General features: G+C 35.7%; 1 protein-coding gene across 2 annotated transcripts; it reads right to left on the reverse strand.

Moving 5' to 3' along the window:
• Positions 1-5,084: 5,084 nt before the first annotated feature.
• dph6 (diphthamine biosynthesis 6) lies at positions 5,085-81,326 on the reverse strand. 2 transcript variants are annotated; one of them, XM_088648344.1, is made up of 15 exons: positions 81,155-81,326; positions 80,293-80,387; positions 79,776-79,960; positions 62,012-62,085; positions 61,092-61,210; positions 53,553-53,614; positions 52,810-52,904; positions 51,380-51,473; positions 48,932-49,076; positions 47,098-47,229; positions 45,874-46,003; positions 41,656-41,830; positions 21,530-21,775; positions 14,655-15,048; positions 5,085-6,283 (listed from the first exon to the last, which is right to left on the reverse strand). In XM_088648344.1, exons 1-15 carry the CDS (start codon positions 81,175-81,177, stop codon positions 6,165-6,167), a joined length of 2,088 nt encoding a protein of 695 aa, XP_088504470.1. In that variant the 5' UTR covers positions 81,178-81,326; the 3' UTR covers positions 5,085-6,164. The 2 variants fall into 2 exon arrangements, with proteins under 2 accessions (XP_088504470.1, XP_088504471.1); XM_088648345.1 differs by lacking the exon at positions 81,155-81,326 and adding an exon at positions 80,986-81,106.
• Between the last annotated feature and the right edge of the window lie 62,853 nt (positions 81,327-144,179).

Consider the following 144,179-nt stretch of genomic DNA (forward strand, 5'->3'; position numbering starts at 1 on the left):
AATGTCTGGTGTATAGCCATAGGAGATTGTAGAGTACAACCATTGTGATTCTATAGTTAAATAAAGGTTGTAGTGCAACCAGTTTTTACACAATATTCCAAGACCGTAAAGAACATGTCACTGACTGTAAAAATGTATTAGTCTGGATTTTAATAAAGGTAAAGGTTTCTAAGGGAAAACTTTTGGGATAAATGGCTTGTAATATTCAATGTAGTTTAACAGACTGTATTGTACTTGTCCCATATTACTAATTGTCAGTAACAAAAAACATAGAAGGTAGTTCTATGCTTGTTGGCCTACAATGCCCATCTTTTTCAGTCATTGCTTTGATCCAGTCAACACTTAGCTCACACCTGTCATTAAGGAATCACATAACACTTAGTTACAGATGAATCACTGCACTGACTATATAAAAATCTATCAGTTACTATAATTATATTAATTATTTTCCTTAAAATAGAGTTTTAACTTTAACATTTGATTTACTTTTGCATTTATGAATCTGTAATATGTCTATGACAAAATATACAGAAAACAAGTGAGTTTAAAGTGTATGAGAACTTGAATTAATAGAACATAATGGGACAAAGGTTAACAATAAGGTCGTGACGTTCTACTGTATGACACTGCACTCAATTTGACAACAATATCTGATGTTATAACAATAAATTATCCTACACAGAAACACTGTGTCGTGCAAGACTGTACTTTAGGCACACCAAACCTCCTTGAAATTAAGCTACTATTATTTTTAGGTTCAGCTTCACCACAAATGCATAAATGTTTTGCACATGATGGATGCTGTGGCTCCAAAACGATCCTATATGGATAAAGTGCTTAGAAAATGAATGTATGGAAGCTTAGTCCTGGGTTTAAATGAGGATACAACACGAAGTCAGCAGGACTATTATACACCCTGTACACTTGAGGGCAGCATACTCCACCGAATAGGGTGAACATTCCTTTGCAACGTTATTGCCTGTCGGTGACTCCATAATACAAGGCGTGACTGAATTTTCTCCAGGCTAGAAAAATATAAAAATTATAAATGTACTAGTATTTTCGTTTTAGAAAATGAAAAAAAGTCAGCATTAAGTAAATGAAAATCATTATTAACAACAACTATATCAATGATGTATGTCTTAAAGACGCAAACGGCATTTTTGTTGCAGAAGGAAATACCTTCTGGTAACTAGTCATGATGGAACACTGACCACACTGCCGCTACAAGAGAGCCTGAAGAAAAGCTCTTTCTGTCTGTACAGCCGCCACTGTATTCTGCTGTGCCCGAAGTCTATACAGAGGTTAAAAATGACAAGTCCAGAGTTCGCCTAGGGAGAGATTCTCTGAAGTGCATGGAAAGGACATGCTAGCAATCAGAATAAAAAGACAATGGTGTGTAGGTCTTTTTCAGTTTCATAAAATATATATATATGATAAATTTTAAAAAATCTTAAAAACATTTCTATAAGGTGACTGTTTAGTACTAACAGGAATATAATTGTATTATATAATATATCTTTATCAGGCAAGTTTAATTTAAAGATTTAATGATTATTTCATAGCTACTTCTTAGTGACATACTAATAAAGTACTGTTTAATATGCATTATCTTTCAGGATGTTTTCTAGCTAGTTTTTCACCCAAAGGAGCAGTAGATTTTGGATCACAATTTTGATAAAAATATTCACATTTTACCTTATGTACTGTAATAACATAAAATACTTCTGAAATGTCTTTCTCATAGACCACTTAGAAGCTACAGCATCTGCTGTGCCACTCATATACAGTACTATATCAATTTAAACGATCTCTCTTTAAGTTCAGGCTTGCTTTAATTGTGGAGCAGTTGCTTATATCTGACTTTTTTTATTAGTATTCATATACATAACAGTTCTGTTTACATGATAATAGCACCATTTAAATTTAATTCAACAGCCATTATTTGTGACAGCAAAGCACATCTCATTCTGAATGCAGGAACAACTAAAGGACATGTGAGGCAGAACTTCAAGAGGACATTGTTCAAGTCAGATTTTATTACCTAATTATGGATAAGGACATTGCACCAGTGTTAACAGCCATGCTCCTGTGGAAAGTGCTTTGGGATTTTCTAAGTGGGAAGGATTTTTATTTTTCTTATAAAATATACTTTATTCGGAAAAAAAAACACATCTCAAAAGGAAAACATCTCATACAATAACACTCCACAAGTTAAAACAACGGCGGAACGGCGGTGATTGTCCGTTTTCAATCCTTGCAAGGGTGGGCGGATTTGCGCTATTATGAGTGTCCCTCCAAACCCTACCGCTTGCTGTAAACCATTAATCCCTGTACAGGGTCCATAGGCCTTTCCAGCGCTCCTTTGCCGTGGGGAAACCCCATTTAGCAACGTCGCGCTTCATCCTCCTCCTGAGGTCCGCCAGGATCCTCTCCTCCAGCTCCCTCGCTCCCCACTCGATGTTGTGCCGGATGAGATTGTTCCTTGCGTCCCACAGGCCTTTCTTTGTGAGGGACAGCAGCAGCCACAACAGGAACTGCGTCCCCCTGTCCAGTCCGGTAGGTGCCAGCCCCAGCAGAACGTACTGGTAACTGAGCACCACACCCGTCCCCAGGAGTTGCATGGTGTTGTCCATTCTGCCCCACACCGCCTTGGCGAAGGGGCAGCTCCAGAACACGTGCTCCTGAGTCTCCTCGACGAAACACGTGTCCCGGGGGCAATGCGGATTCCTGGTAAGCGAGTGTCTGTAGAGGACCTCTCTGGTAGCCAGTCTCTTGTGTACGGCCATCCAGTTGAGGTCCTTCAGTTCGTTGTCCAGTTCTTTAGGCTGCGTCCTTTCCCAGACTTGTCTGGGAATTCGCAGCCTTTCGTCGGCGACCAGATGCCCCCTCACCTCTTTGTACAGAGCTCTGTGGTTGGTGCAGAGCTCTGGCTGTCTCGTGGCCTCGTACCTCCTGCTCCACTTGACAGCGTGGGTGTAGAACTTTGGTCGCCTCTCTGCCTTGGGCCCAGTGTTTGACCACTGGACCAAGTGCCTCATCGGGATGGAGAGCCACAGCCTGACAAAGTACTGGTACTTGTGGCCGATGGGCTCCCGCAACGCCCGACAGAGGTTGCAGTAAAAGATGCAGTCGAGTTTCAGGGGGAAATGTGGGACATCTCGACCCCCTTCCTCGACCGGCTGACACATCCGGTTTCTCGTGATGTACTCGTACCTGCCGCCCCAGACGAAGCCGAAGATCATCCCTTGCAGCGCTCGTCTGAGTCTGGCCGGCAGCGGGTACACCACCGCCAGGTAAACCAAAGCCGGCAGGACGTCTGCTTTCAACACCATCACTTTCCCTGTGTAGGACAGCGACCGCGTTTTCCACAGACCCAGCTTCGCGTTCACCTTGGCGATCCTCTCAGTCCAGTTGTTGGTCTCGTTGTCCTGGCTCTGGTGGGAAGGATACCACAGCTAATTGTCTCAGCTAAAACCAGCACCTCCTAATACACGGCGCAACTTGTGACCACACTAGGGCATTGGCTCAGGATTCTTGATCCAGAGTAACACTGTCACTTACTGGTATACCCACTGAGGCTAACCAAAACTTAACAATGTGTCACACTGCAGTTCTGTCAGGTCATGCAAGTGAAATGTGCACCAAATAATACCATATTTTATTGTGTTGAAAGTCAATACCTTAAAAACAATCACTTCGGTCACTTGGTTTTTGACTTGGTAATTTCAAGGAAAGCAATCTTGTGGACATCTATTGGCTCTAGTCATGAATATCTCAAAGCCAATTAAAAAACAAAAACAGACTAATAGCAGTGTCTTGATCAATAACCTGCTAAGATACTATGTTTTCAAGCGCAAAAGAGACAATGACTTAAGTAATAATGCATTTCAATTGCGTTTTTCAATACATGGGAAAAAACGTGATAAAAAAGTAAATAGTGGTATTTTTCTTTTGCTCCAAATGAGGAAGCCTGGCCTGCAGCTGTGTATTTAGCAGTCCATTCTTATTTACCAGACAGAATTTTAATCAATATGGAATGTACAAGCCTTTAATCTTTTGAGGTGCCTGGTGCTGAATGCCCAGTACTAGATAATAATACCTTTCAGCCTAGTGAAGCATAAAACAGAACAACCCAAAAATGTAAGCAGGTAAAGGTATTTATTTACCATAGAAAGCCTCCATCTGGCCATTTAGATTTGTATCAGATGATTAGCACAAAACAATCCCACTGAACTGCCACTGGACCAAAACTCATGGGCCTTCTACAATCATAATGGTATTAATGTAATGCAAAAAAACATCCAAGGGTAACATAGAACCCGTATGTGCAACTGCACAGTCAAAGATGGCAACAGACAGCTTTATTTCTGCCTTAAATACTCTGGCCATGCAACACAATGAAACCCCCTCATGTCAATGAAACCTGCTGTTGACCTCAGTGTGAGGAACAGTAAATGATCAATGTCCTGTTGCCGGGAGGATGTTTCCAATAGGAGCTTGCTGCCATTTTATAGTCTCTCCACTTTGAGCAAGTGGAAGGCAGAACAGTATACTTTTGATGTTTAAATGAGAACAATCCATATATGTTTCATCCATCCATTCACTTTCTAACCATTTCGTCCAATGCAGGGTTGTAGAGAAACAGGAGCCTATTTCTGTGAGCAAAGGGCACAAGGTAGGGTACAAGCTGGATGGGTCCCCAGTCCATTGCAGGGAGACACAGACATAATATTCACCTTCATACCAGGTCGTTTTCCCAGAAGCTAATTAACCTACCAACAGTCTTTAGAATGTGGGAAGAAACTGGAGGACCAAGAGGAAGCTCACACAAACATGGGGAGAACATACAAACTCCACACAGATCGCACCCCATGTCCAGAACTGAACCCCAGGTCCCAGAGCTACTGCACCAGTCTGTCACCCCATTATATTTTCATTTGTATTAAAGTTTTTTTTGCCACCTAAGAAGCCTTTCAACCTAAATATTTTTTTTAAATACACAGTTCACATGAAATGCACAAAGTCAACACTGTTTAATACCTTTAATTTCAGAACTGGATGTACTGGATCCACTCCCTAGGTGTGAAAACCACAATTTATTTTCTGAGAAAACATATACAGTACATTTAACACAGCACAGGTGAAATACACATCACTTCTGTATTTATTTTTTGATGTTACAAAATGCAATTCATAGTGCATTTTTACAAAATAAAAATACTTAATTAGAATTTGAATAAAATGGTTATATGTGCACACTCTCATCAGTGGAATGGTAGTGGCAATTGTGTAAGGTGACGTTTTGCTTCATAACAATATTCTTTGGTGGGTTGACTTTTTGGAAAGTCTGGAGTTAATTTTTAAAGTTAATATCCAGTTTTGATATGTATCATGCACCGTTCCCTAATTTGCAAGTTAATTCAACATGTATTGTAAGTTATGTTTTCTTTTAAAAAACGTACAACATTCCACAACCAATTATTTTTTACATTAATGTAAAATAATATATTGCATATGCAAAATAATGTTTCCAAGGTTCTCAGTTCAGGAGTGTGACAGAGCATGGCATGTGACATCCTTCTCAATGTTTTTGAGTTCAGTAGCTGCATAGAGAGATCTATAACATTTCTGTTTACCAGTTTTGAGAGAGCCAAAGCCACCGTGGTTTTTATAGAGTTCCAATCATGGTCAGAAAACTGGTGAAAGCAGGACTTAAACCAGATGTGTCTCTTCTTTAAGTTTCAACTTATACAACAGGGAATGGGCAGTTAATATGGTCAGCCAGAAAGCACAGCCCCACTGTACATTTTCCAAAAACCTAACAAATCTACAACTTTTATTAAATGAAATATAAAAGAGATGCATTTAGATAGAACAGCCAGAGATACCAAACTTTGCTTGCTGTAGTACATTTTGAGACACGAAGACACAAAACTGACAGTGAGGTAAATCAAGGTGTAGAGAGAAAATAACCTTTTTCCGGAGCCATGTTTGCAGTTATGAATCCAATTGACACTACAGACTGCTTAGTAGTGCAAAAGGAAAAGGAGGAGACGCAAGACTGAAGTTCATGATACATTTTCCGGTTGTTGACTAAACTAAGGACAAAACCGAATGATCTGAAGTGAAAAACAATGTAACAGTTTATGCGCTGTTGTTCACTATTGGCTTAGCCAGCAGGAAAACTGTAGGACTCTCAAGTCTTGCAAATCATCGACTGGTACAAAAACCATTGCAGGGTTCCTCTGGTCCAAATGATGCTTGAGGGATTCTCCAAATCCTATGGAAACAAACAGTAATCCTTTACAATAAATAAAGCAGTATAATGTAGATTCTTAAGGGATTAATGCATGTTAGCAATCTTATTTTGATTTAACTGATTTAACTTTTCCTCTGCTGAGTTCCAATGATGCTGACTAAAACTGCACATGTCTTCAAGAAATTCAATAAGTGGATTTCAAAAAATTTTAATAGCAGGCATTATTTTAAACCAGGATACAATTTACTCCAATACAGTATAAGCTCAATCAGAGAATTTAAGTACCCGTAGATCATAACTGCATATCATTATTTTGTTATTCAATTTACTTACCAGTACACTAATGCGAAAACTTCACTTGTTTGTTCAATGCTGTTGAGGTACATTTAAATTAAAACAAGATCAATCTTCTGATTGGAGTTTAAAGTCTCTACAGAACCTAAAAGCTACCACACGTTGGATTATATTAGGATCCAAACCATGGATTAGGATCGCTCAGTCCCAGAAGATGTGCCCTGTGGTCAGTGTAGCACTTAACCCTTCGACCACATTTGACATGACTGTTCACAAATTATTGATGTCCTCAAATCCCTGGCAGATTGTAGCCAGACATTTAGCTCCCTGAAGTCAAAGCATATGGTCACTAACGGCTGGACTTAAAAAACAAAACATGTGCTCTGCCAAGATTGATCCAGAAGCATGCATATGTTGGAAGGTGACTGAAGTGGACTCAGCATTGTTAATACATGATTAGCTGCTTGTTATTGGATCACTTGAATTGATCAAAATGTAGTTTCTCTGCACATTTTAATTAATGTAATGTGGTACAAACATTCAGATTAATTGGGAGGTGGGGGTGGAAGTTAAATAGAAGATGTCTCAAAGTGCATTGACTATTCTAGTGTGGTCACGTGATAGAATTAAAATGTACTTGTAGTTAAACATTTTAAACAACCTGTTTTTGTGTGTATGCTAATCAAATAAAGTTCATTAGTGTCCTGTTGGGAAGATGGGAAACAGAGATCATGGTAAGCCACTCTTTGTGCCTTCCAAAATGAGAGCTTAACAGTAGGATCAGAAAGATACCCAATTAAGTATTTTTAAACTTGCGTGTTTTCAGGGCTAAATAAATTGTGAAAAAGATATTTACTAAAAGAACGGGGTTAATGAATGTGCTCTTATAGCCAACTTCACCCACAGTGCTATTCTGAATTTGCACACATCAATCGAAAGAGTTAGAGTTGCACATGTTAGAAAAAGAAAAGGCAGACCTGTTATGTTGTTAAACTTAACTCTTTGGTGAATCCCATTTTAATAACAATGCTGAGGAGTAATATTTCCTTTTGTGTTTATTGGTTGTGGGATTCATTAAAATATAATCAGTGTGATTTTCTTTTTTTTACTTCCTAAGCAAATAAAAAAGGTCTAAAGCCTTAAATCAAATACACTAATTAGCATGTCTTAGCAATCACATCTTATAGAAATACTGAAAAGGACCTTTCCATTTATGAAAAAAAAATGGCTTCTCCTTTCTCTGCCTAAAAGTCACCTCAAGATGTATGACTCTCATGAGATCAGCAGTTGACAGCAGGCCAGAAAGGATGCAAATCACATAAAATAACAGCCTAATTACAAAACAATGCTCCGTCATCACACTTTGGAAAATAATTTTTGGCAGAAAGAATGCATTTTCGTTATTATTTATAAACCGTGACCAATAATCTGGCGCTAATTTGAGTACTGGGCAACACCATGTTTAGCCCCATGAGAAGGAACACAAACATGGCCATGCCAGATGCTGTGGTTTTCTAATGTGGATACCCATCTAAAAAAAAGAAAAGTGGTCAGAGACCATCGCACGAATCCTAAAAGCAATCACATTAGCAATGGGATGGAACTAAACCATCAACCCAAGGGTACAATTGATTCTTCTGCTTCAAATGATAAAACAGTACTCCATGAAATATTCTGGCAAATTTTTCATCATCAGGACTGTAAGTGCAACAATTCTCTTGTTAAGTTTAATACTAAGTACTATTTTTAAACATTATTTTAGGACTGGTATTCTTAAAAAAGAGGAAGGAATTTTGTTCGAGACTGGAGATGCCTGCTGGGTTTTGTGAGCTTTAAGTATGGTAAAAGCCTAAAGCACAGTAGTGTTTTTTGCTAGAATGAATCTCAAACTGTTTCAAATTAACCGATAAACAACTGCATAATTAGCAGCCATCAGATCATGAAAATTGTTCATTTAGGCAGAGGTGGCAGAACAAAATGCCAGAAAGGCAAAATACAGGCAATGTTGTTAATTTCAACAGGGAAGTGGAAACCATCCCACTGAAATTTGCACTTTTAAATTCCCCTTCAAGCACTTTAAACATACTGTGTGAAGCTAGCCATTAAGATAGCAGAATAACAAAGAAAGCAATAGATTATTTAACCTAATTTCAAATATGAACAATATACATGAAACGTCTGAGAAAAATCTTGAGTATTTTATATTGAAATATTTCACATATATTTATTGCTCTTTGATGTAACTCTCATTTATTCTTTCTATAAATATACTCACTGTGCAGAGACATATATATAGATCAATAAGTACAGTATATACTGTAGATCACAGATCTCAGTTTGGATTTAACAAGCAAATTATTAAGATAAGCATAGCCTTTTTATAAACCCAAAAACTATTTTAAGTACTGTATTTTGAAGAAACTGCATAACAATTTTCCAAGACTAAATATCATTAGAATACCCTTTAAAACCATCATCATCAACCGTTTTTTTCACATCCTCTTGCATGAACCCTAATGAGTGTGTATTGGCTGTCCCCAGCACATCCTTGCAAAGGCATCTCTGTAATTCCTCTCCTGAGGATAGTCTGTGGCCAGGGCTGGATTGTAATGATACAGACCAGGATTACAGAGCACACCATGTAACACAATTAGTGTGTTCTTCCCATACAGTAGCTGAAGTGTATATTTGCTTATGTTATTTTAAAGTACTTCTGCTAACCTACTGTAGAGCATGATCCTGTTTTTCCGATAAAAGGGGATCCATTTGTGATGCTCAAGTGGTGTTTCTGCCAGGCAGGAAAAGCAGAGTCCCTCCTGCTTTTTCAATTGCCTACTGGCCTCAGGGTCTACTTTTGTTTCCAGCTGCTACCCTCAGGGATCACTCTTCATTCTCACCTTGCCCAGAGAAAAAACTAGTCATTCACCATGAGAATAGAACTGCACCGTGTTATACTGGCCATTTACAGTTTCTTCAAAAGGCTTTAGCTCAAGCCAGTAATTTAGACAAACGTTTGTATGTACTGTATGAGTTTATTTACTGCATGTTAATATAAAGAACTCATAGTAATCTAACATGTCTTTCTAGTCGTACTGTATATACAATAGCTGTCCCTTAAAATGTTAGAACAGGAAGGCCTAACAAGGATTTCTAGGTTTTTTATAGTTTATGATGTAGAAGTAGACTTTATGTCCTTAATTCATTGTTCTAAAATACTGAAAGAAGTTTTAGAATTCAGTCTGATTAGCTTAAATGTGCTAAAGCCAAAGAGTTTATGTGGAAGAGTAAAACCATTAACCATTCTTCATGACAGGCAACTTTTGGCACAAAAAACATATAATATTTTTAAGCAGTTACATAACAAAAGGGAGACCATACAGTACATGACAATAAAGTATAAAGTATATGGTCTTTCATGTATACGGTCATTATTTGTGTAACTTTGTTACATGTGCACTACAGTAAGTCACCCCCCAAGTGACTGGGCACAATTGATGAAGAGATTTAACCTACTGCATGTCAAGTCAGGTGAGAATAAAGGAACACAAAATGGAACCAGTATGTCTTAACTGATGGCATGAGCATAATGAATATTTTGTCTATTCAATAAAATGTCAGTGCACCTGCCGCAAAATGATTTGGTCCTTTTTCAAATAATAAAATTGTGATTGTGGTACAGTACAGTACTTTTACAGTATATGATAAGTTTATATAAACTATTTTCTTCAAAGCTGAGGACAATGGAATCCAGTAGCGCTACAAACAGCACTTCATCAACCTTTGTAGGCAAAGATGGGGATGTTTTTACACTATAAAGACAAAAAATTCCCTTCGTACTGGATCACAGTTTGGTTTCTAGTTTGCAGTTTTTAGTCAAAAAAGCAAACAGTGCCTCACAACTATTTATTGCTTATTCACCTGGGGACAGTTTGTTTTTTCTTTTAAAAAAACAGTACTTGAACGTTTTAGCTAGAGCTCAAAAACAACATCCATAATATTTTAAAAGATTTCTGCACTTACTGTATACAGAATATGTATTTAAGTAATGTATCAAAAAACCTCAGTCTCTCATACATAAATGACATTAGATAATGAACAGACTGTCAAAACTAAATGTCTACCTATCAGCTTAAATCCATGAGACAATAAAGTTTAGACATCTAGAAATATGTTGCCCATTTTCAATATGGTTTGCCTTTCTAAAGGGTATGCTTTATTCCTTGTGACTTTTTTGATAATGCCAGTGTGTTACTTCTCATTATCCATCGTTGACGTTTCTGAAGAATTATCCACTGAGTAAAAGCTCTGACCCATAAACAAAGCCAGTGGCATCAATTGAGGGCATAGCAGCTTTTTGCTGAGAAAAGGTAACAAATTCCAGTTCAATGGTAAGTTAATATACAATTTTAAGTGTTCAGTAAAATAATGCATTGTAAAATCCTGTCATACAAAAACAGAGATGTATTTTTCTTTTTTCTTTGGTTTATTTAAGTTGAGAGAAAAATGTTTTTTTTACTTTTCAAAGCTTGGATTTACATGTGTTATTTCTTTTAGCTGTGTAAGAACTGAATTTCTGTTGCTTAGATATCTAAATGCTACATATCTTTTTAAAATTGTATAATTTGACTTAAAACAACTGCAGTATATTTAATGTTCCCCATTTTTTTATTTAAATCATTTTGAAATATTAATATCATTTTACACATATACAAAATTTGGCTTTCAATTTATTCTGCCAACAAAATAAATTATTTTAAAATGAGACCTAATTAGTAAGTGGTGCTTTAAAATGTTAGTCACATTGTGATTTAGAATACACCACCTACACACATTTTGAGTTAGCTTGGAAGTTAATGATCTGGCATGAAATGAAACATTTTTGAAGCAAAACAGTATGTGTTAACACACCCAACAAATTGCTAGGATTATATGTTTGTGGAACTGAAAAACATAATAGAGTATATGTGGAAGTTACCTTTTAATTACAGTTAAGTATTGTCTTTCAGAAAATCTGTTTCAAATTAGTTTATACACATTTAGGACAAGTGTGACCACAACAATGAAAACTGGGATAGTTTCCAATTGTTGTAAACAGTAGAACTCCAAGAGTGTAAGTCCTAGCCTTTGAAAAGGGACAGAAATCAGGACAAGATCAGAATTACAGCATCTAATACTTATTATTAATATCCACAGTTGACTTTACAATCATTTTACAGTACTGTGAATGACTAATTTTACAAAGTTTTTTTTTCAGGCTTTAAATAGATTTGAAATCCAAGGTTTAAAGCAAGCTTAGAAAGACTTATAGTGCGGTGGGGAATGTTATGTTAAAAATGCAATACAATTGAAAGGAACAAGACACCCACATCTTTTTAGAGATGCTTGGATAAAAATTATCCTTTACTGTTTTGAAATGTAGTTAGGAACCTAGCATAATCATGCATGATTACATAATGGTTGCTTATTACAAGATTTCATTGATATTTTATATATTCTTTTTTGAAGCATGTTGTCTAAACAGGCATTTTTCAAAGTAAACTGTAGACATAAAACTGAAAGATAATCTGAAAGATGTCAGCTGTTTAAAATAATGTTCTGAGATTAAGTGGTATAATAGTTTCAGTTACAGTATTTCCTACTCTTAAGGGAATTTCTTCTCATACAAGGTGCTAGTTCAAGAAGACATTTTCTATGAACTGCTTCAGTTCCGGATGAACACTCATCTACTATAATTCATTTGTCAAATAACTTGCCATCAATCTGGAACTGTGATAAGAGAACCTTATTATTTAAACAGAGTTTATGCAATGTACTGTACATAAAACTTAAAATTTAAAATGGCATGGGCTTTAATTTCAGTTGTACGAAACATATTACAGTATGCCGTATCATACTTGGACAGTCCTGCTTAAGGTTTTGAACTCCAATGTAACCAATGATATTAAGTATATAATGGATAGGCAGGATTTAACTAGCACATAGATAAATGTCATAATTGTGATTTAGTAAGAGTCCAATAAGTAAATGTCTCTTACTTGAGCAAGAAATAAAAAAATAGGGTACCTCATAGGACAATTCACCCATCTTTGTTATTACGAACTAACAGCCTTTAAAAGGAAAACACTGATATTAAACACAGAAAAACAGTACTTAGTATTCACTACCATTCCCTGAATTTCAGAAATAAAATATTCATGTTTTGGGTACCAAGTGACTAAAATTATTATAATAAACAGGTCAAAAAGAGGACAAATATTAGAAAACATAACAATGTACCATAACTTGCTTATTTTTGTCAAAAAATAATTTATCTCTACTCTACCTCCAAAAATCTGATTACATTTGCAGTAATTCATATAGTATAGTTATGTTGTATCCTATAATTACAGAATGCATTATTATGTTTCGTGAAAAAAACAGAACTGGCTTTGTCATACAAGGAAATACCACAGACTAACAGCACTAAATACTGCTAATGCGATTAAAGTACTGTGCCTGCATACAGTATTTAGATTTCAATCTTCATAACACAGACCAGGAAGTGTAAGGAGCTAAGAAAAAAAGTCAGGATCTGAGGAAAAGAGGGATTAGGTATTTTCCCTGTGATATTTATAATACGTTTCAGAATAGATTAATCACTGAGCAAACATCAAGTAACATGCTTACAAATAACCAACTAATTCTGGATATTGATCTGCAGACAAACCAGATTTATATACAGTACACCGTTGCACAAGTTGATATGATAGGTTATCCTAACAAATTTAAAAACAATACTCTGATCTTTGTGATTTTAAGTATAATTGCATTTCTGACACAATAACGGTTTGGGATGATGTAGAAAAAACTTTGGGAAAATGACTGGTTTGGCTTTGAATCTCACTCGTGATTCTGTTTTTGCAGAACATGCTACAATTACTCTGATTTATGGTTTTGTTGCTTCATTTTTTGCAGATATTAAGATTCTCTCAAGATTGAGAGCATCTTGAGAAATTATAGATTTCATTTTGCTCACCGAAGACTTAAGTCACCCCACATGATCACGTTAATGGTAAAGATGGAGACAGGGAAGGTGGAAAGAATACATGAGAACACTTACTGCCACATGGACATCGCTACTTATACTTAACAGTGCAATCGTGATTAGGGTGTCTGTCTTAAATACGACCTTTTAAGCCTTTTTCCAGCCACGTTTTTAGAACCTTTTTTAAAAAAAAACTTTTTTCCTGTTTGTTTTCTCTGAATCCTTCTAAGTGTGAAGCTTCACTGTCTGCCAATAATAATAATAATAATAATAATAATAATAATAATAATAATAATAATAATAATAATAATAATAATTTCTTACACTTATATTGTTCTTTTCTGGACACTCCACTCAAAGCGCTTAACAGGTAATGGGGACTCCCCTCCACCACCACCAATGTGCAGTATCCACCTGGATGATGCGACGGCAGCCATAGTGCGCCAGAACGCTCCCCACACACCAGCTCTCAGTGGGGAGGAGAGCAGAGTAATGAAGCCAATTCATAGATGGGGATTATAAGAAAGCCATGATTGGTAAAGGCCAATGGGAATTTTGGCCAGGACGCCGGGGTTACATCCCTACTCTTTTCGAGAAACAGCCTGGGATTTTTAATGACAACAGTGAGTCAGGACCTTGGTTTTACGTCTCATCCGAAGGACGGCGCCTGTTTACAGTCTAGTGTCCCTGTCACTATACTGGGGCATTAGGACCCATCTGGACCGCAGGTTGAGCGCCCCCTGCTGGCCCTACTAACACCTCTTCCAGCAGCAACCTTAGTTTTTTCCAGGAGGTCTCCCATCCAGGTACTGACCAGGCTCACACCTGCTTGGCTTCAGTGGGCTGCCAGTTGTGAGTTGTAGACAGATATGGCTGCTGGCTGAACTAAACACTAAACATACAGAACTGAAATATCTGGTTCTTAAGATGTAAAGTGCTACAATGAACAACCTGTCGCCAGTCCAGTCTAGTTCAAGGGATAAAAAAAATGTTCACTACAGAGAGCTGAGTGGACATTCATCAATGTAAGGACTGCTACTGTGTGAGGTAACAAGATTTTTATGAGAGTTTTACCTGCCGCAAGTTTTCTAGCAACACCGTTGTTGCGCTTGTAGAAAGCCCTGATACATAAGGGAAGTATACAGCCATCCAGTTTCTGCAGCGCCTCTTGGAAGGTTGAGATGAGACCAGAAAGCAGGGGCCCCTCCTCTGCCTGTGTGATAGGGGGAGAGCGTGGCAGGCTCAGAGACAAGGAGATGCTGGCTGAGAACGAGGAGCTGGATTCCACTATTTCACATTCTATGCTGCCAGGTGTTACATCTCTGGTGATGGAAAAGGACTTTCTCTGCCTGGCGTCATCTGCGCAAGCCACGACATGTAGCTCCACAGCTGCATCTCTGGGCAGACGGGAGATAACAGCTACCACCATAGGTCCACACTTGGTCTCTTCCTCTCCGTATGCTTCCTCCTGCAATGTACAAAGTTCTTTTCAGCTTTCACCACCATCTTATTGATGAAAACCTTACAACATTTTCATCCTGATTATAATCTTTTTAGAGTGGAATGTCTGCAAAAATGAACAGTTAATTATAGCTCGAGAGATACAAACTGCTGGTGGAAAGGTGAAAATAAGTCCTTGTGATCCACATTCTTTTTCTTACAACCATCCTCAAATACTCTATAGAAAGATATGACTAAAAATCAGATCCACTAACTACTAAATTTCAAATTGCTCAGAAGGACAAAAAAGGATAATGGGCGCTAGTGGCTACTGTTGAAGAAACTAGATAATACCAAGCTTTAACACATCTGGTAAATGCATTGGGAAAGAGAGATGTGCAGCAGATTTAAAAGTGTATTCTATGTACAGTAATTTTACATACTATTAAATGTGAACATCTGGTTTTATATTTTCCCACATTTTTTAAATAAACATTCCTATGGCTGCTATTTGTCTTCAAATCTTCATCGCATTTCAATGGATAAAGTCAACCTAACTAATATATATATATATATTCTAGTCCAATTAAAAATGAGGAATGTATCTGAGGCTTGATTAACCTAAAATATGCCACTTGACTACCAGAGGTCTGGAATAGAATGCTTAGAGGTCTTAGATTTTTTTTTTTAATCTCCAGAGTTAAAATCATTTTGCTATGTGTGAGCCACTATAAGGTTTGGAATATGTTTTACCAGTTTGTATTACAATAAAGCCCTCAAATGATACTTTGTTGCAGCCTTATCTACTAATGGATAAGAAATAAGCAACTTAAAACAGTAATTTCAACTGAAGTCGATAAGGCTGCAACACTTAACCCCCCCTTTTCAATTTACAGGATCAATTTTCATCCACTTACACTCGACGTGGTAAGTGGGGAATAATGATAGGTTACACACACTTTATTTTGAAATTCACTCACAAAAATTATTGACAAGAGCATCAACAGCACTTTTACCCTGTAGAGGTGCGGCAGTTTGACCCATTCTACTGTTTACATGAATGCAGCACTTACCTGCAGATTAAACTTTGGCAGAGCTTAATTGTGTATCTAGAGCAAATATTGCTTCACCATCTTAGCTTTAATGTGTGGGAATGAAAACAGGGGATAATTTTCCACAAATTGACAAAGCTCTCCTCACAATAAAGAAATGTTCACAGAGACCTGTTTGCTTGGAGTGGCGTGTCAGAAGCATTACCAAGTTTGTTTTTTTTCCTAACATAAATGTGATATTAGCACTTAACAGAAGCAAGGTATTCTCCTCCAGGAGATGAATTCTACCCTTGTCAATACTAATTCCCCTCCAAGTGCTGCAAAACACTTTGAAAAGATGAAATATTGGAGCTCTCCAATGGAAAAAGCAGTGCTCATTCAGGCTTAAAGGCCATTTTGTTGGCCCAAGGTGGTGAGGTACTGTTTGTGGAAAATAAGTCTGTGGAACCTCTTGCAGGTCAATTCATTCACACAGGCATAAACTTTTCTACTTTCCTCTACTTGTCTAAGGCTGTTAAATCAATAACTTTGCAAATGTTAACTTTAGGGACACATGCAATGTGTATTAATTCAGAACAAACCACAACACCAACAGAAAATGATCATCTTTCCGAGGTGCAGTGCAGTTCAAATTGAGAGCAGCATTAAAAACGCACAGCATTCCCAACTGCCTGTACACTGACAGATGTGCAACTATTTTATTTCCAGTCATTGCCCTTAACAGGAAATCGTTTAAAGAGATTAAACTAATACAATACAAGGCAACAAAAGTTGATATATGGTTTAGTTGATTGTCTACAACAGGGCTATTCCACATACTGCTCCTCTAATCCATTTCACTGCATAAATTCATTATGACCATCCTCATTCATTAAGTTTTTTTAACTGAGAAGCGGCTTGTAACAAAGTTTTGCAATGAAACTGGAATAGAAACACAAAACATTGACCTGCTCTACAGTTTATAGGAAAAATTGCTGCCTTTTATCCATCTAAAAGGGCAACACACCTGGGAATTTCTAGAGGCAAGGTTTTCCATTAGGAGTCCAGGGACTTGTGGGGGCCCTCAGATACAAGGGGGGAGTTTTCACCCAAGGTCTCTCATGGTGGCTTTGCTTTGACAACAATTATTATGGATCTACTGACTTGTAGTATTGCTATGAATATTTTATAAATTAATAGCAGCTGCCAATTAATTAACATTAATTTACTTAAATCTGATTTAATGTCTAAATTGGAGGCCTTTACTGAGAGTAATTTCAACACAAATGGGTCCTATAGGAAGGAAAGGTTGAAAACCTGTTTTATAGCATTTACATAAAAGGAATGAAATCTATTCCAACATAATAATGACCATAATATACAGTAAATGCAATTTGTACTTACAACAATTATTATTTGAGCCAACAGCTGCAGGAGCTTGTAATTTTTCAGTACTGGTATACTTACAGCCATGGTATCTTTTGTATGGGTGCCCATGAGACCTGCTTAGAATGCGTGAAACTTAAATGGTAAATACGGTAATAAGGAAACAGTGTAAAGCCTTTTAGCAGCAGGGAGTTGATATAGCAAAAACTCAGCCAGTTCCCCTACATTTCCTCCACAGCAGGGGCACTTCATCAAATGGTGAAAGCAGTTCCTCAGCTCAGCGCAAGGCCATCATTTCAATAATAGAACCACTTCCTCCCCTTTAAGTTTCACTTAAAAATCAACTTGTGTAAACTGCATAACGCTCTGCTTGTGGCGCTGAACTTCCAAATGATCTCCCTGAAGGGAAATGAGCTTCGCTGTTGTCCTCCAAGGTTTTGAAACACTGCCCTTCACAGGCAAGCCCGAGATTTACTCACACACACACAGATCAGAGACACTGCGACTTGAGTAGAGGTCTGCATTGTCCTTGAAAAATACTGGGCTAGCAGATAGCAGAAATAAAAACAACATCACACAGAGATAATCAAAGCTAAAATTATTTCACATAAAACTATTTTTAATGGTTTTAAATATTATTCCCTTCCTGTGTTCAGTGGAGGCTTGAGCAATACATCATTAATTGATAAGCCACTCTTGAATTAGGAGAGTCTACTCTTGTTGAGCGATTGTGTGGATTCTGTCTAGGTGCTGGCTGATCTCGAGATCTCTCACAGCCAATTACACAGCCCTGATTACCAGGCAAGGACAATTGTATATACTTCCACAAGCTGAACCCACCGTGTACCATCTCAAAAAGGGAAGCTGACTGTTGAAAACAAATAGAGGACTATAGAGGATGCTTGAACTCCAAATGGAATCATTTTAAATGGGTGGGTATATAATAATATTATAATAATTATTTAATTAAAAAGAAGCATCATGTACTAATTTCTCAAAAAACTTAAAAAACACACAGGTATGGGGAATTGGGCACACTTTGTTTTAAGTGGAGATTTTCTTTAAACTCATACTGTTCCACTACATATGAAAATCATAAGGCCAGTCGTTCACTATGATCAGCATCCCATTGTTTTATGATAGTGATTTCATATGCATCAACTCTATCTTGCACCCAATTAACCTCCTGAGTTTTTATATTCACCTGATTAGAGAAATTATGAATGCACCACAACATAATTTGGCTCCTTGTCTAAAGTGGAAGGAAAAAAAATCAACTTATTGCACTTCCTAATAACTTGTGTTTAGATGGGAGATTGCTTCCACATGAATTATTTGATTGTACATTCCTCTTTGGTCCTCGCTGCAAGTAGTATTTTATATAATAGCAACCATAAAAGTGATAATTGGGTTTTAGTATTTGTTCTTAGATTGGGATGTCAGCTCCTTGATTGGTACTGTAAAAAAAAAAACTCTGTTCTATTCTACAACCAAATATAACATATTTTTTATTAATTTATAGCCAATAAGATAAAGTAGTAACATAACATTAAATAATTAGATAGATGGTTATTTGTATATTATTTCAGCTCTTTAGATCATTACATTAAAAAAAAACAATCTTCATACTGTTTTTGGAGGTACCCTCAAAATATAATCAGTACCAAACCAGAGAATGTAGTAAACCAGGGGGATTATTATTGTAGTAAATGGGTTTCTTTTTTCTCACTGTGGCAAATCAACAGAACAGTGCCTGTAATATATTACCAATTGATATCACTATATATAGTGTACATGACTATCAATACATTTGACAGAGGTCTCTGGTAAGACAGGTTGACCACTTTTCGTAATGGCAAGTGTTTGTGGTTTTACATAATATTGATTGTATTGAAACAAGGAATCAAGAAGAGTTTTGCTCATGCCAACATCCCCTGTCCTATAAAATGAACCCAATATGTTTTATAGTCGTATTCTAACCATACCGTTCTATATCTCTGAAGTAATGCTATGCCAGTTTACTTACAAAATAAAGAATGCACTACATAATTATTTTGGGATAAACAGTAAAGGTTGTAATCAAAGATGTCATTTACAGACGGCAGAATGTAGTGAAATAGCAGCGAAAGAACAATTCTAAAAATAGATAAAAACCTTCTATTTAGGAAATCTATATGATTTAGTTATTTTAAACATTTAAGGTATTGCATCCTATCATGATCAGAAAACAAGTTAAACACTTGTTTGCTTTAAAAGGAGTCCAGGACTATTTTAAAACATTCAGAATGTGAAAAAGAGAACTAGTGTCTAGAACTAGAACTAGTGAAAAGTAAAATATTCTCCCATTCCTCAGGAGTTCTGTTATCTGCATTTGACCTGTGTTAAATATTCTCATTACAATCACTTCAAATGAATACGAAACCTCTGTTTAATCCCAACCCCAGGGAAACTGAATACACTAGACACCAGATAAAAAAGCTAAGTGCAACTGTGTCATCTGAATTCATTGCACTGAGGAGACCTCTGTAACCAGCAGCACTCTTAAAAGTCAATCCTCGACACTTAAGATGTATAAAAAATGTGTAATGGAACCAATCTGTGAGTATGAAGGAGTACTAAAAAGCCTTTACGTTGTCAAAAAACGTTTCAATATCTTATGTAGGTAACTACAATTGCAATATATTGAACTGATAAATAAAACTAACTTTACTAAATACTTTAATAATATTATTAAATATAATATTAACATTTTCATTTAATAATGACAAGTGTGATTTGTTTTGGAAGCATTTGTGATTTTGGCTTTACTTTAACATTTCCAAATCAACTTAAATCAGCTGTTTCCATGTCATGTATACAACAGATGGCTGCAAACTCTTTTATACGTTAAGAAACTGTCTCTCTTGTAAAAAATGTTTTAACGCTTGTCTCCTTTCGTTAAAGCCCTATTAATTCAACTAACTGTTTACTGGAGTTCACCTGTGTCAAAAACTCTAAATCAACTGCAATCTAAACAAGAAACTCTCAAAAATCGAGGTGAAAACCACTGTCATACAGACCGCGACACAACTGAAGAGGGGGGACATACCCTCTTAATGCACGGATTGAAACTGCAGTAGAGCACTAGGAGACATTAATAAAAACAGCGGCATTTTCTTACCCCAGTTTAGGGCTCATCAGATTAGTACCCAAGGTACATTCTCTGTTTGGAGATTCTCTACTCAGGGCAATCATTGAGCTTCAGCTCTTATTAACAGCATGGTGTCTGACTGCAGTGGGAGAAAGGATTAGCCTATCAGAAGATTCAGCAGTGCTCTAAAAAGGGGATAATGGATTAGGAGGCTCTAAGGAAGACATCTGCTTTGGTGCTGTGCTCCATATTATCAAAGACATTGGCATTTCCCTAGTCATAAACTTTTCATGAGCTTTCATACTGTAAATATGAGAGCTCTCTTCATCTTTCTAGGAGAAGTGTACTGCCATTAGCATTTGCAGACACCCTTACAAAATCTAAATTGTAGAAGCAAAAAAATGAAAAGTAAACGCACAGATGTTGAAATAAATGGTTAAATTAATGACTCTCCCAGGTTAAAAACTTTTTTATGGCATGCTTTGATGGTGATCGGTCCTGAATTCTAGACGATAGGAGCTGTCCTGAGAGGGAAAAGCCACCCAGCTATGTTGTTGAGGCCAGTACCCTGGTTTAAGATCCTTGAATCAATTAACTGATAACTATAATAAGGCAAAATGAGTCAAATGGCTTCCTCTTGTTTGTAACCTTTCTTAATATTTAATACAACTGCCAAATATTAAGCTTACATGTAAAAACAATCACTCAGTAGACTTTTTTCCATGGAGTTAATTCAGCACCAGGCCAACTCCACCTTGGTAGAACCTGTCAGATTTCTCCCGATGGATGAAGTGCAAACAGTGGGTTCATTACTACAACTCAATCAGCGATAAAATACACAAGAAACGTGTCAGATGTTGGTGATAGAGAAATACCAGTGTTGTTACAGTGAGCTCTTGCTTGAAAATAACGAAGGACACCCTCTGAAAGAACATACATGTAAAACATAATGTCCAACATACCTCTCCAAACTGCTCTTTCAGCTTTCTTTCCCAGGCTTTCTGGACAAGTGGGATGTTCTTTTTGCTTGTGACATAGCAGTTTGCTAGGAGTACGTGATTTAGAGTCAGACCACTACTTTTTGCACTCAGCACTTTCTCCACATGGCTGAAAGATAGCATGGCTTCAGTCGGTGCTCCCCCTTGGACAAGATGCATTGTGCATGGGATAAGACCAATCTGCCCAGCACAAAATACGGCTTCACCAACCTGGAAGGATAAATCAGTAACAAAAAGAGGAAAGACATGAACATAATTTTATCATTGGCATAGTTATTTATTCGAAGATGTTGTGCCATTCATGCACTTCCATAAACAATGATATATAATATATAATAATAATAATACATATAATTGCTGGAAAGTTTTATGTGTAGTAAACCACTTCAGAAATGCAACACATTTCCACTCCAAATTATCAATAATGCAGGTACCCCTAGAACAGCACAGAGCTAACAAGGAACATTTAATAAACTTAATTTACAACAATGACATACACTTTGTCAATGATATGTATATATTAAACATCAAACATAAAGAAACTGAAACATTAAAAAAAGGAAATTAAATTTGACATTAAAAAGCAATATTAATTCCGTGTTCACCTTTTTTGTTTCTTTTCACCACATCTAATTCTCCATCAATACCAATACTAAGAAGCTTTTTCTTGCTTTCAACACCAGATCTATCACTTTCACATCTCTTTCCGCTCTAGATTTTCCGAATTGCAAAGATACTTCCAACACGAAGACAATGTGGACAAACACCATGAACGCACAGCGAGAGAGCAGACAATGGGACCTGGCAGCACCACTTGGGATGCTGGGTGGTGCCGTGAATTAGTTCAATTGTGGCACCATTTTCAAAATGGCTTACAGTCGCTCTGGATGAGTTAGGGGCTGTTTAATGTTGTGCACCTCAATTTCTGGATGACTGAAGTGCAAAACAATGTTGAATAGGGAGATGTTAAATGGGGACTTCCTATATTAATTAACTTGTAGTTCTTTCAACAACAGTAATGGATACAAACAGGATATAGTATACAAATTACATGTCGTAGGTATTCAAAGTAATGCAGGTTTTTATTAAATTGAGAACAGGTTAATTTATAGAAAGAGTACAGATAATGGGTATGCTTGGTTTAACATACAGTAATTAGTGGAGTTCTGTATTAGGACCACTGCTTTTTTTCATTTATATATATATAAATTATCTAGATTCTGGTATAGCTACAATCCATGTTTAATGATGAGAGCAAAATATGAAGATCGGCAAACACTTCTAGATTATGTGGGGAAGCAACAAAAATCAAAAACATAAGGATATATAGCCAAAATGTAGAATTTAAATTAAGGAATGATAAAATTGTACATTGCACTGGTAAAACCCCACCTAGAATATTATGAACAATTCTGATCACAAAATTAATATATTGCTGCTCTGGAATCAGTTCCGAGAAGAACAACCACATACAGTACATTCCTGGGCTTAAAGGAATGTAATATTCTATCAGCTTGAAGAATTCAACCCTTTTAGTACTGAAAACAGATTACTATGAGGGGACATAATACCATTCAGGTAATCGAAATTCATGAAAGGCATTTGACAGAGTCACCTCCATGGACTTCTGAATCAAATGTGAAATACAAACCAGACAACACAAGTTAAAAATTAAGGGAAAGTGCATTTAAAACTGAAAAAAGGGGGTACGTTTTTACAAAAAGGGTTATGGAAAGCTGGGACTAGGACCCCATAGTATTGACTATGCTATAATAGTTTAAAGAGATCCTAAGATCAATTAGCTTGTAGCAGCCAGAAACATGTCAGTTTTACAATTAAACTTGTTGTAAAACTACAACAAGTTTACACTGTAGTCTTTGGTATTATACAGAGAAGGTCTGGAACCTTTACTACAACGATTGTTATAACAATGGTAACAATGACACCATAATGTCTTAATCTTTAAGCATAATAATGTACATTATATAGATTTTCTTCTTGATGTGAGCACCAGTATCATGTACTGACCTGTTGAACGATCAGTATTCTGCCTTAACAGAATTTATTTTAGATATACATCCTCCTTTAAAAAACAAATGAGCCTCTATTTTACATCCACAACAACCACATTTAACAGTACTTATTAATTGTTCTCTGGGTATTCAATATTTTTTATTAACCATGACAATTAAAAATCAAAGCTGTAATTGTTATACTCCACATATATTCCTATTCTTTAGAAAATAATAATATTGGGATAGCTATTCAACAAATGGCAAAAATAAATGTTCAGCCTTGCATTTAGTACCTCACAGCAGCATTCAGACCATTCTGTTGGTCCAATTTTGTGAAGTTACAATTAAAATTTAAAAATAAAACTTAACCTATTTTATTCAAAACCTGAATGCCCAAATGTAAAGCTTCTACAGGTAGGATAAGTTACACTTAAAATTAGCAAAAGCTCAAGAGAAGAAAACAGAAACACTGTACGTTCACTGTACAAGTATTCAGACCCATGAATTTTATTTCTGGCTAAATGCAGATTGACATGTCCCAATCCATGGTTCAATTTGTTCTGGCATGACGGTAGGCAGAGAGTGACCCACCTCTCCATGCAAAAGCTAGAAGAGGTACCACTGGGCACAAATGGACCGATTCAGAGATGGATATGTGATGATATGAGCTACAATACAGCATGGATGGAGAGTTAACAGTATTGTATATTAATGGTTCTTTGACTGTGCAACACTATAGAAATGATGTTCTCCATCCACATACCACACCTTACTTTGCTTGAATTTAAACCCCCACATTTACTGTATGCATGATAAAGCAAGGCCACATCACCTTATACATTTGTCAGGCTTTCCTGGCTCGGTAAAACGTGCACATGATGGACTGGCCATCATATTCGTCTGATATGAACCCATTAACCACCGTTGGAATTCACTGAATAAGCATGTGATCCACATGCGCACTCGCTGGGGTTTGTGCAGCACTTCTGGCAGAGTGGAATCTAAATGAACACTTTTGGAACATCAATTCTACATCAGGTACAATACCAGCTTTGCCAGCAGCGTATGTAATTGATAAACTATATATAAATAATAGATTTGAACAGCAGCCCATTTTTATGCCATTTTCTTTCTTTTCTAATATATAAATGAGTCTGTATTTTGGTCTGGTTTAGTAAATTTGAGACTAATTTGTTGCATCTTAATGCCTCTCAGTATGCACTTTCTAGGTAAAGCAGCTCAATTTAGTATCACAGAAATATTGTGTACAGACTGCCATGTAACACTTAACTAAAGTATTAATTACTGCACTATCTTTGCATCTAGCACTATTAATTAACAAGTTGTCTAGCTGTTCTATTATCACCTGCTCTGCTAGGTTTCATGGCTATCCTCTATTAAAAGAAGGGAAAACAGCAAAAGATGTGTGCTTAATTAGCAAAATTACAATTGCTTCAGAGAGGGGGGATAAACATGTGTTAAAGTAAGTTTGAAACTCAATCATTTTAACTAGAAATCCATCTTATTAATGCAGCTGGAAACCCGAGTGATCCATGGCATTTCAAAGGTCAGGATTCACAAAAGATCCAATGACCCCTGAACGGAAAATCAAATACTTGTCTACATGTTGCAGTCAATGTAAACAAGTGAAAATGACAACGTGCTAATTGGCAGCTTCTGACAAGACCTATTGGATCAGTGACCTTAATATGGACCGCCATGGCTGAAATCAGTTGACACATCACACAAAATTAGGCCCTTATCTTATTATCAAAGATTGGGTATCATCTTTTCTAACTGGATTACAGAGTGGAGGCTGTGAATTCGTCATTAATGCAAGTTAATCCCCTTGCTCCTTGTGCTCATTTTGCTACCTAATGATGGTAAGATCATGTGCTTAAAACTTGACACTTGTTTTCCACGTGTTGAAAAAAAACATGCATACAGATAAATAAGACATACAGCATACATCAGCAGAGACAAAAGATTTTTATTTGTAAAATGTATTTTTAAGCTACATTTGCTTATTGAACTAGACTGATCAATCTAACAAAAAAAAACACACTAAATATTTCAAAATAATTCAAAATTGACATGCTGAATAGCAATAAGAACTACAGTGCTCCATTCCTAGAACTAGGGCATTGACATGGTTTATAGTCTTTTGGCTATAGCAGTATACCCACTGTGGTCTCTAGGTACCTGCCAATTGCCATCTCATTGGAGAGTCATCTGCTTTATTTATTTAGTTGTACAAATCAATATCTACTATTGCTTTCATCAGGCTGAAGGATCAGCCTGAAAGTCATTGCACAGATACACTAAGAGTGTTATTAATTACACTCTACCATTTCCCAAGATCAAAAACAATATCATATTCACATGCAGCTTGAAGACTACTAATTTCTGGGTATTTTTCTTCTGCTGGTGTATAACAAAGGTAATTTAATACCTCGGTGCACTGAGAATTTCTCCATGAAAATACAATTTGCACAGCTAAAGAAAACCCCATCTTTTTCATATTCACATCTAAATAAACTCTCACTACATTTTCACAGATGAAGTGGGGGTGGTGCACCCTCTAGTCAATGTGATAACTCAAGTGTACTTCACTCCTGAATTGTTAATGTTTATTTGGAAAGAACTGAATATCATCTCATTCTTTGACACCATTCCATAATATATTAAAGGATCCATGTATGGATATTGTTTGCTATTGCAGTTATTCATCAACTTACATGCACATTTCAAATCAAGATTAACAAGCATTTCAAATTTCTGAGATATTTCCAAAGAAAAGTTTACCATAGTAAAAGATGTAAATGAAATAAAACAGCACTTAAACTGAACTCTTATGATGTAAATCTAAAGAAGTAAATAGGAACTGAAAGTTGTCATACCTTTCACAGAAACGTGTGAAAAACTACATACAAATTTAGAAAAAGCAGCACTATGTCTTAAACAATTAAAACAAAACGCTTTTTTCCCAATCAGAAATACAACTTTGGCCAAGACAAGGATTGTTTTCCTTTAAAAAATGGTTCCTAAAACTCATATTTAAAAATAACTGCACAACACAACGCTTAGCTAGAGGGAGGAAATGGTCACATCTATTTCCATAATCTTACGGGTTTCCCATGATTCTGCGCTTCTGGGTTCAGTTGTCAACTTTGATGAATCTTCAGCAGCAGCCTCAGCAACTCCAAATTACTGGGACAGCACACGAGCTATAGGAACTCATAGCTTTGAACTGGCCGGATCAATCACAAGATCATTTACCTGCAAGGATTATTTGGTGAAGCACAAGTGATGCATCAACACATGATATCTGAAGGCTGAGGCAGCAAAACGTCAACAACAAATTGTCATTGGCATTCCATTTATGAACCATCAAACAGCATCAGATCTTTTCTGTGCAAAACCAGATCAGGGCGGACGGCAGTGGAGTATTTCCTAACAAGCTAACCATCAAAAGAATTGACGATTTTAAATAAAAAAGGCTATCATTTGTTGATTTGAATATCAAAAGAGGCCGCTGTGAGCCCCCAGACTGCAAAACCTCCCAAAGCTACACCAGACAGGTGTTTAATAATCTATTATTAAGGTTCTATTTTAGGTTGCTCTTAGTAAGGGGAAAATAGCTTTCACTGTGAACCTGCAAAGGGGGCTTCTGCAAAGAAAGTGAATGCTATTAACATAAAATTAACAGTTCAAAAGAATGAGTTCACACACCAATCAAACTCGTTAATTGACTGTCAATGGCCTGTCCCTGAATATACAACATGACTACATTATTCATTTCAAATGTTGACAGGAAGACAGTTGAATTTGCATTGGCTTCATAAACTGATCAACAATCACAATGCAACATACATTTTTAATGGAGCTGTGGAGGTCTTCAATATTCATAGGGTCAAATAATCACATAATACATTTAATTTTATACAGCTCAAATTTTTCATAACAGTATCTTTAAATAGAAACGTACAACTAAAAATATATATACAGTAAATTATGGTTCTTAAATGCATCATCTCTTAAATCAGATGTCTAATATATAAAAGTTATACTTTCTGTATCTTAGTAACACTGAATGCAAAGAACCTTTAGATTCACAAAATGGCTACCCACAAAATGAAAAACAAGTTAAAGGAATTCCTTCATTGCACTGTATAAAAGTTTACATTTTAGGAAAGGCTTCTGGTCCTGCACAAACGTGAATAAAGTGACCACTTAATAATAATGACCATTAACAATAGCCTGTATTTGTGTAGTACTTTTCACCCTAAAGAATCCCCAATCAGCTGCACACATTGGAGGGGGCTCACTGCATCTCTGCAGTGTAGCAGCCACCTAGGCAGCAGTTCAGCCATTATGTGTCCGTGGCCTCACCGTGAGTGAGGCACTGCACGTTGAGTGAAGGCGAGAATTTCGGGAGGCCAGATCGTGCAAGCCCAGACTGGAATTTAGACAGGGCACCAGGGTTAACACTCTGTGCTACGACATGGAGCCTTTAATGATCAAGTAGTCAGGATCGTGGTTTAACAAACTAAACCATATTGTACAGGACTTTCCAGAGAAGTATTACAGAATTACAGAGAGAAGTCTTGGCATTAGAAATAGTGCTATTTCCTGTTAAAAAATTCACTACTCTTTTTATTATTAAAATTATGTGTCAAATGCCTGGCAATAGACTGGCGTCCCATCCAGGGTGTACCCTGCCTTGCAGCCTGTTGCTTGCTGGGATAGGCTCAGGCTCCCCCTCGACCCTGCATTGGAAGAAGCAGTTAGCAAATGGATCGATGGATGGATGGATGATGTGTCCAAAGGTCAGACAGCCTTGAGGACATAAGTATTGCTTCCTCAAAGACCCAGTCTTCAATCCCTGCAATGACACACATTTCCCACATTTCCCCTACTAGTAGGATTAGGGAAATTAGCCTGTTGATACTGTATATTTTTCAAGATTGCAGGGCTCTTAGTAATGCCTTCTTAACTGCACATGGTGTTCTAGTTATGAACACCATACACCTTTAAGTTATGTTGCAATGATACATCCAGAACACCTTTATAATGATACCATATTGTGAGTTCCAGAGACTGCAACATTCATGACTCTTGTATATCTATATACAAACCACACATAGTTATTATTATCAGCAGTAACACCAGACATTTAGTTATCCCAACGTATTTTGTCTCACAAGTTTCTCTGTCAAGTTTCATGTCACCCCTGAACCCACGAATGAGTGACCATCAAACATCTCCTCTATCTTTCCACTGGTTATGAGTTACTTTTCCATGATCTGTTCTGTGTAAGAACTGAATGATTATAGTCTATTCAGACAAGAGTATATGTGGAATGAACAGGATTTAAGGGTCAATTTTTCTCCAGTGTGGTCAAAAGGTATAGGGATCAGTTTCTCATTTCTCACTAGAGAAGAAAACTGGTTTTCTTTTAACCCTCAAAGACTATCAGGAAACAGAAACAAAACATTATGGTTACAAAATAAGAAAAATAAAAAAATCACTTTAAATATGAGCAGTAATTATGAGTTCAGTCTCAGAAATTCTGACATGTACTACTCAAAACTGCACAAGTTCACCTATTACTATTATTAATAGTAGCCAAAATTCTAGAAATGATTTAAATTACTTCTATCAATGTTTCAGCAATATGGCTATTATTATTATTATTATTAATTATTATTATTATTATTATAGTTCTTGCTATATTGACAAACCTGAACTTGTTGTAATGCCTCAGTCCAAAGGCAGGGGGTGTTATTGTATCATCATGTTGTTAACAGTACAAGACTGAAATATGTCAATATCCTTCAATAAAAGTGAGAACTCCTGAATTTGGAAAAAAAATGTAACTTATTAATATACTTATGCAATTAGGTCTTTGTGACAAATGCAGCAAATTCATGGTGAGTCAAACGGATATTAATTTTTCAACTGAAAACCAAGAAATCAAAACTTAAGCTATATATAAACTATATATTAGAAACTTATGAGACGTATCATACATGAAATGCAGATCTGTATGAAATTTAAAGTATATATAAATATTTTAATTGCCGACTGTGATTTGTCATGTCTGTGTTCTGTTTACATCCTGAACAAGTACTGAGTATTCAGCAATGGTGTATGCAAAGCAGATCATGTCTGTAATAGGAAATTATATACGATGGGTACATGTTGTGAAGTGCCCCTTGGACACCCAATGGCACTTACTTTACAAATTTAAATGTTAAGATATTCTCGCAAAAAAAAACACTTGCATAATTCGTAAAGTACTTTTAACTGATGCTGGTTTTCTACAGAAATTGTCTGTATTTTTTTGTTTTCTTTTTTTTAATGTTTGTGCTCTACTTAGAGCCTAACCCGCGAATGCTCAACTGTCACAAAGGATCAGTGTTACTTAAACAGCTAGATTATTCGCATGTTTGAGATGTGCAAAGAAAGGCAAATAAAGAAGACGTTTTTACACGTCATCTTGAAGTATAACTGTATATTGCAACGAGAAGAAAATATACCTATAAGAGGATATAATTTTTATGGGCAAACCAAATTTCTAAATACGAAATAGAGGCATCATTATCAGCTGGCCCATAAATAGAACGTGGTCATTTCATGACACGGGACCTTTTCTTCTTGCTACGCTACTGTAAATAACCGTATTCCCTGCCTGTCTAAACTCTACATGCCCATTTCAAGAAATGCCGCAGTGGATAAGTAACACTGTCACGTCCGTTTTGTCAACTATATGCTGATTATCCTTTTCTATCTGCTGTTTGTGAACATAATCAAGGTCAGGAGCAATCGCTCAGAAGACACCTCCTGATGCTCTGCAGCCTAAAAAAATATTTTATTAAACAGGACATTCAGTTCATTGCTATGACCAATAAAACTGAGGCATCTTTGGTTATTCTGTGATGCCCTGGTAATTACAAATGGCAAAAATTACAATCAACACATTTCAAAGTTATTGAATTACATTAATAAAGGTCAACGAGAACGTAAAAAAGTCTTGGAATATTAGAGCAAATGTACAATTTCGAGATTGCGCGGCAATGATGGAGAAGCACGGTTTTCTTTTGTGTTAGGGCAAATGCCCACTGCCTTCAACTTTCCCGACCTCAGATTTTTTGACAAATTGGTTGTGAGGCGTTTACGACTGATGCACATATCGCAAAAATCATTTCTGCCAAGCTTCCTCTATGACCTGCCCGTGGGACATGACATGCTCCTAGACGCATCGCTCTATCAAACCAAATCTTTCCAGGACAATGCAAATTATGACAAATTCCATCATCCCGCATTATGCGCTTCATGCTAATCTCCCTAATTCGAGAGAATCGGGAGGGCTCGCTGTTCTGCTGAAGGGCATGTTGTCTGATTGAATGATGGTGAAACTGTACCCTCAACCCCCTTTGCATTCCAAACCCAGCTGTGCCACCTCCTCCTTTCGAGTTCAAGGTACCATTTTTACCTTCCACTACTGGAGTGCAGCTAAGGTAAACCTTCGCAGACGGGTCCTTTCCACCTGTATATACTTCTGCTTTCAAACGCCTACGCAAACCTCTCGTATGCATGTTTTTATCTCAGTACTATGGGTGCTGCGCTGTGTAGGAGAATTTGCAATGAGTGATGTACGCTTCGTCTTCGCGATGCCTTCCACTGGCCTGTCAGGCTGTCACATTGGGCATGCAGCTCTCCGAGAAGAAAGCCTTCTCCTGCGTCGCTTTATGAAGCAATCACTTAGCTGATAGGACTCTGGCAATTTTGAGACTCGGGCACTTTGACATTACAAGGTTACATGACGCTGCCTGCTTGAAGCGAGTGGACAACCTGCAGAAGAAATAAATTCTCCTGGAGAATAAGACAGAATTCCTGATAGTTCTTCATAGTCTCAGAAGGTGGCACTGTTACTTCATGGAAAAACATCCAAACCCAAAGACAGCAGGTCCTATCTTCATGCTGCAGTAAATACACATTTATCTTTTTAACAAACACCTTAAAGCTTCTTCAGGTATGTTTTTTGTCAGAAATTAATGCTGCATCCATTGATAAAACCTCGGCAGAGCAGCAAAAGGAGATTAAATAATATGAGAAATGCTTCATATAATTTTATTCTCGTACAAACCATTTTATTCCTTGTCTAATTTACCTGGTGCATTCTTTCAATAGCCACAAAAAGCATAAATAAAAAGTTATTTCAAGCGATTGTTTCAAACTTTCCCCTAATTACTGCACAAATGCACAATCAAGGCAACTAACAGTTAAGAGTTTTCCACTTCTTTCAAATTTATTATCAAACAATTTGTTCTTGATGTGCTGTTGAACAAATGTCTATGCTCTGATCATGAAGGGGAGTATTATTAGCATGAAATATACAGAATATTCAGCAAGACTACTTCAACTGTGGAACGCTTAATCCTTGCTAGCAACATATATGTATAACCCACTCCCTGCTTTATATTTTACTGCTTTGCTTCAACTACTAGATTATAGTACTGTAATAATAAATATGCTTAGTTCTGATTTGGTTATTGCATTATGTATTGTTGTAGTCTAGTATTATTATATTAATGGATTTGAATGCAGGTTCTATGGATTGAGGTGACAGCATTCTATTATTTATATTATTTCAATTTGCAGCTTCCACCAAAGCACAGTGAAGAGATTTTAAAATACAAGTTTTCAAACAAAGTATATTAAAGGATCTTACAACCCTAACATTTTTTTTCAGTATTTAGTAGCTATTATTGTGGTAACTAAATTAAACATTTATTAAATGTGTCAGTACGACATCCTCAGCGGAGCCGAGCTAGTACTTTTAGACAAAGATCCACACAAAACAGTCATTGCATTTTTTAAAACAGTTCATCTTTAGAAAAAGCCCAAACCGTACGGTATATAAAAAACATCTAGACCATATGCCTGCTTAAATGGGAATGTTTTCATTATTCATTTATAATACAGTTCTACATCTGTAAAAGTGCTAAAATGACAACTCGTTATGAAAAATGGATGACCTAGGTTAAAAATTACAGCACAAACGAATCTTTCTATGAGAAATTAATGACAAATGTGTAACCTTTGAGTAAATGGAACATAAATGTTAACCCTTCAATAAGGCTCCAGATGCAAAACTTGCTCTGAATATAAAATCAAAGCCTCCTGAAAGCAAATTTTAAAAATTACAGAGCAAAGAACATAGAATTATGACTATTACCAAATTAGATATGTTTTATTAGTATGATATTGCTCTCTGTGAGACAAGTCTATATTTATATTACTGTTTGAATATGAATTTATATGAACCTTTTCTATTTTTTATATATATATAATTTATTTTTCTAATACTGTTTATATAAACAATTGAAAATTAAAATTGCAATGGGAAAAAACTGAACTTTTTACTTGCCAGAATCATTCTCTGATGCACTCTTAATTATTACAGGGCTCAGACAGTTAATTTATAAAGCAAGGTTTTCAATTTCTTCCATGTTTTTTCTGTTAATCTTATCAACACTTAGCCATAGTCAGTCTGTCTTAACTCTTTCAAAAAAGATGTTAAAATATTTTTGCCCAACATTTTGCTTTTCTCCTGCCCTATGTGTTTGCCTACACTGTATTCATTGCCTGCAGTGCTGTCTGCCTCCTGCTTCTGTCCATTCTTCGCTTGTCAGTACTGCTCTCTGCTCTCAACAGCAACAAATTAACATTAAACCCCCAAATCCAGGTTAGTTATCACAGTGGCAGAAAGGTATGTGTGTCCCTCCTCTGGCAAAAAGATCTCACAACAAAAAGGGAAATTTTACACTAACATATTGCTCCAGTGCTTAAACGTATAACATTGAGAGTTTGCTATGTCTTCCATATTCATTTATGAATACATTAGCATGTATAGTGCAAAGTTTAAAACCCATAACTTTTAATATTTATATAATATGCATATGTATATAATATGCAATATGTACTGTATGTTTGCAATTTATTTTTAGAGATTTATGCTGTATCAACGTTTTCTTTAATTGTTGCTTTGGGAACAATATCTTTCATTTATGTCTTCTGGCAAGCAATTACAACACAAAGGTTTTAAAACTTCACTTTGGCAGAACCAGATTACACCGCTTCACCATCACAGAGCCATCACAACTGACAAAGTAAAGAATAAACATGCTTGCTAACATTAGATATCACACAAAAAGAATCCGCTTTAATAGAAATTAAAGGCCACAAATTAATCTGTCATAGCTTGTTCATACATTTTGACTGTTACATTATGCATGTTTAATTTTTTTCAGATGCGCAGTTCAGTCTAATCCGATGGGTGAAAAGAGCCAATTTAAAAAGGACAAGACGAACTCAAGTCATAATGTGCCATGTTGAATCCAGAAACCACATATTGAGAGATCCAGATAACACTACACAGTTCTTCTGGGTAATGTCCAAAAATGAACTTCTCCTTTTCGCCCAGCCAACAAAGGTGGCATCTCTCAAGTGTCTTCGGCAAAAGGGAAGCAATGGGTTTTTCATTCAGAAAAAGGCATCCCACTTTGAAGGTAGGCAACCTCTTACACCCTGAGGTGTAAGGTGAGTACTCCAGCTTTGGTCAAGGAAGGCACAAGGGGGCAATCCCCTTCCTTCCTGTGGCTTGTTGACATGTAGCAGGGCAGGCAAGCACCAATAATACATGAAGAGCTGTTCAGAGGCAATTAGGATCAGTTGTCAAGGCTGGGCCATTAATGAAGGAACATGTCAGAGTAGCTAGAGAATGCAGCGGCTGAGGGCAGAAAGGCGATTTAGTGTGACAGATCGAGTCCTTCCAATGTCCTCAGCAGTACATGCTAATACCAGCCCTAACAATGTTGTGTGGCAGTGTATAATGCGGCTAACATGGGCTTTGATTCAACAAAATGACTGCTGCCACTGCTGCTCTATTTAGCTCCAAATGCGAAGATGCAGAGCAAATCATTTTTCGTCTGGCCGTGCAGTTCGCCGCCCCATGGAAACGTCCTGATCGCAGCCGGCTTTTACAGTAGTGTCTGTGCTTCCCGTTCACGTAGATTAATATTTCAAGCACCGTCACTAAAACAACACTTAAAATCAGGGGCACAAAAACAAATTCTGGAAGTTCAGGTAACTACTTCTTAGAAAAAAAGGTAGATAACTTTTTGTAAAAAATTTATATATATTTCTTTTTAAATTGCATATCTACTACATTTAATAGTAGATATACGTAAAAATGCTGATAATTGTACTTATCCTACAAACATCTTTACTGAAAAGCTGAGTTTAACGTGTGAATTAATTTTAATTAATTTAATTTGTTAATTTAATGCAGCATATAAGGATTGGTAGGTTTAAGAGCTGGTGAGGCGACAGTCGAAGAGCTTTGGGTTTGAATGGTATGTAATATTAATTCTGTCAGGTTCACACCTGCAAAAAAACAAATAAAAAATTACAAAAATCACCTCACACATTATGAATAAAAGCCTCGATAATGCTTTAAAGCAGCAGGTCCCACATGATGAGAAGGAATGCAGGTAGGGTCAGGCCAGGTACTAAATACCTCTGAGGATCCCTTACTGGACACCAGCACAAAAGAGCTATCTGTGTGGCATCTTTCATTTCAGTAAAATGAAATTCTGTGACCCTTTAGTTTCTTGAAGAAATCTGAACACGCATGGGAGAAAAAAAATACATAACAAATGCTCGGCATTGCTCTTTTTATGGTATTGTAATCCATAAATGCAAAGGACCTTGCACTTCATCCAGCAATACAAAATTATTCCACTGGAACATATTTTAAGTCCTCTGGTTTTAAAGTATGTAGAGATGATTGTGTTTAGTTCAAAATGATGCTTCATTTTTCTTCTGCTCAATTACCAAGGGGTTTTTTTTCTATTACCAAAAATTATCATGTGTTCTTTTATTACTGCCGATAACATCCCTTCATTGTTTCGGCTCACAAGCTGTGTGGAGACACTACCCACTGTTCTTGCCTCCAGCACTTCATATTATTGGTGTATTATTTCATGCATGCCCCACTCTTTTATCAATTGCTTTTGAAGTAATGTTAATAGACTAGAAAATTGAGACATTTATGAAGTATAGGCAGTGTTTATGAAAAAATCCATAAAATATGACAATCGAGACAAGATGAAAGCGGTATTTTAATAGATTATGGCAAAGAGAGACAGTCAGAAACTGACAACTGATTCCTCAGAGATCAGTAATTTTTATGGGATTAATTTTGTTGTATTAAAAATGAAGTTAAACATCCTAATTAATCTATACACATTGCACCCCCTGAATACAACCTCATAGACCTCCTCAAGCTTTAGATGCCTTGGTTTTTTGGGCTAATTATTTCCCTCTGATAATTGAGGTGGATGTTTCCAGTGGAGGTTTCAGCTAAATAATTCTCTAAAAATTAACTATACACGCAGCTTTCATGGTAGTGATGTATTCTGCTAGAGTATAATATATCATCAATTAAACCGCCGTTTTCCTAATGGCATGATTTTGTTTTATTTTTGTATGAAAACTCCTATTAATCAAAAACAATTCCCCAGAAGCCTTTATCTCTGCCTTAAACCTTGTGAATTCACAAAGGAGGCCTACTTTCCTCAGCTAATGATGCTCCCTACAGGAGATACAATTTTACAGCTTGCAAATCCTGTTTTTCTGCATGAATTTAATCTTTTATTAGAGCATATGTGGGAAATGTATTGGCTAAGCTGTTTAACCTGATCCCTGAACCAGTGAAAAGTCAGTGAAAAGGTCAATAACAGTCCATCTAGTTTTTTTTTTAATATAGTTAACCCAAATTAAAAAAAAACAGATTATTCAAATTTCATTGAAGCAACAGACTGCTTTAGATCTGATGCTAATTGCAAATGTCAGATCCACTTTTCTCCAGAGTAAAGTCCACTTTGACAATTTTCAAAATCCAGTGCAAATTCAATAGCGAACTGGCTGAGGATTCCTTGACAATAGAGCTTGTCACTGTCAATTACATGAGTAAACAGGAACCGAGCCTCCCACCACTACCACCTTAAGCAACTTGATCAAGAAATACAATTTACAAAATTGGATCTGCAGGCAGCATTGGAATGTGTATTATGATCCTTGAAAGGATTGAACAGATTCAACATTACCAATGTGATTTAGCACAACAGTCAAAATTTCAAACCCAGGCTTTGTGATTATGATGGTGCATGAGTGTGGGAAACATATTCACCAGGGATTTCTTTACAAGAATGGTTAGTGATAAAATCTACAATTCTTTAGCACCTGATGTATCAACCCCTTTTAATGTGGGAACCAAATTCCTTTGGCATGGTGTTTGATGTTTGAATAACATATTAAAATTCCCCAAATAAAAAAAAAAATCAAACAATAAGAAAACCTGTATTTCTTCGGTGACAGGATAGTTCCCTTCAACTGTTTATGAAGTCCTTGCAATGCTGGTAATGTTGTAGAAATATTTATAAGAGATATTGTCTTAGATTTCTACACACATTATCTTTAGAAAGTACTCATTTTCCCAGTAACAGTAGATGATCACAGAATAACCTACAGGAATTTTCAACATATGTCCATGCAAACTTTCATTTTCCATATTTTTACAATTTTTCAATTTCATAGAATCTTAAAATATTTAGTTTATGCATAAGATGCAAATTAAAGGCAAAGATTAGCTACTGCATTTTTAAATGGTGGATTAAGATTCAGGACTTCACATTCCAAATTACAAACTGATTATAAAACCAATGACTTTTCACTAAAACAGGTTTTTAAATGCCACAATTGTAGCCATTTTCCATGAACTCAAATACAGTACCTAGCCTTTAGATATATGTGAGCAGACATTTTGGTAATATTTTTTTAGAAACACTGTAGCCTGTGTTGGATATGAATTTTCTAGCAGCAGGTCATCAGGCCCTGTTCACTGTTATGAGTGGAACCTCATAAACCAACTGTCTTTCTTAACAGGAAATATACATTAAAAAAAAAGACAGCAAAAATAAATTCTTGTTAAAGCTTGGGCTGAAAGTACAAAAAAGGTCACTGGTTTAACTAGGAAGGACACAACAAATAAAGGGGTCTGTTGTGATGACTACTACACATTTTTCCTACTTCAATCTATTACTTTTAACACTGTCACTGCAGGATTTTCAGAAATGAAAACTTTTAGACATTATAAACTCACAGACATATAACATTTCCTAAATATTTTAATACCCATTCAACACAGAATTGAAACAGAATCGAGCAAGGCAACTTTGAATTTTTGGAATTTTTAAAATATTGAATATTGGCTATTTGAATATTTCAATTTATGACTGAGCAAATACTTCAAACAGTTTTGGAATACAGTATACTGATCCAAGCAGTTAACTTTATTTATATTTCTTTTATTGATACACTCCACTTAGACACATACGAAAACGTTTGACAATATTAAACTCTGAGCAGCACTGTTACACATGCAAGCTTTTCATTGGAAATTAAGCACTTAATAAACCTGTATGTTTACCATATTTGCCAAACTCACAATCTTTAGATTCCAAAAACTGTTACAGCACTGGAAGGAAGTGAGTCCTGACATATCCTCATAGCAAACAGCTGTTACATAATTTATCTTTGATTTTTCTTGTTTGCTTTTATTGGGTATGGCTGAAGAAAAAAAAAACGTTTTTGAACAGAGGAAATGATTTCTGATAACTCAGATATATATTATCTAACCTTAATACATTTGTTTGAAATTTCCTCAGGTTAGAAAAATTACAGAATGTGAGGAGCTTTTCAATTAGGACGACTGCTTCACACTATTGTCCTACCAAATATCACAGACTTAAACAGAAAGACATACAATCATTTTTCATCGCTAAGATTTAAAAACACTATTGGACTTAGGACTCTTAGATTATGACAAATTTTAAAAGTATGTATTTTAAAATTAAAATATTTTGGAAAATGCTAACATACACCCACCAGTTGATTTCGCTGGCCTATAATGCATTTGAACCCTTCAGCAACTGAACTGTAAAGGTTAACTAATTCTAAAAAATCACAGCAGATAATATTCTGTCATTGGGCCAAATAACATGACCGATAACTCAACAGTTTTAAAGCAATTACAAAAAGGTTAAACAGACAGTAACAACTAAAAGGTCTGGCATCCTTTGAGACATGTTCTCAAATACTGCTTAAGCTTAAAAATCAAGCTGGATTTCAAAGTTTTAAATACAAAATAAAATTCCAGCTTTCATTGCTGATGAAATCTGGACACTGTGTTACTAAACAGAGCTTCAGCTTCCAGATTACAAGAGGGAGGTTTGTTTTTTAATCTTCTACAGTACCACCAGAGGAAAAACTACTTCTTTAATGATTATTTTTATTATGTTTTTTGAGACAAAAACTCAAAGAGGTTTAATATTCTGATTTCATTCACACACAGCACAAGGGTCAATAATAGTTTTCTTATGTTTTTCCTATAATAAATACAATTTCTTCCAAATCTAAAATGAGCTTTTGCAGATGAAAACCTTGAAGTGGCATTACAGCTGCTGCACATTAAAACTAAAAAGCACAATCTCATTAAGAACATGTCAGGGGAATTGACACATTTGCAGCTTCGCAGCAGGAGGCTAATTGTTTCATATGTAAAACTGCACTTACATTAAGAAGTTGTTAACATAAATAAAATTTAAATTTAACTCATGGACTGCTGAAACATGATGTAATCAAACACAATAAGAACTATGAATTCCTAGTTATTCATTAAAAAACATCTCTCCATTAGACATAAAGTGATTCAATGATTTGCAATAAAATGTTTTTTCAACAAAGAGTGGATGCCATGCAGCCCATATTGCTTACATTTCCAGCAATTAAACAAATAGTGCTTTATGCAGTAATAAATAGTATCTAACAAAAAAAACACTTTCTCTTAAATTAGCACACATTGGTGCTAAAACAGTTTTTCTTACCCTTGAAGAAATGTTTCTTCAAAAATGAAGCATTTCTAAGATGACCTTTCTAGAAATAAGAAAAAGTTATCAAACAAACTGACATTGTGCCAAGAGCTCAAAAACAAATCCTAAGGATTCTCAAAAACAGGTCAAATAAAGTAACTGTAATTAAAAACAGTTCTCAATACATATGTGGATTTTTATAAACTTCATAACCAGGGCTAACTATATAGGATGCTTGGATGCTTGAGTAATCCATTATTTAAAAAAAAATCAGTTCACCCACAAATCTCCAATTAAGAAACATTTCACTTTTATATTCATAAAGTTTACATGGCTTTAATAAGCTGACAAACATTTTAAGCAGTGCAACATATGAATGATAATAACCTTATACCTCAGAATAGGTAGATTATAAAATTGCAGTTGCAATCTAATGAGCATTTTAGAGTTCTTAAACTTTGCAGCAAACCCAGGAGAAAAAGATAAGGATGACACCTGAACTGATGACGGTACCTTGTCTAGTTTAATAATCCTCTCTATTAAATAGCTCTAAAACTGCATACAAAGATATATTTTTACTTTTCTGAGTGTTACGTAACTTTGTTTTCATTAGAAATAGAGATTAAAAAGAAATCTTTCATACAGAAAATGTCTGGGGGTTTTACCCACAAAACTACTGATGAGTGTATAAAAGGTAAATGCAGAAACCACTTTCTGAAAAATACCATAACCGCATGTAGTAAAATGCGAAAGCAAAGTACAATGCAAAAGACATGACACCATCTTTTAGCATAGCATCTTCCATCGGGCTATTTACACCCTCCATTCCTCACCATACACGCTTGAGGCCACACCCTTGTGAGGTTAATACAGAAAATAATGCAAAACTGATCTGTAAAAACAAATCACTACTCATAGTATCCTATGTTGGAATACATTCATATATCACAACCAAATCAGGGAAAACTCTTTCTGTTGGAGAGAAAATGTTGTTACCCTAAGATGGACATTAATATCCTCCTGACTGGGAATTTGATCACAACGGTAGTTTTGAAAACACTGCAGTTCTTAATAAATATATTTAATTATATTATAGAGTCACACACACACACAAAGGAAGCAGTGTTGTCAAGGGAGACAACAATTTTCCTCATACAGCTTAAGAAAAAACATCAGGTCTGGCAGCAGTTATAACTGAAAGGATATAACACAGCGTTAGAACTTGTGAACATAGCTATCAATTGCTTCCTTATTGTGTGTGTCACTGAGCACCTGTAAGAATGAATATCTGAATTGGTTCAAACTTTTCAAACAACTGAGACAGTAAGAAAAACAGGAGTGACAGAACCATTGAAATCAGCAACAAAAAGGCAAATGGTGCATTAAAATATGTAGTTAAGTGCAGAATGTAAATCAAGGGATGTAATGTTAAATCATACAAGGCACTAGTATGACTTCATTTAAAATATTGTATTGAATTTTCATTGCCAGGTAATGAAAAATATATTGGCTGCTCTGTAACCAGTTCAGGGCAAGAGAACCTAGAGACATTCCCGGGCTTCAGGAACATCCTACTTTGACACACTAAACAAACAGAATCTTTTTAGTATTGAACAAAGCGGACTACAAGGGCACCAAATTCAATTATTCAAAATCTTCAAAGGCAACCAAAGCACTGAATCCCAGAATCAGAAATAAGAGGAAGTGGATTTAAAACCCAGAACAAAATGTATGTTTTTACACATGGGTGTGGGAGTCTAGAACAAGCTACTCAGCCACATTATTGAATCTTGTTACAAGAAGCAGCTAGACGAGGTCCTCAAATCCATTAGATACCAGCAACTGAACAAGACAAATGGCCTCTTATTTGCAATCTTTGCTATGTTTTTAGTGCTATGTCCAGCAATTCACTACAGCCCTTTCATCTTCCTGAAAGTGGACCTTCTGACTCCTGTAGTATAATTTCAAGTACAACACTCATGATATATTTTAGTGATATACTGTATATTACTCTACATGAGAACCTGTCTTAGGCACATCTTAAAGATAGAAACATAGAAAACCATCCTCTTACCTTCACTGCCTGAGAGTAGGGTCCTATATTAGCTGGGGCCCAGTGTGAAATGCTTTGGATATGCATGACCTGCTTACATTGAAACATTGTATCTTCTGCAGGTACTTCACAATTATGAAGGAGACAGTCAATCTGGATTAACTCTTCATCAGGTAAAGGGACTTCCACACAGACTCTTCAGTACCGATCATGGAAACAAAATACAACTGTTACTTCAATCTCTGAGAATGTAGACATGTTTTTCTCAATAAAACAAACTCCATCAATTAAGCTTTGTATTTAGAGTTCATTGTACCTTATATTTCGAATATTATTATTCTTATGTGTATTCAGGATTGAAAATACAAGGCACACAAAGGTATGTGGGTAGCTGAAAAGTTCTGTCCACTCATGATGATGAAGTAGGTTCCCAGGGTAACCTCATGACATAGCACGATAATGGGTTAATCGACAAGCTTCACCTATTTAAATGTATTAAATAAAGTTAAATTTCAACTTTTGACTCAAATTAAACATTCAACTTTAATTATAACTCAGAGTTGTTTTCACAGATACAAATGATAACCTAGTTCCTCTGAGAATTATATCTCATTAGCTATGGAGCCAAGCACCGACTCCCCAAAACTAAAGAGAATAAAACCAGGAAGTAGATTCTTTCCTCTCAGGCCACGTTTGCAGAAACCTCACCTTCCTGTGATGATTCACAAGGTAAACTACTAAACCCTGTGACACAGAGTTCTACCACAGAGACTTTGCCTCAGGGACTCTCTGAAAAACAGTCTCTTTACTGATGTCAAAGCTGTCTACACCACTCTAGGGACCATACAGTCTTGCCTTTGGAAGGTGGAGAAAAGTAAGCAGTACAGTACACACAGTACTTCACAGTACAAAATCAGAGTTGCAACATCATCAGAGTTGGAGCTCATTGAAATCATGAGGTCTCATAGAATGTACAATGGTTCTGTAAAGCAGGTCAGGCCTTGCATCTTAAACTTTAATATCCTTCACTATAGTGACAAACAGCACATCCTTGAGATGGACAGAGCATGACATGCACCACCTTGGTATGACAGAGATTCAGTGCTGCTCTTCCTTGGTTATTATTTCATTCTTACAGTACAGTGCAAAAATCTATTCACACGCTTGGAAGGCAGAACTTCAATCACGTTGACCCATTTATACTAAAAATTAGACTTTTCCTTGCACTGGCTCGTTTCAAAGGGTTCAAATATCAGTTCTAATTTAGCTTGAGACTGCTTTAAGTATAGGCTGCTATTGCTATTACACTCAGATGTGAACATTTGCGTGAAGGCCAAAGATCAGACACTTAAGCTTCTTGATGGCACAATTTACTTCCAATAATGTACAGTGCCTCTTCCGTGTTCTGTATCAGGTTCCCAAACACCACAGTACACTGTACACATGTCTTTAGATACTGCGAAGGCACTAAATGACCCATTTAAAGGAATTACCTATGGGCAGTTTTACAATACTTTGGTTTTGGCTATTCATTATCAATATAACTGAGTCAATTAAATCGCCAGAGTCTGTTCTGGTGGGATGTTCATGAGAGTTAACAACTAAGACTATTGTATTTTCTGAGAACCAGTGACACAAGTTACTAAAGGGGAAAGGCACCACTATTTTCATATTTTGGGATTAGAAAGAATTAGCATTGATAAGTGCATTTCAAACCACAATGAAAATAAATTGTACACAGTAATGTGTAAAACCTCCAATATACATCTGAAAACAGAAAACATTTCCAGCCATGCGCAGTGCCATATTCTGCTAAAAAGAATTTATAAAAGTGATGACATTTTATGTACCCTACACTTTGCTCAACCCTTTGTTTCTATGTGGTGCCATGGGATAATGCCCTACTTCCTCTAAAGAGCAAACCAACTAAACATGTTTTAAATATTTGCATAGAATATATGCAATATCAAACCAGCAGCTGTAGATGAAGATCACATTCTGTCAATATACTGCACTCAATATATATCAGAGATCTATGTAAACATGGTTTGGGAGTGTCCTGTTTGTTTAATTAATGTGATATCGGATGTGACTGTGTTGCTGAGCCCTTGACGACTGCTCATTTTAAATAATAATTTAAAATATTTTCTATTTATGTGAGCTCCTATTATTTGAAGGTATTTTTTAGGCATCCAAGTAGTGGATTTGGGTGTTTATATTACCTATATATATAAAGTATATCTCAATTTAAACAAATTACTTCTTTTAAACTAGTTACTCCTGTCCCCTAATTAAGAGCATGTAATTTTGACAACTCATTAAAATCTTAAAACAACTTTGAGTTTCAGACAACATGCAAGCGCACACATATTTAATGATACTATTTATCTGTAGAACTCAACGTTCTACGAATAATTAAAACTGAAAAACACACTGGAGGCTTAAAAAGGTTAAAAATAGGTTGGAAAAATGTGCACGACAGCTTCAGGAACTGTTCAAAAACTACTTGGCCAATTAACTTCAAACTTAATTAGCAGGATTCTAGTACCAAAAGGATAGATATGTGAGAAAATGAGGTGCCTTCATATTCCAAGATGGCCAACTCTCGATCATTTTTATTATTTGTGGTCATATACTGCTCATAACCCTATTGGGGAATTTAACCTTTAACATGTTATCACTGCTGATATTTAGTCATTCCTGACATCTGATATTTAGTCATTCCTGAGTAAAACAAGATGGCGGCAAGGCTGCCATTTTGGTAAATGCTAAAAAATTTGAAACAAGACGCTTTTTATCTGTAGCTAAAGCTGCACCTCACAAATTGCTGTGATAATTGTCTTGCTCAAACCAAGTCAACAGTTGGCTGAAACAAGTCTTTTGCTCCTGTTCAAGAATTATCCAAACTCAATTGTTAGCATTTTAATGGCAATGCAATTCAAACCTGGAAAAATAAGGTTTCTGAACAATTACGAGTGGCCACCTGAGCACCATATGCATCCCCCCTCGCAAACAGCTCGTTTAAAGGTTGCCTAACCAATTAATTTCAAACATGATAGGTGTGATTTTATGTGACAATCATTTTAAATATTGCAATATGATGTTTATGTGTGAATCAAGACAGCTGCCTGACCACCAGGCTGACTTCTGTCTTGGGTACCACTGCACTGGTTGAATTGGTTTCATCAACATTCAAGCTTAAGACATGCACCGCATATATTGTGACAATACATTTTATACCCACACCTGTCTGGACCCTGTGACGCAACCTGGCCATAAGGTGTTGGCCAATTAACCTCAAACATCCTAGGCAGAGGTTTTTTTGAATAGTAAGCCATTTTGTAGTTTGTGTTTGTTGATTTGCTTGGAGTTTGAAAATAATGATAAAAAATAACAGATTGTGTTAGGGTTAGGGTTAGGGTTAGTGTATTTGTTGTTATAATAATAATAATAACTGCTAATAATAATAGTAACTGCTTACACTTTCATAGCGCTTTTCTGGACACTCCACTCAAAGCGCTTTACAGGCACCACCAATGTGCAGTATCCACCTGGGTGATGCGACGGCAGCCAAAGTGCGCCAGAACGCTCACCACACATCAGCTATCAGTGGGGAGGAGAGCAGAGTAATGAAGCCAATTCATAGAAGGGGGCCATGATTGGTAAGGGCCAGGATTCTCTTTTTGTGAAACGCCCTTTTAATGACCACAGAGAGTCAGGACCTCGGTTTTACATCTCATCCAAAGGATGGTGCCTGTTTACAGTATAGTGTCCCCGTCACCATACTGGGGCATTAGGACCCACATGGACCGCAGGGTGAGCGCCCCCTGCTGGCCCTACTAACACCTCTTCCAGCAGCAACCTTAGTTTTTTCCAGGAGGTCTCCCATCCAGGTACTGAGCAGGCTCACACGTGCTTAGCTTCAGTGGGTTGCCAGTTGTGAGTTGCAGAGTGATATGGCTGCTGTTATGGAGACATGATTGAATTCATTCACGGTATTAACTGAATGAAAAAAGAAAATGTGGATGAGCAAACTACTAGCAACTAATTCAACAAGATGAGCAAAATAAAATGACCTGTTCATTGATTACTTAAGTCCTTATATACAGCAATTGGAAGAATGTCTTTCTCCAAAATGTATTTACTTGTTGGGTGTTTATGACAATGTTTTTTGAGATTGTAAATTAGACCCTGTTCCGTTTTTCCAGATCAGTTAACATTGTGCATAAAACAACATACCTGGCAGGAGGATTTACATCAAAATAGGACTGGTACACAGTGTTAACTGCACTGAAGTAAGCAATGGTCTTCACGTACAAGTGAACCAAAACAATATTCTTTAGATGAAATCCTCTCTCTTCCAGTTTACCTGCAACAACAACAAACAACAACTGTTTTACTAATGGAATGATAATTAAATATACCTCTATCCAAGCCAGTTCTCATACATACATAGTGCTAATAAATAACATTTATGTTTAACATCACATGTCACAATAACATCACGTTTATGTTTATCAGATTAATTTTAATCTTTTTTTGCAACTACAATAATATAAATATTCAAACAAAGACAAAAAGAACAAAGTGACTTGTTAACAGGTATTTATCCAAAAAACGTATCCAAATAAAATTCTGTAGTAGCTTTACCCTATAGATACAAAAATAGTAAGATACATTAGTAGATACAATAGACCATTTCTATACCTCACACAAGCTACCAAAATGTGGCACTATAAAATATTGATATGTTTAACATTGTCTCTGTACGGGCTGTATAAAATCACAAAAATGAGATGATAAACATTAAATATGCTTTTCATCTTTCGCCCTGTTTTTTTTTAAAAAAAGAGTCTCTGCTAAAACATGCACTTTTTAAGCTCTGCAGGCAAAAGAGAATCTTGCACTGTGTGTTTTGAAGAAGCAGTTTCACTTCTCTCAGACTTAATTTGAAGTGTCTGTCCTCATTTTACAATCGCAATACTGCATTTCTGATCGACAGGGTCCCTGACATGTTTGCTATTGCCTCAAACTTTAAAAGAGCATTCCTAAACAAAGCACTCCTTTTCTTCTACTGGATCTCTAAAATGTGTTTTGCCAACACAACAAGAAGACATAAAAGCTACTTGTGAACAAAGGGGCTTCCCTTATTCAGAATTGGCTCTGATAAGTGCTGAACCTTTAAAAAAGGCTACAAGTAACCTTTTGAAGTAACAGCTTTTTTCAATTCCACTGTTGTAAAAGTCATCTAAAGCTGTCTTTTCTGGAACTCGTAAAAGTTGCAATCCTTATTTGATCAGACTCAAAGTGGATTATACAAGTTTTTGCAGCGACATGGTGTTAATGATGAAGAGCAACAGTTTGGAAGATGATTTTTATTATTCATGAGAAAGAAGATATATCTAAAATGCATTTGAAGATGGAGTCACCACTTTGCTACCTCCTACTCTCTTTCCAGCCTACCTTGTAGCACCAAAAAAGCATTCTTGGTTTGATCCTCCACACTTGCATCCTCATGGCCAACTGAAACACCAGAAATGCCACAAATCCACTGATAGCCAAGCTTAGTTCTTCCTGAACAAGAACAAAGGTCTCCTTTCAAAATAAAGAAACACAGTTGTTAATATTAATGTGAAAGTCACAGTATCTCAATTAAGGCTATCTACACTTTTGAAGCTCATTTTTCTTTAATTGAAATATCTATATTCTAATATTCTAATGCAAAATGTCCTGTTAATACATATTCATAATAATTAGGTTTCTAATCAGTGAAAGGCTATAGTGATTTTAAATTCAAAACATTTTTTCCAACTTTTGAAATTGCTTTGCGTTAAAGATTGGACAGCTAAGCAACCTCACACTAAGCAGTTTTATTGGAATAGATTAAATCTGTGACAATCATAGGTGTTCCGCGTCAACAAAGATGGCAGCCAGACTAATCCATTAGAAAACTCATTCAAAAGCTTACAAACCACTGCACCTGAAAAGTTGCTATGTTCATTTTTACAATTGCAACTGGTCATAAACCATTATCTAAATGTAGTGCATCATGTTAACTGTTGCTGCTTAAAAACGGTTTAATCAGTTAACTCCGAATGTTAAGTATAATTATAGCACCATGGCAATGAATATGTGAAAACGGGGTTCTCAAGTTAACCATGGTGGCTGCCTAACTCCCATCGTCTAGCCGAGACTGATAACTCTTGTGCTGCATCATGCCTGTAGCCATTTAACTCAACACATGATAAGTATCATTCTACTAATATTACAGATAACACATAGTCTAACAGGTTTCATGCATGAACCACAATAACTGCTATCCTGATTGATTTGAAATTCGGGACATTTCAACACACAAGGACCTGTTACAGGTTTGCATCTCCAAAGCAGCTGTGACACTTTTCAAACACACAGGAGGTGACTGCTTGCTAGGCACAACCTGCTCTTATTCAAAAATAATAATAATAATTCCTTGGCCAAAGAACTCCAAATTTGCTTCTAGTTTCCCATTTGTTTACTCGTAGTTCAATCACAATGTGGGTCGGGATTTGCTTAGAAGCCTTAAAAATGGTTCTAGTTTTCTAACTCCTGTATATATTTGTTATTTCTCAATGCAAATTTGTGTCAGTTTTCTACAGATATAATTATGTCTTGTAGGTCATGTAATTTGCTTTAGATTTTGCTTTCAATACATAGACCTTTTTTTTTCACAAAAACTCACTTATTACCACTGAAAAAAAATATTTTATCTCTACACAATGACGCAGAGCAGTTATCTGTACAGTAAACACAGATATAAAACCTCAATAAAAAATAACAATTTAATCACCCAAAGACACATTAATAACATGATAGTGTGTAGCTTTTTCAACATCCCAAAATTCGAATTTAATATGTATGGCTTATAAAGGAGATGGAAAATTGTTATACTACAGCTGCCTCATTTCCTTCTGTATGACCACTGTGGGCACTCAGCTCTCTAATTGTGGGTGCAAAGCATTAGAAATCACCGGTCTAGGGTAACCATTAAATACAGTAAAGGGGTAAACACATAACGCATGACTAACAAACTTAACCAAAGACTGCGGTCAAATTAAATTACATACAATTTTCATGGCAAGTCCCGTAAGTGATTTCAATTACAATTTCAAATTTTATTTTCAGATACTTGCATTGGTAAGGAAAACTGTATACTGTACGTCTTAGTGAGTTTAATTCCTTTTGACACCAAGCCTGACTTAAGCTCTGCCCTCTAAGTAAATATGATGATACATGACTTCTTAAGAAAAATTCTTACCATAGTCCAATAGACCTCTACTGTATGTATCTGTTGAAATCCTTTCTAGGGGCTCCAGAACTTCATCTTCCACACTGTCTGTGATGTTGTCAATATTGCTTAGACATGGACAACCACCAAAAGGAACTGAAGCAGGCAATGGACTCTGAATAAATTGGAACACAATAAGGAAAAAATAGTTCAATGGATTTACCAAGCCGCAGAGCTTGGCTTGAAGGACAACAGAGCATTTGGAGCATAATTTAACTGCATCGTAAGACTATGACATTCGCCTAAAAAATTGCCAGTCTATTTATATTAATAGCTTTCAAAATGCAATATTTCTACCATATTGATGTCACCACCCTTCTATATCAATGCAAAATACTGCAAAGTGCCTAAATGTAGATCATCATACCAACAGACACTATATATTCATCAGTTATAAATAAGTCTGGGCCATAGTTGTCTGACACGGTGAATCTGATTACCTCAGTGGCAATTTCAGACTTCAACACTTTCTGTACATGTTCTGAAATGATAGTCTTGAACTACGCTTTTTTGCTCATTTGCCTTTTTTCTCCGTGCATTCACATTCTAAACCGAAATCTTGCCACTGCTGATTTTTTTTCTCTTGTGCTGTCAACTGCAGTTGCCCATGTGATAATCACATTAATTATACCATGAACCTCATTGCAACATACAAAATAGCTTGACTACCATTAAGGGAGGGCAAATTATACAACTTTTTTTTCCATTTCCTCAAGTTATATTGTCAGGTCAGATCTATCAGATTGAAAGAAAGCTGTTTGGACTGTTTTTAAGGGGAGGTTCCCCCTTGTGCCTCCTGCCCTGGTTGAGGGAATCACCATTCGCTACAGACTCACTGCTGGAGGGAGCAGAGCTGCCAGTTAAACTCTCCAACAGCCCCTTCCTGCCAGTGGCTGCTACCGCTTCACAGTCACCTAGAGGCTAGCTGTACAGTAACAAAGCTATGTTTCTGCTCCTTTAATTTTATAGCTATGTTTTTTATTAAATATACTTTTAGGACTATGTTTGTACTAAGTTCTAAGTGTCCGTACAGTCTAATTGTTTTCCCCAATAGCTGTGGCAAATCCGAATGCTCTGAATTAGGATCTTTCTTCTATATTTTGGGAAGACACCTCTGTTTGACTTAGTACAGGTCACAGTACTAGTCACAGTGTTTTATAAAGGTCACACATACAATATTCCCCTCCTAGGACAAGAGACACATTATTAATGAGTGCTTCTAAGATACAGTATTGAGCAAAAAGAGAGATGATGCCCTTCTTTCAGCATGAGATGATTCGGAAAAAGTAGCTGAGTTGAGTTTTCCCAAATTAGAGCAACAAGAATGCTGCTTCAGCAGATTACAACCCCACAATACAACTGAGGACTTACTATATGAACATACAGTACCCAATAATAACAATAATTATAAAGCATTCAAAAAGCTTGTAAAAACAATAAAACCAACAATACATCAATTAGGGTTTAATTATTCATTTTAATATGTGATGGACATTGAGATTAGGGTGAAATACAAGGCTTAAGCCTTTCTTGTGGTTTGCATTATATCTCTGTGAACACGCCCCTGATGATATTCCTTGTTTAGCATAGCAAAAAAATAACAACTACCCAGCTGTACGATCAGCTAAAGCAAAAGAGAAAACATATACCAAATTTCAAATTCCTTCATAATTTTGACCAATTGGAGCAGCCCTTCAAGTTGAATTTGTTCCATCTGAAGGGCCAGAATAACCTTTTCCACTAATTCCTCTAGTGACAGTGTCATTCAGGGTGTGGTGACATGGTTATCCAAGGCAATCATGACTACCTGAATCCAAAGTGCCTTAATTTGACAAGACATGTTTATTAAATCAGGCTTAGTCCGAGGCACAAGTGAATATTGCAGATGTCAAAGTAGAACAACCGAGGACATAAAAAATCCCTGCAGATCTGCTTCATTATGTGTTCCTTTTTCACTAAACAAGTAGAAAATTCTCAACCATTATCTGGCACATAAACACAAAGGTTTTCTAACGTTTTCACCAATTTTAAAACTAGTAATTTAGTTTTATGAACGCATTATGAATGCATTCAAGGCAGCTCATTTTCATTTATCTTTATTAACTATAAACCCCACAATAAACTTCTGCTCTTTGCTATGTCATTAAAATATCTTTCAAGCTTTTTTGACATTCATAAAAGAATAGAAATTATTACAAGATAATATAATGAGAAACACTGAAAAATAAATCTAACATTCGACTTTCAGCTAGATTTCTAGTTCAGTAAATTAAATGACAAATTTTCGAAGTTACAAGAAGATACCATAGATGATGGTAGATGATCAGTACCCTTTTGTTATCACACAGTCAAACATTATACCAGGAACACAACAGTTCTCCATAATTTACTTTCCAGAAATGACAAAATGTTACTTACATTCACTTTGTCTTCTAGATGCATTTTTGAAAACCGTAGATAGCCAACTGGTGCAAAAGCATCTGCTGAATGGACAACAGCTTCCATTGAATCTCTAGAGAAAAAAAATGAATTACATTAATTTAGGAAGAGGCAAACCTTTTCTCTACTTTTACCGTTTTGGCACTAAATGTATAAATCCTGCAGGTTTCCCACAGAAAAATATTTATCAAGTGTAACCCACTGCAGCACTAATTTATATCTTGGGTTTATAAAGAAGCAGCATTAATGTGTTTCAAACCACAACGAAAGTAAATTGTACACAGTAATGTGTAAAACCTTCAATTCACATCACAAAATACACAAAATCTCCAGGTATGCGCATTGCCATGTTGTGCGATTCAGAATGAGGCAACCAAACTTCCAGTGACATAATGTGGCCTTCTTACATTGTAAACAAGCAGGCTTGTGAATACAGCTCTTTTAATCCAATAGAAATATTAATCTGGACTTTGAGACAGTTTTGCCGACAAACACTACTTAATTGTTAACTTGTAGATCACACTGTAACACTTCTGCAGTGAAATTTGCTGCACAACCTGTACTTATTCACTCATACATCGCACTACATCAGTCCCTATAGTGACCTGTGAGAAGAAAGGGCCGCATCACACTCTCAGTCTTGTCCGTAGCAAAACCAGGGATTTGTGATGAAACAAATAATTAGTAATTTCACAAAGTTAACGATTTTGTTAACGATCAGAATTTGTAAATTTCTTAAATTTTGCAATGCCATCAATCAGTTTATTTTTTTACCAAGATTTAAGAACCGGTCTGAGAAATTATTTGACCACAACAAGTAGTTTGATTATACAGAATCAACCAGAGATGTAGGCTACCCATGATGTAGCCTGAAGAACTTTGAAATTAGTATTATTTTACTTTTTAATACTTTTTTATTATTCTTTAGAGATGATGCCTCTCACACAAATTTCACAAGCGTCAAAAGGACACATTGGATAATTTACAGAATGGTAAGACTCTATAGCTATTTCAAAACTTTACAGTGATGACTTCAGTTTTGTATATCAACTTAGTCTTGATACAAATATGTGATTTTTCAGACCTAGACTCAGCCTCATTGTGTGAGACTCACACCGAATGTTTTGTGATTGCATACCATCACAGCTGCAGGCTGGCAAATGATGTTGTGGTGTATTACAATAAAACAGTATTTCAATATGGATTCTTGTGTATATTTTGTAGTCATTCACAGATTTGTTTGGCCAGAAGGCATGGATTCTTGGCAAGGTGGCCCATCTAGCATGTATACAACTATGAAAAACCATGGATTGGTAACACAAATGACTTACAGGCTTAGTTAAAAATATTTTCTTACTACAATATATAATACTAAATAGGTTATAGTGGAGAATAAGAGGTTTACTTACATGACAATTTTTTTCTTAAACAAAGGGCAGTCCAAGGTAAACGTTTCATACTCTCCACCCTCACCACAAACATGAACACCATACTTCTTGGAAAGCTAATTCAAAAACAACGGAAAGGAATGGATACTGTTGAATCACAATGTTAGCCTTCAGCAAGCTGATGAACAGCAGGGACAGCTGAGAACTTGGAATTTTCAACTGAACTTTAAAGGTAAAAACCCATGATACAGCAGGATACTATGGTGCACATTTTGGGTAGTTTGTTACTAGGCAAAATTGAACGGGTTATCAACTTCAAAAATAAAAAAAATACTAAAGCTCTTACACTAAGGCATTATATTCAAATTAGGATGGTTTATACCAAGTATTTATCACATCAAGTGTGCTTTAAAAAAGAAATGTATTATAAAACAAAGTTCATACATCCAAGCTACACACGCCTCTGTCAAAGAGGTTTTAAAAAAAGTGTTCCAGATCATGCAGTTTATTTGGCTTGTTTGTTAAACAATGATTTTGAATAAAGTACCTAAATTTGTAGTAGAGGTTAATGTTTAATTTCCACTGAAGTATAGTGTTGTTTTGTGCTGTTTAGGCATTTTGTAAAAGACATAGAATATACATTATATGATTTACATTTTCCCTTTAATAAGGCTTCATAAACAAGCAAGTTTCCATAAAGAGGCACATGTTTGTCTCCATTAAGGGTGGACAGGAAGCGAACAATACCAAAATGTATCACCAACCTGTTTAAGATGTGGTTCCATTTCACCCAGTGTTTTTCCCAAATGTTTATCAGGATCAAGACCTGACAAAAACAGAGGAAAATGTCTGAGACTGAACCACTGATTGGAGAAAATCTGAAATCAGATTTTTAGATTTTCTGTCACCAAACACCCTCCTTCCCATAGATATTTTAGGTCCTATCTATTTATTTGACTTTATAAATTGTATACACAAATCTCTTTTTATAAGGTTAACAGTTTTCAGTTGTGCTGAAAAGTGAACCCTGATTTGTTTCTTTGTGAATATAAACTGGAAAGACCTTGTTTATTTATCTTTGCCCTTAAACCGTAGAGGGAAATGACTCAGAGCCTGCAGATGTTTATGGCAGCTAGCTGCTGGAATGAAATTTCAGCTCTGAATCCTGCAGCCTAGCTCTGACTAAGGTCTCAACAGAATGCCTCCAGTCTTGCCAAATCTCCAGAAAATTCCCGAACGACCTTTGGTAGAAAAGACAGCTTTGCTTACCTTAGAACTCTGTCATAGAATAATTGTAAATAAACTAAATCTTTGCAGAATTGCTTAGTGCGTTAACAGGCACGAAATACTTCTTAAATGTAGATCCGTATAATCAAATGTATTTTTTAATCTTATACCGTTCCTGAAATCTTTCTTAATATCTATTTATTTCACTTTATAATGAATGAGACCTATTAGACCCACTAGGAACTACCCAGCACTAAATAGAATTATTAATTCTATTCTATAATATACTGCAGAACTGTTTGGAATCAACTTTGAACTCAAGTGTCCTGAGCAAGTGAAAAGCAGCTGCAGTTTATAAACACTGAACTTAAAAAAAGCCACATAGCCAATATGAACAAAGTGCATTAAACAGTGATATCTTCGGCAGAAGAAAAAAAAACTTTACACAGAAAAACACTGCACAGATAAAAAAAACAGGTTAAAAATTGGCTGGTTCAATAAAATTAAATAAAGCTTCCCAGGACAATGTTGAAAGTTTGTTGTAGCAACAATACTGACTTTATAAGACAATATCTGTCTTTTGTTCCAATATAGCCTTTTTTAAGGGATTTGCAGCAATATTAATAATTTACCATCTGATAATTAGTTTTGGGGGGGAAACTCAAATGCAGTATATATATATATTAAACTGGCCATTTTTCATTTTCTTTCTTCACAAAGGAACATTTTCAGCACTATTCTTCCAAGTCACTGTCAACGGAGCTTAAGTCAGAAAACTATAATGCTTCTCTGTGTAGCCCTGTGCTTACTCATGCATTACAGTTTTGCATCAACTCAACAGCATGACTGGGCGAGCTGGTGTACTGATCAAAGACTGACAAAGCCAAAACCTGCAGCAAAATTACATCAATTGCTATTTTGGTTTCGCACATCCAAGTGCAACGTGCCTTTTCAGAATCGGTAATGTGCTATACAAGTTGTTTGTAACTCCCTTTTTTTCAAAATGAAATGTACATTGTACAGTGGTGAAAAGACCTGTTTTACTTTTCTTTGTTGGTGTCTCATAGGTTATCCTCTGGGAAATGTGTGTTTTTCTGTTTCAAATATACAACAGAAGTAATTCAAGGCTCTGTTCAGTTCAGTTTACAATGTTGTAGCTGCAGCAGTTTGTGCAGTTGAGCACAAGCTGGATGAAGCCCAACCCTCAGCCCAGGGGAGAAGCTTAATTAGTGTGAGAATATCTAATCTTGACATCTCTTCATCTTAACCCAATACACAGGTAATAAGGAGAAGGCATTAAAATTCAATTCAATGTAATGTCCTTTTTAATTAATCATGCCTTTAATGAATTTTAATGATTGGTTCAAATTGCTATAAGGACATTGATGCTTAATATGCTTGCAAATGTAATTTGTTTAAATAAATTATAAGGTTTTATACATACTTGAGCCAGTATGATAAATTTGGCTACATATGTGTATATATGTAGATACATACAGTATGTGGTGGCAGAAGCTGTAGATTACCAATTAGTAATGGAGGTAATAATGCACAGAAAATGTAGCTTTTTTTTTAGACAAGAACAACACTTTCGCAGTACTGGATGGCATTTTAAAAGAAATAATGAAAGTATTTTGCAATTAAATACACACTACAGTTTCATCCTTTTCTTTACCCTTAACTCAAACCTTGGAGCAAACATACAGTTAAATAGCCCTATAGAATTGTTAGTTAGTATTGACATACAGTAGATTGTGTGTGCATAAATGTATTTTCCATGGAGAACTATGTAAAAATAAAGTAACAGTGAAGTCATCTTCTTACGATAATGTTGTTCTGCATGTCACATAACTGTTTCCCCCAGAAAAGCTCCTTCCTCTTAAACATCCTTTTAAACTAAAGTCTGTTGTCTACAGGGACATGAGCAAAATTAGAACTTTGTGTCAGAAAATAATTGTAGTACTGACATTCTTAAACTACCAGTTTTATGGTGTGATCCTCTCACCCTGTACTCATTTACATGATCTTCACATCAAGCTTCTTCGAAACCTGTTTTACAACCTGCCCTAAACCCAATTACCTAACCTCATTATGCCACATTAAGCCTAAATAATCCTGTTGAAATGAGCCATTTGTCTGCCTCAAAGGACAGTTTTTGTGCACTTTGGAAATCCATGTCTATGAAACAAAAAGAATCACTTGCCTTTAAAAGGATTCCATCATGTATTATCCTATAAAACAGCAATTAAATTCAGTGAACTTTCAAAACCAAGAGACAGACTGTACAGAAATGGTTTTGAGGTCCCCTTTTTGCAAATTACGTGGTGGGATTAGAATTAGAAGAACATGCCAGAGCACCTTCACTGGACATCCCTGCTTTTCTTTGGGGGTCTCAGTTTCTTCTAACACTGTTTTTTTGTTAACGAAAACAAAACGTCGAACACCAAAAATGTGAATACAGCTAATTACACATGACATGCAGCTGCAGTCTTTACAATCTGTGTTAGCTTTTAAAATGTTGAAGTGTATAACAATTTATGAATTCAAGTATACAAGACAGCTAGAAGTAAAATGCTGTGTATTTTTCTCGCACTGAGAAATTATGACAATGACAATCCTAGCCTAAATCTTCAAAGGAAATGAGTTGAAAGCAGCAGGTTACATGCTATTAACCAAAAATTAACTGTACAAAAATTAGTGTAATAGAAACTATACTCATGTTAAGTCCTTAGAATGATTCACACTTCATAACCTCCTAGATATTGTTTTATGGAAAATAAAAATGACTTACAAATGTCAACTAATGTGCACCTTTTTCGTGGATAATGTTATGATAGAATATGATGGATATGGTTTAAAACTACAGTCTAAAATGTAAATTAGACATTTTTAAATGACTATGGCAAAAACAAAAAGGACTGCCAGTTTGCAAAGGCTACGTCAGACATAAAAACTAATAAAATGTACAAAATTCTACCTATACGATAGCAGTCAGTCCCAGTACTGAAAAATCACCCTTTTGCAAGTCCTTTTTTCAGATGGTACAAAATCTGATAGACAGCTTTAATCCCCTGTCAACACAAAAGGAAATAAATCAGATTTGTGATGTGTAACAATTAAGCTTTAAAATGGATGAAATAAATACTTCCATCTGTAAAGCAAACTAATTTAGTCTTATAATGCAAGGCAGAAAACGCCTCACTGATAAAAATAACATTTTAAAACTACAAAATTTGAAGGATGTAAAGTAACAAGAAAAGATAAGATTTAGGTTTAGGTTTATGTCAATTTGGTCAAAGGCCTTATCTTCATTCTAGTACTATGTATAGTGTAAGAAGTGATTAACTCAAAAGCGCTGGCATCCAAAAACCAATCTTTTTTGTTCCATTGAATACAAATTAGTGCAATTATAACCTTATAAGATCTATATCTCCCAGTTCTACAAGGACTTTACCACTGTGAAATGGCACAAAAGCCTTTCCTCAAAAATTCTAATGGGAATAATGGTAATAAAAATAAATCTTAATAAATATACCACTTTTAATACAACAAAAAAAGGAAGTCTTACATATTTAAAGATGTCAGATTATATATCATTTAAACTACGTGTCTGTAATATTAACAGAAGGTGCCCAGGGTGAAAAATTTCCAGATGTAATCCTTAAAAGAACAAAAGGCCATAAATTAATTCTACTGATGCATACACACTAAATAGTGGGTGAGAAACTTACTGTAGGCCTCCTGAAGAAAAACCATTAACGTACTCATATGAATTTCACTGAGGGTCTGTAGGGGAAAGTGCAATGCATCTGCATTTGAAGTACAACCTTGACTCGAAGGATGTTAAAAACGCTAAGGAAATTCTGAACAGTCAAGGTTAACTTCTGCAGTCCGAAAGCAGCAGTTTTCTACTCACTGTCACCTTGTCGGTGCTGGTTTAATTGTGTCCTGCACTATGTTTTATTACTTGTTGCACTACAAATGTCAACAGCAAATTATGCTGAAGCTCTCAAGGCTAATTCTCTGTACTTTTATGAAGGCAATGAAAGTTCACTCTCTTTTGGGTAGATATTTTTGTCTTCTGATTAAAAGGTTGATTGTCCTACAGAGGCTAGCATGCGAAAACAACAGAGAAAAAGACACACCCTGGATATTTCAAAATATTAAAAATAGGCAAAATAACAAATGCTATATAAGTCATTAAAATGATTAATTAGTGCCACTGCATTATTGGGATATACACTGTATATTATTTTTACTGTGATTAATTAATAGTGTGCAATAATATATTATAGTGTTTTTATTTCTGATGATTTCTAAACATTTCAATTATGCTCATCATATATAACACACTTTACTCCTGTCTAAATTCTATGCTGTTACCTCCATTTCATACTACAATGAAAACTGCTATTTCTTTTCCTTTATCATAAATATAATTATGACATCACACCTAGTTTTGACACTCCAGATAATTTGAACAAGGCACTTTCTATTGTTTGGAATGAAGCCTAAATATGTTTTATTGCTGGAAATATATACTTTGCGTAAAAGGATGTTCTTTTGCAATATTTACCATTAAGTATACTTATCACCCCTGATTTTTTGTTACCTGCTCAGAAGTAGAAATCAAATCTACATTTAGTGTAAAGCAGAGAAAAAAATATACATACTCCCTTTGGAAAACAGTGCACACATTTTAATAACACATTTGTATTTACATTTTAAATGTTTTAACAGTGCTCTATTGTCAATTCTTTTTTTCATGTTTTTCCATCTTTTAATCTTTTTTTGAGGTCATAATAACTTAAATAAGCACGCAATTCTTTATAGTTCAAAAAGACTGCTAATGTGCTTTTAATATAGAATTACTTCTAATTTTAAGTTGTCTTTCTAAACCCATAATAAAGCAATATTAAACTCAAATTACCATCTAGCTTCCAGACTGAACATCTGTTCAGTGCAACACTGAAACCACGACACATCAGACTATGAAAATCCGTCATTTTAAATGCATTCGTTACCATTTACCTGGAAGGGACTTTTAATATCCACCTGAGGGCTAAAGAGGTAACCTCTACTCTAACTCCTCAGTCACCTGATATGTTAAACAACAGCCTTTATTGCTTAAACCTGTTTTAATAAAAGCTGCAATTATTTGAGTGGTGCCTAATAGCCCCATAGCACTCAGACTATTAAATTATCTCACATCTAATTACAGCCGCCTGAGGCAGGTGAGAAACAGAGTATGATAAGATCTTCCTTTTTACCTGTAGCCAAAAACCAAGGTAGTCTTTTTTTAATTCCAATCTTCAAAAATGCAGAGCATTTTCTTTTAAAATGACTACATTAAAAAATAATCACTGCATAAGACCAAAAACTAGGTGGTACTGTCAATCCTTTACTTGTCTTGAAGGCTCTATGTTTCGCTAGAAGGATTATTTTAGATAATTTGGTAAAGCTCCCATTGCTTGCTTAAAGACAGCAAAATTTCTGGGTAAAAAAATGAAGAGTCTTTGTCTCCCAGACAAAGACAAAAAAAAAACAGATCAAGATAATTAAATCTTTTCTTTCACTCATTTTTTCTCACTTGGAGAAAGCAGATGGGTCCTTCGATCTTCAGTGTCGGCAGAAAGGAATGTTCCTCAGTTAAGACACTATCTGTATGTAAGACAAAAGTGCTATTTCCAACCTGTAAAAACACCTAAAATGCTAACCCAGGTATTTTAACAGACCCACCAGAAGTGCCAAAAGTAAGCAGCTGTCTTACAATATTATCTAGAAACTCCTGTTAATGTTGAACTATGCTAATTTTTATATCTATATTATAATAATCTACATTGTTTTAATGTAAGTATTTAAAAAGCTACTGCAGTATTAAAGTAAACTGTAAAAAAATCTAAAGATTGTTAGATATACGATACCTTTTATATTGCTTTTTTCTTTAACATGTAGGATCATGAAAGTCAATTGTTTAACAGAGGAAGGCTGTTTATGTACAGACATCTGACTCCCTCCCTTCTGACTTATAGAAAAAACAGAACTCCCAAAGATGATTTTAGAAACCCATTTTCTTCTTGAAATACTAAATATTAATCTCACAATTTCCACATTAATTTCAGAAAACAGCTTCCATTACAATACTGTAACATTAAAAATTTACTTTTCCCAGCACATAGGTTATAGGTTTAAATGATTTTGCAGCTACTTTGAAAAAAATGATTCTATCTTACATAATTGCCACACACTGTAGGGAACTGAAGACAATGTAGCTTAAAGCACCTGACAAGCAGCTTCTTTATCATAAAAACTGAAAAAGTACAGAACAGTCTGGACTGTTACATCTTTGAGAGCACTGTTAACATATATGGCCTCAACAAACATTAAATTTAATGGAAGGTAAGAGCCTTTTATTGTGATACATGATCATAACAGCTGAAAAAAAGAGAAGCATTTTCAAAGAGTTCCCATTGATAATTCCAATAGTTAGAAAGGTAGAGCTACAGTATGATTCAGATGCAGGCAGTAATGTTAGACAACTAAAGAGCACCAAAACAAATAACACTATTTAAAACTTTTAACTATTTAATATTTAATATTTTAACAGCGCTGCTACCAACAATATCAGAATGGTCTGTAAAAGATATCAGGTAATAGTACATTAACATTTTTTTTTGGGTGGGGGGGTTCAGCTGTTTAAGAGGTTAAATGAGGTATACTAGATTTTAATCTGTGCTGCACGCCTCATGAATTTAAAGGAATGCAGCAGTCTAAAATATATCTTTACACCTTTTCACACAGCACAATAAGGTGTATGCGATTATTGACAGGTTTCATTAATGTGGTATAAATGTAATTATCTGTGGTCATTTTCCAACTGCCAGATTCTCCCTTATCTCTTCATATTGTTCTCTACTCAACTGCCTTAGCCTCTGGCAGAAGTCTTAACAGTTTTACAAAACGGTGATTGATGATTTGTGCTTTCTTCTCCCCTCACTCTGACAGCTGCTCATTTACAAAAGGGCTGAGATTATATGAGTGTAAATGGACTGCTCTCATGCAGCCTGGATACCTACCAAAAGCTGCGACTTTAATGATCAAGGCCTGGATGTTACATGATATCATTTCTCTGAGCAAATCCTCCTGGTTTCGGTGCCAAAGGTAAGCTAGAGACTGAAGGCCGAGCCTCCTGCACCTGTAAAAAAATAAACTAAGTATCACTCGTGACAAATCAAAATCACCAAGGCATTTTGTTTCTTTTCATTTGACTACTGGTCACATTTGCACAGAGCGATCTTTAAGGTAACTGCAAGAAGAATACAGAATCCACCTGCTATTCAAAGCATGTCCTTTATTTGTGATTAAAAAATGAAATTAAAGGACACTGCCGAAAAGAGCATTATAATTACACCCCATAACAATCTGTGACGTGCAAAAACAGCACAGATAATTAGATAGGCTGTAGGCACTGGCTGTTGTTTGAAAAGTGGGAACATCTGCAATCTCATACAGGTGTCTGTTGGTAAAATACCAAGATTTTGAATAGGAGGATTTCTCAACTGGTGTGTGGAAACACAGTATACAGTCACTATGCACTTGAAAGCAAACTCAGATTAAACATTGAAGCAATTTCTGTTTATAATAAAAAAGTGTGCTTGAGTCAGTGATGTGTATGAGTGTGTGTGGTGAAGGGGGCGGCGTGCTGTAAAATCTGTACATTTATGTAAATGTGCGGTGGTATGGAAAAGGCTGAGAATGACTTTTCTAAAGTACACAGAAATATACTTTTGATCAATGGTGCTTCTGCTTAAAGCTTCGCTCCCCTGTCACTTCATTGCTTTTTTTAACACCTGAGATAACCCACTTTCCACAGCTCACCACAACACGGGAGAATGCTCAGCTCAAAAGAGTTTCTTAGTGTTAAGAAGCAGTGTGTCCTCAAAGGTATTTGAACTGTTCAGTGTGAGAGCTAGAGGTCAAGTGAAATTAAACTTACACGTTTTCCACTCTGACCCTCTGGTAATCTGAAAGAATGGCCCCCACAGACACTGCTTCAACACCCTCCTTCTCCTGAAGGAAAAATAAACACAAAAACAAAATCTGTAATTACCTTGGAGCACATCTTTTCCAACACACTAAAGGGAGATGTGGTGAGTTTCTTTTTATTCATTTTTGAACATTTTTAGAAACGTGTCCCTTCAAAGGGAATTCTTACAAAAGTATAAAAATCGTAAAGTACGTTTTGGCTACCTAATCGGAATCGTCCCTCACTGTCGTCACCACACATTATTTTTAAAATAAAAATGAAAACAGAAAATGAAATAATTATCATTAAAAAAAATTATTGAAAATGCAAAAAATGTTTGCTCTAAACCTGTAAATGTACAATGATATTCCATCACAAAGCAACCCATCATAGAGTGAAATCCGTTACAACATTATATGTGGTAGTTATAAAACTGCCCTTGGCTTCCTTTCCCCCCATAATGCTATATAACTCAAAACTGAGCAACATTTCCAATAGATTTGCAAAGTCTACATAATGGGAATGATGAAAAGACAATCCATGGTAAGAATGTGTGGGGGGAGGATGAAGTAGTTTGCTGTTCACTTGATTTTTCTAGGAAAATCAACAGGGTGTCCTTGTCTGATACTATATTGTGAGCACAGGCAGAGAAGTTTTAGAACCACTGAAGAAATTAACCCCATTTTAAAGTAAGCATGAGGTGGCATTTTAAGGAGGCATATGGTGGTTATTGAGGGTCAGGAAACAGATTCTGTAAATCATGAAGAACTTTCAGAGTCATTTGTAAACAGTTTATAATGCACCGTATGTGCTTCACTTGAATATGTGAATATATTTAGTACAGAACATCAAATTCTGTGCTAAAACAACCACCTTTTTCAAGGCTTTATGTTATTTTGCTTATCCTAACCTGCTTAACTATCTAAAACACGAGAACCTAGCAATTAAAAAAGCATCCATCATCTTCTAAAACTAATAACAATGCAATGTATTAAGCCCAGGCTCCCTAGCCTCCAGTCTGACTGAGAAAGCAATTAACACATGTCAAGGTTGGCTTAAGAGAACACAAAGGATTGTGTCTATAAATTGCAATAAAAATTCAAAATCTTAGAAAAAGAAAGCCTACAACACTTGTTTGTTTTATTGTTGTTCTGACTATATACTTAAACATCTTTAAATTGAATCTAGAACATCTAATGCTTACAAAGCTACATGTCTTAGAAATATTTTAAAAAGAAAACCAAACTGTAAATTAATATTACAAAATTAGTATGAACCATCAAAATTATGCATAAACGTCCTTGCATTTTGTGTTATGTATAGTTAATGAATGTCTAATAAAAATATTCAATTTGAAAGAGAGAGTGTGGGCTTTTAACCAGTGTAATCATGACTTTCACTGTGTATGATCTGTACTACAGTATGCACTGTAAATCATTTCAGGAACAAAAACGCCAAGTTCACTTCAGTACAGCATAATGCAGTCCCTGGCTTATAGAACCTAACTTCCATGTTACACGGCAGCACCTCTATAACATCTAATATCTTGTAAGTATTATTTTATAAGAATATATATATAATATTTGGTGATCCATACATCCATTTTCTAACTGCTTTTTCCAATTCAGTGTTGCAGGAGAGCCGGAGCCTATCCCAGCAAGCAACGGGCGCAATGGGACACTGGAGGGTCCATTGCAGGGTACACACACAGACAGACACCTAGACTAATTTTCCCAGAACACAATTAACCTACCAGCATGTCTTTATACTGTGAGAGGAGACCAGAGCACCTGGAGGAAACCCACACAAACATGCAAACTCCATGCAAATAGCACGCCAGGTCTGGGATTGAACTCGGAGACCCAGAGCTGCAAGGACGCATTACAAACCACTGCACTTGCTGCTCATATTAGGTGATAAGAGTGCAAATTCATATGACTGTAAACATTACAGTCTGATATTACCTGAACACACTGAGAGACCACACCCAGAATTACCCTAGACACCTATTTAGTGCTTGGCATTAAATACATAACATAAAACATATACAGTATATATGTTGTTTTCATTACAATTAACAGCCACAATGGACCACCCAGTTTCAGGGAACTCTCAGTACCCGTCTGAGAAAAAAAGGCTTTGTCAAGTGTTACTCACAGCCTGTCTTCCCATTACATCAGATATGTGGCAGGGATGTTTACATAACAACCGTATCAACATTTTCCTGCTTGGCCAGACATCCCTTGCCTGCTTCCTAAAGCTTGCACGCCTAGTCCTGCGGAGCCCTAAGTCTGAGAGGCAGGCGGCATCAGTAGAACAACACAACCCAGTGAGCTTGCAATCCAGAGCCCATTGCCGCCATATTACCCAGGCTTTGACAGGGGCCACCAAGACCCTCATCCACACTCAGTGCTGCCGGATCGCCAATATATTATCCTTCTTAGATTATCACGAAGCTATTAATAAACACAACAGGAACAGGACTTCATCGAGACTTCAGACACCTATCAAATCACACATCTGTCACTTGATCACCATTTCTGTTTACCAGAGATTGTTTGTATTTATCCAATAAAAAAGCCACAAACAAATACTAGACTTTGCTGCAGGTGAAGTGTTGGGATGGAGGTCATTATTCCAATGTGAACCAAACCCTTCTTAATATGCACCTTGCCTACTTTAGAGGTATTACCATTTTTACCTCCTGAACTGTATGTCAGTAAAAGGTCATAGCAACACTTAATAGTCCGGCCTTTTTTCATATTTAATTGTATACATTATCTGACAACTTGACATTATTTTCATTACAGCCTTTTAAAACAGATTAACTGCAGATGTTAAAGATGCAAATTTTAAACTTAAAAGAATTATGGAATGTAAGATCGATTAGAAAGGGACTGTAAAATTACTATTAGGTGACAACCAAGGCATAGCATTTTAAATTTAATAAGTGCTAATCTATAAATATAGGGGCAGACCTTTGTGTACACACTGCCTCATACTGTACTGTACGTACATATGGTATATACACTACATACATAATACATTACACGGTAATTAAAACACCAGATTATACTGAAGCTGTGTACTGTACATATTCTTTATATAAAACTTAATCTAATTTGATAAATATTCTATGAGTGTTTAATATTAGTAATCAAAAACTAATTTCTCACTTAAAATTCCAATCAGTAAATCATAAGATGTACTAATTACACAGCCTACAAATAGATCTGCACTTCAACAATAAACGTAGTATAGCGAAATCCATCAGCTTAATTAGTATTTTACATGTGCTGTAATTATAAGTGAGGAAATGCTACATTAATGAACGTAAAAGTTGCCAGTAAATTACCTTGTAGCTATTATCAATTTCCCAAGCTACTGGTCCTTAAGATAACCCTCTCCCTGTGGTCCTTCCTGTAATTTTTCTCTGCCTGATAAACATGATGATTAAAAAGCGCACAGTGTAAACCTTTGATACTTTTTAAATTAAATCCATGCCCTGCCTAAGGGCTAAGGCTGATTTCTACTAAATGTGTCAGCTAATCAGATAAAAAAAAATGATCAGCAACCAAAAGAAACAGCAGCCCTAGGCACAGTTGGGGACAGGGGAAAACAGAGCAGAGACACTTCAACAAGACCTCTGCTGTATCCAGGTCCCTTCTTTCACAGAATCGAGATGTATGACCTTACGTGATACATCACAAAGTACGCATGAAAACAATTTTACAGTTTTTAAATGAACTCATTTTTAAAGTTTTATCTGGAGTAAGTTACAAAGAAGGAGTGAATGTTCTTCAGTGACGCTTGGCAAATGCATGTACTGGTACTTTTGAAAAAGGCGCTCAAAATGAAAAAAAAAACATTCCTATGCTGTGCCAAAGGGATATAAAGATCTTTGTTTGTCGTAGTATAAAACAATCCATTGTGTATTTGACTTTTATTTGGGAACTGGCAAAATGGCAAAATATTACATGTGAAAATGTAATGATTTATTATTAAAACAGCTTTAATAATGTTACATTAGCAGAAATAGGCAGGCTTCATGTTACAAAGAGAGAGAGAATCTCAAAAATATATATGTATGCTGTGTGCCGTCACAGGACAGGTATGGTAACTGGATGCAGTACTTGACATACACCCTAAAAAGACTGTTTACCATTCAGACATCCTGTTTAGAAACCTCTCTGTCCATCTCTCTGATATATGACTACTTCAAAACGCTGATTAGGCACATGCCAAGTTAATCATGTTAATCATTATAACAATTGGCATATCTGTCAACAAGTATTTACGTGACTAATGATCATGAAAGCCCTCCAAGGTATCACCTTTCAAAAGCAGAAACTCAAAACTGGTTTAAAGTAATAACTGCTTGTACATCTTGAAAACAAAAGGCTTCATCTTTATCTAAGACATCTACATTAAAAAAAACAGTTCAGGAACCATACATGCACCTTTATTAGAAATACATATGACATTTGCCTTTGGTAAGTAACAGACCACTCTTAATAAGGATCAGAACATAAACGTGTAGTCCTTGTAGAGATATGGTTTCATAGCAAGGATAACCTCTCCTGTGGGAATTTCCTTTCTGAATGCACAACTTAACTGCAGGGAGGGGAAGCTATAGGCAACTACGATTATAGTCCATTGCTTATAGGTAACTCTTCTAGGAATTAACGTTTACAACTGCCTTCAAACAAACTGGATCATTCCACTTTAAAGTTGGAAGGAGAGACCTTGCACACCATAATAACAACAAAAAGATCCTTTATGTTTTTTACTTTGGAGAAAGAGAAGCAGACAAAGCACATAAGTGTACTGCGGGAGAAATAATTTTTTATAATGCACCCTTTGATAGGAACAATGTCAGTTTTATAGGCTTTGGGCCCAAGTATTAAATAATCATTGGAAAGCCACCATCAGAAGCTGCCATCGAATTGCACAGCACTCCAAAGCAGAGAAAAATACACTCACTCCACTCTCTTGGTGTACATTATAATTTCTTGACCATTTATAAAAATAATGTATTAACTTTAGGCTTTGGAACAGGTTATTCTTGGTTCTATTCATATTATTATAATTGCCAAGAGACGTTGAAAAGAGAGAACAGAGTCTAATGTTACTTTCTTATGGGCAATTTGGACACTTGAGCTACTAAGATTTCACAAATTCTAGAAATATTTTTCCATTCTCTGTAGAAAACTGCAAGAGAAATAACTGTTTGGGCTGTGAATGCATAAATCTAGAAAACGGCTATCTCAGGAACATATTAGCTCCCTTTACATGACCCTATAAACATAAATCTTGATCATATTTCAAACTACTTGAAGTTTTTATCTTAAAGTTTCATAGCTGGTTAACACCTTTAGAATGATGCATCTCAGGCCATGGCAAAACAGGCTTTTAATGAAAAGGTCATGATTAATAAGGGAGCATCTCATAAGAGATTACTCATGATAAGATTCACTTATGACATTTGGATATCTATAAATGTGTACGTACAGGCTAATGTCAGCTTTATGGTAGAGTGAATAAGGAAAGTGATGTAAAAGCAATGATAAAAGTAATGTTCTTCATGAAAGAGATACAGTACCACCTTATTAGTAACTTAATAGGATATATTATGAGACGGCAAGCCAAACAAGCTAAAGCCCATGTGATTCAAATTGGTCTCTTTCATGTTTGGCAAAGATGACTTGTCTGAAAGGTAATTCCTCAGTTTTAAACATTTAAATTAAATAATTAAATGGCAAGGTATTAAATAACCATTGTTCTTTTCTTACAAGAATTACAAAAATAGTACTAAATATATCTCAACAACAAAACATCTAACACATTGACAGTTTAATAAAGACTTCCTTAAGTTACATGATTAAAAGATTAGTATCTCATTGTCCGACGTTTCCAGTATTTAAAGTCATTTTAGTCTAACTCCTGAAAAAAAATTAGAACAGTATACAGTGAAGTGAGAAAGTCGTCACTTGCCTTTCAGGGGACACAAAGCCTCAAAGCCCAGACTAAACAAAAGCAAAAGCTCTGTGTCTTTCACAATTTGCCACATCTCTCCAACATTAGACAGGAAAGACATTAATGAAAATATATTGTTCACTGGACCAGGCCTCTTAAATCCTCTGCTGTATCAATGGAAGTACTTAGTTTCATAAAGTCATTAACCTCTGTTACTAATTGTTCAATTCATTAAATTAAGCTACTTGCATGAAAATAGATTTATGTACTTGACAATATAAAGAAGTCATACGTTAAACAGAGAACCCAAACTTGAAAAGCACTGTATAAAGTTAATTCTGGTAATCTACAGTACATTCCAGTGCAGTTCCTGATACATTCTATCGTTATATTATTTCTACTTTACATAAACACATGGACATAATATATAACAAATAATAATCAGGAATAATAAGTATTTCAAGAATAAATTTGATTTAAAGTAAATATCTATCATTAAACAGAAATGCATAATCACCTAGTTATATTAATAATTTATGGCCCCTGTTCATTTCTTCCTTTTAAAGGTCATAGTTAGAAAAACAACTAAATTGATTAACCTACACTGTATTCTCAATCACATTTTATGTAATTCATTTAATTCACATAATGGATCAAATACAGTTTCACAAAACAAACCTTGAGTCACAGACAAAAAAACACAAAGCAAATAAGCACATTCTACACAATAATAAAGCCTGTAGACATAAAGTATCTTTTTAAACCTCTTTGGTTTAGTCTCTCTTACGAAAATAAATCCTCATTATTTGGTACATACAGTATATTTCTATATATAGCAAATATTATTCAATTATGTTACATTTATGCTACAGTACTTAATCCTTGTACTAAATACCCTTAAACTTTTATTTTCTTTTTAAAGTTCTCTAACTGTGCTTTGAATTGAAGATGCTTTGGGTAATGATTTGCAGTGATCATAAAATAGTGCATTACTAAAACATTAAATTGGATCATACAATATTATGACTGTGCACAACGAATGTGAAGCCAAATTAATTAATCTGTAAAATGAATGACACTGTGCTTAAGGGCATAACACTGTCATCTGTGATGGCCCTAAAACCTCCAGCAAATGACTTAGCACAATATGATTTTAACAGTCCTCCTGTTACATTAACCGTCTGAAATATCATAGCTCTATTTCTCTTCTTCTTTGTAATACTGAATACATGGACCCCTGTTGTTTCAATATGCACCAAGTCAATTTTTTTTATTAGTAAAATTCCAAACGTTGAAGAGCAGATATACAACGGTATGTCAAGGAAACTCATCATCAATGACATGATGCGAATCTTGGCCGCGGCATAAATACAGATTTTTCTCTTCATGTCGTGTTTAAGTTTGAAATTTAGGGAAGAAAGCTTTGGAAAAGGTTATTAATAGACGGGCATTTTCTTCTGTGTGGCTGCGGCAGCCCACATCATGACTCACCCATGCATCATTTTTATGGCACAGGAGGAGGAAAAAGCTGAAAAGCAGTACAAGGAGCATTGAAAACTACAAATAAAACAGATCATCCAGAGCAACTTAAATTGTATTAGAAAACCAGAATACAAAATCATTCTGCAGGTGGATTAGTGTAGATATGACATTCGACTGGAAATGCAAATGTCCTGTTTGACCACAGTTGCTTAAAGAATTGCCTCTAACCAAACGGGCACTGAGCTTCAATGCAGAGCCAAAAGATCACAGCATGATTTTAATCTAGCACTGCAGAATTTGTTAGATCTGCTCACTAAAGGTGATAACGTGAGGAGCTCATCAGATCACGACAGTGGTACAACTGCAGCTGGAACACAGGGAGGAATCGGCAACAGCAGCAGCTACTGTAGTAACAGATCTTCACAAACACAAACCCATTCCTAGTTTTCAACATACTGAGGACGTTCAACAAGCCAGGTTACTTGCTGTGCCTCTTTTGTTCTATACCACCACATCTATCACATCTCTCACTCTATCAAGGAATAATTGTCAGATATGCAGGCCCTAATTGCAAATTCCATTTTGATATGACCGAAAGAGTTGTGTAAACCATGACTGCATATAATTAGAAAGGTCACTGATGTCCTTGTATGGACCTCTGGTTGGAAGAAAGCCTGGCTTCACCAGAACTTTCTTTCATTCTTGTTCAGTGGATGTTGGTATTGGAAATTCTGCTTTCTAATGTCTGATGGTATGTTTTTCTATTATAAATAGTAACTCACTACACTTGCTTTACCCATGAAATGCACTTCTCAAAGGAGCCATGACTACGTTCTCCATTCTTCAGACTGGTAGATGGCTTCTCCACTTGGTGCCTATTGGGAATTGTATACACTGTTTTTGAACAAATGATTTGTCTTTTCTTGTCTCTTTGCTAAATAAAATATATCATTCGCATTTTCCTCAAAATCTAAAATCTAAATCTTCCAAAACTAAAATATAATCATCCCTTTAGTATTGCGCCAGATCACATCAAGAGGTGTTCACCTTTATAACACATTAGTCATAAATGTTGACAAGCTTTTTTGCAGCATGAAATAAAAAAAACAGACTCCACCATGTTGCAGCAAATGATCAAAAAGCAGAACAAAGCACATTCGTTTTTAAGGATAGTACCCCAAGAAATTCTAAAGCAACCTGTTTTTGGAATATTTAATGCAAATAACTGCAAGCTATGTCTACAATTCATGTTAGTGGCTGGGTTTGTAAAATCTCAACTCTGTGGAACAATGTACAGCTAGTGGTACATGTGCCCTTGGCAAGCAGAGATAAGGCTATCTATTTCCATCATCGCTAAACACGATTGAGCAAAGTACATTAAGCAGAAAAACACAAACAAATTACAAAGGCTTTAGGCAAGGCTCTTTATCTAATGTTTGTGGGACTGTTAGCATTTGAGGGAAATGTTTCTGTGTCTAATAGATCCTGTCTCGGCACTCCACACCAAGAGAAAACAATACACTGCCAGTTAATCTGTAACATCATGCTATCCTTATCCATGATAAACAATTCAAAAACGTACCCATTTACTCCACTGGTTTAGATTCACACCCTGACCCTGACATGAAATGACAACTTCATTTCTTTTAACCTTGATAAGTGGGAATTGTGTATTCACTGCTTGCAAACACAAAATTGAAAAACTGTCTAAATCTTCAAGGGCAGAAATACAAAGTGCATCATTTTAGTATGAAGAACAATATGCTGCATTAAAACAGTGATAAAACGAATTCTAACAATAAACCCTGCTTTGATCATGCTCCAAAACGTCCTCATACAAAGAAGAGAGGAGATTATTGGAACAAAGTTTCATGGACCAGTTAAGACAAAGTAACCTCTACCAAAGTGACAGAAAGTTATTAATGTCTGGAGAAAGAAAGTTACTATAGGTGCTCCAAAGAACACCACATCTGTGAAGAATGATGCAGGTAATGTCCTTACAAGCTGGAATTGACTCACTCATCTTTATGGATGATGTCAGTAAGAACGGCAGCAGAGGAGTGCATTTTTGAAGTTTACAGAAACATTTTGCCTGCTTATGAAGAGGAAACAGGCTTCAATAAGTACTGGGCGGCACTTCACCATGCAGCATGACAATAATCCAAAACATATGGCCAATGCAACCAAGGAGTTCATCAGGAGAACAAAGTGGAAAATCTTAGACTGGCCAAGTCAATCTCAGATTCAAATCCGACTGAGCAAATATTTTACATGCTGAAGAAACACTGAAATCAGAATATGGCAAGAATAGGCAAGAACTCAAAAGTGGCTGCAGCAAAGCTTCCCAAATGATTACAGAAAGAGTTTGGTAAGCTCAATAGGTTGCAGACTTCATGCAGTTATTGCCTCCAAGGGATATGCAACCAAATACAGGTTTTACATTCTGTAATTTATATAAAGTGAATTTGTTCCAGGGTTTATGGTCACTTGAAATTACTAGGTTGAACACAATGTATGCTTTGTTCTATTACGATCAAACAAATGCATGCAATTAGCAAAAAATAAAAGGCATACTATCCTGAACATATTATTCATATTAATATCATGGTCACAAAATCATTTTTTTTGCACAAATAGGAATACAAGTAGAGTAGTAGAAGGAGCTACTAAATGTAATTGTAATGGATTACTTTTAAGTACCTACTGTATCTCCAGAACTGTATACTGATGCCAGTTCTTTACTCATTGTCTTTACTATTTACTATTATTACTACTTTACTATTATTATAGATGCATAAATGTATGATGGTCATGCCCTACCATAGCTATTACCTACAGTATAACCATTTACAGTAATAATAATTATGTCCCTTTTATCAGCTCCATATATAGGAGACATATGAACTAATGAGCTCAAACCAACAAAAAGTACACCAAAGGACATACAATTCTATGACTTCCAAGCATGAATGAGTTAAACAAAGACCCAATTTAATATAGACTTTATTATTAACTGCTGCAATTGCTGAGAAGGGCCACATCCACCACTGCATCTTGTCAGCATTACATCAGGTAAAGTGTTCAACTTCATTCAGCAGTACTAAAAAAACTCTTCATTTTTTTCACAAACATGTATAATTTAAATAAAAACAAGATAAGGACAATTAAATGAATCTTATGAAGTGGAATGTGATACATCTGTACCATTCGCAATTATATGTATATCTGAAAAATGAGAAGAGCACTTTGTTCAGAGATAAAAACAAGCAGTGGGCCAACCACATTACTGTTATCACGTAGCTAACTAACTAACTATGCCAGGGATTCAATAACATGAGTAGCTGCGCAAGCATAGGCTTCCCTCTGTGGTACTATGAACAGCCAGAATAGGAGGGAAAACAAAGGTTCTTGTTTTAGCCTGACAGCGGAAGGAGATGCAAAATTGTTATCTTGTAACAAAAAACCCTTGACCTGCCTGACAGAACATCACTAGTGCACATGCCATTCTGTCCCTTTCCTTTCAGAGAAAGAGAAAAGCAATGAAAAATGAAACTTGCGTCAACTGCAAAAGAAAAAACACTCAAAACATTTTAAATAACCAATGGCATCCTTTTACTGCCTGGATGTTAGGGTTGTATTCAGTATAAAAAAATACAATAGGCACACAAGGTGTTCAGCAGTCCAAAGAGTATGTACTTTTTTCCTTCAGGCAGATAAGTGAAAGTTTATAGAACGAGCACAGCACTTTATTATTATTATTATTATTCATTTAATTTCTTTTTAAATGGTTGGTTTAATGTTGATGTCTTATTCACAAAATATTCATATTATATCAAACATACATCTCAGGTTGAGAAATAAAGATGTCCCCATAACATGACTGTTAATCAAGCTCCTTTAATCATCATCAAATTGAAATAAAAAAATGTTTTTTGTAATGTTAAAAATACAAAAAAACCCACAAGTTTCATTTTTCATGTAATTTGTTCCATAAAGCTATCTAGTTACCTTTCACATTGTGGGTTCCAACAACATCATAACAATATAAAAATAGGTATTCAGATGTTGTTTTGTACAGAAAGCATTAATAATGGTGTAACCACCTAAGAAGTCCTGTTTAAACATCTTACTCTACTGTATGTTCCACTACTATGGTGTCTTTTCTTTATGAGCCAGAACAGCCTAAAGGCATTCCCATCTGTCCCAAAACTTCTTAAAAATACCTTCAGATAACCACACTCTTTGCTTCAAATTCATTTTCATGTAAACACGCTCTCCTTTGAAGTGCATTACTAGTGTTTTTCTGATTAGATGTACTGACACAGCAGGGAAGCGCATAGCTTCTGTACTATTTATCAAGGGCTTTGCGCAAAAAACGCTATATATTTTACTTTTTTAAAGAAATAAGGTTTTGATCTAGTGTTTTAATTATGCAACCATGTTGGTTACTGCAGAGTTACTTTTTCTTGTATAAGACACATTGATTTTTTTAGATATCCATGCATCTAAAATGGACGTGTGCTTTTCGTCTGTAAGCTCCTTACATAAACTACAGTATTTTAATATGCACACTACTGTACTGTAGACTACATTTTAGAATAAGTGCTGTTTAATCTGCTCACGGGTTGACCATTTCGTTGGACAGTTCTGTTTAGTCCTGTTCTGTTTAGTTGTTTTGCTTTGGGTTTAGAACCAGTTTAACTTTTTTCTTTAACGCTCCCATACCTAAACCTCTATTCCAGTGCCTTCGAAAATCAGCCAAAACAGCATTGCATTTTTTCTGTTTAGGCTCAAGTCAAGCTAATTTTCACTGGTGCACTGAACTCTCAATTGCTTTTCTTTAATACAAGTTAAAAACATTAAATGTTTTGCATAGGCAACATTAGGTTTTCAAATATTCACTCCAATCTGAAGTGCCATGCATGACCAGACAAAATAAAAAATTATATCCTTCCTACCAAACCAAAATTTCAAAACTATTGTTGAGCTCACACATGCATCCTATGGAAAGGTACAAGGAAATAGTGGATCTGGAACCACAGCTTTCATTTAACTTCAGCTTGAATTCAGGCAAGACTCTAAAATCTAAATCGCCTACATTTGAAGAGCCACTTTCAGAATATTGTCTTTCTTTTATATCACTTCTGAAGTGCTCTAATCACTGAACATTAAGAAAACCTTAGCACTACTCAGCAGGGGGAAATCTCACAGCTATCTAGGACTTGACAGTCATGTGTTACTGGGGTCAGACAACTGATCAGGCTTGACTAGCACGTTTATCAGAAATTGTCCATACTGGTATGTGAGTCATCATGTCATTTTGCTGTCAACCGTTATTTGTAAGAAGATTAATAGCATATATGTATTCATGAATGAGAAACCCTATCTCTTTTAATTAACTTAAAATGGTATATTCAAAGTTTAACTGTTTTTAATTCAAGAGAATATGTATGTCATTTAATTCAATGCTGTTGCATAAAAAGTGTGTATGTAATTGTAGATGAACTACATATGTTGTTCATGTCTTCTGTAATGTCTTAATTTGTTTTCATATACTTTATTTCAGAGAATTGTTTTATGCTATTTACAGCAATAATGTGGTTTTATTAGAACCTGGCAGTTTAGTTCTATAGCTTGTGTTCAAGTTCACTCAGAGATCACATATTTGTAAGAAGAGTGACAGCAATTTACACTTATTCTTATAGAAAAAAAAGTTAGTATTTAATTCATATAGCTGATGCCTCTATAAAGGTGACTTACTTTGAAATTAATCAATGAAAGCACAATTCTCATTTGTGCTGCAAAATAACCTCATTAAACCTGGAATAAAATATGAACATATTAAAGATTTCACTGTCTCTGTATACATGTCAAGGGGAATTCAAATTGTCCCACTGTAGCAATTTACTTTTAAATGATATTCAAAGTTAGAACATGCTAAAGGCTTCTGAGATATGTGCTTTTGTTCATTTAACTTAAATTAACCTTGATATTCATCTCATCTGCTATATTTTAAAGAGCAGATGAGCATCTTATTCTGAGTTTGCTTAATGTACATAACTCCAGGATTTATTTTTTTCTGGCGTGAGTTCAGGGGTTCTCAATTAAAAATTAGACAAATTTAAAAAAGAAGCAAAAAGAGAGCAAGCAGACAGACAACTATTCATAATTAGGCACAGCAAATCACTCAAAAACTAAGCTGGAACGCATTATTATTTACATGTATCTATTAACACAAATAAAAAACAGCAATCTCTAAAGTCATACGTTTCTTCAATGATTTTGGAGGATTAGGCCTACATTAAAAGAACAAAAGAGCTCTCTCCTAACAAAACACTTTTTTTTTCTTTCGAAGGTCAAGTTCAAAGATCAACTTCATCTGGAGACTAGCAGGGGACTGCATGGTTTGTATCATTCTCAGATTACACAGATCAAAGGCTGATATTCACCCAAAATTACTACTGGGTATTGGAAAATAGTCTGAGGCATTTAAAGACTTTCACAATTTAGTGCTCCACATTAGAAAATGGAATAAAGATAAATGTATTTTTTATTGCTTTATTTTTTTAAATAACTAAAACATATATTACTTCAAAGAGCATTCTTGAATATAGTTTTACATTGTAAAAAGCCTGAAGTAAATCTCAACTGTTTTACAGAAAAGACCATAGGTGGCACTATTGCCTCACAATCAGAGACAAGTTTTGTAAATTCAACAGCCACAACAACATCTGAACAAATAATATATGTATAAGATATTTTTTGTGCCATACTTCAAGAACTATAAATAAAGAGATGGGAAAAAATTAATTAATTCTGCTGGGATGAATCTTTAAAAAATCACACCTCCTGAATAGATCATGAGTGGTGTTAAAGTATTCATTTCGTGTGAAGAAATAGCTGATTAACCCATATTGTTCTTAATTGAAGTTGATAATTTTTCACAGCAAACTGAACACAAAGCAGACATAACAACAGAAATTCTGAATTGTTGTGTGGGTAGATTTTCTTAACCAACACTATTTAAGAACTATGCATAAAACACTAAGCACCAAAAGCTTGGGTACATTTTCTTTATGAAAACTTTAAAAAATACATTTATAAAAAGTGTTGTGGTCTTTGCCAAACAAACAAAAAAAAAACCTTTACAAGGTTCGGTAAGCTGTGCTAACTAAAAAGAAATATACAAATAAAGCAGCAAAACTCCGTCGACCCCATCTTCCAGCATTTAAGCCTCAAACAGGAAAAGATCAACCCCCAATTAGTAAACTTTATTTTTCAAACAGGAAAAGCGCTGAAGGGAATAAGTAAAACTGGAAACTCATACTTCTCATTTTGCCATCTCACTGATAAAGGGAGGAAATGTGTGTTTATCAAACTCTGCTGCAAGTGCACAGTTCACTGTGAGCATTGTAAACAGCGCGGAGGCTGCCTATCTCCTAGGCCGTGAGAGACACTCCCAAGTCCCACAACTTGCTACTTAGCAGGAGAGGTCATGTCGGTGATGCCCTGGAAATGGGAAATTAGGAAAACCTGGCAATCACAGGGTCCAAAGCTGATCAGGGAAAGGAAAAAAAGCCCTGAGGCTTGTTCACCATCCTTCACCGCCAGCCAGCCTGTCTCTGTTCATTCTGGATTACCACAACAGGGCCAAGTCTGAATGAACACATTTTCACACACCTACAGGGGGAACACAGCTTTTTTCTGTTTACATGATTTCAGACAATTTCTCATGGAAAGCGAAAACCTCTGAAAATTTTATGTTGTTTGTGTGAGAAGAAACCCGGGGTATATTTTATTTAATGTAGTGGGCAGCAGTTTTCTTTGACACAAAACCCCTCTTTTCTTGGAAGTGTGCTCACAAGCAGCTTACTCCCAGCTGCAAGTTATCAGGTGAGCAGTGCCAGGAGTGTTTAATATACTTTAAAACCTGACAGAAATCCATCAAACAGACAAAACCAACACAATTCTTATAAATTATTTGGTATGAATTGATATTTTCTTGTGGCACAAGCAAACAATTTCTATAAAATATAAATTAAAAAGGATTAAAATTACTTGGATGTCATTTCTTATTTTTATACTTAACAGACAGACTTAAACATGGAGGAAATTCATTAATGGGCCAGTTCATCTGAAAGTTGTCAGGCTGGAAGTTATTTTTCATTTAGTGTAAAGGGCACTTGGGCTGTATAACAGAAATACCAGGTGTTTAATGTCTACAGATGTGCTTTTTTAGAATCTCACATGAAAGATTCAGTGGCAGAAAAATAATAAACAAGCATACTTTGCTTTCATTATGATGTAAAATACTGCTTCCTAAGAAGTTCCAGTCACTTTCTGACGTAAACAAATACAAAAATTGTAATTTTCTCTTTCTCTGGAGTTCTCTTGCAATTTAGACGTACAGTACACCTTCATAATCAAGCTGGCCTATATTTTTATATGTATGGAGCACTCCTCGTGCAGAAGTAAATTTGGTAAATTCAGAATTCAAAGGGATTATTCCACCAGAAATCATCAGAGAAAAAACCTATATTTCAATTTATGACCCACCCATTTTTCTGTCCCAAAACACTGCCGCACTGCACATAAAGTGATTTTTTCTAACATTTCTTTCTTGCATTTGCTTTGTAATCACATGAAACAGCAAGGTGAAACAAACTGAGCTAGAAAATGGGTAAACTGATCTCAAAACGTATAATTGCTCTTAACTTAAATGTCATTATTTGAAATCTCAATAAGAAGGTCCAGAAAAAACTATTAAATGCTACAAGACTGTGACAGTAACTTAAGTTTTACAATATGTGAATGAAGGCTGACATTTTCTGAACTGCAATAAGCTGTAATTGATAAGTATCAACTGACTGCTTAAGAAGGTAACCAAATACTATGCACATATACAACTAGAATCTATACTCTGTGACAATGAGGCATAGGGCCACATGTGCTACTACTGTACGTACTTTATTCCATTTGTTGCAGAATTTGTCCATTTCAAGACTTTTACCAAGAAGCATACTGTGAATGCTTTCTCTTGGATAAACCCTTAATGCTTTCTCTTGGATAATCCTAATGCTAACCACAGATAGAATTATATTATCATAAATGATGTGAATACCTTTTCCCACCATGTAGTTTCAAGGAGAACTTCGGCAAGACACATGTTTTTATTTCTAACCTAGTGTCATTTCTAGTGAGCATAAACTGTCTTCATATAACCCAACATTTCTACAGAATTCTCAAGCATTTGATTATGGTCTATAAGGTGATCAGAAGAATGAAATAAAACTAGTTCTGAAAGAAGACTTTTGACTTTTTGTGATAACCCTGCTCAGACAAAGACTGTAAGTGTTTCAGTTTCTACAAAGCTCTACAGCAACTAGTTTAATAAAAATGCAGTTTCATCTTGACGCAGTAGTCTGATTGGTGATTTTGAGTGATTACCTACAGAGTTTTCAAGTAAGGACTACTGATTTTATCATTCTTACAAGTTGACATTTTGAGGGTGAAAACTGACTTCACATTGTCATTATAGGTCATTGTCTCACAGTTGGTCTAGGCCAACATATTTCCCAAATCAGAAAATCCAGTGATTCTTCATTTGTGGGGGGTATCTTAAATACATAAGAACATGCCCGTGGCTATATAACCTTGAAATATAACAAAATACAATATGTTTCAAAATGAAAACAACTTATTTTAGTAACAGTTAAATTAGTATCTTGAAAGACTTATAATGCATTCCATCTCTTAGAATACAACTAAAGGTTTTCTGCATACAGCCCTAATGTACAGCAATAACCCAAAGACAACTATAAATCTAATAATTAAAATATCCAAAGTTGAGTTGAACATTACACGGGAACTCTTGAGGGCAACAGTTTTGAGTTTCAAAACAAGAAAACAAAAACAAGTTCTCTGAGTCAACAAGATACATATGAAAATATTTACTTTTTAAAAGGCTCATGTAAAAGTCCTGACTGCTAATGCAGTAAAGGTTATATAGAACATAGAATAAAATGTTTTTTAAAGACCCTGCACTACACGAATACATAATCACAACCTATGCATCTTAATATTTTTTTAGCTCCGGTATGATATACTAGCGTGCAGAAAAGCAGACTGTAGAAAATGTATTAAGACTGTACTAACAGTAATGGAAGTTTAAATGAGGACCTCTGTTCCATTACTCAGGTACAAAATAAGGTTTGATTGTGCATAACTTTAATCATGTTCTCCACCTTGGAAGTAAAAAAAAACAATTAGTGATTACCTGAACAAGCTTCAATAAGTGGTATAGATCTTCAACTTCGTCCCCTTCACATTCACTATAATCCCTTCCAGTATCCAAACTTTCTCCTACAATAGTACGTCTGTAAAGTGGCAGGTCCATGGCCTCAGCATACAAGGCAACAGCTTGATGACCCACAGTCTGATACATATAGCTGTCTAATTCATCTATAGGACAAAAACAAGAAATAAGATACATAGCAAGCACTGTGCAAAAAACAGGTAGTACCCAACTACAGATCTTCATCTGCTCATGATTACTGCAAATACTATAAGGATAAAAATTAGCATTGAAATAACTGTCTAGAAGATGTTATGCTTAACTGATTCACATGACAGTAACTTAATATTTTTAGCATTTTAGCATTATACTCTCTAAAATCATATACTACCATGTTGCTTTTATAGGTTATGAATACACTATGACTGTAATAATGTCACTTGTCCAAAAATGAGAAAAAAGAATTCATAAATAAGGGGTGGGTATATATGAGGCTCACCTTTATTCTCAGCAGGCCGTAAATTGGCTAAAGCCACTATCTGATGTCCAGCAGCAACACACTGCATCATATTGTAGCAGCTGTCTTTCCCACCACTAAATAAAAAGTATACAAGTTATTTAAGAATGGTTAAGCTGAAATCACCTGTTGTGCACCCTGAAAGATGCTGTTTGTGCAGGGAACAATAACTTGTTAAGTGTTTTAAAGGAGAGTTTAAACACTCTAAAGGCTTAAGAATGATGATATTCTGGTACAGAAGATGGTTTGAAAATGTTTGGTGTTATGGAATTGCCTGAAAACTAATGTGTACAGTACATGAAATGCTTTAAAAAAACAAAGACTCAACAGATGTTTGCATTTTTTACAAAGGAAGATGCATTTTTTTACAAAGGAAAACTTGTTTCCATAAAGTTTATCTTGTGTTATTTAAATGGTAAACCCTGCAGCTTGAGAAATAAAGATTTCCAGAAGACGATTTGGTTCATTTTTCTTCTAGCATTAAAAAACAGATGTAATGTTAAAACAATCGCTAAAGTGCATGCCTGTTGTTTATCATTCTATACTTCTGTGATGTAAAAAGTGTGGGAAATTAAAACTTTAAAACATATAACCAAATCTTTATATAGTCTAAATATATAAATGGCATTTTCATCTTGATTTTACACTCTGGAGTTTGAAATCGTAATACAATACCTGCAATACCCAGTTCTTTCTTACAGAAAGGAGAAAATGTCATCGCACCTTAACAAAACCAATAATAACGGACATGTTTTATGTATTTTAAATGTAAAGGTAATAGTATTACTATTTGACTAATTCAGAAATGTCTTAAGAACTTTAAATTGACAGTAATGTATGTTACCTTATCAACGCGACTACTTTCATTTTCTGAATTGAACAGATATACTAAGAAATCCTTAGTATCCTATCCAAATTTATCATTCCAAATAATGTACTAATATAAACCTACTACAGTCTGTCTTTCTACAGACACGATGCACTGGAACTCAGCACACAGCGCTTCACAGATTGAAGGGCAAAGACCCCTAATGCAGGTGCCCGACTAACTGCCGGATTAAAACCAAATAATAAAACAAGAAGTATATTTGTGAAAAAGAAAAATATTCTGCTTTTGTTAAATAATTAAAATTGTATCGTATAAAATACGTGTCACTATTTGTAGTTGTTCTCGTTGTTTTAGTTTTAACATACTAGTTACACCGGGAAAAGAATCGAACAGCTATAAACTGAATTTAAAGGGAACTGCACTATTTACAGTCTTCACGGAAATGGTTTGAGAAGTACCGATAGCACTCTTTGAAACGTGGATAAATATTTATTGGTTAAATAATGTTTTTATGAAAGAGAACTATCTACTCTAATTTCTGTTTATATAATTTTATGCAGTCTATTATATAATTATACCTCTTACATTTGCCCTATATTCGCTTTGTTGTCTTGCAAGATAAAATTAAAATATTTACCGGTAAAGAAAGTGGTATTTAATTTAATGTAAAACTCAGTAAACTCAGTAAACTATAGATACTTTTAAAATAACTGCTATCATCTGTAGCTAATCAACCTTAATAATGTAATGTGTTTTGTGCAATGAAAATTAGATATAGGAGTTACATATGACTTGAGATCTGAAACTGTAAAAGCAAACTTTTTTAACAGGAACACGGGCGTCAATTCATAATCTAATGCAGTGTAATCAAAGATGTATGTTACTTTTTGCTCACCAAAACAAAGTTAATTTGTCCAACTTATATTGTCGTGATTAATAAACGTCGCGATATGGCAAAACCAAAATAGCCTGGAGTCAAGACGTCACGTTTTGTTTTCTGTAAAGAACTAATTACAGACCTGACGTGCCATGTAGTTACTTTCTTGAATCATTTTTCACTCATTGATTTCAATTTTTAAGCGCCCTGCATGGGTGGTGCAGTATAATGGTGTTTTTACAATTCAAGGTTGTAGGGTACTTAAAGGAGAAGAGAAAACTGCTCAAAATTCTCTAACAATATTTGAAGCCTCAGAGCTGAACCATACTCTTGTATTCAGTCTTTTTTTTTCTCTAGATGAGAAATAATACAGTCAGAAAAAGCTTTGATGCTCTTTTTGCTTTCAGTTGTTGTGCCAGTACAGAGTAATTGCAATGCCTTCGTATGCTTTCCTCACCTTCTGCCTAAAAGCAGGCTGAAGGCAAGGTATTTGGTCTCAGTGTACAAAATAGAAGATGACATCTCTGTTCAGGTACACGTTTTATTACTTTCAGTTTTAAAAAAAAGCTTGTAAAGAAAAAATGACGGAGATCAACCCAATTTAAATTTTAACAGTCAGCCATGCCTACATAGCTGTTCTCCATATTCATTCACGTTTAACTTTTCGCGTTTAAATGGCTCTTCAGCTTAAAATGATTAATTTAATTCAAATTGGAATGCAGCTCCTGTCCATCAAAGCATTAACATCTTGAAGTTAATAGTCTTCAGCGTACGCGTTAAGATAGAATTTGATTTTCTTTAAAAAACACACTTGAGTCAGTGATTCTTCACTATTTCCAAGTTAATGACTTTAACTTGGAATTTAACGGAGACTGTGTCCGTTTTTATCATTATTACCAACATGGAAAACTAAAAACACCTTGTAATAGGAGAGTCTGAACACAAACAGAAAATCTGGTTTAATCAACAAAAAGAACTCCCAAGTACAAGAACAAACAAACGAGTGCTGAATAAAGAACAGTGCTTAATGCATAATGCAATACGGATGATTTACTAGTTTACATAGTTGATTCTGTAAAACATATTAGTTATTGAGCATAAGGAAGGTTCTGAGACGTGTAACTGGAAGGCCCAGGTGAAATGCTAAAGTACCCTGGAGGTACTTCAGCCAAATTGCTCCAGTAAAATGCCCACCTGTTTAAATGTGTGTAAATGTAAGTTGCTTTGGATAAAACATCAGAAAATAAAGTGTTTACCAAACATGGAAGTAAAGTCATCACCTGATTTCCACAACATACAGTAATATATGTGTATTCAATTGAATTCAAAATGTGTTTTACTTTTGTCACAATTGGGAGTCATTAGGTTCCACTGCTTCTGTATATACAGTAGTATTCAGGCAGCAGCGTTGTATACAAAGCCACAATGTTTTTTTTAATATAATTTAGCATGCACACTGTGTATAATAGTAGTTTATGCTGCAAATATTCAAATGTATTTTGAGCCCAATCTATCCATATTGTGTTTGTCTCATTTAGATATTACAAAACAGTAACTTCAGTGTTACCATTAAGATTTTATAAACTATTGGAAGTAACAGGACTCCAAATCCTCATCTTCCAATTCATTTGTGTGAAACATAGCTTTCTTTTGTGTTCAATGTGGATACAAATTTAAAATTTAATCACGAGATTAATCTTACTGATACCTGAGACTAAGCAGTTAATGTACAGATACTTATCATTTCTCATTTGTAGTTTATGCTCACATTTGGCACTGAAATCTGTATTATTATCATATGAAAATGTATACAGTATGTTACAGTAAATAATCAGTCCTCTTTAGAAAGCTTTCATATTGCAGATGGGGTTACAAAAACATATTTAAACATTCTAGAAATCATAAGTGATATATAACTAGTGTTTATTCTAGTTCTTTTTGTTTGGGGTAATGATGTAATGTTACCCTAAACATTAATGAGTACTTACAATGAAACATTCAATGAAACAATGAAAGACTGAATGCAGCAACTGTATGTAAAACGCTTTTTTTTTTTAAACAAAAATCACCTTTTGATATGCTTATTCTCATGTGAGTTGTGTTACTGTCAAACCAGTAAAACATTCCTGGAATAAACCTTTACTTGTTCCTTTGCATTCTTCAAATACCATTTTTAGGAAGATAAAATATATTTTATGATGTAAAGGCCTCACTCTAATTGACTTTATAGCACTTTTGTGCATTGTTTTTATAAGTGTGATTTAAAAAACTTTTGTGGTTGTGGTGTGAGGTACAATTTTGAAGAGAACCCTTAATCATTTATTTTGACAATTGTCTGGAATATTCAGTTTTTCATTTGAAAAGTAGTCATTAAGAGGACATCTCTTCACATGACTGTCCTTCACTTATGCAAACTCATAAATATATCAGTTAAATTTCTCCAGTGCATAGTACATACTCACATACCATAAACCTTCCTTATAACTCTTTAGGTTTTCTGATCAATAACATTTTACAACCCATTAGAGTGTGAGTGATGCAAATTACCTTATTTAAACACTACTGTATTAGTTTATTAAATAGTTTATTATTCTGGCAGATTAATAAAGAACTTGTTTATTTTTTATTTGCTGCAATATTCCTCCTGCATAAAAGAGCATTTTATGTTCTTTTGTTGGAGCTGGGAGGATAAAAGTGTTGATGGATAGTGCAACAGAGGCACAGGCAATGAACTGAAAATGAGAGGCATAAATATGAAAGCAGGGCAGAGAAAATAGAATGACACCCTTGGCCTTTCTTAAGAGAACATGTGAATATCATGGTTGATTTACAGAGTTACACAAACTAATTTGTGTAGCACAAGGACATGAAACTTTTTGCGTAATGAGAAAGTGAGTTCTGGTGGAGCCTTTGAACCACCCATTGAAATACTAAGATGAAGCCTGTAACTGAAGGTCAGACATGAATGAAAAGAAAAGAAAATACATGCTGTTTACCATGTTGTTAACCTGTACCAAAGTTTTACATTATACTTGGAGGTATTTAGAACACAACAAACAATAGTGATTCCAGATCTCATTCAGTACATTTTTTAAATGTATCAGTATAACAGAGAAAAATGAGCTGTTAAGTTTTGCACTTCATCTCATTGGCTTTTTGTCTTTTTGTCTGACAGCAAGAACATTGGGCTTTACAATATCAAAATCTATTTAGTTTATTAACTTCACCAGACAAATCTGATATTTTGTCCTCTAGAAGAGAGGAATTGGTGGATTAAAACACATATAAATAACTCTGAGTGGAAGGTTTCCTCTACCTACATTAATTATCACCTTTCACAAAGCAAATACAATTTTTAAAAATATAAAAATATAATTAGTTTTTTAAATAATTGAACATCTTTCAAACTGCACTATATAACTTTGAACTTCAGTAAATGTTAACAGGGCTCAGATCCTTAACCAGAAGGATGCATGTACAGTATCAATAAGAAATCAGTGACACAGAAGTTATTGGTAGAGGAGGAGGAGAGTAGAGTGGTGGAGTCAAAAGAAAGTGAGAGAGGGAGAAATGGCCTTTAGACTGGCAGAGAATAAGGGTGGAGATGACAATATGACAATCAGTGGGAGGAAAAAGAGAAAGATTTAAGCATCATCAGTATAGAATGGAGAACTGTGGAAGGGCTGAAGGCACCCACAGCTCGGGTGTAAAGAAAGAATAAGTATTAGAACTATGATAGAGCCCTGGGGTACACCAGTATAAAGAAAGTAATAAGAAAAGAGCAAGGTTTGCCAGAAGGCCTCATACATGTGATCACTGAGGCAGGAAGAGAGTAATCAGAGTGGTAGGAATGAGCAGTACCAGAAAGTCAGTGAGTGTTGACAGTAGGATGAGGTGGTCTGCGGTGTCAAGGGTTTTAAAGAGAGAATAGATTTTTAAGACACGTATAATGCAGGCCTGTTTAAATCCAGAAGGACAAGAGCCTGAGAGGAGAGAGGTAGTTTGGAGAGAGGTAGTATAAAAAAGGAGCTTGGGGGGCAAGATGTGAGTGGGGTGAAGGTCCTGAATGCAAGTGTTAGATTTGAAAGTGTCTAAATCTGAAAAGAGAAAGAGGGATGTGAAAAGTACAACCAGTCAGGAGAAAAGAAAAAGGCAGGGTGTGAGTAAACTGATCGTGGTGGACGGCTGGTGAGAGAGAATGTGAAGTGCCGAAGAGCCAGAAGCCTGTGGATTTCAGGGAATTTGGAGGAGAAAAGGGCGGCAAAGTTGTTGGATAAGACAGGGAGGAATAGGAAGGTTGCAAAGAAGGAAGAATGTGGAAAAGAGATAACAAGAATAATTAACAAAAGACTGGAAAATAGATTGAAAATAGGAATGTTTGTCAGACATGCATGCAGAAGCAAAGGATAAGAGAAGAAAGCTACGGGCATCTACGACCAAGGACAATTTACATCTCCTCCATTGTGATGAAACAGCAATCAGAATGGTCAAAAGAGGTGACAGACCACATGGTGGGCTGGGGAAAGCAGTCCCTGAAGAATATAGGATCCCGTTGACAGCCAGATGTGTGTGTAGAAGGAGATGGCAAGAGGGAGTTGAACATTTGCAGAACAGGGAAGAGCCCCGCTGACGAGCTGCAATTTTAAAAATGAATATTGAAGCCAAGTCGTCTACTGTAGTAAGATCAATGGGGTAGAAGAGAGAAAGGAGGAAGTCTACTTCATCTAGACAATGAATAAGCATTGCGTATTTGTATGGTTAAAAAAGTTTCTAATAAATGGACTGTACATGGTTTTGTCAGTATTTTGAGCATTTACCTAAAAGTGCACTGGTTTATTTTTCATTTTTGATTTGTGTGCTGCTGAAGCTCAAACCATTCCATTTTCAAATCCCACCAGAACCTTGTATTTGATTTCTTATGTACACATTGAAACAAACCTCCTCCCCATTGGTTGCCCCAGTAATGCTGTGAGACTCTGCACAAAAAATGCAAAGCCGAGGGCCTGAATGGAGAACAGAAATCTGGCATGTGAAGCTGTGATAAAGGTCTGGGAAATGTGCTTATTCCAGATGGGTATAATCTGCTGGCCTCTCACCCCTTACAGATCTGCTATGGTTTAAGTAGTTCCCCATGGAAAACAGAACACGCAATAAAGTATTTACCTGATAATGACCAGCTTTATATTATATTGTACACAGCAGTATACAGTATATATATAGTATGTTTCCCATCAGCAGAAAATAATAATTTGTTGATTAAAGGGAATTTATCTCAATAATTTTTATATATTATGGTGTAAAGGGAGAGGTCAATTTGTTCACTGCCAGTTAAATAAAATTTTCCAGTAGGAAGACTTTTCCTTGCTTCTCTTTTCAGTTTAAAATATTTTATATGTGTTTTCTCCAAATCACATTATAACTATTTTTTTTGCGTCTTTGAAACAGAGTACACCCCATATCCACAATTATATTTACTTCTGCGCTCCCCTGTTTTTGCTTGTGCAAAGTGGTATAGCCCCTTTCATCTCTCTAAGAATTCAGAACTATTTTTACTTTTTTTTTAAGTATTGAAATACAGGAGAAATGGGCTGTAGCTGGAATGTTGCCACATATTCCAGGTGGAGTTTTGTAAATATTTTCTTCCTGAGAATTGGTTGGCTTTTAACATATCTTGAGTAGTTCAGTCCAGTTTGAAGGAAAACTGTAGGTAGCTTTGGGAGATGTGATACCCCTGAGACCACAGAGTGTATTTGTTAACTTCCCTTTGGATCTACTCCTAGAGTTCATTGGCTAGGCTCATTGGTGTTCCATATGGTGCCTTTTACATGTCACCACTCTAATCACAAATCTCTGTGTTTTGCAGTAGTAATTATTTTCTGGGAATTTCTCTAAGGTGATGTGAAAGAGCTGCTCAGAATGTAAAGAAAAAGGCTATGAGCTTTTAAATTCATTCTTTGCATACTGTAGATGTCTCCTACAGAAAGGGGTAAACACACAGCTGGGACAAATGGTCAACTAGTTCAATTCGTTCTGAGTTTTGCTTTAGATGTTCTGGCAAACCCTCCAAAGATAAAAGACATTTTTAATCTAAGTCTGATCTCAATTCCTCTGTGGTATTCTTTACTTTAATGCCATATTTTCTAAAACAGTCTACATAATGAGATTTCTTGCAACTCTGACCACATCCAAATTAGTTGGTAAACAACCAAACCCAGGGTCCTGTATACTAGTTTTACAGACAATTAAGTGTATGATGAGAAACATAAATGTATTAGTTGCCTCATTAATGTCTGAACTACATTCTATTTTTAATTCATGTTTTTTTTTTCATCCCAGCATGATACTGCCCATCCTGTCATCCAAAAACACTAACAATGGATGGGCAAAGTACAACATTTACTATTGAAAATTTACATTGATTTTTTTTCCTACTCATTTCCCTTATAAAAAGAAAAATGTACAGGTCCAGACACTGCATTGTTGATTGGTAACCTTTAATATCACTGGATATCTGTCTACCACTGCAAAAGTTCTGGTTATAGAACTGCCTCTGATCGTTTTATGTGTACACTTAATTTATGGTTGCTCTCATTTATAGCTCATTTTAAAATTAGCTCTGCACTTTACAAATTCCACATGGCTATTATGAATCTCATGTACAGTATATGTATTTATGTGCTTATGTTTTTAAATTTCTTTTTGACTGTCTCTGTCTTCCTCTATGAGTTTACCTTAACATGTAACACAGTCAAGCCCTAATCTTCCCAGTATCTCTAGCCACAGCCTAGATTTCAACAATTTAGGCTGACATTATTACTTTCCTAAATAAAAATTGAACCAAATCGAACTGTTAATCCCACACCTAACCTAAGGATACTGTAGTTCAACAGAACTATCCCACAAAACACTAATTCTAATGTTTACTATAACTCTGACACAATACACACCATAAAGCTATCCTGAGGCCAATCTTAAACCTAATGATAACCTTGGCAATTGGAGTGAAGTAAATCTAGAAATATAGTGTGATATAACTGGCAGGACCATAGCTAGATGTTGAATCTAATGTCTTTACACCCCTTTTGTAAGAAAAACACTGTTTTAGTTTATGTCAATAACTGTCCTTATCTTAAACTAAACACTTAACCTCCTTTAGCTCAGTGTTTATCCTTGCTGTTGTCCATCCCTAACCAAAAGTTAGGTTACAAACGTAATTCTATCCATTATTAATTAAAACCGTCTTTACACACAGGTGACAACTTAGAATGGTATTATTGAACAATAAATTCAGAAAAGAAAGTTCTAAGTAACACGTTCCATGAACAAAAGTCATTTCCTGAATGTTCATGGACTGGAAAGTCTCTTGTTTTCATTCCAAATTCTGGAATCAAATTAGGCTGCTGTTTTCTCCCAGTCTACGGCCAAAGGATGTGGTCTATTAAAATACATGATTCTTTTAATTATCAGGCAGTCTGAGAAAACTACATGCATTATGTGTCCGTTATTGCTTGACCCCACTGCCAAACATAATTTCAAATGCAAGTGCTTTAATGTTGTACAGAACAACACTCTTTGTCTGGGATTTGTTTTAATTTTCTGAATGTAACTGAATCAAAATATTTTTTACTGAGCTCAGAAACAGTGGACCATGATTGTTAACAATTATTTACAATAAAATATCCAATATGGTGTGGTGTTAATGCATGGCTACAAAAAATAGATTCAGATTAAAATTCCTCAAAGCTTCTCTGTGTTGTCATAATTTAAAATATTTCTCATCCTCCTGTGATATGTGTTTTTTTAGCTCAAGCTGTTTCCAAAAGTGCTTGACAAGGCTGCTGATGGGATGGCAGGAAAAAGCTTTGGGCAGAAATAAAAAGGAGAAAGACGGTTTTTTAAACATTGCCAAATTCCTTTACAACAAATGGCTCACCTTTTGCTTGCCCTCAAGGAAAAAAAGTGCTGATATTGTTTGCCAGTTGTTAGTCCCTGTTCTATATCCATTATTAAATAAATGCAATCCCTAATCTCTCGTTTGGGAGTTGAAAGCAACATCTCACATATTTTTGGAGAGCGCAACACATATTAAAAAGTACTTTTTGCTTAAATGCTGCTTTACACAGAAAACTGTATTAGCTCCTTTACATAAAAAATGCTGGTTTGTTGCATTTAATTTTACCCAAGAGACAAAAAGGGTCTTTTAAATGGCAAGAACTGTACGATAATTTAAGACAAAAACCTACTTAAATATTATTATTATTATTATTTTTATTATTATTATTATTATTATTATTATTATTATTATTATTATTATTATTTAGTCTATGGGTTACTTCTTTGGATTACAACCATGTTCCTAGTCTGCTCTAGCCTGGACTCCGAGAGTGTGGGTTGAGTCAGCTGGTGAGTTCTCGGCTTGCTGTGCTCCAGCAACCCCTGTTACTGGCTGGGCACCAGTGAGAACTGGCCTCCTCGATGAGTGTGTTTTCTATCCTCTGGTTAACATCGAACTCCTGCTTTTTACATTCTGAACATAATATGGGACATTCAACAGATGCCTTTATAATTTATTTGTCTCAGAGAAAATAAGTGTGCTTTGTGTGCATCTGTCCCAGAGTAAAACTGTATTTTGCTGCAGTTTAGAAATAACTTACTTTTTTAAGTAAAAAAGGGGAAAAACAGTGGATTGATAGTAAATGTAATACACAAGACATGTTTATGGTATACACATATTTTGTAATGCAAAGCCTGTCAGCCTATTGGCAATTCATGCAGCTTATAGACACATTCATATGTAAATATGTCAGAAATGGGATAGAAATATATTTATTTCTGTTGACCCCTTCATTATTCATGTGAGTACAATTTAAAAAATTACATCCCATGATAGAATGGGGTTCTGAAAACACTAATTTTAAGAGTTTCCCAAAATAATTCCCTAAATGAAATACTCATGGAATATGATCAACTGTATGATTCAAACTTTGGTCCTCTTGATCCCACAAATTTTGAACAGCAGTTGCTGTAGGGAATTTTAAGGACCAACAGAGAACTGGAGACTTTGGTCTTGATTTTATCAAGACACAGAAGGTCAACAAGCATTGTAAATAATCCTCTCTGGACCTAACTTCAAATTTGTACTTGGCATAGAAATTTACTGTGGTTTTATTTTTGTTGCAAAGCCAAGAGTGAATAATGGATGTCCAAGAGCAAAACCCACATCTGCTGCACTGATGTCAACTAATTTTAAGTCAAAACAAACAAATCCCAGTGTTCCCACATAATATAGTGAGTATCAAAAGAAACCTACAATATCACTTATGGTTAACGAATTAAAGTTATTAACAGGATACCGGCAAAATCTTTTTATAGCAGGTGCCCATTAATATTACTGAAAAGACATTACAAATGTAATGTCTTGGATTCACTATTCAATAAATTTATTATCACTAACATTTGTCATCAATAAGGATTCTGTTATAACTTATAATATGTCAGAAATGGGAGAGAAATATATTTATTTCTGTTGACCCCTTCATTATTCACGTGAGTACAATTTAATACATTACATCCTATGATAGAATGTGGTTCTGAAAACACAAATTTTAAGAGTTTCCCAAAATAATTTCCTAAATGAAATACTCATGGAAAATGATCAACTGTATGATTCAAACTTTGGTCCTCTTGATCCCATAAATTTTGAACAGCAGTTGCTGTAGGGAATTTTAAGGACCAACAGAGAACTGGAGATTTTGTACGGTGGCTCTGTGGCTAAGGATCTGTGCCTGTGGCTGGAAGGTTGCCCGTTCGTATCCCGCGGCCGGCAGAGGAATCCTACTCCGTTGGGCCCCTAAGCAAGGCCCAGCTGTGCCAGGGACACTGTATAAATGGCTGACCCCAAGCTTCTCTCCCTGTCTGTGTGTTTCATAGAGAGCAAGTTGGGGTATACGAAAAGACAAATTCCTAATACAAGAAATTGTATATGGCCAATAAAGTGATCTTATCTTATGAAAGTCAAAAGCTATAAGCGTGTGAGGATACACCAGGTTGTAGATGCTGTCTTGCAGGGTTCTGGCCCATTCCTCTCATAGAACCTGATCAAGAATTTTCTTGTTAACTGCTCTCTGAGCCCTAGATGCCACAGACTATCTCACTTCAACCAGCAAATGTTCAATAGGGCTCAAATTTACAGGGCATCCACAGCGTAAAAGTAACCTTGCAGCAAAGCTAATGTTACATGAGCCCCATGAGGACACATTTTGCCCTGCTGGAATGTTGTCACTTCTGGATGATCCAGCAGGAACGGCAGCATATGAGGTCAGAGGACATGATCAATGTAGTGTCGTGCAGTGAGGATGTCATCAGTCACCAGAAATGGAACTCTGTTCCCTTTGATTTGTCTGTTGTACAGTGTGGTCAGTGTGGTCTTCACAAAACCATGATTCATCACTAAAGGAGACACTGCTGATAAGTCTACCTGAAGTGGCTTTGTCCAATTGACAACATAACAACTTCACAAAGGCTTTATTTTTTATAGGAATGGTGCATCAGTTCCTTTCAGGTTTTGTCTTTCTTGATTTTAATCAGACTTAACATTCAACATGATAAAGCACTTCATCACTTTTGCACAATTATCTTTCTCACTTTCAAAGATATGTATGCAACAATCACTTAAGTGTTACACAATCTATCATGAATTATCAATCATCAATCAATTTTGATGCTCAGAATATATACAGCATACTGTACAATGCAAACATAAGTAAAAGACGCTTGTCACTTGTCTGGTGTTGTAATTGTTTTGTAAAAACAATAAAATATAAAATAGTAGTATTTACATTTCAGTTTAACAGCACTATATAAAATTTAACTGTCTTCTAAGATTTTAAAAAATAATGTTATGGGGTTATAAAATTATTAATGATTTGTTTCTGTATTTGAGCTTTTCAGTTGTACTGCTTAGCTGTGACTGAGAATCATTTTTTATCAGACTGAGATCATTTTTTATCAGAAAAAAGCAGCAGTTGCTGTTCACGCTAAAAGAAAACCATAAGGAAATGTAGGTATTAATAAAAGACAAAATCGGGGTTGGGCTCAAAATCCAACGTGTATTTGTTTACTTCAACAAACTTGGTAAAGGCAGAAAAAATGCAGGTGGTTTTCACACACACATTTCAATGTCTAGAGAGTGTGCCAAAATAGTTCTAAATATTCTGTGAAAAAAAAAGATTAAATGGCTCTGGTAACAGTAATACTATGCTTGAGCTGTGATCTTGCAATACGACCCCTCAAAGACATGCTGTATAGATGTCTCAATATTTTTTTTTATTTTGGGATTTAAAAGCTCGGTGTATTGCTTCATTTTTTTTAACAAAGCTTTTAACATTCGGCACCTTATTGCTGTCTTTTAAGTTGTCAGTATTTATACAAAATGTAACTGAAAAGGCCAACAGCCTTGCATGATGTCATTCTCACATTTAGTAACACTATATAAAACATAGCAACAATTATGAAGGGCTTTTCTTGAAGAACTGCTTAGTGCTTGAGCACTTGGTAGACCTCAGGTGACTGAGTATGAAATATAACTGTTTTATTATCTCTTAGTAGCTTTGCAGACTATCCTCAGACACATACGCATGGCTGTTGTGTATGAAAGCATTCAGAGGAGATCTCAGATTACAAAGGCATATTCATTTTTTTTTGGTGTGTTTTAACTTTTTTTTCAGAAGTGTAATAACAAGCAGCCGTTGTGCTTGAGAAGAATACCAATTTTTGTGTGAGCAATGAATCAGAGGATTTTTATCAGTGACTTTGGTGGGATGCTGTAATTAGGATGTCTGCTCTCTGATATACAATATGTGGATGACTTCTCTTTTGCTTGACAAACATGATCTTAATCCAGGAAATAGCTTGCAATCAGAATATTGGATCTGACATCAGAGGTAGCCACACAGCAATCCCACACACTCCTCTGCTTCAAAGGTCTTCCCAGCCCTGTTATTGGTTTCACAGATGATGAAGTATGACACTTAGCAAACAAAAAGCCCAAGCCGTGTGCAGGCCACTATGCTTTTCTTGGATCCGTTCTGCCTCACGATGCCAAGTCAATTTGGCTCTCATTAGAACAGCCTTTATATCTGCAAATGTATTTGCGTCTGCTCGCGGCTTCGTTCGGATGATGTAATTCCTTTCTAATCAAAGCCAACACCTGTTTCTGCCATGAAGTCCCAGCATGTGGATGATGCTTTATCTAACCTACCTCTTCCCCTCCTCCATCCTTCCCAGCACAGTGAACCCAGGTCACCCCCATTATGATTCATGCCCACAGAACAAAGAGAAAGTCCGGATGTACGACAGCACAAAGCTCTGGACAAAGTCAGGGCTGCTCACAAATGTAAACTGTAACTTTGTAGCCTCTCTGAGAAACACCAGACATGGAAAGGGTAGCCTATTATGATTTATAATTGTGATAATGTATTAAGCAACGGATTAAAAATAATTTTCCTCTGCGTGTATTTGTCCAACTGAAAAAGCATGCCACTTCTCTTCCAAAATCTTTCATACCTGAGAGTATGGGTTTTCTTTTTAAAAAAATCTGTTCCTCCGAAATGATTACATCAATACAACTATTTTGTTTTGTACAGGGAAAAAAACTACTTTGACTTGTGGTTAAGTGAGGAGCATTCAGCCTTTGCTTTAGTTCAATACCAGCAAATAAAATATTTGGAATCAAATACTATGCAACGTTGTGTTCTTTTTGACAATTATTTTGAGTGCCTTTTCACTTTTTAAAAAAAAAATCTAAGCTAAATTCAACATTATTGATTTGACTTTCAGTTGTGAAATGGAGAGTAACACTGAAATTCAATGGTGTATTTGCATTTTTTCTTTGTGTATTTAATAAATAAAAAAATGACTTATGCCCATGTGTCAATCACAAATAAAAAGACTAGGATTAATGGTGGCCTTCTACTGAGTAGAAGAAACCTGAAGAGCAAAACATCATGCCAAGTACTGCTCTGTAATTTGTAAGTGATTGGTGGGAGAACTAAAGTTTAAATTACATTTTATTTTTAAATTGAAGATCTCAATACAAAGAGACTGGTTGTGTTCTGCATTTTTGTAGTTCAATTTCTTTAACCCCACTAAACGTTTAACATGCACTTCAGGAGAAAAAAAGCATTATAAAAACGTGCATTCCTGTTCCTATTTTAAAAACCATAAAATCATAAAAAAAGAGAAAACTGTTTATGATGTATTCAAAAGCCATTCCTAAGAAAGTCTAATACACTCCAGGGTTTCTTTAAAATACAAAACTCACCAGTTTTTGACTCACACGAACCAACACTGGTGGGAGAAAATTGGTAATTTATGTTGCAGCCTGAAACTCTGCTATGTCTCAGCGATCTGTCCAACATCAACAGTAACTTCATGAACAGAGTCTGGACTGCAGTTGGCTTGTGTACATTATGGGGCGGTATACAGTAGTACCAAAGACGACTGATACATTGGTTGAGTGCTTAGCATTGCAGCCTGGCAGTGTTGGGGCATTAGGTTCAATTCTGGGGACACTATCTTCATGGTGTTTATACTGTGTGTTCTCCCTGTGTTCATATGCGTTTCCTCCAGGTGCTCCAGTTTCCTCCTACAGTCTAAGGACATACTGGTTGGTTAACTGGCCTCTGGGAAAACTGACTCTGCTGTGAGAGTGTGTGCATGTTTGTGTCTGTGTCTGTGTGCCCTGCGATGTACTGGCTTCCCGTCTAGGGTGTATCCTGCCTTGCGCCAGTTGTTTGCCGGGACAGGCCCCCTTGCTGGCCTGTTGTGGATAAAACAGAAAATGTTAAGGATGACTAATATACAGTAGAAGATAAAGATGAAATTATGTATAAGGTATGTTATAGTACAGTTAAGAAATATGCAGCTTTTCGATTTTTTCACAAATGAATTTCGTAGTTTAAATAAAAATCTCTTTGTCCATCCAAGTGATAATTCAGATCCAATGGCTTCTTTTTGAGTAGTAGAATGGATTATTCTTATGTAATTACACATGAAAGACCTAAACAGCCTTAAAATGTGCTAAGAATGCTTGGTGAAACAGTCTCTCAAATCATTTCTACCATTTTAATTGGTGACTACATGTCAATAAAAACAAGAGCCAAGGCCTATCTAAATCTTTGTTTGCAGCATTAATGCAGTCTCTTGTATAGAAGATGGGAAATGACCTCAAGTTTATGGCTTGTACCTGTTGATGCTGAGTGATTGATTGTTGTAAATGTAAACAGCTTTGCTGTCTCTCAAACATCTCAGCAAGAATGTAATGAATTCCATCAGCAATCCTGTTACGAGAAGCATATCAGTATCTTTTTATGGCCAAATTCCATACGTTCCCCAATATTCCTGGCTACAAGAGTTCTGTGATTAAAGTGTGTAAAAAAAGAGGCCAGTCCACTAAAACACAGTGATTTAGTGAGCTGTCACCCTGCCACACAGGGGCAACAAGTTCAGATCCCAGCAGGAAACGAAAACTTGTAATGAAAATGAGGTGAGGAGGGGAATGAAAGCATAACCAATACAGCACATCTTCCCCTGGTTTCTGAAGGCTGAACTAGATCATGCCTACAGTTTAAGATCCATGCTTAACAACTCCTGAACCTCCAGGGAACTTTTCCTTATTAATTTTATTAATTTCATTGTCAGGTTTTAAAACCTTACTACATTGTAACGTGGTTTGAGGGTTATTGAAGTTTTTAAACAAGTTCAAACGGGATGACAAGCCCAACATAAGTCATTCAACTGATCCAGCTGGATACAGAAAGAATACCAGATGTCACTTCCTTTCGCTGTGTTTGTTACTTTGCATCTCTCTGGCACATCCAGCCCACCCCATGCAGCTACCCTTTGGCTAACCTCTCTCTGAGGTTCATGGCCAGGCTGGAGACCTGCAGCCAAGTGGGTGTATACCATAGGAATGTGCATAAATGAGCTTAAAAAAAAAACGGTTTGCGCAATCGACTGCACCTAAGTGTAGGGTATTGTTTCAGCTTCCTAAAAAAAAAGGCATATCATAAGATTTTAATAGCAGGTTGATGCAACATCCAGGCAAAACAACGCAAGTGCTGGCCATGTTTGCTTCTCTGCAGCTGTGCAGTGTCAGCATACTGTTACAAGAAAACTTTCAGCTGGAGGATTATTACTATAAGAGACAGCTAGAGCTGTAGGTCACCATATGAGGAGAAGAGGTATGACATAAGAGACTGACCTTAAAACATAACAGAGGTCAAAAGCTGTTAAGGTCTGCAATATAATGGGACTGAGAATTAAACAGGGCACACTGTATCATTTTTACATTGACCTTTTTCTTATTTCTTGTTGGGCTTTGTTACTGGTGAAATGTGCAGTACGTTTCTCCAACTCTTGGTGCCCAGGACATGACTGGCTGAGCCAGAAACTCTTCAAGCACTGCTCTATGTTCTCAGCTCAAGGAAAGCCAGTCATCAGGACATATTGTTATAAGTGCTTTATATCTGGTATTTTCTGTAGTCAGACAATGTGTACATGCACTGGAGGCCATCAATTGAATTTTAAATACTAGTCAGTATTTAACAACAAGTATAAACAACAATTGTGTAAAATACAGATAATATTTTGATATTTTTTATGCATTATGCATTCTACTTCTCACCTGTGGAACTGCTTTTCTTCTCACCAGAGCTTTTCAGACATCCCATCTCAAAAAAATTGTTTGTCTTATGCTTCAGATTCCTCCCAGTTTTCAGCAAATGTGTGTCACTTATTGCAATTTCAAAACACACCTTTGTAGTTTAGAATAATAAAAACAACATTGATGTTAAGAATTTCAGATGATTCTCAGAAGAAATCAGAAATGAATGATGTCTGTGAGAAGCTTGCTCATTCATCTCTTCAGTTTCATCTAAACAGGTCTTCAGAGCTACAAATGCTGGACACCGAAGAAAATTTCATTTGTCATTTTAAGAAACTGTTATGTTTTTTCTCAATGTCCCATGCTCTAGCCCTTTCACTATTTCATGTTCCCAGGACTGAAATATGATCAGGCAGTATGATGTCAGTGAAAACACTTTCAATAATTGCTATGATGAATATCCTCAACCTACTAACACCTTTCATATCTCCCCACATCTTGAGAATATTCATTTATCAACTCACTTTGAAATGTTTAAGTAATCTCCATGATATATGGTACATTGACATCTCAGTGTTAGAATCCACACTATTTACATTCTTTCAAATTAACAAGCTAGTAGGCTCTTGTGCATAAAATTACCATAAATTATAGTTGAAGGTTCATGGCTGTCTGGAATGTTTAATTGTTTCGTCTGAGCTGCTGTTCACCAGAATCATCTTCCTGCTGTTTAAACACTTTTTTCAATGCAGTCCAGAGTAATGATTTGTGTCCTTTTGGTTTATATTAACATCATATTCCTTCTTTTCATCTTTATTTTACCAAATGTAGAAATCTGTAAAAGTGGAGCCTTAATATTTAAAAAAAACATGTTGATGGTTTCTTAAAATATTGGAATTCTGCAGAATCTATGTAGCTGGACAAAAAAGTCAACTTGTCCATTTCTGCTTGTCCTTTGATAGAGGAAATTCTTTTTACATACTATTGATAGAACCATTATAGTGTTTATTTTCTTTTGTTAGAATATTTTAAATTACAGAAGGAATTTCTGAGGCATAACCCTGGGTTGCTTTCTGGTATTCTATAATAGTTTAAATTAGTGTGAACAGAAATTAGAAAGGATAGGAAACAGTTTTATTTCAGTTGATAAGATTATAAAAAGTAATTACATTTTCTCCTTTATGTATATGTGTATTGCAAAAATAAATATCAATACCTTATTTTAGTTACATGCAGTACCTTGCAAGATTTTAAGATCACTGTTGAATAATGACAAAAACAATTTAAAATTAGTTGCTGTCAAGCATTAAATAATCTTTCAAGATAACCTTGTATCATTCAAACCATGACTCACATAACATTTGTTTCCCAAAGGTTTTTATTTCATCTCCCAATTTTAAGTTTTTTCTTGAATTTCCATCTCATGTCATTTTTGCTGATGCAGCACAGGTCTACTTTTTAAATGTTCTGAACAATTAAATATTTGGAAAATGGAAACAGCTGCCGACAATCTTTACATAAATAAATGGCTAAACCTTAAACGTTTGCATCCCCCCATAATTTATGAGAAGCCCACTGTGGTTAAAGCATAATGAAAGAAAAAGGGTGGATTGTTTTCTACAGAAAATGAAGACACACCAATCCTTTCCAGTACTACTGCAAATAATCTAACAATGTCAAAGACTTCTGTATTTGTAGTCAAATGATTACATTAAGATAATTTCAGGTTACATATACTCTTAGAACCTCCTTCTTAAAGCACATAAATACGTAATATTACAAATTAATAACTACTTGATTTAAGATGTGCATTTGAGTTTAAAAACTTGCATTTGAGAAGATATTATCTGTTACAGCTATTAATATATAAATCAAAGCCTAATATATTTACGGTACTAAACTATTTTAATACAACAAACATTCTCAACAAGCAATCAAAAGCAAGCATTTCTAATACAAAGTTAAAAATGTTTTACTTATAAGGATATCATTGCATTGAAAGAGGTTCTGCATATATGTAAAAATGTTTTACATTAGAAACAGGTGAAGTGAAGAATACAAAATAATAGTGCAGCAACAATGGCTTATGCTTTCACAAAGTGGCACCAGACCAATATTCTATGTATTTCACAACAAAACATAAAGAATAGGAAGCCACAGTAGGGAACCTAAACTATAACATCCTTAATTGCCTCTTTTAAAGTAATGGACTTTTAATTTTGTACACATCAAACTATGACATTAGGTCTGCAAAAAGCTCTTTGTTCTTTTACTTCCAAGTAATATCCAAGCTGGTGGAGGGAGAAAACCAAGAGTGAAAAACAAAGAAAAATCTATAACAAAATCCTATTTTACTAGATCATTGGTAGTGATCAACTGGTAGTGGGTTAGAAAATTGCTTGGGAACATGCTTGTCTAATTTTTTAGTGATCAACTGGAAGTAGTGGGCTAGAAAATTGCTTGGGAACGTGCTTGTCTAATGTTTTAGTGATCAACTGGCAGTAGTGGGTTAGAAAATTGCTTGGGAACATGCTTGTCTAATTTTTTTTTGTTCTAATTTTTTTGGGGGTTAGAAAATTCATGGGTCTGTGTTTCGTTCCACGGTGAGTACTGAGCTAAAAACACCTTTTATGGGTCACACTGCTTTGCGTTGTTATTTATGCTTCCTTTAAACAGTAGTGCCCAGATAGATTCAATTTCTTAATTGTTTTCTTTCACATACTAATGGACATCATTCTGATTTACACTGTATAGTGCTATATTCCCTCTGAACTTTTTATCACATTTTATATCATCATCAGGTCTGGTCATTAAAGAAGATCCTGCCATGTTCAAAGTCCAGATGTATTCTCATCATCACATTTGATGCTCAGTGGAATGCCCTTGACTTCACAGACTAATGTAACACCTTCTTCCTGGCAGTACTCTGGGGAACATTTTATTCCCCCTTTAGTTTCTTTTTAGTTATTTCAAATCTGTTAAATAGTTCCCGAATTCCTTTAACTGCAACACTATTAAAAGATACATTTTAATAAGAGTTTGGGATTTTGAATATTGGCAGAGACTTAAATTATGAAATACACAACTTTTATAGGTAAATATATTTTCAGAAGGCCAATTTTTAAACTGACATCTAGTGCATGTTCGACTTTTCAGAGAAAGCTGTATACAGTTGGTACAGTACAACAACCTGATTGACAGCGATATGAACTATTCAACACACAGATGGTTGACAATCCCCTTGGTGCTCTTTCTTCTAATTTTGTCTCAGAAAAGAAGTAAAAAACATAATAACAGAAATCAATTTTATTTTTACATGTCAAAATATGGGATTTAAATTCTTACTATGTACCACTAGTATTCTTGTCTTTATGTTATAATGTCTTAGTTTTTTAATTCATCTTTTTTTCTATTATTAAGACCCCCAAACTATGTCCCCAGCTTATTTCTTTCTTCTCCTTTTTCTTTTTCTGTTTGTGTTGTGCTTGTGGAATTACTCAGGCTTAACTGACAACAAGACGATTAGCCTTTCCATGGTGCTGACAGGGGTACAGCAGGGAAATCTGAAAACCCTGCTAATCTTTGATTCACAAAATATAGAAATAGTAAAAAAAATAAGCTACCCCAACCCACATTGTGTTCAAGAGAATACTATGTAACCGGGGATTTTCTTTAAAAATACTCTTCACTTGTCTGTTTAAAATGTTTCTGCATACGTATAAGATGTACTATATACACTGAGCATGAAAAGAAAGTTATAGAGAAACTTACAGTAGACTATAACAAATTCACAAAGGCATTATCTCGACAATGTACATTCATTAGACTCAGTAACATTTGTCACCAACAGGACTGATCAACAGGAGTCTACAATGAAAATCACAACCAAAAGCTTATGTGACCACTTTTGGTAGCAATACAAACTGTAAGTTCTGTAGAGCTAGATAAGCATGTGCCTGTTTACTGGTCACTGTGCTCTGGATGCCACAAAGTTCATCCCGCAGAGGATCAACAGGGCTCAAGTCTGGTGAGTCAGAATGTGCTCATTCACTACAAGTTTAGTTCTGAAGTAGCTAGACATTCCTGCCCACACCAGTCACACTTGGATCTCCCCACTGATTGGCCTGCTGCACACAGAAATTAGTGTTTCCTTCTGAACTATGTCCATCATGGTGGTCTACACAAAACCCTGATTTACTGCTAAAGGGTACTTTGCTCCACAGCTGGTGAGTTTGTCTGAGGTATATTAGTCCAAAGTACAAACACACCAATAATATAATGGCATTGTTCTTTTATTAAGCATGACATATTTGTACAATCACCTGAGGTGACTTAGAACTTATACAACAGTCAATTGAGGGATATTTTGTTCTTTTGATGTTTTGATTTTATAGTTAAAGACATTTCTAGAAATCCTACATCTATGTATATACTGTACCACACCATCTGGCCATGTTGATGTTATCCCTTTTTCATGTAAATATTTCAGATTTAAATGGTGTTAGGGTTTACATTTCTCTTTACTTTATTACATTTTAGATGCTTTTAACTATACTGTGTATCTCATGAGTGATAAGCTACTACTACTGTATGCCAATATGCAAGCATTTGTTCATACAGTTAATGAAAAGATCATTATTAATCATTTGATCACTTGATCAGTTTGCATTTTGAGATGTACAGTAAGCATGTGTAAAATGATTATTTCCAATAAAAGATACAATATAGTTTTAATACCAGGTTGTGTATATGTACTAATGTGCTTGTATGCCAGTGAGTGTGGATACTGGCTGACCCCAGGTCTAGAATCTCAGACATAGTTTTATATAGAATTTGTAAACCGGCAGCCTGTGGGATGTGAACTTTCCTGTTCTGCAATTGTTCAGGATCAGGTGAAACGGATATATAAATAAGGCCCAATCCTATTCATTCTCAGAACTTTGCAGTGGTCCTTGAGGGCCTGGGACAGTAGCTGACTTGTCATATTCCACATTAAAAAAGCATATTTAGCAGTGTGAACAAAAATAAACTTTCACTTCCACTCTATTGATAGACAAATGAGCTGGCATATGACAAGGGGAAGTGCATGTCACGCATAGCTTGCCTTTAGTAGAAAACAAATTACAATCTGCCTACAAGCTCCCCCAAAAGGGTAAAACAATGATTAAAATATTAAAATAGTGAAATAATAACATTGATAAAAATATCTGCAGTTTAGCAAATACCTGTAGTTGTGATTGGGAATGAATGAGAATGGCTGGGTTCAATTACACTTTTGAAAAAAGGGTACTTTCTTTCTCTGAAATATCAGTCAGCAGGAAAACAGAATTGTAAGAGAAGCAGAGACAATCCTAATGTACTGGATTATTTTTCTACTCTAAATTAAGCCTGTGTTCAAAATGAACAAAGTAATTCCTTTATGAATTTAGAAACAGGCAAAGATGTATAAAGTATGACAAATTGATATAAGTCAATTAAATATCTATTATTAGCTTCCTAAGGCTCGGTGTCAATTATTTGATCCATTAACTCAGTAATACTGTATACTGTATATTTTTATGGTGAAGGGAGTAATAGTCATCTTCTCTCCAATAATAAAAAATAGTTATCAATGTGCAACAAATTCAATTAGGTTGATTTGCACGCCTTACTCTTGTTTTAAAATGACTTACAATAATTAAAGGCCTTTTGATGCCATTGCATAATTCAAACCTTATTTTACTGCATACTCATGGCTTATTAATCAAGCAAAACTGGACTGTATTCTTTTCAGGGATACATTAGAGATCTGAAAAGCAGAAAGAAGGGGTGAAGTTGAGTTGCAAGCAAGAGGTGGCCACTCGATTCATCATCCTTGTTTGGTTGCTAGTTGCATGTTGAGAGAATCTTTGCACCTTTGTGAGAAAAAGCTACTCCTGGAATTAGCCTTGAGTACACTTTCATATTAGGAGAATATACACTGTATATGTGTATTTGCATGTGTGTGCATTAATATTAATTTAGCTGGTGAACGTGATGCTTATTTGTTCAACAATAGATTCTTATCTGTACAACAATAGTAAAAAGCAGGAAATCAAATTGATAAATAAAATTGACCCCATACAGACATCCTGGATCTATAAGTTAGAGCCTGTCATGGCTGAAATAGTTGGTAGACAATTAATATCCCTGATAAGCATTTAAGGAAATAAAGACCTTGAGATAATTAGGGAGCAGTGTAGACAGACATTGACAAAAAATAACTATGAGTATTGTAACTTCTGTATTTGGGCAATCTCATTTTGTACTCGCAATCTTTGTTTCTCTCTAACTTTTACATTTTTTACTTTTATTTCCCTCTCTCCATTTTTCCTAGATATCTTTAAAAATCAGATGTCATTGCCAGTTACTTTGCTCAAGACATTCAGAAGGAAATTGTACTGTATGTGGTATAAGGGGAAAAAACAGACATGTTGGCTGTGGTCCAGAAGCAAATATGGAAAAATATGTCAGTGGAAAACAATAACCACTGCCTTCCACATTTACATGCTAGAACAGGCAATGTAATAGTTTCCTATATTATATATTTAAAAACCATTGGTCAGCTCAGTTTACTGTCATTTCAGGGCACCAAATTCATTCTGATCACCTCTTAAATAGTGACTTAGCTTTGTGACAGCCGGGTCAGACCTTTGTTCAAATCCTTCTTTAAGAGTTAAAGTGTGTATACAAATATCAAAGTACTCAGAAAAGTTTAAATTGAGTACAAAACATCCAGTAGTCAAGTGCCTTTTCATTAGAGTCTTTGTTTGGTTGGCTAGTCAAACCAGACGGTCTGTCAATAGTAATCTATTATGTGAACATAATTTGCGCATGATCATGCTACAGTACCTGCTCTTCCTGTGCACATAAAGAATAAATAAAGTATAAATAACTCTGGCTGTGCAGCTGGCCCAAGGAGTTTATGTTGACAAAAATGGTTTTCCCTTCCCAGGGCTTCCTGAGTTGCCTGTCAGGAAAATCGAAAGGAGACACTTGTTCCCAGCATACAGGAAGGAACCCGTCATGTGGAAAAAGGAAATGGAACTGTTTGCATGCGAGAGAGACGTTCCTTGCTCTTCGTTGGCTATTTCCGTTGTGTCCACACGACAAGAAAACCCTTCATTTCCTGCCAGTTGTAAATAGAAGGAAAGGGTGTGAGAGCCCTTGACTGACATTATCATCTTCAAGCTCCACCAATGCGGAACACAATCTTATCCACACTGATAATGCAAAGGGAAAAGCCTTACCTTACACAATTCGAAAGGAAAGAGCTAGTAAGATATTGAAGGAGACTTTGGCACAACAGTAGTTCAGGAAATCAGGTGAGCAGTCAAAGTTTGCATTGATACATCAGAGAACTGTGTGATACCAACAATGTTTGTCAGCCCCCTGACAGGACAAGAAGTAACAAGCTAGACAGCACTATACAAAAATGGGTCTAGTGACTGTAAAACAGCAAACATAATACAGGATGACAGAGTTGGGCATGTTGCTTACGAGGACTGAAACACAAGGCATATTAAGGTCACTTTTAATGTTTCCATTCAGGCTTTCCCAATGTTAGCCCTTTGTTTACAAAGATCCACATGTCCTTTTCTCTTATAATTTCTCTGATAACTATACCAACAGTTACAGTTTTTCATTTTAGGCCCATATTCATGATGCGGGAATACATACTGTAAACTTCTTCTTAAAGGGAGGGTATTGAGACTTCCAACTTACTGGAGCAAATGTATGCACAAGTGATTCAAGTAAAAGGTTCACAAAGATAAAAAACATACATCAATTCAGATGTATTATAGATTTTTGTTACAATTCATGTAAAGAGTTTGATTTTTCTTTAACATGTCTTAAAGGTGAAGAGTAAAAAGAACTAGTTATTTCATTGTTTAACTATGACCTTCAATTTGTTGCATTGAAGGTTCTGGAAATCCCATCTGAGCACACGTTAATATTTTGTTTGTGTTCCAGGTATATTCTAGTTTCTGGAATGATTTTGGGCATTTTTAGAGAAGAGACTGTAATTACTGTCTCATAAACAGATAAACAACATGCTAATCTATCCATTTATAACAAAACAACAGGGATGTAAATTATGCTGAAGATGCAGTCTGTTTTTAAATGTACATTATCACAAAACACTAAAATTGTGCCCACTAGAAGTCATGCTGCTTCATCCTGGGGTTATAGCCAAAAGCAAAACTGGAATTAATTATAAAGTGTTCCTGCTGTTCCTCCTAGCTTTCTAGGAAATCACACTGAAACACCTTAAAGGATGTAACAAAAAAGACTGTGAGGCTTCTGGTACTATTATTAGAATAAATGTATGAAAGCAGCTTCTGTACCCTCAATGGTGGAAGAGTGTGGAGGTGTTTTACTGTCTGGATGTTGTGAAAGTACAGTGCAGTGTCATCAATCGCTCCAGGCTGATCTGTGCCTGGTCCTCAGGGTGGAAGGTTGGAGTTGAAGTCTATAGCTGTAATCAGAGATGATAACCTTTCTGGACTTGATCACCACATGGGGCCACACCTTGCCTAAGGATAGTTCAGACCAGGCTCTAGGCAAGGGAGCTGCCAGTTCTGCCCTGCATTCAAAAGATGAACCCTGCCTGACCTCACCCCGAGTAAATGTGACAGGTGAGTGGAGCCTCTCCTCTCATATTGTGCTCACTTGGAAAAATAAAACTCAAAAAGAAGATTGGATAAAAAAACTCTTCTTGGAATGGACATTGGAAAATTATGAAAAAGGACATAGGCAACATTCATTGTATATGAAAGCTATTATTTTGTATATGATATAAAAAGACTGTGATACAGGGCTGTCCTGGCGTGCACAAATAGCCCATGTGGGTACTTTATATACAGCCTGCAGTAAGAAGCTCATGCTAAAGACACAATAGGACAAAATAAACAGTGTGGGCTTGTTTGTTATTGTTTGCTTTGGTCAGGTGAGTGGTCTGAATCTTTTAACTTCAAAACACAATTTGGAAACCCTCTCTCACACCTGACATCCTTTATCTGAAGAATAAATAAAGAGTGTATGTGGGTGTTAATAAACTCTAATATGTTCTGGAGCCCAACTAATGTTTGAAAAAGGTTGAAAAATATATATAGTAGACCTCCAGCATTTGGTTCAAATTCTATTATATGAAGTAGAAATAAACTATATAAATCACTAATGTAAAAGTATATTTTCCCATTGGTGTTCCATATATTCTATGGATGTTGTGTATTAGACATATTTCATATTATCATTCCTATTTAGTAAAAAGGGAAAAACCTCAAAACCATTAGTGTACATACATATGTTGTACATGATGTAACTAAAACAATTAACACATTCTAAAGGTGCACAGTACTGCATTAACTACATAAAGTGGCAAAATAGGAAAGAGACTTAACTGTAAATAATGCAAAAACAGGAAAAACATAGGAAGACTTTAATGATCTGGCTAAACAAACTCTGGAAGCAGAGGAAACATGATATACAGGAAACAAAAACTCCAAGACACAATGGCATACTGGCTCAAGGATCATAGTTCAAAATTATTTTTTAGCCTGGAACTGGATCTTCACTTGAAGAGTAAGAAATTACTGTAAACCAAATAAAAGGGCACTGCCAGGTGCCTGTTAAAAGTAGGAGCAAGACCTACAGTATGAGAGTCTTTGCCTGTGTGTTAAAAGATACTAAAACTGTGAACTCAAAGAAGAACCAAATGTTTTAGACGACAGATTCAGGGACTAGGAAGAATGAGAAGCCCATGGAACATGTATCCTTAATATATTCTTTGCTGTTCTTCCAAAATATGTGAAACACTGTTGTTATGGCCTGTCTGAGAAACATTTCAGTTGTTCAAAACATAGAATATACTGTAGCAGATATGTTACACAGAACACCGTATTCAAAAGAATCAGCAATAAAGGAATTTGTAACAATCTGTTTGTGTAATAATCAGAGCTGTTCAGAGAACAGACTGTTTAAAGGCTACCCAGAGAAAGACAAAGTTATTATTATGACAGTAATCCCATTTAAAGCAGTCTCTCACAGAGTGTCTTGATGCTAATGATGATATATAAAAACCAAGAATCTTTCAGGCATACCTAATTGCTCAAATATGAGTTTTCTGTCAGTTCCTTGCCCTTAATAAGTAATACTTTCCCTGAAAGTATTTTGTACTTAATTTCTCTCCACAACATTTCCCTTTACACAAAAAACCCTGACCATACACAGCTGCATAATGTGCATCTGTGAATTACACACTTGGCTGCTTTCTCTTGACCACAGGCTACATATTCCAGCCTACATTATAGCCTGTGAGATTTTTAATGTGGCAGCTGATCAACTCTTTCAAGGAACCCAATCCAAACAGCAAGTCAAATGCCAGCACCATCAAGACTGGGGACCCCAGTGCACTCAGACCGGCATGATTCAATCTCCTTGGAAGGGACTTCAAGTGTATACACAAGAAGTCACACTGAATTGCCAGACTGATTAATCAAGGAAAAAATCAACTGAAAATGTGGCCAACCCGCTGCTTCCTGGCTAGTCCCTGTGTATTTATTTAGAGTAACCCGTAGCCAGTCGTGGCTGACCTGAAACTATCAGGAGCAGCTACAGTTGCACCCAAGCATAAACAAAGAATCCATAATGAAGGTACAAGGGGACTGCCATTGCAGAGATAAGGATCTTGTGTGTACAAGTTCATGAGTGTGAGCACAGACCAGAAATAGTCTTACATATTACTGTTTATTTATCCTTGGACACGGGAAGGAAAATAATAGATGGTGATTGGGGATCTCAGATAGGGAAAACTAGATGTTGTCATTGTGGCAGAGTGCCAAGTAGCAATTTGTACAAGGTCTCTTAAATATATGCATGGAGTTAATTAGAAAATCGGACCATATGTAGAGTACCACTGAACTCCCGTAATTAACACTGGCTTGTTATTTATTCTTTTGTAAAAGTGAAGGATTAAATTCCTGCTGAACATTGGCTGATGGGACCTTAGTAAAACAAAACACCAGTGTCTAGCTGGGTTATCTGATTCGACGCACAAGCCTAAATAAAATAACTTTCTGAAAAATGCTGAAACAATTGATATGCTTTGGCTAGATACAGTTCTCCAACATATCATTTCTTCTACCACAGTTTAAAAGCAATACGAAAGGGTAATTGCTGGTCCATTGTTTTCATTTGCAATGGTAACTGCTCAGTCATCAGCTTTTCTAAAATGTACAAGTTAAAATGAGATGACAGGACGCTTCCTATCAGCTCTTCAATCCCGAATATAATCACTCGCAGTATGTCAACCTCATTTTAAGTGCCATTCAGATGACACAATCTATTTAATTTGTGTCATGCTGTTGTGTCCAAAACACACCACATGTGGGGCTCATGGATCAGAATACGAGTCACCCTTCCCATATCGTAAAGCAAGAACGTATGAAATCTTTGCACTGAAAAAAATATGAGCAGTATGTTCTAATTACACTAAGAAGTCAGTACATAATTTTTGCTATACTACTTCTAATATTTTAATTCTACTATTCCCTACACTGGAGATTAATCAGAGCAACCACAGAATTGCCCATTTATGGTATTTACTCTACTGCTTTATTGTATTCACAAACGTGATCTCTGAGGAGCTAATAGTCATGTCTTCATGTAAAAACAAAATCCAGAACAGTGCAACTTTACCCTCCAATGTGATTGCAGTGTGTAATAGAATTTCAAGGCTTGTATGAAAATTTAACTGTGTGCCCTACTAAAATAGTTTACTGGGGCTGACAGCTAAAGGGTTAATTCTCCTGCAGTCTCTGGAATGAACAGAACATGGCACAGTACTTGAAAGCAAGGCTTTAAAGTTAAAGTGTGCCCTCTTCCAAAGCCCATAGAGGAAATGTTTAGTATAGCAGCGGAAAATCAAAAGAAAAATCCGCTTACAGGTCAGCTTTAAAATAAACATCTCTTAACGTTTTTTTTTTAGATATAAAAAAAACTTCACAGCATCCAAATCTTCCAATCTAGGGAGCAGTCTGACGCACCAGTGTGCCAATGCGCCGCTTGTCCATGTTTACAAGAAACCCAAATCAGACTTAGGAGAGATTCTTAGGAGCAGCTAACTTTTTCCATTTAACCCTATGTGGTGTAACATACAGTTTAACTATGACGGACCAACAGCTGGAAAATATATGATAGTTGGACATCTTCACATGCAATAGACCACGCTGTTCCAAAGGCTTCTAGCTCTCATAAAGGTCTAAACAAATGACTAATAACTCTAATAAGTTGAAATCTGATATGTCAATAAGACAAAATACAGTATCTTCTAATACTACCACATATTTAAAAAAACAGCTTTTTTACAAAATGCACATTCAAATATTCAGGCAATCTCACTTAAATATAGATGCAACTGATAACATGAACATAATTTCTATCTCAATTGTTCCTTAAGATGAAGATTAATTGTTCATTATTACCACTGTTACAGCTTTTCAACATCATTAGAACAATCTTCACTTTTTATTTAGACTTAACAACATCTGTCAGATATTAGCATTCCATCAGCAAACAGCACAGTTAGAAGTACCATGAAAAAAACAAACAAAAATGACAAGCCCTTGAAAGGATTTCTTCAGCATTAAGTTGGTTACCTAGAAATCAGAAAGGAGACGTTCTGGGGTTCAAAGGGTTTGTTTATTTTTTACCAAAGGGTTTGTGTAGGATTTCTTAACCTTTACTAATTCACACAAAAAATCAATTCAGTGACATATATTTAAGCAGATATCAATAACCAAATCTGTCAAAATGGAAATGTTGATTAATTAGAATCAAACACGACACCCCTGAGCATTAGGAATATTGTCAGTAATTGAGCCAACAACCTTCTGGTCCAGAGCCCTGTCCACTGATCTGTGCTGCTGCCTGGACCTGAGTTTTCTTGTCTCAGTATTTGGAAGAAATACCTTCAGCAAACTGCCTTCCTTGTGATTGACTATCATGGTGCATATGGCCCTATTATACTTACTATTTTCAATATGCTATAATATTAATCTTAATAATATGCTTGTTTTTGTTTAAGATTTTGTATCAATATACCAGTATACGCACCTTTGAGATACTTTTAGGCACAGGAAAATTAACTAATTATATGATTATTGACTCATGCAGCTCAGTGTTTTTTTCATAAATAAACAGCTGTGAAGCTTTTAATGCATTTTTCAAAGACGTTTTAAAGACACCGAAGTATGTGTCTTCCACATCATTAGGAAAACATTTCTTCCCTCTCCTCTGAAATTAATCTGCATTAAAAGTAGCCTGGGCTGGCATGCCACCTGGTGCTGTGACTGACTGAAGATCTGGGACTGTGAGACTGCCTCCCTGCACAGCTTGCTGTGTTCTGACCTGAGCCCCCACATGTGATAACCAGGAGCTTCTGAATCCCAGTCACACAAGGAATAGAGGGAGGGTGGCCTTTTCTCACTGATGGGTGAGTAGTTATGCTCAGCCTGGGACCAAGAAGAAAAATCAACAACAAACAATAGCACCTTTGGTCTTGTTAGTCTCTGTGCCGTATGTTCTCACTGCTTGATGGGCAGTAACTTGTGCTTACCTCTCCTTGTAAAGTCACAGTGTTCTGAGACAAGGAGGTTGAAGCACCTTGGTCGATCTTCCGTAGAAGAATGACTTTTTCTACACCCTTGCCCTTCAGCAAGAGAGGGTGTCCTTATGTTCATGTCCAGAAAACGCATGTCTCCTGTCCATGACGTGGAAAACCATGAAAAAAACATTAAACGGCTGAACATTTTCCATATAAATAAAACTATCAAACAAAAAAATCTAAATTAAGATGTGGACCATCAGAGAGTTTGTTCTTTTTTCTAAATCCTCAACAAAGTGCTGTAGAATATTATTGCCAATTGATCTGCTATTATCTTTCAATATATCTTATACTCTATGTTTAAATTGGCATAAGATGTATTTAAAAAAATATTATTTATTATTTAAATTAAATATATATAAACAGGATTTTTCTGAGGAGTTTCTACGGTCCGTTTGGCTCCATCTTTCATAACACAATCCTTTATCAGATTTTCTGACTGAGAACGTAGGCACCTGAGCCAAAAATATGTTGTTACACCAAAAAATATATTAATGATGGCTCCAAACCAATGTCAACCACATACTGTACTATGATAACCAACCCCTCAAATCCCAAAACGAAATTATTCATACACCATATGAAGTACTTCAAGTGTAAATGACACTGAGTCATCCAGTTTTTAATACCCTACTCTTGGCTAGTGTGCAAGAACTGACAAAAATAAATGCACAAACGCTTTGAGTTCAGTGTTTTGGATTTAGAAGTTGACATGACAGATATTTTCTTGCCTTCCATATCTACATTGAAAATGCATTATTAATTTACATTACAGCTGCTTCTGGCCTGTGTAAAAGAGGAGCAAGATACTTTAACCTTGAACCATCACCGTACAATTTGGCACCTCTAAAAACATTTTTTTTACAATGCAGATTGTCAGCACTGTGCAACTGTCATTGAGGAAGAATTGCTACGTTAAATAAATAAGGACACATGTGGCTTTTGGAAGAAACATTCATATAGTCAGTCAATGATTTTCTGTCAGTGTTAAGTAGACAGGTGCTTACAGTTAACACCACCCTAATATCTTTATGCATATTTATGACTTTTTCTTCAAATGTGTTGCTCATTAATGTCACAGCTGCCAAATGTTGTGCGCTTATTTCTTTCTTTAAAAGCGAATAAATAAAACAGCTTTTAAATTTCACTGGCTTAAACGGAAAGCTTTTCTGATCCCTTTGATCAAGAGTAGTTTTTTTTTTTATTTAAGCTACGTCCCTTTTCTGAGTGGAGTTTAAGCACATGCTGTATCTCTATTTACCTATCTATCTTTACTTTCCATACATATGGTGCATGCATACAAACTACATTATTATTAAATTATTTAAAAAAAAGAGGTTTCTCCAGTACATTGTGATACTTCAAAATGTCTAGTTCATGAAATAAGGGTAACTTCATATACCCAGAGTTCTTCATACAGCTATTTCTAAGTAATTACTCAGTTGATGCCAAATTCAGGTTCTTTACCAATCTCATTTTAATACAATGAACTACAAGGGGAAGGCCTAAATGAAATGTGTTTGAAGGTTTATTGCTCATTGCAGTATTTTGAAAGTCTAAGGTTAGATTTTGTTTAGGTTAGATCATGCTATTAGAAAGCTGCCAAATAATGTATGTTCAAAGATTTGAAATGAGTGTTCTGCAGGCTTATCTGCGGTCTGAAACTGTAAAGGTGATGAAACAATTCATTCACGTTGTCCAGCACAACTGCAGTCCATGGTTTAGAAATTAATATATGCTTTGGAATTTATTTAAATATATAAATATAGTATATATTACATATAGAAAATAAATTAACAGACTAAAAAAGTCCTGTGCAGGTATTATAATCTGAGTCTAGTAAGGTGCTCCATCCTGGTAGACTAGTCATGATTTACAGCGCACTGTCAAAGGTATTGAGATAATAGATATGTTTGCTGTCTTATGTCATTTAGATGGGTCTTTATTACCTGCAGCCTGTGGCTCTGCCTTGCCTCAGAAAGCCTGCCTGGAAAATGAAGCAGAGACAGTGGCACTAGGACCATCAAGAAAAATTCAGTGTTCTGAGACATTTGGCTCCATGCAGTTCTTCCTTCAGGGGAGCTCCAAATGTACAGATAATAACAGGGTTAAAGATCTTGATTATAGCTTTCTCCCTTTGCTCAGCCCACTGCAAACAACAAGCAAGAAAAAGAGCAGAACATTTGCATAGATAAGCTTTCATGTTCCTGTCTTAATGAAGCACACTTGTAAAAGCACATAAAACACATTGGGAGATCCATTGTCAATGAGAGCATCTTAGTTACTCAATCTCCAACATTAAGACCTGCACTGAGAACACGGGCATATCCGTATTGAGTCATAATTACATTTATGTTAAGACCTGGGACACATTGGAGGCAGGGAAGTCAACATTCCCTGAAAAGGCAACTTTTCAACATTTGACTATTTTCATGTAGCCCTCAAGGCCAAGACTCAAGTTTATTTTTTCACTTTGGGTGAGCAACAATGTTTGGGAAGAAGAAACCAGGGAAGCTATTTTTAAATTGCATTTTATATTTTTTTAAAGTTAAATGCTTGAAAGGAAGCAATAACCAAAATCCACAGGTGGTGCATATTTCAAGAACAGTAATATGCACATTTTTCCCAGACTGCTAATGTTCTTTAAACACATTTTGTTATTACTATAACAAAAGCAGATCCACAGCACCTCACAGTCCTTGTCTGGTGCGGAAAAAAAGGTGTAATTAATATTACATTACAATTACAATTAATAATTGCTTATACTTACTGTATCTAGTGCTTTTCTGGACACTCCTCTCAGTGCTTTACAGGTAATGGGGACTTCCCTCCACCACCACCAATGTGCAGCCACACCTGGATGATGCGACGGCAGCCATAGTGCGCCAGAACGATCACCACACATCAGCTATCAGTGGGGAGGAGAGCAGAGTATTGAAGCCAATTCACAAAGGGGGATTATTAGGAGGCCATGATTGGTAAGGGCCAAGGGGAAATTTGGCCAGGACACCGGGCTTACACCCCTACTCTTTTTGAGAAATGCCCTGGGATTTTTAATGACCACAGAGAGTCAGGACCTTGGTTTTATGTCTCATCCGAAGGATTGCGCCTGTTCACAGTACAGTGTCCCCGTCACTATACTGTGACGTTAGGACCCACACAGACCACAGGGTTAGCACTACTGGCCCCACTAACACCTCTTCCAGCAACAACCTTAGTTTTTCCCAGTAGGTCTCCTATCCAGGTACTGACCAGGCTTACACCTGCTTAGCTTCAGTGGGTTGCCAGTTGTGCGTTGCAGAATGATATGGCTGCTCCAGATCCTCACCAGGATTACTGCTGTGTACTTTTCAGGTTTCTAACATCTGCACTGACCTCTTGAAATGTTAATGCCAAGTTTTTAAAGTCTTTAAGACAATATGTTATTCAATACACTTTGCTCTTTAGAGTGTTTTATGCAATATCTATCCAGATTCACTTATTGCTGCGCCACCTGATGTCAATGCAAAAGTTTGTAAATGGTGATATCAGCAGTAAATATAAGGCATCCTATTAAGATTTCTTAATAACAAAGATGAGGTTCCTTGTCTTTGCATTTTACATTTTGCAATGCATTTCGTATTAGTCACTGGCAAGAAAAGCTCAACCTTGTTTAACTTGGATCAATGTATTTGGTACCTACTGTACACTCATTTATCCATGTCTCTGTCTGCTGTAGTACCAGGAGTGAATCACTCACTTCAGTCTTTCTATTTAATTATTATTATTTACCAGTGATCCCCACACAATTTATAGTTTAGAAATGAAAGAATGCGCAAGGAATATTATTGTACCCAACACTAACAGGTACCCTCATTATTTTAATTGATATCTGACATGCTAAAATGTGAAAAACACTAAAAAAATCCTATTAAGCTACCTTGCAGACCTCCTTATCAGCTGCAGCCAGCAGGTACTTTGATGTATGAATTGTATACAGGGTAAAATGAAAGTCAAAAGTGGAAGTTCTGGACTAACACATACTGTACTGTATGTGGAGATATAAGCATTTATTTTCTGGCATTACTTATCTCAGAGAATTCTGATAAAAGCTCTTGGATAACTCGATTGCTAATAATGTAATTAATTAGTATAGAAATCGGGTAGAGATATACTGTGCTGAGGGCCTGAAGTTAGCAGAAACTTGACTCAAGTTAGATGAGTGACACACCATATTTCATTTGTTTTCTACAATTTCAGAGGAGAAACAAAGATTTTGTTGCGTGGAAGCAGTTAGAAGCTCCCAGAACACAAAGGACTCCTTAATGATACTTTTCTATTCAGAACTACCTGTTTCTTTTCCCAGCAATGACTTTTTATTCCAATCCATTCCACTTACCTCCCCTTAATTTGAAACTGAGAGCATAAGCTCTTCCAGAAATCTCATGCATTCTTTATTAGTTACTTTTTTCCACATTGTCTTCTGGCTCTTTTTCAAAACTTAGGAATGTTTTTGTTTCACATTTTTTTAGAAATCAATAACATTTTGAAGAGGAACCTGCCAATCATTTATGTATCAACTGTGCTGTGGTTTATAAACCAGTCTTTACAGATATGAAATGAATAAATCAAAAGTCCCCAAAGAGGTAACCTATATATGATTTATAAATCTAGCATTGCAGTCTTTATTATGGCATTTTCAATATAGGTTGTATTTTCCTTACCTGGTCAATAAATACAGAAATGAAATATAAACAAAATTGCTTGGCATAAGGGAGCTTTAATTGAGACATGGAGTTGAAGTTCTATGCAAAGCCTGAAAATACAGATTCTGAATAGCTGCAAATATTTAAGCTTTTAAAAGCCTTTTTGGGGGGGGGGTCATCACAAACATTAACGTGAAGATGTAAGTATGAAATGAATTTGTAATAGACAAGATATGCAGTTCATGATAAAACACGAGTATAACTGTATAATGTCCTAAATGTTACAAATGCAATTGTGTTATTATCTATCTCTGTCAATCATAAGTACAGCACATCTTGTATTTTGTTTACTATTAAGATTTTTTACGAGTTAAAAGGCAAATATGCTGAAGTTCATAACAGTCACAGGCAAAATATGTCTTTTATTTTAGAGTGAAGGAAAACAGGCTTTTGTACACATTGCACTAGCAGGGTATAAATCAGTGCAATCTGGCACAATCAGCAGTCTTTTGGCAGAAACTGGCCCTAGATTGATGAAGCATGGAGAATGAATGGCCCACTTTTTCCTGCTGAAGATTGTCCTTCAGGTTCACAGTGGAGTCAGTTTCCTTGTGCAGATAGTCTGCTCTGTTCTCACCTGTCCTTTACAGAAATAGCTCTTCAGTCAGCAGAGATCTCCAGTTTAATAAGCACACCTGCAGCATATATTTTTGTACTTTCTTAACCTTCCTGCTCATTCATTTTTTCCTTGGCAAGGGCAGCCCCGACAAGATGAAAAGGTTAAGCAATATAGACATGTTACAGATAGTGGATAACAAAAATAAAGATGGAAATTGCAGAATTGCTATTTTTGACATAAGATATATTTAAATAGGTTCTATGCATTATGCTGCTATTTTATTGTATTTCTTTCTGACATTCTTTGACTAAAAACAGCTTTTGGAAATTCCTTGAAGTTACCCAAGGTTAACTGGTAGAAGGTTAAATTTTTAATGAACATTAAATACACTCATTACTATAAGCACCGTTTATTCCAAGCTTCGTAGTATTTAAAATATTAGCAAACAGTGGTGTTCTGGGATTTTCTGAAAAGTGTCCCAGTTTCTGCCTACAAAATCCACAGATGAACACTAATTGCATTTCTTATCAGATTCATTTTCTCCAATTCAAAAAGGCAAAACAATTTAATATGGTGTTTTGCATCTTGTAGGTACATGATTTGTGACTTCTTATCTTTGCAACTTCTTAATGTTCAATATCAGGCTTTCAATATCTGTATAACAGGTGATGTCATCTGTATTGGAAGTAATGCAATGTGTTCCAAAACATCCACTATAACAAAACCTCAACAAACCTTACATTTCTCACCGGAATACTTAAGTATAGTATAAGAGAAATGCCTTAGCCCTGACTAGAGATTTTCTTCTGTGGTCTGAGACCTGCCCCAGAGCACAGGATAATAGTGAAAAAAAAGGGCTTTGAAAACACATTTACAAGGTTTCAGATTCATCTGCTTTGAATATTAGTTGCAGGGCAAGTGGGTGAACTCACCCATATCAAAACCCGCATCGTAAATATGAGCTGTTGAAATGCTGAGGAATGGGCAGATAGGCCTTTTATTTGTAAATCTGGGCAATTAATTGCATTCTGGTGAGGCAGAATCTGCGCCCTCCCCGGTAAACAAATTAGCTGTAAAACTGTTTGAAAAGGTCAAAGGGGAAGATGCATGTAGGCAGCCTTGTCTGACAGGCACAGGCCCTTTCGACTCATCGCTCAGAGAACAGATGTTCACAGAGACGGAGTGATTATTGTCGCGGTAATAAAAAAAGAAGCAGCCGCGCACAGGCAGGCAGGATGGATGCTGGTAATTATAAAGTGTCCCCCGAGAGGAAAATGACACGCGCCCGCCACATCTCCAGGATCACAGGGGCATAATTAAAGCTCCAGTAACAGTTGTTAATAGGTTGCAAATAAAACTAGGGGGAACATTTTAACACAAGGATTTCTCTCTCTCTTTCGCCATTTGTGGTGTTTCTTTTCTTGCATGGCACTGGGACACTTAAGGAGAATTTTCAAAGGGTCGAACAATTAGCAAACAATCTGCTACAGAAGAGGAACATTAACTGGGCATTGAGAGTGGAATGGTCCAAGACATTGATGAAGAGACTATCCTGTTTTGTCATATCGAAAGGGCTTGCTTCTTTTTTAACCCAGTCTAACGTATATTTATGTAACAATAGAGCAGTAGTTTTCCCTGTTTAACTGGGCCAACACAAACAGAAAGGTTTTTACTAAGTCAGCACAAAAAAAGGGTGTAAAGATGGATTCACAGTGCTAAATTACAGTGTAGTGAAAATTAACTTAATTAATTAACTTAATGAACTTAGTCTTTGTGTTCTTTAAAGACACTTAACAACATGAGGATGTTTTGTGACATGCACTCAGGTATTTCTAGCCAGCCTACTATGTATCAGGTGTACTTTGAGAACTTCAAAGCAACTCTCCCCAATATAGGTGTAGCGGAGCTGGTGTGGTGACGTCAGTGCCCTCACTGCGTGTAACAGGGTCCTCAGCTGCCTGGGCTGAGGGAGGTCTCCTGTTGTGTTATGCCGGAGACCTTGGTTCGCGCCCCAGGTGTGGGGGACGGAACGGGCGGCGGGGGGCACGACCCCGTGCAGAACCGTGACTATCGCATAGGCAACTACTGTAGATGTAGTACCCATGTGTCAGAACATGTTGTCATCAGAGAACACATCAGGGCATCCTTTTAATAACACAAAACCTTTTTATAGAGTCTTGTAAACAGGCTTAGAATCCTCTTTGGTACTGTAAATATTATCAGTAAACGTGAATAGTTGACCCTCACACCATAAGAATTTTCTTATGAATGCTTTGAGTGGGGAATAGAGCAAATCACTACAAATTCATGGTGATTTTATCATCAGAAATAATCCTTAAGCTTCTTGCATACAATACTAAACCAATATCTGGTTTAAAAAAACTATCCCCCATTTTAAAGAACATTGTGAAGATATTTCCAGGAAGACTAGTTGGATTTCAGGCAGCTAATGGAAAGTGAATTCCAAAACATAAAAAACAAAAAGCAAGTCTAACTGACACACTGAGGCCTGATGAATAAAGATTTATAAGTCTGGTTTATTAAAGAGGACCTGCAATCTATTTTTCTGTTTCGGGTTAGCATCAATCAGCATTGATGAGTGCATTTCAAACCACAATGATAGCAAACGGAACATGGTAACATGTAAAACTTCCAATTTGCATCAGAAAATTGGCTTAATTTCAAGATATGTGTAGCGCCATTTTGCCATCATTGTTTGCGGTTCAGAACAAGACAACAAGACTTCAAGTGATGTGAACTGGCCTTATTACATTGTAAACAATCAGGCTTGTGAATACATCTCTTTAAATCCAATAGAAATATTACTCTTAATCATAAAACCATATTTAATGCACATCTTAACTTAGGTCTTAATCATAAATATGATACAAAGGATCACTAAAAGGGTGAGGATTTTTTTCTATTTTTCTATCTCTGCATTCTCTTTCCATCAGTTGCTTTCTATGGGCAAAAATGGTAGGAATGGCACCTAGTTTGAGCACAAGTTTTTATTCAGTATCTGAAATGAAAATATATTTCATATAACGAACTCTCAGGCTTCATAATCGTGTAAACTCCAAAGCAGAGAAAATTTCAGTACATGTCCCATCCCAAATTAAGAATATTTGAAAAAAATCTATTTCTGTTTCAATAAAACACATGCTTTAGACAGGCAAAGTTTGCTACTGTACTAATTTATATATAATGTAATAAAACAGACCCATACTGTACATGTTGACATGTTTTTAGATACTTTAACTAGACTGCTTATTTGAATGAGTGCAATTAAATTAAATTCAAACTGTTTTGCCGACAAATACTTCTTACATGTTAACCCTTCATGCAGATTGCGTTTTCACATTTTTCCTGTGAAATATCTGTTGCACAACCTCCTATTCATTCTTACTCCACATTACATTAGTCATTACAGTGACTAGTGAGCAGGTAGAGCCACATCAAGTCACAATTCTTGCAAACCCTCGCTCTCACACCCTGGGAAGCAGTTTGTGTCAACAAGGTGACCATACAGTACACAAAGTTCATGATTTGTGCTTAATTTGGAGTTTGTCAAATTTTGCAGTACTGTCACCTAATTTAGTTTATTGTCGAGACTGAATAACTGGTCTGTGAAATTGGGACTGCAGTTCCTCTTTAAGCAGTTAAGGGGTTGCATTGCTCTCTGTTTAAACCAACTCAAGTCAATATTTGATAAATATTGGGAAGATTATTTTAATTTTTTTTAAATAAAGTTCCATCTTCCTTAGCTTCATGCACACATTTCTATAAAGTGTGTTTAGGGTTAGAATATCAATCATGGTCAAAGAAAGTGGTTTGAAGAAGTACAAAAAGCAGTGGTGTGCAGAACAGTTTCATAATTACACATGGGGATGCTTACAGTATATAACACAATAGAAAATTTGTAGCAGAGTTCTACCACTTATAAATAAACATTTATACAGGGAGTATTTTAATACTAATGTAAAAGGCAAAATTATGGTAACAATAAATGACATTAAAATATTTCTAGTGGTTCTCAGTTACAAAGATTATTGCAATAACAAAAACAGTATCTTTTATGTTTAAAGAACAAATGTTTTCCCCAAAAACCCATAAAATTGTCTTTTCCCAGTATCCTGAATGTATCAAAGACAAAACTACAGTGGAATGTCAGTATAGCCCTTCCTTAGTTTTCAAATAGTTTACTTGTATTCTTAGGTATTAATCATTCCTGCATTGGATGAAACAAAAACTTTACAGCACATTAATACATTAAATACCTGCAGGAGCTGGCAGACAAGTGCAGGGTGTTGCATGCATGCACACATCTAACCTTTAAATATAAAATGGAAAACAACAAGCTTAAAGAAAGTATTTACGAGAAAGACTTAGGTATAGATGTAGACAATGCTTTCATCTTCTAGGCAGTGGTGAAGCCAAAAAAAATGACAACAGCTTGATAGGATATAGAGTGAAATATTTAGTATTTAAATGAAGGGACTGTATCACACCTAGGGACATGATACCTTTTCAGGGATCATTTATAAGAAAAACGGACACACTTAACCAGGCACCAATAAGTTAAAACACCAGTACTCTTCATTTACAGTGCTAGGAGTAGGGTGGCCATTCATTTGGATTCATGCTGGACACTCCAGATGGCCCTGTCCTCTGTAATGCCAAGCTAGACACCTATTTGTCCTTTTAACAGACTCACAAACTATCGTCCCTCAATGGAACAATTCTGTTCAATCGAACAACTTAGTTTATACTATAGTTTAATGTGTTTAATTGCATTATTTATTTTTTCTTGCAAATCGCAACAAAGACTATAATTTTCTTGCTTTCAGTAGTACATTGCATCGCAGACACTAAGCAGCAATAAAGTGACACAACTGATAACGATGGCAATGTTAGTTAACTTCCCAAAAGCCAAAAACAAAAAAAATCATTCAGAATGGTTAAAAGTACACAAATGTATAACAAAAGCAGAATGAGTGACATTCGCGCATTCTGCACACCATGCAATTTTTTGCCCCAAAAGCACAAAGTGAAAAAAAAAAAATCCCACCTTGTCACTATCCTATTTTTTTGTTTATCTTAGTGCACACTTTAGGAGAAATAACTGAAGACAAAACACAAAAGCCTAAGCGCTCTTTACAGGCTCTTAAAGGACTCTCTGAAATTATTTTCCAAAAAACTCTTCTCAAAACTAAGTCATGCTTAGTGATTAAAGGCTCTCCCAGAAGTTCTTCCCAAAACTCCACGGGCCCATCCTTCAGTCACTTCCTTGGTCCTTTGTCCCTCCAATGCTTTTTTAAAATGTCATCCAACCAATTATTTTACACCAATTAGTTAGGTGACTGAGGTGGCAAGTCATTCCCCATTGTTCTCTGGGGAATACGGTTCATGCGATAACCTCCAATGGATGTTATGTACAGTAGTATGCATTGTACAATTAAATGAAGACCTAATTTAGAATATTGTGTCCAGCTTTGGCCACCATGACAAGAAAAGCTCTAGTCTAGTCTTGAACAGAGAAGACTACCAAGTTTTCAAGGTATTCTCAAAGGTATTAACAAAATCAAGCCAACAGACTTTTTGCAGAATCATCACTGAAACATGAAGCAGAGGACATGAGTGGAAACTAAGGGGAAGTGAATTTTAAAGCAAGAAATTGACTCCCTTTTTTACACGAAGGGTGTGGGTTTATGGAACACCTATCCAGCCATGTTGTTGAAATTGACATCCGGAATTCTTTAAAAAAATAGGTAGATGAGAATCTTAGATCAATTAGATATTTAAAAACCTGAGTTAGATGGGCTAAATGTCTGTCTTTCACCTGTTACCAGTCTCATGAGTTCAGAAAGGTGACCGAAGTTTTTCTAAACAGTGCCTGCAGTTTTTCTAACTTTTAAAACCAATAGCCTAAATTCCTTTTCATGAACACTTGGAACTCAGAGCTTCTGAGCTCATTTACTATCAGCAGCTGAGTGCAGTACTGATTCATTCTAAGAACCAAACCCATTGTAGCTTCATGCTTGGCCAGTCATATAAGTTCAAGGCATCCCCCACAAGCATGGCAGAATTTATTTCCCAACTCCTCTGTGCAGGAGTATGTCTAAGACGAGCACAAAAATGTTTCTTTTTTCTTTCTCCAAGTCCGTATGATTAATTTGTAGCACCCATTTCCCTCTCATGCCTTCTGATTGAGAATTTGCTTTTGGCATGTTGGGAAACCAATGGCAATATTCATATCATGCATTTTTCCTAGACCTTGACAATTGTTATTTATACAACATCAATTTGTATGAAAGCCTAGTAGAAAGAAGATCAGAATTTTAATTTTGATATATTTAAAAAGGTACAAATTTACCTGCCATCCCAGTAAAGTACAGCTGTAAAAACAGATAAGGCAAAAATTAAAGGCATTTGCGTTTTGGATTGTCCGCTGTTACCTGTAGTGTTGCCCATGGCAATGTGGCCTCAGTAAAATAATGTTCCTAATTGGACTCCTGTACTCTTAAGAACACCAGGTTTTGTTTTTCTTCATTTTTTCTGTCATGCAAGAAAGTCCTGAGAAAGATTTATGAAATACACAACATGGTGTTCCCAGTTTAGTATGAAATCTCAATTAAAGAATTCATCTTGGTATAAAATGAACAACACCCATGTCATTTCAACATGAAGGGAAATAGTTGCACCCGATTTTGATGTCATATTCAAACCACACACTCTTTAATTGAAGAAGTTAGCCGTGTTTGGTATGGTGTGGAGACTTTGTCTAAACTTCATCACTTTCCTTCTCTTAATAAATATATATTACTTTTCTTCCTTTAGTGCTTCTTTTACTGAATTAAGTGTTTAAAAAAGGTCCATGTTGATCTGAGGATCATAGCAGAGATAATATCTAAGACTTGCCATTTAGCTGTGGCTCTGCTGAGAGAGTGTTCCAGTGAGAATTGACCAGGTTGAACATGACATGGAATACACTGATAAATCGAGGATTTCAGCAAGACATCTTTTTAACATTAACTCACTGATCCACACATGATGTCTGCAAAATGAAAACCCATGGGATATTTTATAGGAAGTGGCTATTTCCTCATATTTTATTGGGCATATCATAATGTTAACTTCAATTGCGTGCTTCATAGACTTGTTCCTTTCTTGCAATTCATGTTAGATCCTTTATGCCAACTTCATTACATAAAAATCTACAAACAAAACCTCACATTCATCTGTCTAGCCATTCAGATTCCATTGAATCCTGAATGACTTGTTTAAGTGTTTGCAGCTAAGATATATAATTCCGTTGGGTCTGCAGAATTATAGTTTTTTTTATGTTTTGTTGTTAAGAAACCATAAGTTATGAACAGATTAATTACATTATTATATTCTACATTTCTTAAAAAGTGTGGATGATTGGTATATGACAGAATATGCTGGTACTCTACAACTATATATACAGTATATACATGTATGTATCAATTAGATACTTTAGTTTTGTAACTCTTATATTAAAGTTAATTTTATCAAATAAAGGACACAACTCTAACAGCTGAATAATCCTAAAGTGTAACATTTAAACATTGTCCATCAGAAGCAGTTTAATTCCAGCAGGTCAGTGTTTGTTTCTTAACACCCAATGCTAAAGGGAAATTGAGCCTTTCCATGCAAATGATACTACCAAGACTGAGAAAGAAATTGGCTAGTTTGAGGTGTATACTCATTTCAAAAGTAAGGGAGGATAAATGTTATGCACTTCATGAACCGTTCAAGAAAGAAGGAAGTCAGTCATACACACGTTTTAAATCACTACTATTTCCTTGAAGTATTTAACAAAAAATATCATTCTTAAAAATAATTTAAAATGTTGCAGATTTCTGCCTGAGTCAGTCATGCCTCTAAATTAAACAATAACATTCGGAAGGAAAAGCAACACAAGCCATGATCCCTGTTTGTTAATATCTGTTTAAGACAGAATGTCAACATAATTTTACACAACCAAACCAAATCCACAAACCATTGACTAGTACAAACAATACTTATATTTTATACTTATGACTAGATTTAATCAGTTTATGTGCCATTTTAAATGTGCTTTTTATTTCATAGATAGAAACCACTAAAAGTAAATTTGTGCAAACAGAAATTAAAATTTGATTTTCAAATCATTTATAAATGTGTGTCAAAAGGATAAACATTGAAGTGTTATATTTTCACAGGTTCACAGATTAAATTAATTTTTCTCATGTATTTCTAGTCCTGCAGCAGACAAACCAAAAATGAATATTATACAACTGATCTTTCATCCTTCAATGACAAACTGCAAGGTAATTATTTGGCACATGAGGAATGAGGCCATTGCTACTGCCTAAAGCTGGGTGAGAACTATTGCCTCTTACCAGTCAAGGACCCTGACCACTGTTCAACACATCTAGGTTCATTTTCTAGCCTAACATTGATACTTACAAGGAAGCTGAACACCTCTTTACAGCTGAGCCTTGTGTGCCTCAAGGCATTACAACAGCGAAGACAAACCACAAAACTACAAAATATCTGAGTTCCAGAAATGAGTCGTTTGATTGTCATATCATCTTATTCGTTTATTTCTCAGCACTTTATTTCTCGACTGTGGATATTTGAATTGTCAGATATTGGATATTGTTAGACACCTACAGTTGGCCAGTTATTTTTTCTTGCATTTTCCCCTAAGACACCAAGATGTGTAAAACATTCAACCGTGCAAAATTCCTCTGTTTTCTCCCCATCCCTGTGGATGACAGGTTGTTTTCCATTTTATTCTGTCCTTTTTTTCTTATACAAGCATCAATATTTAATTGAGAAGAACAACATTTTTACCAGACTTTAATGAGTACTGTGGTGGGAATGTGATGCAACAGCAGTCCACAGGGATAAGAACAGAGAACTAGTTCTCTTGACAACCAAAGACTTCAACTGAGGGGTAAAGTGTTGAAAGGTATGTATCCTGTGCTTTGCTGTGTCACTAGGTCATCTCAAAAATATATTTTATTTCTCCAAGGCAAATCTCAAAGCCAGACAACAGCAAGAGTCTATAAATGGTCTGTTTTCAACACGCCGCCCCAAGAATTGTAAAAGAGATGCCATTCTAAGTTTGTAATGCATTCAGGTTCATAGTATGAGTTAGGTTTCCTGATTGCAAAGACAAGATGTGGCAAGAACTACCAAGGCCATTTAATTTTTTTTACTGGAATATCTAAAAATGAAAGAATTAATGCAAATAAGAAATGATACCACAAAAATTGATTAAATTGCTACTTTTTAACGTGTCCATTTTTGTATTTATGTATCCATTTTGAAATATGGACATGTACACATAGAATAAAAGGACTGAAATACAAAAGTATTAGGCATGTTATCCTTAAAACAAGAGTATTACCTCTTTGATCTACCTAATTTTGTAAAATCAATAAAAAGGTCTTCACAGAATGACACCTCACGCTTGATCAATAAAGAATAATGATTGATAAGCATCCTTGGATGCCATGATCCAGCCAAATGATCTTTGTCAGCTTGGCCTAATCAGTTTAAGTTGCCCAGATGCTGACGCCAGGCTCTGCCTGACCTCGTTGATGGCCTGCTTCATTAGGGTCATTCTGGTCTGGCGAGACAGAGCGATCCCTGGAGAATTATCCTCCACAGACCACAGAAGTGCAGAAAGTCAGAAAAGCAGTTCCTGAGGGGCCTCACCAAAGACCCAGGGAGTGATTCTGAACAACGTTATAGCTCTTACATTAACAGTATTCCCAGGGTAGTCACAGAGAGGTGTTTCATACAGCCCTGTGAGAACCCAGGGTTGTAAAATCCAGGACTAAAACCAATAAATTGAAATTTGAATTGTTGATGATCTCTGTGAGACTACTGGCCAAACCTTTAATTAAATTTAAATCTGCTACAAGAGTGATTTCTCCCAGAATATTTGGTAATGATCATATAAATGCTCATCTACAGTTCCATAAAATTAAATTAAAATTGATTAAAAAAGAACTTTCTTTTCCAAATGCATCAATTCTAGATGAGGCAATTTTCTGGATTCTTGTTACGAATATAGGTTGACTTAATCAACCTAAACATGTATTTCATACGTTTTCTGAAAGGATACTACTCTGAAACTTCTTTTGCTGTCTGCCTCTAGGGTTACAAGCACCAATAAAAGAGTATGACAATACAAAAGAAAGTGCTTCAGGCATCAGAGGCAATTTAGGTTCACTTCAACTGCATAGCACATTTTGTTCAAGGATATATTTCCTTCTTTTCGTGTTTACACTGTATAGGAATGAAGATGTCCATAATCATCCATGAATGAAACTTCTTTAAAATCAGTCAGTACTGACATAATTAATTCATCAAATTCTACATGTGGAACCTGTGGACCTTGAGCAATGCATTTCACCTGGACTGTTCTCATTCTTCGTATACACTACAAGCAAGCTGGTTTTGTGTTTTGCAGAAGAAATGGCAGCTTTACCTTACACTTTTTAATTGATATGCCAAATCTTATTTAATTTTCATAGGTAAAAAATATTTTGTGTAATGATGAACCATTATCCAGGATAAGGATATTTTTTATCCTGATAAACTGTAACTATATTTGTGCAAGAGACAGGAGTCTGCATGCAGTAGAAAATACATTTGCAAGTTTTTATGATCAAGTGATAACATCTCCAATGGAAGTAATAGTGCATGGATTTTAAAGAATAATAAGGCACCACAGTAACTTACCATATTTCATGCATTTTGACTGTTTACAGATGGAATATAATCTGACTTTACAGTATAAATACCTGTAAACATGGCACGAAAGTCATTAACACAAACAGCACCTTACACATCTCCTACCGAGCAAAAACACAGTTCTCTCCAGCCCATCAGAGAAAGCACAAATATCCACCTGTAAGTGGACTGGATTCTGACAATGGATAAAAAGGACAGGTCATGGGTAAGCTTAACATGCTGACCATTTCCTACATTCAGTAATGCATACAATATTTCCCTGATGTATTGTATAATAAATGTGTCAGATATCCTGCGATGTAATCAGGTGCTGCAAAAAATAAATTAATAAACAGAAGCTCTTTGTAAGGACCTACGTTCCACAAAAGATGACCTTTTAAAACGCAGCAGAGGCTGAGCCAAGGTTTACTTTATTTATAGAATGTATTTATAGAAACTATTTCCTGAGGTTAGGCTAAGTGAGATGCCACATCTCATTACCACTGGGGTCCTGCTTGTACCTAATTTTACAGCTGGTTGAACTGAAGCAGAAGGAGGTAAAGTAACTGGCCCAGGGTCATGTATTAAATCACTAGGACTGCAAAACAGAACCACACCGAGCCTGGTCTCCTGCTTGTACCACTAGGTCATATTGCTCCACTTGGCCTCAGTACTCCCTTCATGTGAAGAAAAAAGGCTTTTTCTGGCAGTGAGAAATAATCTCCTTTCACAGGTCTGTTTATGTCCCCGAATATAAACTAATGCACATAGACAACACATGATAAAGTTCTTCAATATCCTGCTATGAGTTTTAGATGGGACGTTTTTAGATGAGTTTTGAAGTCATTAGCATGAATTTCACAGAGAAAACATTCTTGTACCTGTAAGTTTAATCACTAGATTCATGGTCTTAACACAAAGCAGCAATGCCTGTATCTATATCAGTCTGCTTGGTATGCTCCATTTCTGATAAGTTCTTAACTGCCAAGAACCATTAGCCTGTAAAGGTCTGCTGTATGTCCAACATGCGCCACTACACCTGCAACACAATATCTTTCAAGCCCATTCCCAGCCCACAGAATATAATCAACAAAGAGCACAGAAAAGCAAAGCTGATAGTCAAAGTTTACTTTGCAAAATACTCTATATTAGTAAAATCATTTAAGAAATGTCTGTAACCCAATGAATGCAATTAAACCTAATTTGCAAAACTGTGTTCTTTATCATGCAGAACAGCATGATAGTTATCTATACTGATCAACTAAAATACAGTTTTTGAAACTGATCAAGAAACATTTGCTGACTATACTTAGTACCAACTAGAATATAACAATCCAGGAGCATAGTCCACCAATTAAAAATGCTGAGGTGTCAGCATCTTATGCACTATAAACAAGTCTATGCACTGTTTACCCAGTTACAGGTGGCAACCATTATGAGAGAGTAAGTAAAATTAGCTTAAGGAAATGTTGCTTCACATGGTTATATTCAATCTATAAAGTTTACTGGAATGCACCGATCTAAATAATATAAATATCTTACATTCATTTTTAAATGAATAAAAAAGTGGATTGTAGCATCTTTTGCTTCTGCTGATTCTTTATTTATATTTCAAATAAAGAGCTTATTAGTTAAAGTTATGTAAACCTCTGCTTACATTCTTGGTCACTGTGACCATGTTCTGCACCATATTACATCAAAAGTCCGACCTTACAGTATGTAAGAAAAGTGTGGAGAAACATTAGCTGAGATTAATAATTGATGTCTTTTCTTTGTGGAGCCTAGTCCATGGCCCTGAAATACAAAAAGGTAAAGCCAGAGTCTACTGCAAATTGTCTTAAAAAATACATGGCAAATTTAAGATAAAATTCTGGGTGGTTTAAATCTTGCTTTAACAATTCAAATTTAGGAATCGATTCATGGTGGAAAAACAAACATCTGCAAAGTTGACTGAAAGTGGCCTATGGAAGTTTACCGAGACAAATTATGTTTCATTGTGATTCTTTATGTGCATGGATAAATCATGTTGACAAAACCTTTCTTCTTTTTGGTTAAGCATGTATTGATTGGTAGAGGATACTGAACCCAGTGTGTCACTTCAGAGTTACTTTGAATATTCAGTTGAACTTGTAATTGGTGTTGTAGCCTAGACTCCTTTTTAACTTCCCTGCCTGGTGAAGAAGTCAGGTGATCCTCAGGAATGACTGCTCGACTGCCTGAATGTGTCAGTTTGGAAACACATTGGAGCCCCTTCTTGAAAGTTACAGTACAACTTTGAAGACATTCCTGACATTAGCTCGAAAATGAAAAGCTCACTGCGATTAAGCTTGCCTTTGCAGTTGCACCTGTAACCTGTGAGTGATTTTAATTAAACGACATACAATAAAAGAAATAAACCGAAGCCTCCATCCATTGTAAGGCCTTTCTACTTCATTTAAAATCAGGGGAAAAATAGCAATGGCAATACTAGGGAAGGCAACAATTGATTCCTTGCTGATTGTGTCAGTTTCAAGCTCAGACATTATTGATGATGCTATACAGTAATCTTATTGGACCGATATCCCACAAAACGAGGGTCTATGTTATTATTTTGCTATCATAGGGATTTGGGCAGATTGATCTATCAGTAGCCCTTGACACATCATACAAATCACTCCTCTGCAGATGTCAGGCACATACACTTGCTCTACTGTAATTGCCATTTTTTATGAGAGCAGTGACTGCATAATCCTGTTTGTTGTCAGCTATGGAATATGGCTGCCCTGAAATAGCCACATTTGCACAGAACTTGCAGCAGGGGATTAATTTATTGAATAAATTCATCTCTTAACCCAGTCATTTGCCAATAAATTGGGTACTTTGTCACTTCATTGAAAAACAATAAGATGAGTATTCTATCAATTACCTTTTTCAGTACCTCCTTTCTTATACTCCCTTGGTAGAGTCCTCTTGAGTCCGCCAGGTAAGGAACCATTACAATGGCTTTTGACAAACAACTGCCACAGTAATGACTAGTGATGAAGCTATACAATGTCTAAGAGCTGCTGTACGTGCCCTGAGGTGGGTGTTTGAGTAAATTCTGACCTTTCCAAGAATAGGAAAGTACTGTATGTGAGTACAGGGATTCTGAATTATTTGATTTATACATTGGATAGTATTAATGAAGTCATAAGTTTGGTTTTACTCTTAAGAAATAAATGATCTGTAGTACATTTCATGTTTTTTTGTGTGTGTGTTTTAAAACTACCTGAATTGGTCTGTGTCTTTGGCTTAAAGCCCACAAATGTTTTACAGATTAGTCATTTTGTACGATTTTCTGCCTTCTGCAATTTTCCAGATGAAAGGGAGATTGTTCACTTTGAAAAGTTTACAGCAGGGTCTGAAATGACACTAATGTAGGATTGAGGGCTCATTATCTTTCCAATGCAAAAGGACAGTAGATGGAAAGTTGTCAGAAATTCGGCATACTTCTACTCCAAGTAATGACTACCCTCTTTATTGCTGATTAGAATAACAACATTGCTGTATTATTTTAATTCTTTCCAGCTTTTTGGGATTCATAACACTTGTAATAAATGGAACCATTTGTGGTAAATAGTTGATATCCACTTGGCAAACCTAGGGAATATCTAATACCATTTAATATTGTTATTGTACATGAATTCACATAACTATGCAACAGAAACTGAGGCAGACAATTGTATAGCTGTAATTAACTGAGAAAAAGATCTGTTCCCGATAACAGAAGAAACCCAATCTATGTAAAAAATTAAAAATGATATGTAAGCAAGACTCACTGTATACACATTCTATATAATTTATGGTAGACCCACAATGAGTTCTATTTTTTAAACTTGTTTTAAAAGTCTATGGACAGGAATCATCAAGTGTGCACATGTGGCTTTTGCGTTTTAATTCAATTAACAACATCTCTCCTATTTAAACCGTGGCAGATTAAAAGATGTTCCAAAGTCATAAAATGCTAACAATAACATCAATTATAGAGTGAAGGAAGCAGAATCATTATGTGAGCCCTGTTTGATTACGACTAGAATGAAACAGAATACCACCAGAGTTCCTGGACACCTCATACTATTGTGCTTGTGCATCAACAAGATCTTGACTTTTGCCTTGGACTCAGTGTGAAAACAAATGACCACAGAGCCCAAAGGTAAGAATATTACCTTATGAGCTACCAACACACTGAAGTTTTGTAAATTAATCAAAATAGCCCCTGGGGTAGTCTGACTGTCTGACATCATAGGTGAATGCATTTTCTGATCTCCAGTTTTAGCAAGGGGAACTGACAAGCTTAATTTATGAAGTCAGTGCTTTCAAAACAATTTATATCTCATGCTGACAGGAGTCTAACATTTATAAATTAGCAGAAACATTAACCTTTAGACTGATTAGAGTTTGTTCCTTGAAAATGTATTAGCTTTTTAATGTCAACCTTTTTCTTGTACCGATGTGAAATTTTGTAACAATACAAATTAGTGAAACATGAAGCTGGATTTTTTTTGCATTGAACGGACTGAATTCTGTGTAAAGGATATTGAGTATATAGTAATTTGTTAAGTAAGCGTGTGTTGTCCCAAACCACAGAAAACAATTCAGATAAGTAACTCAGTGTCTAAAGACTAAGCTTCAATACACTGATCACAATTTCATCATTGCGCTGTCAGATTCTTAAAGAAATCAAATAATTTAATTTAACACTCATTTTTTCTATGAACCGACACAAACACAATCTCTGATGAATTGCAAATGTCATTTTAGTGCCTTTGATTCTGTGCTCTCTCACTCTGCTGCTCAACACAAACTCCTTTTCATTAGCAACACTTTAGAGATTTTTTTTTTCTTATGGATATGTAAATCAGCTTGTCTTAGGAAACAGTTGTGTTAATATTTTGTGGTTATTATACTAATTATGGTAAAGCACACAGATGGTGAAGCTCTTTAAATTCATATGCTTGGAAACAGAAAGCAATAGCTGCCAGCGTCCTTAAATACCAAAAGGGGGAGAAAATAATAACACATTTGTTCCCATCTCTCCTTAAAAAAACTTTTTTTCCTGTAGACACAAAGTGAAAGAGCTACTTTTGAACATTAAAAAATGGTCTTTAGTGAAGAAACAATGGTACTTTGGTAACATATGTTGCTTTTAAATGCTGTAAAGCAGCTGTAAAACCCAAAGTGTTCTTGGAGTGGCGCCAAATCCCAGAAGAAGCTTTCCACTCCGCTGAAAATGTTTCCAGCTATCAGGAAGAAGCCACTTTTCATGAACTAGCTTCCAGATGCAGCACATTGTGTTTTATAGAGGATGGAAGTGTGTGTGTGTATGAGGGCATATGGGTGAGGAGTGTGTGCTGGGGAGGTGGGGAGGGGGACTTAGACGGTTAACCTTTAAAGCCTTAAAATCTACTGATTGGGTCCCCCCCCCAACTGGCCCCCATGCTCTCTACTTCAGCTCCCTTCTTTGACTTGTTTTTCATACGCTTTTCTGCTTTTCAGCTGCAAAATCTGTATTAATTGCTCTCAAGTTCAACAACATAATAGGAAAAGCATTACTGTCCTTTGCCTTGTCTCTGCTTTCAAGTGAAATTAAACAAAGATGTTTTCTGTAACTCTTCCTCTAGCAGGGCTATACAGTTATCAAATTCCCTTGGGGCACAATCATTTTTTTTTCTTTTTAAAAATACTTTATGTCTTTGAAAGGGATTCAAAAGTTTTTCTGTACTTCACCTGGTACAGTATGTTGGCACCATTATTTGTTCGAAATGATGTAGCATGTTGCATTCAGGAGAAGTCACATAATTTAAAAATGCAAAACATTTAGTTTTCCGCTGACTTCCGATACTACTGCAGCTTACACCACTGCTTTGACTGCATGAAACCTCCTGTTTGTAGATAAAAATTTCTTGCTACATATACACACGAAAACCTAATTATAATAACTTCTATTTATAATGTGCCATTCCAAACCCAAGGATGCTGTCTGTACACAGTGACAAAAAAGAAAAAAGACAAAAATACATTGAAAAATGAATAAAATGAAACAAGTATATGCAGGATAAACTGTAAGGCAATCAAACACAGGCCCTAGTGAAAAGATTAGATTTTGAGTTTAGATTTGAAAAGAGTCAAAGAATTTGTCTCACGAAGAGAGACATAACAATGATCCATAATATTAAGTCAATCGGTTCGTATTTTCTTAAATCTTACCGAGTACTATATATAATTGTGCATGCTTTTTAAAAATAATCCTAATCCCTAATGTTCGCCTCTAATTCCACTTTTATCTCTAATTAACGTATTATTTTCACTATATTTGTTTTTTAAAGCCATGGTGAATAATGATTTGCTAAGACCCAATGTGAAATGTACAGTACATTCATCTAAAAAGATGCAAAAGATAGGATGGAAGATGCAGCCTTTACAGGATTTTTAACATACCTTTGTATGTTGCAGCCATCTCTAGTGAAGTTTACAAGATTTTATACAGTGCCAGTGCTTTACAGGAAAAAAGTGTCCTAATTTAGCAATAAAATGAATAAACCGCCACCAGTCTAGGAGCTAGATTGAAAAGATTTTTTATTTTTTATATTTAAGAAAATCTTTCATTGTAAAAACCTGAATCTAATAAAATATAATAATACACTTGATTAGTAATACAGTGTTTTGGTGAGCTTTCATTGTGATTAATGGTGAAAAGCATTGTCTATATCATTTAATTACTGTAAAAAAGAGAGTACGTTTTTCAGTTCTGGGCTGCATGTTACCACTTCAGAAACTGAGCTCTACAAGGTATTTGATGAAGCAATATTTTATTGTATTTGTATTATACTATTTGGAACTGGAGGAACTACAGGAGGTGTGCATGCACTGATCAATAAAGAAAATATTCTGTAAGAAAGAGCTGGGAAATGCAAAAATAAAAATGTGTATTTAAGACTACAAAATAGTCAGAGACAAAATAATAATAAAGAAAACAATTAAGATCTGAAACTAGATTTGCTTTTAACAACGTGAAAATGTAATTTTGCTTTAAATGGAAAAGTAATTTTCTACTCTTTCAGACTGTATATTTACTCTTCCAAATAATTATCAATCAGTGCAATATGTAAGAGTGTCATGGAGAATACATATTTTATGGCTTTAATTAAGTCTCAGGCTCTTAAAAACTTTTTTTCTGGTTTTATAGATTATTTTATTCTCCTAAGGTCTTACAATTCTTCTGATCATCCCATTGAATATAACAGGATAAACTTCAAAACATACGTATAGAAAGGTTTTTTTTCATTGCATCTTTTCTCTCTCACAGCAATAAAAGCAAATATTTAACATATATGTTCCCTCAGTCCAGAAAGTGTTCTTTTGATTTCATATGAAAGCACACTGTTTTAGAGGCCCTGTATACTTATTTTACCTTTTTTTTTTGTCTACTGTGGCCAACAGCAGCAGCAATATCACCATTATAAATTCTTCTACCTGAAGTTTTTTTTTTTGTTCTTTTGTGATTTTTGTTTTGTTTGGAAACAAAGGCTTGCATGGCTGAAGAAGGTACCATAGCTGCTGCTGGCCATTTCAACCTGCTGGTCCATTTGTAGGGAGAGAAAGAGATACTTTCAAAGGGAACAATCCCAGCATTGGATTTTCTCCTCAGAGCATTAATAAAAGGGCTCAGTTAGCCTCATCTCATTATTATACTATGAGTATTGACTTTGGCCTACAGTCATGAACAGATAAAATGGTGTAAGGGCTTGTCCTAAGTGATTACTCAGAATTACAAATCATTCTGCATGTAACCGAATCTAGCCAGTCTTACTGGCACCCTGATCCCTCCCCCAAAATACATACAAACATGCGCACACACATACACACTCTCACACACAGACACGTACGCATGCACTCTCACAATCACTATGCACAAGCAGGCCAAGACAGAGAGCAATTAATCTCACTTACTGACAGCTGAATTTTAATTGGGCAGATTGCTAGGGACGGGATTGCTGTCACACAGCACACAATTTGAGGTTTCTGGGACAGACCCTCTGTATCACTTGCCACAAGTGCAGCCTCTGTGGAGTTTTCACTGTAGGGACTTAGCTAATTTAAAAACAGAAAGACAAACCTAAAATTACATGGGGGTTTAAACAATCAAACAGCATAACACGGGACCATCAAATAGTTTGCTGTGAAAGAGATGATTTTTTTCTGTATTTCAAATATATATCTTGAAATTAAGGCCTTTTCAGTATTGGTCATATGCTTTTTGTTACACGATCCTGAAAGACTAAATCTACTGAGAGATAATAATTCTTACACTAAAAAAGGTTTAAAATTAATTTATTCTATTAGCAGTTTCACCTCTCCACCAGGAATTTAAAAACAAAAAACAAATGTGGCTTTAGAGTATTGTATTTAACAGAAGTCTTTCAATACAGTTAAGCTGTTGAGGGCAACATTATTTTCTAATATGCTTCCATTTTTAGAAAACCTTCTAAGGTTATATTTTTAATAACAGGGTTTGAGGTTTATTTCTTTTTCCACAAGAAACACTTTACCGGATACATTTATGCCATGGAAAAAGTTGTAATTATTATTAAAATACTTGTTATTTCAAAATGAAAAGGCAAATTTTGAAACAATGTATTTATTTGAAAAATTCTGAATATATAATGTATTTAACTTTCCAGAGAAGCTTTGCTCTAACAAATTTGCTACAACAAAAAAATGTTTTAGAGTCCTTCATTTAAAAAAAAATCATTTTTAATATTTAAAATATTTCTGTCACATGGTCACAGTCTACCTACCTGCTATAATGTTTAAAAAAATGTAACCTCAATCACTTAGACGTGCACTCACTTGTTATCAAAACAGACACTATGGCTGTACACAGACTGGCTTTTACTTTTCAACAGGAGGATTATATGCAAGTTGTCCTGGAGGGGGAGATACAAGCATGCAATCAAACACGTACAGTATACTCAAAATACATCACACAACACAGTGTAGAGCAAAAAACACTACAACAGCATGTGAAATAACATCCCAACAAAACATCAGCTGTGGAAAATTGCAAAAGGTGGCTAATATTATACAGTATATTAGCAAATTAATATAAATAAAATTTACTTTTGCTTTATTCTGAATTTAAAACATACTAGACAAGAAGACTGGCAATAGGTATTTGGACAGTGCTGTAATGTATTTTGTTTTAGATTTCTAAACAGAATGGTATGGAGAAGCTGAAAATATAGCAACTGTGCTACATAGACTTTAACAACTTTATTTGGGCATTACTTAAATAATTTTCACATTTGTTACAAGTGTAATTACATGAAAACAATAGTGGTTCGTCTTCTTTTACAGCCTCATGTTCTAACTCCTTTCCTTAAAGCTTTACCTGATATAACGTTTTACAATCGATAGATGTTTCAGGGGAAAAAAAATGTTATCTTATACTTACCACACTCTCCTACAAATTGAAAAATATTGACAGATAAGGTCTTTGTCTCCAAATTATCTCCACACATGTGAAGACAAGGCTCTTAGGTAAAAGATCAAAAGTGTTTTGGTTTCATTTAAAATGATGCAAAATCAAATTGCTATTGTTTAGGCCTAGTGGTGCCAGATTTTCTATTTCAGGGACATTAAGCTTGCATGCCCCCATCTTTTAAGTAGCTATGAATAAAGAGACATGGGAATAAAGGAAATGTAATCTTAAACCCCATTAACAATCATCATATTTATTTATAAGGATATTCTGAATATATTGCTACACACACTTCCTTACTTAAATTGAATGCAAAGGACAGATGATACCATGTGAGGCTGAAAGTAATCCCACATCCTTGTAGACTTTCTGATAACATGAATTATTAAGTGAGTGTAAGGGAAAGAAGCAACTTAAATTTAATATGTGGCCTTGTTATTTAGCTTTACCTTTTGTAACCTTTCACATTTAATTAACAGCAAACTCAAAGTGCTGGTATCTATTTCCACAGTGAAGCAAAAAGCTATACGAAGTCTATGTGCCGGCAGCTGATGTGAAAGCATAGCTTTTTCACATGAGGTAAAGGAAGGAAAAACAAGTGCAGATTCCAGAGAATACTTGTATTAGGATCTATTCAACACACACAAAGTTTAGCACAAAAGGATACAGTCAACAATTACTGAGCAGAGGAATACTAAATGAAGGACAGAATTTAGACAGGTGCTTATTTCTTAGAAACTGAGTCCTAACCAGTGAATTATCTGTTTATCTTAACTGTACATCCCTGGGATAAATTGATTAATTTTAAAGCTAGAACTATAAGAGTAATCTCAAAAACAGTTTTCCTAAACAATTCTAATATGTAGAATTTTATGTTAAGCTATAATGCATTTTTTTCTTGCCTCTCTTTGCATCTTAGTAAAACAACATCAAATAGCTCCTCATTCAGTGGTTTCTCAGGCTCCCAACTAAGCAGAGCTAAATTTTGCTAGTCAATTTCAATGTCACAATATGAAAAAACAACACTCAGTGGAGTTAAAACTTTAAAAGCTGCATATTTCATACAAAGTACTGTAGGCACTTCTTGGGTTTTGTAAACACTTTCTGAGGCATTTCCCTGATTTCATCTGCCAGCGGCAAATTATCTTAAATGTCTTTTTTTGGTGCTGTTCAGAAGGTTTGTCAGGTTGCATGAAAGATTTGGACCTACAGCCAAAACCCATCAGAACCTGTTGTTTTTGTTGGGGGCTGCTGTATTTGCTTAGCCAGTACAATTTATATTAAGAAGAAGAGAACTCTCACCCTCAAAAGGTTTGTCTCCATCATCCGTGTGAATGTTAAAAGGCCTAAGCCAAACACTGAGATATGACCAGAAAGCACCAGGCCAAACATTTCTCCCAGTTCATAGTGTAACATTCCCATAGCAGGTGGTCTGCTTCAGTTTGCATCTGGGGTTTGATGGTGAGATAACCTTAGCTATTTACAATTGATATGTTGTTTGGACAGTCTCTCTGAAAGCCAGCTCCTTGCCAAAAAAACTTACTTTACTCTGCACATCTGAGAGATTTACAAATCAAGAGCAACTTGCTTGATAAAAGTAGAATTTTACTGTGCATTAGTGTTACGTTCTTTTAAAATTGAGTTCAAAGAAAATACAGTATGTACAATAAATCCTGAAAATGTAGAATTAAAAATCATATAAAAATAAAGTTTGAACACCTTTAGAATGAAAACCACAGTTTTAAAAAAGGTGTGATAAATTTGTAGTAAATCAGAGACATTTTCAGTGAGCTCATGTAAGTAAAATATTTGTTTTGTTCTACAGTTCAAAATTATCCATGTTCTGATTGGACTGGGAGACATTCTTTAAGGAGTATAAGGAGTGATACCAACATGCTTTGTAGTCATAAAACATTTTCAACCACACCACAATTTTCACCTGCTTTTTTTCTTTTATGCAACCAAAAAATTATAAAGTGTTAGAAATCTTTCGAGATTGGAAACTAAGATTTCCTTAATTATCATTTAAAAATTTTTCAAGCAAATTATTGTAAACTGAGCATGATGTTTTATGAATACATCTAGTACTGACTCAAGATCTGAGAAGCATTCAGCTGTACCCCAGCCACACTGGTAAGGAAAAGCTTTTTAGAGAGTTTTACTCGGCTGTGCTACAGGGGTAAACACTGACCTTTTAAATTGCAACAGTGCCAATCTAAGCTTCCATCCTCTGGCTCCACTGCCTAGACACCATCATCAGGGATGTTAGCTGTGAAGACATGAGGAACCCAGTAACAACCAAAATAAGCCCATCCAGCCCCTCTGGTTATCCCAGGCAACCCAATTGAAAAGGTGCTGTAGCCTTTCCTGAAGTCAACAGTAAGTTGGAACTTTTGAACAAGAATCAGGTGTAGGGTGAGGAATTTAAAGTAAACGTACACATACATGAAACCTCCCTTTCCATATTCACTGGGAATAAACAGTATGTGATCTTTTCCTAGCTTCAAAAGTAGGTATTGTTCATATTGTTGAGGGATTCATTAAAAAGGCCTTCGAAAATACAGAATGCAAGACGAAGCCCCAATCAAAATATAAAGCTAAGTTGACACCATTGCTCATGCTGTCTAAATCAGTCCTGTTTATATGTAACTGTGATCATACTGATGTGCAAGTTTAATTGGAACTCCAACCATAAACCTAGCCCCTTACATAACCTTAACTTCAGCTATTGAAAAAGCATAAGACTTAGGTTTGGGCTTTAGTTAGGGTTAGAGTTTCAGATAATCTTACACTTACATTAACACTAATGGAATTATAATTATGTCTTGAGTGGTGCTCTAGTGCCTGTCCTCACAATTTAAATTGGGTCAGTAATAGTGTTTAGAGCTTATTATGTAGCTTAATCTTTGATCTCCTTAGTTACATGCTTGATTGTAATGTTTTATAGCTTGTAGGATTATAATTGAAAAAATATAGGGATGAAACAGGTTGAAATATCTTAAGATATATATACTGTATGAAACACACGTTTTGATAAATGCAGCAGATTTATGTTATGGGGAGTTTTTGAAGATAGAGTTTTGCAAGATTGTGTTCTAGGGGGACTTCTGCACATAATATCTCTTGAATAAATATAATTTCAATGTACAGTTATGCATTCAAAATGTTATACAAGCATAATTTAAATCAAACATTTAATAACTTTTACAGCTCCTACACAAATTTCAATTCAATTATCAATTGAAATAAAATGTGGAAATAATGATCATCAATTGTTTTTTTTGTTACTGGTGAGTCGAAAACAATAAAAAAAACATTTAGACTGTATCTGATTGACCAACAGCTATAATTTTCTTCTGATTATAATTCTAAATGTTAACTGTAAGATTATAAAAGTTGAATGTTAGTTCTCATGCTACACTTCAAACTGGCCATGATGCTACAGTATGTTATGCATTCATAAATCAGTTGCTCTGTTTTGTATCTTTCATGTTTTGTATCTATACTTTTATTTTCTTTCAAACCAAACAAGAAATTTTTACAGCCATGTTAACCACAGCTTTTCGTATCATGCAGGCATATTATATTTACAGACAAGAAAGTGATGAAAGAAAAACCTACAGTATGTATGTACTCAATCATTTTCTTGTGCATATACTGTATATTTAACAAATAAGCACATGTGTCAAATAATTTAAAGTTCATATTCCAAGAGGCTTGGATCTGTCAACCTCAATTTACTTCTCGAAGGCTCAGTCATATACAGTATCTGAAAGTCCAATTCCAAATCTCTCGCCCATCCTTGCTGCTGAAGCTGCTACAGTTTATCAGTCAAATTATAAGCAGTGCCAAGCCAGCTGACCACCATGTTTGTAGTAGGCATTGTTTGCAGGAGTGAGGCCTCCCAGAATATGTCTGCCTTGCCTCACCAGAGGCTGTTCTGTTTGAGACAGTTTAAGAAATTTGAAGTGTCACGGGAAGCAATGATCCTCTTTAAGTAGAGTAAGTAGAGTAGAGTAAGTAGATCACTTTATTGGCCATATACAATGTCTTGTATTAGGAATTTGTCTTTTCACATACTCCAACTTGCTCTCCATGAGACACACAGACAGGGAGAGAAGCTTGGGGTCAGAGCCATTTATACGGTGCCCCTGGAGCAGGTGGGGTTAAGGGCCTTGCTCAGGGGCCCAACAGAGTAGGATTCCTCTGCAGCCCGTGGGATACAAACCGGCAACCTTCCAGCCACAGGCGCAGATCCTTAGCCACAGAGCCACTGCCCTGCCCCCACCCTTAACAGATCTGTTATTGAGAGTGTTTTGATCTTTTCCATCACGGTGTGGTATGGGAACAGTTCTCCCCAGGACAAGGAGCAGCTAGGAAGAGGAGTGTGCAGTGTATATTGCCTCCAAAATTGTAGGATGCTGCTTTCTCTGCAGACTCTCTTCTTCTCTACACTGAAACGCACAGCTGTAAAGATGCTTGCTTGCCCATCCCACCCTGTCCAACCTCTGTTTATGGTCCTCCCCTTTGGTAATCGGATGAAGTATATCAAGATAAGGACTACTAGGTTCCGTAACAGCACCTACTCGGAGGCTGTGAGATGCATGAACTCTGCACTTTGATTTTGTGACTTTTTTCACAGCTTTGTTATTTTATCTGGTGTCATGGTTATTTATTTTATTACTGGTGTGTGTTTAGGATGGTATGTGAAGACGTGTTGGGTGGGTCCTGTTTATTATTGGCTTTATGTTGTATATTTGTATTGTATTACTTCTAATTGTATGAGCCTACCAAACCAAATTCCATGCAATTACTTGTTGGAGCAATAAAGTACTGAGTCGCGTAGTGATTGCAAGAGGATGGGGATCATCTGTACAACACTTTTATGTATTATAGAATGTAGAATGGAAGATATTCCTATGGTCCTTAATTGCTTCATAGACACAGCTTTGGCGTTACTTTCAGTGCACTCCTGGTACATACAGTCAGTAGGATGAAAGTGTATCTTCATCCCTTCTGTGAAATGAAAATGCATAGATTGGAATGAACCATGATACAGATTGATCGTATTAATCAGGTGTGGTTTTGCATAATATTTATTTTATCTTCACTTTCCTCTAAATACCCTTTCTTCAAAAAGGAAAAAAAAATAAACATAGATATTTACAGTATCTTTTTATTGCATACTGCACAGCATATCTCTTAACATAAATGTTTTCATTTGAATTCCTTTTCTGAACAAGAGAACATTGTACTAGTTGTTTCCATGATTTATTTTTCTTAAATAGACTACTTTGAAAATATTGTTCACACTTTTTCTTTAAGTTAACATAGCCTTTGTTAAGCAACAATTCTTGTAGATCGCCTATTTAGCAAAGAATACTTTCATACACTGTATATAGATGTCCATTATCCCAAATGTTAAATAAAGCTTTAAAAAGTCTGTTTTCCTCTTGTTCTGTTTTCTAATGAATGTGTAAAAAACAAGTGGTCAAGTAACAAAGGAAATAATTTCTATATTTCCCTTAAATGTGTCAAATATATTGTATAACCATCACCTGATTTTATTTTGGTCTGAAAATAGGTCATTTTTCCCCTTTGTACAGGCTCTGTTGTTCAAGGACTAATCTCAAATAGTGGCATTAATTCCATTACTTCCAAAGGAAATACATGTACCAGAAGCAAAGTCTCATCAATTATTTATCTGGTTACAAACATCTAGCAAGAAAAATCTGGAAAACAAAGCTGTTTGTGGTCTATAGGTATACAATTGGATGTAATGTCATAGCTGGTGGTAAAGTTCATTTTTCAGTATTACACAGGCCTTATCCTTAAAACTTCAATAAAGGAAAATTAACCTTATGTGTACTGTTTTCAAGAAACAAAGTACCCTCTGAAACATAATTTGTGCCATGATTTCATGTTTTTGCATGGTACATAAAACAACATGCTTCACAAAAAAGAACACAAAACATTTCCTCAACATCTTAAAGTTAAACTAAACACTTAAAAGCAACTTTTTTTTGTCATATTAGAAAGTGTCAGATGAAGTTTATGGTGATACCTGAATTAGCTATGGTAAGTTCCATTCCCTGTGATCAAAAACTTGCTATATTTACATATGTGTATATAATATTGTATTATCATTTAAAAATACTTTATAAGGCATCAGAAAAGTACCCAAACATTTAGTTTTGTTACAAAAGAGGTATTGAGAAAAAATACTGAGAAGAAATAAGGCATCCCATCCAAACACCAAATTTATCGCCACATTGCAGAACTAAGCAGGGAAATTAAGTGATAAGAAAATCAATTGCTTATTGCTGCATCCATATAAATGTAGCTAATGTTTAAAATTCCCTGCAAATCTGCAGAGAATGCAGAAGAGAGGGGGAGGGAGAGGAAAGGGGAGGTCATCAATCACAGCCTCCTGACACACAATGAAACCTGACCAGGGCCGAGATGTTTTAATAAGGCATCCATTAAAGCCCTCAAATAAATTGCAATTTGGAAAACAGAACATAATACTGGCCAAGTTTTCCTCATCCATCTTGCGGCGTGTCATGTAATGTAATTGCGTTGTTAATTTATCCAAGAATTTCCTTGGTACACCATTTCATCCGCATTGCTTAATTTCCCTGTAGAATATTTTTTTTTCTCCCTTGCTAGCGGGGCAGAGTAATGTTTCTGCTTAGCATGGCATTAGTCGGAAAGCTAATCAAACCTCTGAAGTCTCTGACACTTTATCAATGACTTCTCTGCTGGCTAGCTGCCGCCCGCCCAGCGTCAGACCAATGCAATCACCCCTGGCTCCCTGTCATTAGCCCATCTGACAGCGGGATCGCTCAAAAATGCCTGTGGATTGCATCAATATTATCGACAAAGGAGTTTGGGGGCGTTTAAGGTTGGAAAGTAGCACCACTCAAAAGGACGACACTTATTCTAGCTGTGTGGCAAGAATGTGTGGCTTTTAGTTTTGACAATGCCGAATGAAAGTGAGAAGTCAAAAATCAATGCAGCACCAAAAATGAAATGAAAAAAGCAGGTACTTTAACGAAAGCACTTGTATTTACTTTGATGAGAAGGTTAAGGACACCCAGGAAATCATGGGTTTTCAAGCGTGATTATGGAGGTGTCCAAATCCAATTACTGTCTTACAGTTGGTAAGGTATGTTCAAAATGGGGAGGCCATGGTACTCTTCCAGCTTTAGGCCAGTGAATAGCTATGAGGCAGCAGATGTATGACAATCACATCTG

Source organism: Lepisosteus platostomus, chromosome 10, assembly GCF_059453375.1.
Source record: "Lepisosteus platostomus isolate fLepPlt1 chromosome 10, fLepPlt1.hap1, whole genome shotgun sequence".
Classification (NCBI taxonomy): domain Eukaryota; kingdom Metazoa; phylum Chordata; class Actinopteri; order Semionotiformes; family Lepisosteidae; genus Lepisosteus; species Lepisosteus platostomus.

What these genes read in the sequence shown, in the direction of transcription:
- dph6 (XM_088648344.1), bottom strand. Translation starts at nt 81,177, where the DNA reads ATGAAAGTAGTCGCGTTGATAAG. An exon ending in AAAGTAGTCGCGTTGATAAG is followed by an intron (nt 80,388 to 81,154) that starts GTAACATACATT and finishes CTTTTTATTTAG; the next exon opens with TGGTGGGAAAGACAGCTGCT. An exon ending in TGCTTTTTTGGTGCTACAAG is followed by an intron (nt 46,004 to 47,097) that starts GTAGGCTGGAAA and finishes TTGTTGTTGCAG; the next exon opens with GTAAACTGGAAGAGAGAGGA.